This window comes from Mustelus asterias, chromosome 2 (genome assembly GCF_964213995.1).
Source record: "Mustelus asterias chromosome 2, sMusAst1.hap1.1, whole genome shotgun sequence".
Taxonomy (NCBI): domain Eukaryota; kingdom Metazoa; phylum Chordata; class Chondrichthyes; order Carcharhiniformes; family Triakidae; genus Mustelus; species Mustelus asterias.
This window is the reverse complement of record NC_135802.1, coordinates 138,047,722-138,190,082: the sequence shown is the minus strand read 5'-3', so window position 1 is coordinate 138,190,082 and position 142,361 is coordinate 138,047,722. Positions and strand designations below refer to the sequence as shown.

General features: G+C 44.3%; 2 protein-coding genes across 2 annotated transcripts; one reads left to right on the top strand and one right to left on the bottom strand.

Moving 5' to 3' along the window:
- Positions 1-26,072: 26,072 nt before the first annotated feature.
- LOC144481062 (dyslexia-associated protein KIAA0319-like) lies at positions 26,073-111,120 on the top strand. The gene is made up of 20 exons (XM_078200715.1): positions 26,073-26,106; positions 30,780-31,522; positions 32,787-32,988; positions 54,092-54,190; positions 63,027-63,124; positions 67,158-67,245; positions 69,947-70,039; positions 71,820-71,952; positions 73,980-74,208; positions 75,381-75,504; positions 78,835-78,967; positions 81,818-81,963; positions 84,092-84,243; positions 94,745-94,883; positions 96,685-96,844; positions 100,529-100,671; positions 104,064-104,186; positions 108,881-108,971; positions 109,608-109,696; positions 110,945-111,120. Exons 1-20 carry the CDS (start codon positions 26,073-26,075, stop codon positions 111,118-111,120), a joined length of 3,195 nt encoding a protein of 1,064 aa, XP_078056841.1.
- A 5,773-nt stretch (positions 111,121-116,893) lies between these two features.
- aldh5a1 (aldehyde dehydrogenase 5 family, member A1 (succinate-semialdehyde dehydrogenase)) lies at positions 116,894-139,411 on the bottom strand. The gene is made up of 10 exons (XM_078241926.1): positions 139,095-139,411; positions 136,914-136,997; positions 130,321-130,491; positions 127,727-127,843; positions 125,082-125,225; positions 122,350-122,493; positions 119,600-119,758; positions 118,877-119,046; positions 117,970-118,028; positions 116,894-117,788 (listed from the first exon to the last, which is right to left on the bottom strand). The coding sequence occupies exons 1-10, from the start codon at positions 139,383-139,385 to the stop codon at positions 117,583-117,585; spliced, it is 1,545 nt and encodes a 514-aa protein (XP_078098052.1). The 5' UTR covers positions 139,386-139,411; the 3' UTR covers positions 116,894-117,582.
- Positions 139,412-142,361: the final 2,950 nt, after the last annotated feature.

Here is a 142,361-nt window from a genome sequence, read left to right as displayed (position 1 = left end):
TCTCACCGGAGCGATGGAGGTTGAGGGGAGACCTGATAGAATTCTACAAGATTATGAGAGGCACGGACAGAGTGGATAGTCAGAAGCTTTTTCCCAGGGTGGAAGAGTCAATTACTAGGGGGCATAGAACAAAGAAAATTACAGCACAGGAACAGGCCTCCAAGCCTGCACCGACCATGCTGCCCGACTTAACTAAAACCCCCTACCCTTGCGGGGACCATATCCCTCTATTCCCATCTCATTCATGTACTTGTCAAGACGCCTCTTAAAAGTCACTACTGTATCCGCTTTCACTACCTCCCCCGGCAACGAGTTCCAGGCACCCACCACTCTCAGTGTAAAAAATCTGCCTCGAAAATCTCTTTTAAACCTTGCCCCTCACACCTTAAACATATGCCCCCTAGTAATTGACTCTTCCACCCTGGGAAAAAGCTTCTGACTATCCACTCTGTCCGTACCCCTCATAATCTTGTAGACTTCTCTCAGGTCTCCCCTCAACCTCCATCGCTCCAGTGAGAACAAACCAAGTTTCTCCAACCTCTCCTCATAGCTAATGCCCTCCATACCAGGCAACATCCTGGTAAATCTTTTCTGTACCCCCTCCAAAGCCTCCACATCCTTCTGGTAGTGTGGCGACCAGAATTGAACACTATATTCTAAGTGCGGCCTAACTAAGGTTCTATAAAGCTGCAACATGACTTGCCAATTTTTAAACTCAATACCCCGGCCGATGAAGGCAAGCATGCCGTATGCCTTCTTGACTACCTTCTCCACCTGCATTGCCACTTTCAGTGACCTGTTTACCTGTACACCCAGATCCCTTTGCCTATCAATACTCTTGAGGGTTCTGCCATTTACTGTATATTTTCTATCTGTATTAGACCTTCCAAAATGCATTACCTCACATTTGTCCGGATTAAACTCCATCTGTCATCTCTCCGCCCAAGTCTCCAACTGATCTATATCCTGCTGTATCCTCTGATGATCCTCATCGCTATCTGCAAATCCACCAAACTTTGTGTCGTCCGCAAACTTACTAATCAATCCAGTTACATTTTCCTCCAAATCATATATATATATATATATATATATATATATATATTACAAACAGCAAAGGTCCCAGCACTGATCCCTGAGGAACACCACTTGTCACAGCCCTCCGTTCAGAAAAGCACCCTTCCACTGCTACCCTCTGTCATCTTTGACCGAGCCAGTTTTGTATCCACCTTGCCAGCTCACCTCTGATCCCATGCGACTTCGCCTTTTAGGTTTAATAGGTTTAAGGTGCGAGGGGCAAGGTTTAAAGGAGATGTACGAGGCAGATTTTTTACACAGAGAGTAGTGGGTGCCTGGAACTCGTTGCCGGGGGAGGTAGTGGAAGCGGATACGGTAGTGACTTTTAAAGGGCATCTTGACAAGTACAGGAATAGGATGGGAATAGAGGGATATGGTCCCTGGAAGGGTAAGGGGTTTTCGTGAAGTCGGGCAGCATGGTCAGTGCAGGCTTGGAGGGCCGAAGGGCCTTTTCCTGTGCTGTAATTTTCTTTGTTCTGTAAAGATTCTGCAGTTGGTAGCTTGACCAGAGAGTCTCTCCCTGGGGTTCTGAGAAGCTGTTTGACTTCAACTTGTTCTGAGTGAATCCAAAGGACTGCAGACTTTCAATCAAAGAATTCAATTTCCATTATCACGTGAGCAGTAGACTTTGCTGTATTGAACCTGTTTAAATGGATTTCTCTATGGCAACGGTTTTGGTTTGATTGGAACACTGTAGATATCTTTGTTAAGGGGTTAAACATTTAAAGGGGTTGTTTTAGTTCTTGTTTGTAATTGATAAGAGTTCTTACTAATTTTCTTACTATACATGTTAACTATATTCTTAAATAAACTTTGTTTGATAAAAACTCCCACTGGGTCATTTGAATCATACCTGAAGTGAAACGTATCATGCTTATCCTAGCCGACTTCAAGATGCAAAACTTACGATCCCGGTGGGCTCCATAGAACATTTCGGAGTTTCTGACCTGAGCCATAACACAACATATTGTATTTGCATACTTAAAAGAATTGCAAAATTATGAACTTTTATTATTTTAAACTTTTTATTTTAATCTTCTATAGATATGTTATTATGAATTATGAGGGCTTGTTTTATTTGTATTGTCATCAGAATTTGACACAGCCATGATTTTTTTCAATAAACTAAACCTGGCAAGAGGAGCAAGGATGATTCTGCCCAATAGGCCCAGCTTGTTTGCTTCTCTGCTGACCATCCCCCCCCACCTCCCCCCCCCCCCCCCCCCCCCAAAGCTGCCAAACGATAAGGGATTGGACCTCCTGGAATCTATGACCATTTGGCACAAGTTCACATGACCCTGGCTTCATATCCACTCCTGACTTGTGGCCTCCTTCAAAATGTTTCCTGTCTGACAGGGAGCCACAGCTGTCAATTATCATAGAATTACAGAATTCTGTAGTGCAGAAGGAGGCCATTCTGCCCATCGAATCTGCACTGGCTCTCTGACAGCACCTTACCCAGGCCTTATCCCTGTAACCCCACATATTTACCCTGCTAATCTCCCTACACTTATTGGGAGACTAAGGGGCAATTTAGCGTGACCAATCCACCTAACCATAACTTTGGACTGTGGGAGGAAACTGGAGCACCTGGAGGAAACCCATGAAGAGATTGTGCAGACTGCATACAGACAATCACCTGAGGCTGGAATTGAACGTGGGTCCCTGGCGTGACGCAGCATTGCTAACCATTGTGCCACTGTGCCGTCCCTTAGGCTCACTTCCAGGCAGAGAATGCACTAGGGAGAGAAAAGATAGCTGAACACAGCATCCAAAACTCATTCATCCCCTCTCGCAAGTTCCACTCCAGTAAATGTTGGAGCCATTTACTGTTTCTCCATCCATGGATGCCTGATCAGAGTATTTGTCATTCTTTATGTTTCAAATTTCTAGCATTAGTATTTTGCTGCTGTTAAAGGTTATGTATAGTGAAAGGGGAAAGGTAAAATGTGTACAAGAATGAAGAACGTCCATTAGCAAAAGTGGAAACAGAAAAAGAATTGAATGAGATTATTGATCATCTAGTGAGTGCGCAAGCAACACAAAGCTGTTATTGATACGACAAATATAGTACTGTAGTGCATATCAAAGGCATTAAGGTTGAAATAAATTACTCTAACCTTTTGATTGAACATTGGTGAGCTGTATTTGGAGTACTACATGTGATTTTGTGCGGCCTGAATATTGGACAGGGATCAGAGAGGTTAGCCTCCTGTGCTTGATGATATACAAGGAAATCCATTTCTTCCACTGCTATCTGTGCAGTGCAATCAATCTGTCTGCACTTGCAGTATCATCTTGCCTAGCACCCAGCAGCTTGAGGCTTTCCACAATTGCTTTATATTTGTAAGTATGCAATAGATTCATCTCGCTCTGTGTTGTTCTGGTAACAGGAAAACATTTAACGTGCACCGATCAACAATCTAACCCTTGGCCCACTACAGTTCGCCTATCTTTCGATCTGTATTTTGGATGGACTCAGCGAGTGTCATACTCGCATCAATGTAGCTCTTAGGGTCATGAGAACATGCAAACCTTCCAATCACGTCAAGGTGCTAGGAAATGGTTCAGAGAACAATTAGGATGGTTTCAGATATAGAAATTTGTGTATGAGTAATGCATAGAACATGGTTTCTGAGTTGCAGGAACTATGGATTGTGATGGGAGCCTGAATTGAGAAGTAGGGTGGGTCATTCGAACGCTATTAAGGAAGGAAGTCAAGTTATAAGGGCATATTAAAAGGGGAAGATAAAGAAACGGATGTCATTATACACATTGGTGGAAATGACGTAGATAGGAAGAGTAGGGGGGTCCTAAGAGAGCAATTCAGGGAGTTGGGAAATAGGTTAAAAAGTAGGGTCACTAGGGTGGCCATCTCTGGGCTGCTCCCAATGCCTCGTGCCAGTGAGGCTAAGAATAGGGAGTTGGTTCAAATGAATGCCTGGCTAAAGGACTGGTCCAGGAGGGAGGGCTTTATTTTCATAGACCAATGGGAGGTTTTCAGGAGAGGATGGCACCTGTACAAGAGGGAGGGGTCACAACTAAGTTGGAAGGGCACAAATATCCTGGCTGGGAGCTTTGCTAATGCAGTTCGGGGGGGTTTAAACTAGTATGGCAGGGGGGTGGGGATCAAACTATTAGGTCTATAAGTGTGGTGGCTGGGGACGAGCTTGGGGCTGGGACAAGGCTGGCAAAGAAGAAGAGCACTCTGGGGGAGGACGACCTCACTGAGCCTGGGGGTCTGGAGTGCTTATACTTCAATGCAAGGAGCGTAGCAGGTAAAACAGACGAACTTGGGGCCTTAATGCACACGAGGAATTTGGATGTGGTTGCGGTGACAGAGACTTGGTTGAAAGAGGGACAGGACTGGCAGCTGAATATTCCAGGGTACAAGTGTTTTAGGCGAGACAGAGGAGGGGCCAAAAGAGGTGGGGGAGTAGCGGTATTGGTTGGAGAGCATATTACAGCGGTGCAGAGGGAGGACAATTCGGAGGAGTCGTGTAGCGAGTCACTCTGGGTGGAGCTTAGAAACAGGAAAGGCGCAGTCACTATGTTGGGGGTATACTACAGGCCCCCCAACAGCTCAAGGGAAGTGGAAGAATGGATATGTCAGGAGATACTGGATAGATGCAGGAAATATAGGGTTGTTGTAGTGGGAGACTTCAATTTCCCTGGTATAGACTGGAAATCGCTGAGGGCAGGGACTCTGGATGGGGAGGAATTTGTAAAATGTGTACAGGAGGGTTCGTTGGAACAATATGTGGACAGCCCAACTAGAGAGGGGGCTATACTGGACCTGGTACTGGGGAATGAGCCCGGTCAGGTCTTCAAAGTTTTGGTTGGGGAACATGTGGCAAATAGTGACCACAATTCTGTTAGCTTTAGGATAGTGATGGAAAAGGATGAGTGGTGTCCCAAGGGTAAGGTGTTGGATTGGGGGAAGGCTAACTTTATTGGGATAAGGCAGAAATTGGCAGCTCTTGATTGGGAGAGGCTGTTTGAGGGAAAATCCACATCTGGTATGTGGCAGTCTTTTAAGGAACGGTTGTTAGGGCTACAGGACAAGCATGTGCCTGTAAAAAAAGAAGGATAGGAAGGGTAGGATTAGGGAACCGTGGATAACCAGGGAAATTGAGGGACTGGTCAAAAGGAAAAGAGAGGCGTATATTAGGTCCAATCAGCTAAAAACGGAGGGAGCTCTGGAGGAGTACAATGAAAGTAGGAAAATACTCAAACGGGGAATTAGAAGAGCAAAAAGGGGTCACGAAATGTTCTTGGCAGACAGAATTAAGGAGAATCCCAAGGCATTTTATTCATACGTTAGGAACAAAAGGGTTGTTAGGGAAAAAATCGGACCTCTCAGGGACAAAAGTGGGGACTTATGCTTGGAGCCCAAAGAGGTAGGGGAGATCCTAAATGAATACTTTGCGTCGGTATTCACAAAGGAGAGGGATGTGTTGACTGGGAGTGTCTCGGAGGGGAGTGTTGAACCGTTGGAGAAAATCTCCATTACAAAGGAGGAAGTGTTAGGTTTGTTAGAGAATATAAAGACTGACAAATCCCCAGGGCCTGATGGAATCTATCCAAGGCTGCTCAGGGAGACGAGAGGTGAAATCGTTGGGCCTCTGACGCAAATCTTTGTCTCGTCACTGGACACAGGTGAGGTCCCAGAGGATTGGAGGATAGCCAATGTGGTCCCGTTATTTAAGAAGGGTAGGAAGGTTAACCCGGGTAATTATAGGCCGGTGAGCTTGACGTCCGTGGTGGGGAAGTTGTTGGAGAAGATTCTTAAAGATAGGATGTATGCGCATTTAGAAAGGAATAAACTCATTAACGATAGTCAACATGGTTTTGTGAGAGGGAGGTCATGCCTCACTAACCTGGTGGTGTTTTTTGAAGAAGTGACCAAAATGGTTGACGAAGGAAGGGCCGTGGATGTTGTCTATATGGACTTTAGTAAAGCGTTTGACAAAGTCCCTCATGGTAGGCTAGTGAAAAAGGTTGGATCCCATGGGATAAAGGGGGAGGTGGCTAGATGGGTGGAGAACTGGCTTGGTCATAGAAGACAGAGGGTGGTAGTGGAAGGGTCTTTTTCCGGCTGGAGGCCTGTGACTAGTGGTGTACCGCAGGGCTCTGTATTGGGACCTCTGCTGTTTGTGATTTATATAAATGATCTGGAAGAAGGAGTAACTGGGGTGATCAGTAAGTTTGCGGACGACACAAAACTGGCAGGACTTGCAGATAGTGAGGAACATTGTCAGAGGCTACAGAAGGATATAGATAGGCTGGAAATTTGGGCAAGGAAATGGCAGATGGAGTTCAATCCTGATAAATGCGAAGTGATGCATTTTGGTGGGAATAATGTAAGGAGGAGCTACACGATAAATGGAAGAACCATAAAGGGTGTAGAGACGCAGAGGGACCTGGGTGTGCAAGTCCACAGATCTTTGAAGGTGACGTCACAGGTGGAGAAGGTGGTGAAGAAGGCATATGGCATGCTTGCCTTTATAGGACGGGGCATAGAGTATAAAAGTTGGGGTCTGATGTTGCAGATGTATAGAACGTTGGTTCGGCCGCATTTGGAATACTGCGTCCAGTTCTGGTCGCCACACTACCAGAAGGACGTGGAGGCTTTGGAGAGAGTACAGAGGAGGTTTACCAGGATGTTGCCTGGTATGGAGGGGCTTGGTTATGAGGAGAGATTGGGGAAACTGGTGTTGTTCTCCTTGGAAAGACGGAGGATGAGGGGAGACTTAATAGAGGTGTATAAAATTATGAAAGGCATAGATAGGGTGAACGGTGGGAAGCTTTTCCCCGGGTCGGTGGTGACGTTCACGAGGGGTCATAGGTTCAAGGTGAAGGGGGGGAGGTTTAACACAGATATCAGAAGGACATATTTCACACAGAGGGTCGTGGGGGCCTGGAATGTGTTGCCGGGCAAGGTGGTGGAGGCGGACACACTGGGAACGTTTAAGACTTATCTAGACAGCTATATGAACGGAGTGGGAATGGAGGGATACAAAAGAGTGGTCTAGTTTGGACCAGGGAGCGGCGCGGGCTAATTGTTCCTTGTTTCTCGTGGAAGTGGAAATGACTAGGGTTGGGAAGCATTTTCCGATCAGGGCCATTGTGATCTCCTGGACTCGTTTCGATCGCCTCAGGGGGTCGGAGAGGAATTTCCCAGATTTTGTTTTCCCCATATTGGCCCTGGGGTTTTTCACTCTGGGTTTTCGCCTCTCCCTGGAGATCACATGGTCTGGAATGGGGGGGTGGGGGTGAGTTAATAGGTTGTAATGAACAAAGCATCGTAGCTGTGGGGGACAGCTCGGTGGATAGGATATTGGTATGTAGATAGGCTGGAAAATTGGGCGAGGATCCTGGATTCAGGATTCAATCCTGGACCGGGGAGCGGCGCGGGCTTGGAGGGCCGAAGGGCCTGTTCCTGTGCTGTATTGTTCTTTGTTCTTTATGCATCTCAGGTTTTCCATAGGCTTCTCAAGTAAAAATATTTTGACATCACTTTTAACTGAAAGCCACTATTTGGGGTGGGGAGGGCAAGCTGGGGGGGGGTGCAATTGTTCATCAATATCTTAAAAGGTTTTCTACCTTTACTTCAAACTGTTCCTTAACGGCAACAAGTTCTAAAAGTGATTAATGAATAAATTACACGGCAAAGTAACTTTTCCTTTTTGATTCAAGAATCTATCTACCTCTGTCTTAAAAACATTAAAAGACTGCTTCTGCTGCCTTTTTGAGAAAGAAAGTTCCAAAGATTCACTACCCTCTGAGAAGAAACATTTCTCCTCACCTCTGCCTTAGATGGGCGACCCCTTATTTTTAAACATTGGCCCCCTAGTTCTGGTTTCTAAGGCAGCAAATTCACAAGAACTGCAGCAAAAGTCAGTCCAAGTCTGACCTGGAAAATATGAATTTAGCTGACTAATTTTGAATTAATTAATTAATACCACTTTAGACTATTAGCATACCTGTGATTGTATTCCAATTTGCCAAGTAGTGCATGATCATTCTCTTTGATTGGATTTACCAAGAAAGGAATTCATAATTTAGTTATTCCCTCTGCTCCCTCTCATGCTGGGGAACCTTCTTAGTTCTATCTCCATTCATGAAAAATTGATTCTCAGATCTTATGGAATGAAATATCTTTCAATAGCCTAGATGTTCCTGGCAGGTTGGGTTCATTACCTCAGAATGGCCATTAAGCTCATTTCCTCGTGGGACCTTTTAACAGATAAGAGTCTGTTCTCGATTTGAAATATGAAGAGTGGCTCTCAATAATGAATACATTGTCTTGCCTTTGAGATAAGATTTCACTGTAAAGGCACATTATAAGTCAAAGAGAATTATTTTATAATTAGAGGACACTTTACAACCGCATTGAAATATTCTGACCTTTATTTACAAATCGTTCTGAAGCCTTTCTCCAACAAAGTTGATTTAGTAGACATTCCTGCATACCATTCCCCTGCTATTTTATGTTTGTATGGTAGCCTTCTGGTGTTCAGAATTGTAAAAAGGACCCGGTACGTTAAATGTTTTGTTCCGTCTCCAACACAGTGGGATCTGTTATGCTCCTGATCCAATCCTGCTCGGGACCAGTAATGTTTTATTTAAAGTAGACAATTTGAGATCCCAGGTATTTGCTAAGAGAATAAAAGCTACAAGATTACCTGAATTTTGAACAAGCAAAATGATCTTCACTTTGCAAAGTTAGAAAAGCAAAGCAGTTTATAATATCTATCTTACAACATTCAGAATCAACATGAAGCACGTGTGAATTAACTGGCAAACTGCAACTCAACCAACTGTCAGTGTTCAGTGAGTGTTACAATCTTGTTAAGAGACTGTCTCTGTGATGCAGGAGAATCTAAGCCAGAAGGCATAATCTCAGAGTAAGGGTTCACCCATTTATCATAGAAAGAAATCATAGAAACCCTACAGTGCAGAAGGAGGCCATTCGGCCCATCGAGTCTGCACCGACCACAATCCCACCCAGGCCATATCCCTACATATTTTACCCACTAACCCCTCTAACCTACGCATCTCAGGACACTAAGGGGCAATTTTAGCATGGCCAATCAACCTAACCCGCACATCTTTGGACTGTGGGAGGAAACCGGAGCACCCGGAGGAAACCCACGCAGACACAAGGAGAATGTGCAAACTCCACACAGACAGTGACCCGAGCCGGGAATCGAACCCAGGACCCTGGAGCTGTGAAGCAGCAGTGCTAACCACTGTGCTACCGTGCCGCCCTAAAACCGGGATGAGAAATTTCTTCTTTGAGAGTGGTGAATTTCTGGAATTCTTTATTGTCAAGGCTGTCGGTAAATATATTTACAGCTGAAATAGACATTTTTAATCAGTAGGGGATTGGTAAGGGAATTGAGGGTTATGGGGATCAGGTGGGAAAATGGAGCTGAGGTTTCTCATAGATTGGTCATGATCTCATTGAATGGCGGAGAAGATTTAAAGTAAAAGTTTAAAGTTTATTTATTAGTCACAAATAAGGCTTATATTAACACTGCAATGAAGTTACTGTGATATTCCCTTAGTCGCCACACTCCAGCACCTGTTCGGGTCAATGCACCTAACCAGCACATCTTTCGGACTGTGGGAGGAAACCGGAGCACCCGGAGGAAACCCACGCAGACACGGGGAGAATGCTCAAACTCTACACAGACAGTGACCCAAGCCAGGAATCGAACCTGGGTCCCTGGCGCTGTGCTAACCACTGTGCCACCTGGCCTATTTCTGCTCCTACGTCTTATGGACTCTCTCTGTGACTAAAACTGACTGACCCTTGAACTGATCTGGGTAACTTATCAAAGCACTTGGGTTCCACCCTTGATTTGATGATTCATTATTGTCACATGTATTAGTATGCAGTGAAAAGTATTGTTTCTTGCGCTATACAGACAAAACATACTGTTCATAGAGAAGGACAGGAGAGTGCACAGAATGTAGTGTTACAGTCATAGCTAGGGTGTAAAGCAAGATCAACTTAATGCGAGGTATGTCCATTCAAAAGTCTATGGCAGCAGGGAAGAAGCTGTTCTTGAGTCGGTTGGTATGTGATCTCAGACTTTTGAATCTTTTTCCTGATGGAAGAAGGTGAAAGAGAGTATGTCCGGAGTGCGTGGGGTCCTTAATTATGCTGGCTGCTTTTCCAAGGCAGCGGGAAGTGTAGACCGAGTCAATGGATGGGAGGCTGGTTTGCATGATGGTCTGGGCTTCATTCACGACCCTTTGTAGTTTCTTGCGGTCTTGGGTAGAGCAGGAGCCATACCAAGCTGTGATCTTGTTACTAGGCAGGAACAAATAAAACAAACATGGAACTTCTTGTGCCCTAAATGTTACAATATCCAGAGGTGCCAGCTTACAAAGCAAATGGACAAAAAAAATTGACATCTTTTAATTTTGTTTTTCAACTATTTCTTTTGAGCACATGTAGAATAAGTTGTCATGAAGACTACCAAAGTTGACAAATCTAAAAGATAATTGTATATCTCTGAATCCCTCACTATCGATATCCTGGGGGGGTTACCATTGACCAGAAATTGAACTGGCACAACTACATAAATACTGTGACTGCAAGAGCAGGTCAAAGACTAGGAAATCTGTGGCAAGTAACTCACTTCCAGACTCCCCAAAGCCTCCCCACCACCTCCAAGGCCTAGTTCAACAATGCGATAGAATACTCTCCACTTGCCTGGATGATTGGAGTTCCAACAACACTCAAAACCCTCAACATTCCAGGACAAAGCAGCCTGCTTGATTGGCACCAAGACCTGTGCCCTCTGCCACCTATGCACTGTGGCAGCAGTGTATACCATGTGCAAGAAGCTTGTATTAATTACAGTTTGAAGAATGGGATGAAAGAGGAATTGGTAAGAGTGCAGCTGTCTGAAGGAGTTTTGATATGCAAATTAGCTTAGAAGAAAGGTAAACAGATATTTACTTAAGTGGGGAACAATAAAGTATAGAATTTCAGTGTTAAAATTGCAGAAGAGATTAGTTCAAAGTGGAGACATAAGAATACAGTTCACACACAGTTCTAAGGTCATATAGATAGGAGATCAAAAGGGAAATATGGTCTTGGTCCATCAGAAGCAGGTAGCACTGTACTGACAGGAGAGGTGGAGAGAAGAAAGAAGAGAAGCAGCTGGAAAACAGTCATGATCATAGCCATGTTGAGCTGTAAAGGGAAACTCTCACCGAAAGCAGAACTCTTGGTTAGAAATTGCTGATTTGACAATCTCAGAAAAACTAAGCTGAACAAAAGAAAGGCTTCTTAAATTTAAAGATAACTCATGAGTAGTAACTATTTGCTGGATTTAGCTCATAGTTACACAATATGGGATGATTGTTTTGGGATAAGGGACATTTCTCAGAGTTCAGGGACATTAATAGATGGGAATGGGGTTAATTTCAGAATATAGTGTGTGTATGTGTACACACTATCCAAAGATGTGCGGGTTAGGTTGATTGGCCATACTAAATTGCCCTTTAGTGTCCTGAGATGCGTAGGTTGGAGGGATTAGCGGGTAAATATATAGGGATATGGGAGTAGGGCCTGGGTGGGATTGTGGTCGGTGCAGACTCGATTCGCCAGATGGCCTCTTTCTGCACTGTAGGGTTTCTATGATTCTATGTAGCCGTTATTGTATTTAAGTGTACCTTTATTTTGTACTGTGACCTTGTGGGTTTTACATGCTAATAAATATTCTTTAATTTGAATGGTTACAACAGTGGTTCCCAAACTTTTTTCACTGGGCTGCACTTTCGGAATAAAAATTTGCTCACGCCACACCAAATTTTTTATTGATAAGAAATACATTCAAAAACAAAAAAAAACAACTCCTAGCAGTGCTTGATTCATAACATAGAACACAACTACTTTATAATATGATCATGCTACATCTAGAAAGTATAAAACAATGCAGCTACATAAAAACATGATTCATTCCCAAAATATACTTATAGACGAGCCTCTTACATATGTAACCTTAAGTAAGTATACAAACTCAATGAGAGGTGTGAGCTTGTTTTTGTCAGGTAATCTCATTTATATTAGGTCTAATTTGAGACAAACAAACTCTCATCTACTCATCAACACAAAGAAGCCTTTCTCTTTTCTGGTCTTTGATATTTGTCAGAGCTGAAAATCCCTGTTCACAACAATATGTCGTGGAGAACTGTAGAAGAATAGCTAATGCTCTTGAAGAAATGCGTGGATACTGTTTCTGGTTGTATATCCAAAAAGAGTCCAGTGGCATACTCCCGTGTTTCATTTTCAAGGTGCGATCACTCGAAATGCAGGCCATTTCCTCCTCCTCATCCAGTGTCAGACCTGAACAGCTGGAATTCGCAAAGGGGTCTCTAACCCAGTCGAATTTTTCTGTAGACAACGATGAGAAGTAATGATCAATCTTTTCTACCAGTGTTGCAAGATGTTCCTGTATGAGGCCGGACAATTCATTTCTCGTTTTAAAACTTTTTACCAGTGGGAACATTTTGAGGTTATGTTGCATCGCTCTTCCGAGCCAGAGCTGAAGCTTTTTTTTGAATGCAGTTAGTTTGTCTGTAGTTGTGAGGATATTGTCATCATTGCCTTGCATACTGGCATTGAGCACATTCAACCGGGAAAAGATATCAGCCAAATATGCCAGCTTTGCACATCAGTCATTGTCATCCAGTTGGTGGTACAATGGGTTCCCTTCTTGTTCCAAAAATTCTCTTAATTCGTTCTTCAGTTCCAACACCCGATTTAAAACTTTTCCGCGGGACATCCAGCGAACCTCCGAGTGCAGAATTAGGCATTGATGTTTTGATTCCATGTCTTTGTAGAGTTGAGCAAATAACCGCGCCTTTAGTGGTTTTGCTTTGATGGAGTTCACAATGCGCACAGTCTGATCTAAAACCAATTTCAAATCAGCTACAAGGGTCTTGGTGATTAATGCCTCTCTGTGTAAAAAACAGTGAGTTGATATTACATCTGGATTTTTCTGTTTGATGAGTGCCGCCAAGCCTCTCACATTCCCTATCATACATGGCGCTCCATCTGTACAAATTCCAATGCAAGAATCCCATGAAATCTCAACTTTTTCCAAATACTCAGACAAGGTTTGGAAAATATCTTGTCCTCTGGTATGTTTTTCAAGTTCCTTGCAAAATAGAAACTGTGTGATTATTTCGTCATTGTGAATGAACCTGATATAGGCAAGCAACTGTGCTTTTCCACTAATGTCGGTCGATTCATCAACTTGAATGGCAAATTTAGAATTCTTCATACTTTCGGAAACACGCTTCTCAATATTAGCTGACATATCAACTATTCTTCTGCGAATTGTATTATCAAACAAAGGAATTTCCATAACTTCTCGCTCAGCATCATCACCAAACAAAGTTTTCACAATCAAGCTGCAGGCGGGCTGAATCAATTTTTCAGCTATTGTATGTGGTTTTGTCTGTTGAGCAATCAATTCAGCCACTTGGTAAGATACAATCTGCATCTTATCTGAGACTGTCATTCGTTTTTAGAAATATGATCGTTGGCATTTCTGCTGTTCCAAAAGCCTTTCAAAATATTGAACATCCTTGTTTGCCAGATTTCCATGTTTTGACAACAGATGTCTTTTCACCTTGCTTGGGACCATATTGGAATTGGAAAGCTTCTCACCACAGATCAAACACATAGGCCGAGGTACGTTTTCATCTCCAGTCCATGTGAAACCGAGACTCAGATAGCTATCCATATATTGTCAACAAACTTTTTTGTTTGGAGGTTTGCTTGGGCCTGCTACTGGTGTAGAATTAAACGTCTCTTCTTCAGCACTCTGTTCGAACGGCGATTCTGGATCACAACGTGGACTCGGATCATCCTCAGCATCACTTGAGGCTCTTGCTCTCACTTTGGAAAAATATCTATCCATGTTTAAATGTTTCTTTGATTGTCCTTGAGTCTTCCCGCCACACTTGCCATCCTCTCTCGCCGCACCAGTGTGGCGCGCGGCACCCTTTGGGAACCACTGGGTTACAACATGACTGGATCTTTCCCTAACTGGTTTGCCCATCTTTCCTCACTATATCAAATTAAAAAAACACACTCTTAAGAACCGGCATTCCAAGTTACCCTTCTTGGTTTTGGCATACCCTCACATCTAACATCAGTGGGATTCTTAACATTGCGCCTCATTAGGACTGTACGGTGGCACAGTAGTTAGCACTGCTGCCTCACAGCGCTAGGGACCCGGGTTCAATTCTGGCCTTAGGTCACTGTCTGTGTGGTGTTTGTACATTTGTACATTTGTGTCTGCATGGGTTTCCTCCGGGTGCTCCGGTTTCCTTCTACAGCGTAAAGATGTGCGGGTTAGGTTGATTGGCCATGCTAAATGCCCCTTAGTGTTGGGGGATTAGGAGGTTAAATATATGGAGTTACAGGGATAAGACCTGTGTGGGATTGTTGTTGGTGTAGGCTTGATGGGCCAAATGGACTCCTGCACTATAGATTCCAAGATTCTATGTACTCCATTGGCAGCAAAGCACTTTGAGATGTTCGGTGGTCGTGAAAAATGCTATATAAATGCAGGGTGATCCTCAGGTTAAATCACCACCAGTCAACTCTCCCCCTTGAAGGAGAGAGAGACGCCTATGGTTATCTGGGATTATGGTGACTTATGGACTTCTGGAACCTCAGGTCATTCTCTGAAAATACCTTGTGTTTTTGAATTTAAAATGGCCAGCTTCCAGCTTTGGCTGTTTTGTTGCTGGGGAGTTATTTTGTTTGTGGAAGATTCATATTATTTCAGTGGTTAAAATTTAGGTTTGAATTTAGACCTCCCTGTTGTTACTTCACCCTGAAGCCAAAATATATATTCTCTCAGCTAACCCAAACCCCTTTGTGGCTGTGGAGTGCTGGCGTACTAAAGGTTTTCAGGAATGTTATCTGATTTTATTTTGTTGGGCAATATATTTTTTGGATTAACCTGTCGTTGAACAGGATGCTGAGATGAGGCTGCTAACACAACCACTAGATAAAGTGGAAGTTACTTCCAGTTCACCTCTGGTAACCTCTCCACTTTAGATGTAAAAGGGCTCATCTACAGTGACAAAGCTTCTGTCAGCAATCACTCCATTTTATTTTGAACTGGATAGAAAGTATTCTTTCTGCTGCATTGCATTGGTCCATTAGGCTGGCACTGTGGATGTTCCCCCTATGAATTGGCATTAAAGTTTATTTATTATTGTCACAAGTAATCTTACATTAACAATGCAATGAAGTTACTGTGAAAATCCCCTAGTCGCCGCACTCTGGCGCCTGTTCGGGTACACTGAGGGAGAATTTAGTATGGCCAATGCACCTAACCAGCACGTCTTTCGGACTGTGGGAAGAAACCGGAGGAAACCCATGCAGGCACGGGGAGAACGTGCAGACTCCGCACAGACGGTGAACCAAGCCGGGAATCGAACCCGGGTCCCTGGCGCTGTGAGATAGCAGTGCAAAGCACTGTGCCTTTATGACTGGAGACTAGATCAATAAAGAGGAATGGTCCATTATGCAATAAAATCATCCTGATAACTGATTGAGGTGACATTTGTGTGTACCAGTGAGATGTACTGAGAGCATCAGGGTGAGAGTTGTGAGCAGGAGGCAGAGTGAATAACATGCGGTGAGATGATGGAGCCACGCCACATCACATCCAGCAGTGGGGTAAGGAGCAGCAGCATCACATCTGGTGCTTACAGCAGGATTCCCGGCATTGGAGCAGAGGAGACGCGGCGACGCGCTCGCATCACGCAATGGGCCGGCACCTTCAGCACTGCCCCAGCTCCAGCGGCTAGCGGGAGGAGCGGCTGAGTCTCAGCATATTGGAGCCACGGGAGCCAGGCATGGCACTCTGCCGGTGAGTGGAATGGGACAGTATCCGGGGGGTAGAAAGGTTCCCTCAAACCCTTCCCCTTCCCAGGAAAAAGAGCTGGAATGGGAACAGGATGAGCTGAATCCCCGCCCTGTTGTCTGACTGAGGATGATGATGTGCAGAGCTGCTGCCCAGGTACCAAGCTCAGCGCTTCTTTGGAGCATTTACACGCCTTAACCTCGGAGCTTTGGTGTTTTTACCCCCTTTCCCTGTGTTAATGCAAAGAATTAGGGAAAATAAATTCCATAGTTAGTGGGAATGGAGCAGGTTGGATTGACCGCTTGGGATAAAGTGCCAAGTCAGCACACTTGTCAATGTGTGTGTGCAGAGATGGCTTTTGTTAGTGATGGACAGGGTGACTTTAATCCCCTCCCCGCCTCTCCTGGTTCCCTGTAAGCTTTGCAGATAAATAACCCACAGCGACTTGGAGCAGGGGCAAATGGACCAGATACCCCCCTCCCCGGGACCTGTTGGTAGATGGCGCCCCTCCCAGAGACAAATGTTTCCGATTTCAGCTTCTCTCCCCCATCCATCCATCCATCTCATGCGGGGCGGGGGGGGCGGGCAGCGTGGAAGAGAGCAGGGTGGCCAGAACTCAACTGGTTACTCCCGAGCCAGAGATCAGCTCAGATCTATGTTAAAACCAGGGGTTAACGAAACCCACCCAGTGCCACACAATGGACTGGACAAAAAGCTGCAAAGGGAAATAGGTTTTGTCTTTTTTTAGAGAAGGGGGTTTCAGACGCAAGATGGGGCTGGAGTCAAGTTATTCTGACATTTCAGCGCAATGGCCAAGGTAGAATAGGCTGGTGTAGATATATATTTATATAATATGACTTAAAAAGAGGCGACAGAAAGTTGTAAATGGGAACCGCAAAGACAGGTGCTGCTGTAAATCCGCAATAAAGTTGTGAGCACCGATACTAGCAAGTGCGCGGGAACTGGAAGAGGAAGGTATTTTAAGGCGTGACCTGTGAGCAGTGTAGGATTTAACATCTGGCTGGAAATGAAACAGTTTGAGCTGTTAAAATAGGATCAGCCGGAACTTAGAGAAGGTTGGGGTGCAGATTGAAGGCTGATGATCAATGTTGGCAGTATCAGCTCATTGTTAAAACCTACTTCTTGCAGGGTGCAGAGGATTACTGATCGTAGTCACAGTCTGTTCAAATAGTTCCAAATATTGACAGAGGAATTACCGAAGTACTGTTGACAAAGGTTTTACATTAACAGTGCAAGATGGGATATCTGTTACCAATACCCAACTGCTTATGTTGAGAGCTTGTTGGATTTCTGAGGAAAAATATTCATTTGTTGTGGCACAGTGGTTAGCACTGCTGCCTCACAGCGCCAGGGACCTGGGTTCGATTCCCGGCTTGGGTCACTGTCTGTGTGGAGTCTGCACATTCTCCCCGTGTCTGTGTGGGTTTCCTCCCACAGTCTGAAAGATGTGCTGGTTAGGTGCATTGGCCATGCTAAATTTTCCCTCAGTGTACCCAAACAGGCGCCGGAGAGTGGCGATTAGGGGATTTTCACAGTAACCTCATTGCAGTGTTAATGTAAGACTACTTGTGACACTAATAAATAGACTTTAAGCTTTAAACATGAAATGAAGAATTATTTGGTTTAGATTGCAGACTGCTTGCTTTTCTCTGTTGAGATATTTTATATTGCTTTTACCTTCTCCAGTTAATCCTGTTTATCCCAACACTCTCCCTGAAGCAGTCTGTATCATTCTCATACCTTTTCAAAGTTTTCATTGTTCATCTGTAAACCAAGACCATGAATGTAGGCAAAATATTCAACTTGGGGAAGAGTGAGTTGTGAGCATTAATTATACTCCTATCTTCTTCTGATATCCTCACACATTGAGGTACTGGATAAGAATCATAAGCAGAAATCCTGACCAATTTCTCCCCCTGCCCATTCACCCGTACTCCTCAAGCTTTGACACCACTGGCATGTTCTCAAACTTTCTTAACTGAGATGCATTAAATCAACCCCTAAATTGCCCCTCAGTGTCCCAGGATATGTAGGTTAGTGGGATAAATACGTGGGGTTGGAGTGACAGGGCAAGGATGGGCCTGGGTAAGATGCTCTGTTGAAGAGTCGTGCAGACTCGATGGGCTGAATGGCTTCCTACTGCACTGTAGGGATTCTATAAGAACCCAGAAATCAGGGAATGAAGCTGGAATGGATCTTTGTGCCCTTATGACTCACCACGGCATTGCTAAGTGCATTTACAAATTGAACTGCTGGGGATACAATAATCAAAGCCTGCTCCCCTCCTTACACCCCACAGATCATAGATTAGATTCTTTGTACCACCAACATCTGGATGTTAACAATTATGAAAACATACTTTGAAAGTAGCAGCTGTAAAGAAATAAACAAAGATGTGCAGGTTAGGTTTATTGGCTAAATTGCCCCTTAGTATCAGAGGGATCAGTAGGGTAAATATGAGGGATTATGGGGATAGGGCCTGGGTGGGATTGTTGGCGGTGCAGACTAGATGGGCTGAATGGCCTCCTTCTGCACTGTAGGGATTCTATGATTCTATGAACTTGTATATTAGTGACTTTAATGCCCATGCAATAACCCAAAACATTTCACAGCCAATTAATTAGTTTGAGGCAATTGATGCAGCCAATTTGCACATAAACTCCCACAAACAGCAGTGAGATAAATGGCCAGTTAATCTGCTTTGGTGGTATTGGTTAGGGACAAATGTTGTGGAGGAAATTGGGACAATTCCCCCTACACATCTCCACTTAGTACAATGGGATCTTTAATATTCATCTGAGTGGGTGATTGGCACTTGGTTTAACATCTCATCTAAAGCTACCGCTGAGAATATGTGCTCCCCTGGTACTGCAGTGAGATGCTCATCTTGATTATGCTCTGGACTGGGTCTTGAACCCATAAACTTCTGACCCAAAGGTGAGAGTACTACCATTGAGGAAAGCTGACAACTTGAATGCAAGCACTGTCTACTGGATAGTGTCACCTGCTTGTGTGGAAGGTAAAGCATTGAGTTAGTGAGTTGTGGGGTGATACAATCTCACAGAGCACCACTGGAAGTGATTAACAAAAGCAAGCTTCAAGATCTGTGTGTAAATGTGCATTTATGTTTTTTGCCCATTTTTGTACTTCTTCCTCTCCTTAAAGCACTGACTGCTGCTGGTTTTCTATGCATCCTAACTAAATAGATCACTTTATTATATGAAGCAACAAAGTGAGTATTGGTGGGCATCTTTTGTTTCATGAAGATCACCATGGCCTGTCTTCCTCCGTTGTCCATACATGTATTGTCCACAATGTGTTGCAGGATATGGTCAGGAGTGGAGCCATATTTTTGAACCAATGGGAAGCATTCCTCACCATTTCCCTGGGATTATTGCCTCTCTCACATTCACCCAATTTTGACTCCTTTCTAATCTGTCCGGTATTTCCATCTTTAGCTTTGGTGTTGTGAGAGCTCAGGAGGACAGGCTACATCTAGACTTCCTTTAAAAAGTGAACCCAGTCTATTCTCACAGTGGGGAATTGATGAACTAGTTTCAGAGCATATAAAATGTTTGCACAGTCCCACTTCTTGTCTACAGGTGTGAACATATAGCACCTTCTTCCCAGTAAGTCAACCTTGCCCCCACTCCCCCTGCCCTCTTAGCAACGAAGTTACCTAGTCTTATTATGAGGCAGTATCAAAGCAGGTCAGACCACCCGATCGCTATTCCATTTTGCCTTCATATTTATAACAGTAGTACTTCCCATCAGCAACTAAAGAAACAACATTGCTAAGCATTTCTGAAGAATGATTTTCATGTTATGTGGTCTCAGTGTTATTTTGGTGTGGATGTTGAAGGAAGAATTGAGTTAGTGAGTTGTGGGGTGATACAATCTCACAGAGCACCATTGGAAATGATTAACAAAAGCAAGCTTCAAAATGTGTATGTAAATTTACCTATGCTGGGAGTCTAAATGTATTTTTTTAGCTACATGTTGGTTGTACATACAGGAAGTTGTATTTTCATCACTGTAATATCACACCTCCTTGCTAATTTTGTGCTGACCATGTGGTGAGCCTTTTTGTATTTCAGGCATCCAATTGGTATTGATCACTCCTCAGTCAAGTATAATTTACACATCACCCAACTCTGAAGAGTACATTTTTCCATTCCAATAACGTCCAACCAGTCACATCTCTGAAAAAGATTACCAAACAGTACCAATTTAGAGTAATTTTCTGCTGCAGACACACTCCCTTTAAGAATTGGTGTGAAACTGCACAGATCTAATTCACACAAAACCTTTAGAGCTAACATATCTTCATTTTTTTATTTTTAATTCATGAACAGCCATACAATATGCATAGATTTGTTGCCATCATATAGAGAAGCAGTGCTGTGCTGTACTTTGGAGATGCTCTTTTGTTCGAGAATCAACACTGGCATTTATAGCAACTGAAAGACTGAGGGTAACAGGGGTATAAGAACATCATCACCTTTTTTTTATTCATTTGTGGGACATGGGCGTCGCTGGCTGGCCAGCAATTTATTGCCCATCCCTAGTTGCACCTTGAAAATCATAGAATCCCCACAGTGCAGAAGGAGGCCATTCGGCCCATCGAGTCTGCACCGACAACAATCCCACCCTGGCCCTATCCCTGTAACCCGACATATTTACCCTGATAAGGCCCCTAACCTACGCATCCCAGGGCACTAAGGGACAATTTAGCATGGCCAATACACCTAACCCGCGCATCTTTGGACTGTGGGAGGAAACCGGAGCACCCGGAGGAAACCCACGCAGACACGGGGAGAATGTGCAAACCCCGCACAGTGACCCAAGCTGGGAATCAGAACCGGGTTGCTGGAGCTGTGAGGCAGCAGTGCTAACCACTTGTACCACCATGTTGCCCACAAGGTGGTGGTGAGCTGCCTTCTTGAAATGCTGCAGTCACACATGTTGTGGGTTGACCCACAATGCTGTTAGAGAGGGAATTCCAGAATTTTGACCCAGTGACTGTGAAGGAACGGTGGTATATTTCCAAGTCAGAATGGTGAGTGGCTTGGAGGTGAATTTGCAGGTGGTGGTGCTCCCATTTATTTTCTGCCCTTGTCCTTCTCGATGGAAGTGGTTGTGGGTTTGGAAGGTGCTGCCTAAGGAACTTTGGTGAATTGCTACAGTGCATCTTGGAGATAGTAGCAGTAGTGTGTACTGAGTGTTGGTGGTGGAGGGAGTGGATGTTTGTGGATGTGGTGCCAATCAAGCGGGCTGCTTTGTCCTGCATGGTGTCAAACTTCTTGAGTGTTGTTGGAGCTGCACCCATCCAGGCAAGTGAGGGGTATTCCATCACACTCCTGACTTGTGCCTTGTAGATGGTGGACAGGCTTTGGGGAGCCAGGAGGTGAGTTACTCGCCACTGTATACCTAGCCTCTGACTTGCTCTTGTAGCCACTGTGTTTATGTGGTGAGTCCAGTTGAGTTTCTGGTTAATGATAACTCCAAAGATGTTGACAGTGGAGGATTCAGTGATGGTAACTGAAGAAGGGAAAGGGTTAATGTTTTTTTTGTACTCAATGTATTTTGTACCTAAAAGGTTGAACTTTGTACCTGGAATGTATCACAAACATAACCCTTCCTTATGGCTAGTCTCCCCTTTGTTTATATTGCTCCTGGTAGTAGCACAAGCCATTTGTTCATGTCTTTCATCTTTAACTTTTAGTAGCACAAGCCATTTGTTCTTGGTTTCATCTTTAACTTTTAGTATAAGCCATTTGTTATTGGTTCCCTCACTTGTTTATATCATTCTGATAAAACAGACAGTTAAATATAGATGTTAGGTGGTAAGTCTTTCTTTCCCGTAGGCTTGTGTATGATTTAAACAAAGGAAGCAGCTACCAAATGGTAGAGTGCGAGAATGGCCATTTGAAGGAGGACTCCCACTGGGACAGCTGCACTCGTACTCAGTCACTTCAAAGGAAAAGCTGCGGGAAGAGCAGGGGACCAGAGGTGGCACCTTGGCTACAACGACCAAGAGAATTGTGCTTTATGACCCAAGGATACCAGATGGTCTCTAACCATGATCCAGAGACTATCAGAAGCTGTGAAAGGAACTATAATTTATGATCAAGGACTGTTAACTGGACTTTGCTTTATAGCTTGTATTGGGAACCCTGATGTATAAATATCCACGCTTCTTGTGTTCAGAGAGAACTTTGGCTTCCGCTTTCAAGGGGTCAGGTTCTCCCTCAAGCTTGTGAGAATAAAGCCTGACTGTATTTTGACTCATACCAGCCTCAAGAGGTATATTTACCGACTTCAGTAACACAATTGAATGTCAAGGGTAGTGGTTAGAGTTTCTGCAAGTTCCCCTCGAAATCACACACCATACGAACTTGGAAATACATCACCATTCCTTCACTGTCACTGGAACTCCTTCCCTCACAGCTCTGCCGTGGTACTAGAACATGACTCACCACCACTTCCCCAATAGCAATTAGGGATGGCAATAAATGCTGCCTTACCAGTGATGCCTAGCTCCTATGTATGAATAAAAAGAAAGGTAGTTACTTGAAAGAAGCTGTGTTCTGAGGTACAGGATCAAACACCATTCATATTACACTTTTCTACATTCTCAGCAACATTATGGAGACAAATCTTCAGCACAGCGATGTATAATAACTACATAGAAATGACTTATAAAATCCTACAGTACAGAAGGAGGCTATTCAGCCCATCGAGTCTGCACTGACCACAATCCCATCCAGGCCCCATCCCCACAACCCCATGCATTTACCCTCGCTAGTCCCCCTGACACTAAGGGGCAATTTAGCAGGGCCAATCCACCTAACCAGTACATCTTTGGACTGTGGGAGGAAACTGGAGCACCCGGAGGAAACCCACGCAGACACAGGGAGAATGTGCAAACTCCGCACAGACAGTGACCCAAGCTGGGGATTGAACCCAGGTCCCTGGCGCTGTGAGGCAGCAGTGCTAACCACTGTGCCACTGTGCCGCCCCAAGCGGCACTGGCGATGTTGATCTTATTGACATGTGCTTTGCATCACCGGGCTGATGACTTTCATGTGTTCTTTTTTCTAGTGTTTCCAAAATTGCCATTGAAGGAAGATAAAGGAAAGTAGAATTTGGGGAAATAGCACAGATACACATCGCTCTGGAGCTTGAATGGAGCTTGCTGCCGTGAAAATGACCCACTTTCCATTTTCCCTCAGTGTTGTATTGCTATGCACCATAACAGGTATGTTACTGAAATAATGGCTTGGTTTAAAAATGGAAAATGTTGGGAATATTCAGCAGATCTGGCAGAGAGAGAGAAACGGCAGTTAACATTTCAGGTAAATGACTTTATGTCAGAACTTCAAAATTACAGCATCGGCAGTATTTTGCTTTTGCAAAGGATTGGTTTGTTTCCTTACTTTGGTTTTTTTTTTGTCTAGAAAGGTATATCTTCATGTTGCTGATTGTAATGTTTCTTTAAAAGATAGATTTTGGGTTTATTTTTGCTGAAGATTTATGTGGCGGTTATATCAAACCAATACGGAATTCAATCTGTTTCAAAATTAGATAGTTCTCCACAAATCAGAGCTGCATGTGAACCTATTCAAATAGAGAGAGAGAGAGAGAGCGCCGCTCTCCAACCTCCGATTACTGACTTGTTTTTACAACCTCATCAGTTTTTCTGTCAATTTTCTAAAATCATATAATCATACAGCACTGAAGGAGGCCATTCAGTCCATCATATCAGCGCCAGCTTTTTGAAAAAGTATCCCAGAAGACCCATTCCCCTACTCTTTCCATAAAGCCCTGCAAATGTCTCCTTTTGAATTCTCTTTTTCTGGAGGTTACTATGGTAACTGTCTCCACTACCATTACAGGAAAGGCATTCTGGATCATAGCTTGCTGTGTTAAAAATCTCCTCCCCTCTGGCTTTTCTGCCAATTAAATATGACATTTGGCTAATGGCTCTTCTACCTCTGTTCACAAAGACACTAACTCAACTTTGGCATACTGACCTGTGGACCCTGGTTACTAATTCTTCAGCTGCTGGTCATCTTCTGATACTTGATTCACGTGCCCATCTTTTATGTGTGAATCTTAGCAGCGTCAGCAGGGTATATGACCTGATTGCAAAGACCATTGTAGCTGAGCCTAAACTAGTCCCTATCAACCATCCACGTGAATAATCTCCCAGCAAGGAACATGGGTAAACAACCCTGCCTGCTTTTCCATCTTCCTAGCCCAGGAGTGCTAGGCAAATCATAGCATTGCTAATGTTACCACGGCAATGAGATCAATTGACCCAGCACCGAAAGGGGAATTCAAACTGGATCTTTCCTGGTCAGTGTGGTACTTACTGCATAGCTCCCGAAACCAGTGTTATTTAAATGAGTATGCATTTTAAGTGTTGTGTACAAGCTCTACCCCATGCTGACTGCAAGGTACAATGTCAGTGCAAGACCACTGGTCTGATCACTGATACTAAACTGCATTGAGTTGAATTGTTGTAGTGTGATCACACTATACCAGACATAGGCCAGAATTTTACCGACACGCCTGTCCTGATTCCGGGGACGAGTGAGGCTCGGGGAACAGCAGTCTCCGTTGGCCTTGGGCGGGATCATACAAACCTTGGGCGGACGTGACGGTAAAATTCCGCCCTCAAAGTTTAACTTGGATATCCTTCTAAATCAGTTTGCAGTCACATCTAATCACATGTAAGAGAGACATCAGTGTTTTGGTAAAAATAGATAGCCTGTCCTCCCTTCACACCTTGGGGATTAGTTTCCGGTGAAATATTATTATCTCATTTTACACCAGCTGTATAATCACAATCCCAGTTCCACAACAAATCCTACTGTCAAAAATAATTTCTTGAGGAAACACTTCTTTGTTGAATTTTTTTTTGTCAAAGTTGATCTTTAGTTTCATTATTGGCTGTTGATATGTGTGTGATTTGATTGAAAGGCATCTTCTCATTACAGTTCATGCAGATAGACCTGACTATGGGAATGACCAGCCAACCTGCCATTACGTGTATTTAGTTGACTTGCAAAGATCAATTTGAAGGAAGGAGATGATCAGATGTAGAGTGAGAGAAAAATCCCACCCATTGTGTCTGGGATAAAGCTATCAGCCTTTGAACCTTTTTGATAACTCAAATTTTAGATCCTACAGTGTCTCTCACACAATGCTTTCTCAACCCCTCACTATTTCACAAGCGAGATAACTTAATTCAGGATTTTCCACTTCCTTGAGCCACTTGTCCAATAACACGGTGCGGTGGCACAGTGGTTAGCACTGCTGCCTCACAGCGCCAGAGACCCGGGTTCAATTCTGACCTCAGGCCACTGTCTGTGTGGAGTTTGCACATTCTCCCCATGTCTGTGTGGGTTTCCTCTGGGCACTCCGGTTTCCTCCCACAGTCCAAAGATGTGCGGGTTAGGTTGATTGGGCATGATAAATTGACTCTGGTATCAAAGGGATGAGCACGGTAAATATGTAGGGTTACGGGAATAGGGCATTGGTGGGATTGTGGTCAGTTAAGACTCGATGGGCCAAATGGCCTCCTTCTGCACTGTAGAGATTCTATGAACTCTGTACTTTCTTTGATAGGGCTGACCATCATTCCATTCTTTTGCCATTTTTTGGGTGATGTGGAATGATGAGCTTACTATCTTTGGGTTGACACTCTTGCACTACAGTTTTCTGCTTTGATTCAGATTGGGTAATGATATATGAACTCCAACAGGCGAGATAAAATGCTAGTTTTCATTCCCAACTAGATACACACCATGAAAGTGCATAATTGAGGGACAGTGCTGTGTAAATTTGATGCATCAAGTAGTTCCAATTTGAATTCTCAAACAGCCAGGTTGCGTGAGATTTTCAAATAATGGCACTAATCCTTTGCATCATTATGAAAACTAAGAATAGAAAGAATCACAACAAATAGATTACTGGGTACATGTTTCTTTCATTCATTCTTGGGATGTGGATCGTTGGCAAGACTGGCATTTACTGCTCACCCTTGAGACGATGGCGATGCAGCTGAGTGGTTTGCAAGGCCAAGGTCAGATGATGGTTAAGAGTAAACCACATTAGTGTGGAACTGGAGAGACCCATTTATGCAGAGTGGGGAAGCATAGCAGGTTTCCTAAAGGGCATTAGTGAACCAGTTGGATTTTTGACTATAGCTGCTGTTTTCGATGCCAGCTTCGCACTTCCTGATTTTTTAAAACTGGCTTTCCTGCTAGGTTTTAGATCATATTCCCTGGATTATTAATCTAGGCTTCTTGATTACTAGTCCAAAAGCAACAACGACACTCTCATACTGGGAATTAGACCTATCCTTGTATGTTTTTATTAAATTAATATGAGTACAGAAAAGTCTAGATGATCAGTGGCACAGTGGTTAGCACTGCTGCCTCACAGCGCCAGGGACCATTGTGACCCCGCTCCAGGTCACCCTTCTTCATTTTCAACCCTTTCCCCCTTCATCAAGTGTCATTTCCAACATATTGGCTGAGCAGCAGGGGCAGCTGGAGCAGAGTTGTGGGAGTGCCATTGGGAGCAAGGTGGGAGGCAGCGGTGGTGGGGAGGATGGGCAGAGAGGAACCGAGGATTGGGGGAGCTGAGGGAAAGAGCCAGGGGAGGATAGGTGGAGTGGAGCCAGTGGCAGGGGAGGGGTCCTAGCCAAGTGCTGTTATTATCTGAGGGAGAGACCCTGGCCAACTTAAAAAACTGTTAGAAGTATTTACACTCACCTCTCAATGAGCCAAACTTCAAGAGATGTGATTGGGTGCGGCTTTGCAATGCACCAAGCAGGAAGCCCCCACCCCCTCCCCCGCCACAGTCTGTCCTGATACTGGGCCCTGCAGGAAGTAGAAGTCTTCACTGCACCCTACGGACAAGATAAGAATAGATTTTCTGGGGGCAACGAGTGTCTAATGTCACACCTTGTCGCTCAGAGAAATATCCAGGTCAATGCGTACAAGGGTTGTTGAATTACAAATGTTATGAACTTTCTTGCCTATTGTTTTCACTATCTGTGAGATTCTCACCAACCGCAACCGCTCCTATGCAGAAATCAGATCTGTATTATACCATCTGAAGCTGTTATTAGACATTCAACTACCATGAAACACATGATTGAGTTTCCTATAAAATCTGCTGCTATTTATGCCAAATCACTTCATTCAAATTACTGGATAATTTGAATTGCACATACAAGGCCTTGTTGTGCCACTTCTTTGCAATTGCTTAATTCAAATTGAAAGATAATATTTTTTGGGAAGTGTTTTGTCAGGCGTAGGCTCTACCTGCTGGGGAGCTTGTATTTATTTAGTGACTTGGACTTAGAAAAACATTTCCTTTTGAATGTTTCACAGGAAGGCAATTGTAAAGATGAGACCTGTTGACCGAAGTCAGTGCCAACAATGAAGATGTGCAAGAGGGGCAAGTTTTAGAGTTGGAATAGGTTACAGAGGAAGGGGGGGAGAAGGCCATGAAGGGATTTGAATATGAGGATAAGGATTTTCATAGAATTTCATAGAAATGAAATTCATAGAATCCCTACAGTACAGAAGGAGGCCATTTGGCCCATCAGGCCTGCACCGACAACAATCCCACCCTTTCCCCGTAACCCCATTTATTTACCCTGCTAACCGCCCCCCCCCCCCCGCCGAAACTAGGGTCAATTTAGCATGACCGATCAACCTAACCCACACATCTCTGGACAGTGGGAGGAAATCGGAGCACCCGGAGGAAACCCACGCAGACACAGGGAGAATGTACAAACTCCACACAGACAGTGATCCAAACTGGGAATCGAACCCGGGTCCCTGGCACTGTGAGGCAGCAGTGCTAACCACTGTGCCACCGTGCCGCTCTATCAATTTGAGAAGTTGGGGTATTGGGAGCCAGTGTAGGTCAGCAAGGTCGGAGCAAATGGGTCTGGGCTCAGGAAAGGATAGACAGCAGAAGTTTGGATGAAGTGATGTTTACAGAGTATGGAAGATGGAGGTGAGAAAGGCAGGGGCAAGAATTCAGCAATAGATGGGCAGAGGTATTTTCAATTTTAAAAGCTTAGCTTTCCTGATACAGTTGATTCCTTTGCTCTGTGATCGATCACATCAAGGAAACCAGCAGGAACCTTTTCCCCCACACTGGGCGGAATTCTCCCCAAAAAATTCCCAAGTGTTGAATTTGCGGGAAAACTGGAGTAATTCACGCTGGTTTTTTTCAGTGGGAGTTCACAGTAGAATCTCCCACACTCTGTGCAATGCAGAGGCCACCAGCGTGAATATCATTAGATTTCAGGAGGTGGGGCCTATTCCCACCCAGGAAGCTGAAACCAGCGGGCCTCTGCACATGCGCAGTGAGCCCCGAACTGACAGCCTCCCGCTTGCTGATCAGGTCAATCGCTGGCCAGCCCAGACCCCGCAGTGCTGTCCCCACAATCTCCCCATGGCCCGATCACAGCCCCCCCTCCGCCCCCGCCGACCATTCCCTCCACTCCACCCCACTCCCTCCCACATTGCAGCCACTACCCCCCCACCCCCCACCCCTCACCCCCCTGTCCCTCCAGCCCGCACAGATCGCTGGCCTCCCTCCCGCCCCCATCAATCCCCAGGCAGAGTGGCAGTGGGAGCCCCACGCCCACTGATCACCCCGCTCCCTAGGCCCGCCAATAGGCCTCGCCCCTTGGCACTGTCCCATGCCCGATAGGCAGTGCCAAGGTGCCCCCTGGGGATGCAGCTGGCACTGCCAGGGTGCCAATGCCCAGGGGGCACAACCCCACGCCGCCCAAACCCTGGGGAGCCCCGATTCCCCCCCCCCTTCACTCTGGCGGGGTCAGGGTGCTAGCAACCCGAAAGTGCAGAGCTAGCGCAATCCCCACTGGAGTGGAACACTCTGGCGGGGTGGGAGAGGCCAGCAGGGCCCGAGACTTCAGTCCCAGGCTCACTAATAGCATTCAAATGAGATGTGAAATATCATTTAAATGCTCACCCCGCTGATTTCTGGCACAGAGCAGACCACGCTGGAAATCCAGCGCTGGGAGACACTGGGGGCGTGAACGCTCGTGGGAATCCTACATATCGCACCCCACATGATTCTCCTGGCCCGCTGCGCTAATTCGTTAGCGCAGCGGGATGGGAGAATCACCCCCACTGTTTGCTCAGTATTGCCTGCCCAACATACCCCATGCAGGCTGGCCCACAATGATTTTCTTCTCTCCCTTTCTCATCCCTAAGGCTTACAAGTAACAACTTAGATGGCCTCAGCAACCTAACTATCCAAAATATTTAGAAACACTGCCCCAGCCCTTCTCCTGGTGACTGGGGTACAACTAAAGGGCAGGCAGGAATACTGCGTCATTACAATTCCAGAAGCTGTAATGCAGCTAAAGTCATGGCTTTCAGAAAATTTTAATATAGTTCCTAACAACATATTTCCAGCCAAATTAGAAGTTCTTGAGATAAAAGAAAGAAGGAAGTTGCACTTTTGTAGACCGTTTCATGACCTTGGGATGCCTAAAAGCCAACCAAGTACTTTAATGAAGTATAATCAATCCTTTAATATAGGAAACACAGTAGTCAAATTGTGTATAGCAAGTTACCACAAACAGGTTCAAACACAGACAAAAGAGCTGAACTCCAGAGATGAGGTGAGAGTGACTGTCCTGCATATCGAGGCAGTATTTGACCAAGTGTGGCATCAAGGAGCCCTAGCAAACTGGGAGTCAATGGGAATCAGGGAGAACTCTTCACTGGTTGGAGTCATACGTGGCACAAAGGAAGATGGTTGTGGTTGCTGGAGATCAGTCATTTCAACTCCAGGACATCACTGCAGGAGTTCCTCAGGGTAATGTCCAAGGCCCAACCATTTAAAGCCGCTTCATCAATGACCTTCCCTCCATCATGAGGTCTGAAGTGGGGATGTTCACCGATGACTGCACAATTCTTGACTCGTCAGATACTGAAGCAGTCCATGTCCAAATGCAGCAAGACCTGGATAATATCCGGGCTTGCGCAAACAAGTGGCAAGTAACATTCTAGTCACACAAGTGCCTGGCAATGATCATCTTAAACAAGAGAGAATTTGACCATCACCCCTTGCAATTTGTTGGAATAAACATTGCTGAATCCCCCACCATCCACAGCCAGGGATTACCATTGACCAGAAACTGAACTGGGCTACCCATATAAATACTGTGGCTATAAGAGCTGGTCAGTGGCTAGGAATCCTACAGCGAGTAACTCACCTCCTGACTCCCCGAAGCCTGTACACCACCTACAAGGCACAAGTCAGGAGTGTGATGGAATACTTCCCACTTGCCTGGATGAGTGCAGCTCCAAAAACACGTGAGAAGCTTGGCACCATCAAGGACAAAGCAGCCGCTTGATTGGCACTCCATCCAGAAACATGAATGCTGCAGTAGATCCCAGGGAGATATCCATGTCCTGCGGTCCCAAGAAGCTATCTGTCCATCACTTAGCAGGGAGATACCAGTCCCAGGGAAGCATCTGATAACCACACTACCCCATACACTGCAGTGTGTACTATAGGACCGTAAGGTCAACATATTGAGAATCTTAACTGTCAATGTCAAACAGAGGGAGTGATTTTTCTAATTGGGATCACAATGCAATTTCAATAAAGTAATATTTCAAACAAAAAAAAGGAACCCAGTAGGCTGTCACATGCATGTACATTTAACAGTGGTTTGTAATGTTTTCACAGGTGCTCTATCAGATTACTGCAGTGAAACAGCTCAGTATTCGGATGCTATAGTTTCTCCCAACCCAAAGACAACCAAAATCCTACGTGTTCCTCCAGCAGTTTCAATGTCCAAATGTATATCAGCGTGTTGTGACTTACCCGGCTGTGACTTGGCATGGATGTTTGAAGGCCGCTGTTATATTATAAACTGCCAGAACAGGAAGGAGTGTGAGCCAAAGAAGACCAGCGCTGTGGAATCTTACTTAACCTTTGTACAGCGGTCATCAGCTCAGAAATCAAGCTTACAAGAAGCCCATTATAAAGGCAGAGGGCATCCCATGGGGAAGCAAAGAGAGTTGGCACCAACTGAGAGGAACGGTAACCTGCGAGGCTTGTACGGCGAAGACTTGAATCTTGATAGTTCTACAGCGGAGGATTACAAAGAAATACCTGCAATTGAAGGTTCCAGCAAGGATCAAGAGAGGATGCGTGGCTCACAGGACTGGCCACTGTGGGACTCTAAATACGATCTGGATATGTCTTCAGTGAAGGCTAGTGGGGTCGGTGATGTGGAGGAGGATAAATCCGCTGGGATTAAAAGTGGAGCCCCTTCAGACACAAGCTTCGCAGTTAATGAGTCTCAGCAGGAAGTATGGAGTGATGAAACAAAGCAAGAGACGAACAATATGCTAAAGTTTGTCTCTTTGGAGACGGTGGGAAATCTACTGGAGAACTCAAATGAAAACAGCACCAATGTTCGAGAGGTACTTTAAAATATCTTGCTGTTGTTACAGGTTTTATTTAATTCTTCTTTGAAGGCATCTTCTCCCCATCCCCCTTCTTTGGATTGCAATGTTGTGCATCAGCCATTGCAGAGATAGCCAGTGGGTAATCTTCCCCTTGGTCCAAACCAAAACTGCCAGGATACGTACTGGGGTTTGGAGGCAGGGTGAGACAAAGGGTGTGGGGGCTGGAGGTGAGGGAAGAGTAAAGGTTCTTCCCATTTCTGCCTTCCTTAATGGAAGTTCCTCAGCACAATTGAAACTAGGAAGTTATGGTTTGGAGATTTAAGGAGCCTGAACAACATGCTTATCATGATCTTATGTAATTAGTAATAGCTTATTGTGGATGGCTTTTAAATGACAATGTATTGAATTAGAAGCAGGAAAGAGTTTTTACAATTGGGGGCTCTAGGTGTCAAATCAATGTTGTGGCCATTTGAAACTGGATCGCAATGTTGCAGTTTAATGGTAGACAGTGGTATATTATGGAAAAATTGGAGGACTGGCTCACATCACAATTCAGAAAACAGGTCACAGGCTCAAACCTCTACTGAACTGTGATCTTGTGACCTCAGCCACACTGTTTTGGGGAAGTGGCCAGGCAACAGTTAACTGTTCCCTGCAGAGTGGTGGGTGGGGGTGGGGGGGGCGGGGGGGGGGTGGGGGTGGGGGTGGGGGTGGGGGGGTGGGGGGGGGTTGGGGGGGTGGGGGGGGGTAGGGGGGGTGGGGAGGGGTAGGGGGGGGGTGGGGGGGGGGTGGGGGGGGGTAGGGGGGGTGGGGGGGGGGTAGGGGGGGGGGGTAGGGGGGGGGTGGGGGGGGGGGTGGGGGGGGGGTGGGGGGGGGGGTGGGGGGGGGGGTGGGGGGGGGGGTGGGGGGGGTGGGGGGGGGTGGGGTGGGGGGGCGGGGGGGGGTGGGGGGGTGGGGGGGGGGTGGGGGGGGGTGGGGTGGGGGGGCGGGGGGGTGGGTGGGGGGGGCGGGGGGGGTAGGGGGGGGCGGGGGGGTGCGGGGGCGGTAATTGGTACTATGAGAGTGGGGGGCTGTAATTGGTACCATGAGGGTGGAGGGGATATATAAAGTTACATGCCTTGCATTCATGTTTCAATGCTTAAATGAAATAGAAATGTATTTCACTGGGGTAAGCATTCACAAAGTTGTTTTCTACAATCTAATTTTGTTTTTGAGGATGCGCATCTAAGTAATGCGATGTTTTCCCACATGTAATTAACATTTTCCTTCCCTTTGCCAGGAGTCCGAATTTCCCTCAAATTCATCACTTGCAGAAACAATGACTGCAACGTTGAGTCCAGAAAGCAGCAGCTTTGTGTCTGAGCGCCAAGAGAAGTCAGGAGACGGCGTCCACATTGGAACTCCCAGTGGCGAGAGTTCACTCGTTTCATGGCCCTCTGCCACAGAAGCATCAACTGTGTCTGCAGTTGCTAAGCAACGAGGTACTGTGCTGTTTTCTCAATTCAGCTGAAAAGGTGAAGTGCGATTTGTAAGGTGGAGTTTTGAGTTTGAATGAAGGGCAATACAAATTGTACCCTGCATCTGGCCTGTAGTCCGTGGAACACAGAATGGTAGCTATCCCATAACAAATCGCAAAATTCATATAACCTTATGATGATTGTGCTGTGCCTGCTCTCTGAAAGAAAGATCCAATTTGCTCACTCTCCTGCTGTTTCCTCTGATTTTTATTTTGCCTTTCATGGGTGGCATGGTGGCACAGTGGTTAGCACTGCCGCCTCACAGCGCAGGGATCGGGGTTCGATTCTCGGCTTGGGTCACTGCCTGTCTGGAGTTTGCATGTTCTCCCCGTGTCTGTGTGGGTTTCCTCTGGGTGCTCCGGTTTTCTCCCACAGTCTGAAAGACGTGCCGGTGAGGTGCATTGGCCATGCTAAATTCTCCCTCCGTGTACCCGAACAGCAGCCAGAGTATGGCGACTAGGGGATTTTCACAGTAACTTCATTGCAGTGTTAATGTAAGCCTACTTGTGACACTAATAAATAAACTTAAAATATACCCAACTCCATTTTGAAAGTTACTCTTGACTTCCACCATACTTCCAGGTTGCTAATTCTAGGTGGTGACAACTCATTGCCCCTCTGGCTCTTTTAGCAATTATCTTCATTCTGTGCCATCTGGTTACTGATCCTCCTGTCAGTAGAAACAGTTTCTCCCTGTCCACTCTATCATAGTTCTTCACAATTTTGAACACCCCAATTAAATTTCCTCTTAACCTTCTCTCCCATAAGATTGTAATTGATTCGAAGGGATCAGGTGGCATAATCTATGAGAGTGAAGTTGATGTGACTTTTGAACATTGTCCAAATTTTGACAATTGGTTGAGGTAAAAAGATTGAACAGGGTAAATCTGAACTAAAGGAGACAGTGGTAGACAAAAGCCTCCCCTGTTGTCTTACACCATCATCCATTTGGCTACTCCTACCTTATCACTGGCCTTTGCCTTTTGTTCCTTCCCTGCCTCTACATTTTCCCCCCTGCCCCTGATCCATAATAACTTACTTCCAGATATAGGGCGCGATTTTCCCGGCCCGCTGTGCTGGTTGAGTGGTGAAGCGGGGCAGGAAATGCCAGTGGGAGGCCAAAAATGGAATGCGGTTTGTGATCTTCCCTTGCCATTATCTATGACGTGACCAGCCTCACTCCGGGGAATGGCATGAGGCTGACTTAAATATTTATAACGTCATTTGCATCTGTTTAGTGAGCTCGGGGTGCATGGGTGGCCGGGGGGTGGGGGGGGGGGGGCTGTGGAGGAATGGGTGGGGGTGCATGCCAACTGATCTCCCAGTATGCTGGGAGATCGACGCATGCGCAATGGCCCGCTCAGCACTCTGCTGCTGTAGTCCCAAGTGGGATTAGGCCCTGCACCCACCCCCCCCTCCCGACGCAAATCCCGAATGGCCTCTGAGTGCCGTAAATTCATTTAGCTAAGCTCATCAAAAAAATGGGGCGGGGGGGGGGAACCTTTGTTTTTTTCACCCGTTGGGCACTTGGAATTTTTTCTGGGAAAATCGTACCCAGCGTTTCTACTGCGAGCTGATTACCATCAGTGCACCTCACAAATTGTTGATGATCTAGAGAGATGAAGATGTTTTGTTGCTCAGGTGGAGCGCTGTCTAATTGGCCCATCCCTTTCTGGATATTGCCCTCATGGGGAAAAGGTTATCATATTCTGAGGTCAAACGAGGAAAATATCTGCAGATGTGACAGCTGCTGCAAATCCTCAGCTCCTGCACCGGAGAAAGACCAGATCATCAGGACCTGACAAAAGATATTTGATTTTCTTTTTCTTTCTTTTCCTGAACACTTTTGACACATTGAAGTGAAATTTATGCAGTATGATAGAAATATCAGCAAATGAAAGATGGCAGTGATATCAGTTTAATGCTTATTTGTCTTGTCTACCTGCCCAAAGTCTTATTGATGAATTTTATGATTGGCTAATTTCCGACTCTCTCGTTCTGTTTGTGTTGTTTGTTAATGGGGACTATTTACTGATAAGTTCACTGTCAAAAATGCATGTTTCCCCCTCCCCCATCCCCCTACGATTTAACATATGACTTGAAATATGATACTTGCGACATTGCAGCATTCCTCCACTAAATTGGTAGCCAACATTTATAGAGTTGTACACTACGGAAGGAACCTATTTGGCTCATTGTGCCTGCATTGGCGTTTTAAAAGTGCTCTTCAATTAGCCCAATTCCCCCGCTCTTGCCCTATAGTCCTCCAAGATTTTTTTCAAATGTCTTTTTGGAGATATTGGGGGTGATCTTATTGGCTCGTCACGCCCGGTTTCTCACCTCTCGCGATCATACCGGCCCTGGATTGCCAGCGTGATCAGCCTTGTGCCTGGGAAGGATGCAAGGTTGATTTAAATATTTAAATCTTAATTTAAATATTATTAGTGAGTCCCTGACGGAATCGTCCAGGCTTATTTGTCTTAATGGCATTGCCAGTGGAGGGCCTCACCAGCAAGTATCACGTTTGAGCCCTAGCAACAGGGACCGTATGTGCCAGGGGCCTGGCACTGCCCACTGGACACTAAGGGGCAATTTAACATGGCTAACCTACCTAACCTATACATTCCTAGACACTAAGAGGCAATTTACCATGGCCAATCTACCTAACCTACACATTATTGGACCCTTGGAACTTGAAGAAGAAAGAAACATTAAAAAAAAGATTTCAGAACTGGGATCTGGGAACAAAGGTGCTGAATCTTTTTGCTGAATTGCACTGAAAAATAATAATGTGATAAATACACCTCACAGAATCACTACAGCATATAAGGAGGCCATTCAGCCCATTGTGTCTGCACTAACTCTCTGAATGAGCAGTTCACCTAGAGCCATTTCTCCCACCTTCTCCCCATAACCCCGAACATTCTTTCTTTTCAGATAAATCTTTTTGCCTTTCAAACAACTTGATTAACACCTGGTTCCACCACAATCTCAGGCAGTGCATTCTCCACCTTAACCACTTGCTGGATGGAAAAGATTTTCCTTGTGTTGCTTTTGCTTCTAACTCTAATTTGCCAACTCTATTTCATCCTCCTTCTCCATCATTCCTCTGTTTCTTTTGCTTAAATCTCATTGGTATGGAAGATACTTAAATCTCATTGGTAAGGAAGATACACTTTTGTTCCTATAGGAACAACAGTAGTGTTGATCAAATTTGGTAAATTGTAATCAAATTGTTTGATTAGGTAGGGAGGTGAGATAAGTATTGTCTACAAACGATAAGCCTTTACACTTTGCTTTTCCTTTACTGCAGGCTAGGGCACTCATCATTCCATATGTTCACGTTGCCTAGGTGATTTCAGCAGTGCTAAATTAAAGCTGCTGGTGTCTATGTTTAAAGAGGTCTTGTCAACACTTATGATTTTCAAAGGGAGTTCCAATCAAAGAAAATAACTTGCATTCAAATTGCACCTTTCACAACGGCAGGATGTCCCATAATGCTTGACAGCCAGTGCAGTACTTGTACTGTAGACAATTCTTTATCTTCATTCTTGGGGTGTGGGCATTGCTGGCAGGGCCAACAATTATTGTCCATCTATCATTGCTTTAGAGAAGATGGTGGTGAGCCACTTTCTTGAACTGCTGCAATAATGGTGGCACAGGTACACCGAGTGCTAATAGTTGGGGAGCTCCAGGATTTTGACCCAGCAGTGATGAAGGAACAGCAATGTATTTGCACATTGGGGTGGGATGTGAATTGTAGGAGAATGGGGTGCAGATGGTGATGTTTCCATGTGCCTGCTGCCTTCGTTCTTCTAGACGTTGGAGATCACTGAACACAAGAACACAAGAGATAGGAGCAGGAGTAGAGCACACAGTCCATCTCTATCATTCAATATGTCCATGGCCTTCAAATCCACTTTCCTGCCCATTTCCCAAATCCTTTGATCCCCTGAGAGACCAATAGTTTGTCAACTCCAAATATAGTCCATGATGGAGCATCCACAACCCTTTGGAGTAGAGAATTCCAGAGATTCCCGGCCCTTTGAGTGAAGAAATATCTCCTCATCTCAGTCCTAAATGATCAATCCCTTTCCCTGACACTATGCCCCAATGCTGTAGGTTCAAACTCTTTCAGAATCTTGTATGTTTCAATGCGATCACCTCTTATTCTTCTAAACTCCAGAGAATGTAGGCCCAATTTATTCAGCCTCTCTTCATAGAACAACCCTCTCATCCTGGGGACCAACCTAGTGAACCTTTGCTGCACTGTCTGCATCATACGTATATGCAGATAAATAAATATGGAGACCAAAACTGCACACAGTACACAGGTATGGTCTCACCAAAGTCCTGTACAATCGTAGCAATTTTTATTCTTGTACTCCTATCCCCTGCGATAAAGGCCAACATGCCATTTGCCTTCTGCATTGCTTGCTGTACCTGCATGCTAACTTTGGTTGAGCAGGTGGTGTCAAAGAATCTTGGTGAGTTGCTGCAGTTCATCTTGTGGATGGTACACATGACAGCCATGGTATGGCAGTGGTGGAGTGACTTAATGTTTAAGGTGGTGGTTGGAGTGCCAACCAAGCAGATTGCTTTGTCCTGGGTGCTGCCGAGCTGCTTAAGTGTTGTTGCTGCTGCACTCATCTAGGATTAGTGGAGAGTGTCCTTATCACACTTGTGACTTCTGCCTTGTCAATGATGGGAAGGCTTTGGGGAATCAGGAGTTGAGTTAGTTACCACAGAAGGCAGTCTGTGACTTGTTCATGTAGCCACATGGCTGGTCAAGTTAAGTGAAGTTTATTTATTTATTAGTCACAAGTAGGCTTACATTAACACTGCAATGAAGTTATTGTGAAAATTCCCTAGTTGCCACAGTCCAGTGCCTGTTTGGGTACACTGAGGGAGAATTTAGCATGGCCAATGCACCCTAACCAGTACATCTTTTGGATTGTGGGAGGAAACCGGAGCATCTGAAGGAAACTTTCGCAGACACGGGGAGAATAAATGTAAACTCCACACAGACAGTGACCCAAGCTGGCGCTCGAAATCAGGTCTCTGGTGCTGTGAGGCAGCAGTGCTAACCACTGTGCCACCACGTCAAAGGTGACCCTTGTGACATTGATGGTCAGGAACTCAATAATGGGAATGAATTTGAATGCCGAGAGGATGTTGCCAGATTCTCTCTTGCTGGAGATGATCATTTGCCTGCCACATGTGTGGTGTGAATGTTACTTTCCACTTATCATCCCAAGCCTGAAAGGCATCCAGATATTCCTGCATGCTGGCACAGACTACTTCATTATCTGAGGGACAAACCCTAATTCAGGCCTTTATGATGGAGGGAAAGTCATTGATGAAGCAGCTGAAGAGGTGTTAGGCCTAGGCCACTACCCGAAGGAACTCATAGAATAGAATCATAGAATCTCTACAATGCAGAAGGAAGCCATTCAGCTCATCGAGCCTGCACCGACAATGATCCCGCCCAGACCCTATCCCTGTAACCCTATATTTTTACCCTGCTAATCCCCCTGACACTAATGGTCAATTTAGGATGGCCAATCCACCTAACTCGCACATCTTTGGACTGTGGGAGGAAACCGGAGCACCCGGAGGAAACCCACACAGACACGGAGAAAATGTGCAAACTCCACACAAACAGTGACCCAAGCCAGGAATCGAACCCGGGTCCCTGGCGCTGTGAGGCAGCAGTGCTAACCGCTGTGCCACCGTGCCACCTCTCCTGCAGTGATTTCCTGGGGCAGAGACCCCCAACATTCACAACCATCTTCCTTCGTGCTGGGTATAACTCCAACCAGTGCAAATATCTTCCCATGATTTTCCTAGAGCCCCTTGATGCCACACTCAGTCAAATGTTGCCTTGATATCAAAGGGAATTACTCTCAACCACGTCTCTGTTTATGTTTGGACCAAGGCTGTGATGAGGTCAGGAGCCAAGAGGGCTTGATAAAATCTAAACTGGGCATCAGCGAGCAGGTTATTGGTGAGAAAATGCCACTTGGTAGACTGTCAATGACACCCTCAGTAAAGTGTAGTGTCAGAAGAGGCCCAGGATGAGGAGGAGAAGGAGCTGGATGAAAGCAGAGCAGAATATGAAGCATGGTGGCAGAGGGGGCTTTAGACCGGGGGGAGGTAGAGCTGAGCTGAGACCAACTTAAATATCCCTGGACTTATATCCTGACGCTGTATCAGGACTCCTTTTGAGATTCATTTGTGTTGGCAGAGCTACTTCAAGAGAATAATTGTTCATTTAAAATTGCACTGATTTAATGTTCGATATTAATTTTACTGGCATTGTTGATAAACAGAGTCTACTACCACTGGAAATATTTATAAATTCATTACTGGTAATTAAGCTATTTTAATTACTTGGAAGGCACATATTTTATCCATAGCTGAGTTCCTGCACAATTACATGAATCAGTATTAGAATTAAAATCCATATTAGTAGCAGGATGCCAAATTCAGCAGCTTAGGGATAGCTGGTAGGCGCATAATAGCATCAAAGTATTAGGCATTTCAAAAATACCCTATTATTTAAAATCAGTGTGACTATTTGTTTCTTCTGCAATCAGTTCATTCTTGTTTATAGAAGATTATTTCACAAGCTGGGTAACGCTCCTCAAGCCTGAAAGCAAGAGATTTGTTCTTTTATATTTGCCAGGCAGAGTTTTGCTGCATTTGGAGTGCCTTCCACATGACAAGAGGCGAAGGGCAGTGGAGAAACAAGGAGACTCCTCCCAAAAAGGCTAATGGACAGTTCGCCTTTATCACAAGACCAACTGCAGTAAAAAAAGGGGAGGACATTATGATTTGGTTGGTCACAGCCCATCTGGAGTACAGCATTCCCAGTTTTGGGCATCAGTAAGGATCGAGACAATGGGGAGGGGCGATCTTGAGCCCATGCTCGCTGTCCGTGCAAATGCTGGCAGGGGCTCACGATCTGGAAGTTGCAGTTCTGGCCGGCAAGTTTGCGATTTCAGATCTTTGCCGCCCCTCGCTGGCAACGTCATCAGGTTCAGGTTTATGCCCATAACCGACATGATCAGTCCCCTCACCAGATATTAACCATTGATTAACACCATGCCGATGTGACGTTACATTGCCACAGTCTACAACAGGTTCACACAGACATAAACTTGTTGTGAGGGTCTCCCTGGTTCAGTATTAGGTCATAGAGGTTTATAGCATGGAAACAGCCCAACTTGTCCATGCCGCCCTTTTTAATTTTAACCACTAAGCTAATCTCAATTGCCCGCATTTGGCCCATATCCCTCTACACCCACCTTACCCATGTAATTGTCCAAATGCTTTTTAAAAGGCAAAATTGTATCCGTCTCTAATACTACCGCTGGCAGCTTGTTCCAGACACTCACCACCCTCTGTGCGAAAAAATTGCCCCCCCGACCCTTTTGTATCCCCCCCCCCCCCTCACCTTAAACCAATGCCCTCTAGTTTTAGACTCCCCTACCTTTGGGAAAAGATGTTGACTTATCTATGCACCTCATTATTTTATAGACCTCTAAGTCTCCTACGCTGCAGGGGAAAGTCTCAGTCTATACAGCCTCTCCTTATAACTCAAACCATCAAATCCTGGTAGCATCCTAATAAATCTTTTCTGCACTCTTTCTAGTTTAATAATATCCTTTCTATAATAGGGTATAATAGGTAAAAGGTAAGTATAGCCCCAAGGGGAAAGGATTTACTTAGGATATGATCTGATGTACTATTACCTCTTGATGTCTTTTACTTAATAGACTTCAATCAGGTAGTCATAATGCAGAGTGCAAGTTTACTAATAGATTACATTACTATAACAGGGTAAAAGGCATCAAAAGTATACTTTATGCCTCTCCAATATGTACTTAATGACAGACACTGAGGCTGTGATACAATGAGTAACCTGGAAAGTAATTGAATCAGAGAATGATTTCCCCTTGAGAATGAGACTAGAGCTGTATGGACAGTGATAATTATGTGATAGCACTGTTCATTATATAAACAATTGAATCGTACAAGATGTTTCAAATTATAGAAAATGCATTTTATAGAACATGCTTCATGCTGGTCCCATTTTAGAGGAAGATCTAAAACAATTCAAGGAAGAGATGAATGTATTGATTGTAATAGCAAATGGTGATGCATTTACTTTCTTCGGGTCTTGTATCAATTGCAAACATTAACTAATTGCCCTCCCTATTTATTTCAGACTATGGTAGGTACTATAAAAGACAATTACTTAATTTTTTTGTATTAGCAAATGTTTATTATTGATAAATGCTCACGTTTGATTAATATCATTTGATTATGGGCGGCATGGTGGCACAGCGGGTTTGATTCTCGGTTTGGGTCACTGTCCGTGCAGAGTCTGCACGTTCTCTCCGTGTCTGTGTGGGTTTCCTCCAGGTGCTGCGGTTTCCTCCCACATTCTAAGAGATGTACTGGTTAGGTGCATTGGCCATGCTAAATTCTCCAGAATTCTTCTTCAGTCCACTCGAACAGGCGCCGGAATGTGGCGACTAGGGGATTTTCACAGTAACTTCATTGCAGTGATAACGTAAGCCTACTTGTGACACTCATAAATAAACTTAAACTTTAAATAAAAATGGCTTATTGGGTTAGTGGTGTAATTGTGCTGCACTAAGAATACTGCACTTTATTATTACTGATGCCATCAGTCTCGATGAGACAGACCTGCAGGCACTGTAAAGAGTAACTGCGGTACAATCTCCATTGTCTACTGTAACAAAAAGGGTCCAGTTGGCCTATAACGGAGAGTACAAGATTTTGGTTTTATGCAAGAAGAACAACATCTTGCATTCATATAGCACCTTTAACACAGTACAACATCTAAAGCAGCTTCACAGGAATGTTAAACAAAATTTGATACTGAGCTGTAAATATTTAGACAGCTGACCAAAAGCTTGGTCGAAAGGAAAGGTTTTAAGGAATGTCTTAAAGGAGGAGAGGTAGAGAAGCAGAGAAGTTTACGGAGGCAATTCCAGAGTTCAACTCCCAAGCAACTGAAAGTACAACTGCCAATGGTGGAGCAATTAACACGGGGGATGAGTAAGAGAGCAGAATTGGATAAATGCAGAAATCCTGGAGAGCTTTAGGGCAGGTGGAGGTTACAGAGCTAGGGAAGAGAAAGGTTATATGTGTTGCAGCAATATGCTAGACCCAGGAATGAAAGCAAGGCCAAGTTGTGTCCAGCCTCATTAAGATTGTAACCTTTCATCTACTTTTCAGTAGAGAGTGGGGGTTGGTCTCAATTTGAAGGAATGGTGCAAGAGTAATTGTCAGCCTTTTATGTAGCTTTCTCTTTCGCTTGTGAACCTCAGTGGCAACTCTCTCATCTCTGACTCACAGTGTTGTGGTTTCAAGTTCTGTTCCAAAGACTGCTTATGTATGTGTTCTTGGACGCATAGAGTGGAATTTTTCCAACCAGCCCACGTCCCGTTTGGTGGCAGGTGGGCAGGCGCAATGAATCTCTTTTTAATTCAATCATGGGACTTGGGCATCGCTGGCTGGCCAGCATTTATTGTCCATCCCTAGTTGCCCTTGAGAAGATGGTGGTGAGCTGCCTTCTTGAAATGCTGCCATCCACATGAATCTGATGGGAGGCAAAAAGTTGGAAGCCCATCGGCATAAAATCATGTTGCAGTTGACGGGTGGCTTTTCCTGCTGATAGTTGGCACAAGAGCCAATTGCATCTCATTAAAAACAGCTCGCCTGCATCCCATCAGGCCTTTCAACCTTGTGTTATGCCAGCAGGAATGTATATCAGTGTCAAACCCAATTGCTAATGATTGATATGCACAAGCAGTCTTCAGTTTGCCTGAGACTTGGGGTGAGTCAAATAACTCTCTGCCAAGGTGCTGCACTGTTCCTGATGTGCTGTTCACCACTCTGTTGGGACAGACTGGTTCCTGCCCTCCATCTCCAGGCTGAGCTGGTCTTTAGGGACTGCACCGGGCTGCTGGACCCACGGACCCTCCTGTGGCACCGGGTCAGATCAGTACTGCGCCTGGGGTGGTGAGTACAGGGGTCTTGTTGGCACTGGTGCCACACAGCAGTGTTTATCTGGACAGCTCTGGGCTTCAGGCCTCAAATAGCTACCGCAACAAAGGTTCAAAGTTGGACTGGGAGTGAAGTGTGAGGTAAGTCCAGGGGGGTGAGCGGGATGTGACCTGATGAAGACAAGGGAGGCAATTGGAGGCTGTATAAGGAGTGGGTGGGGGAAGGGCAAAGGCTCACAATGGTAGGCAGAGGGACAAGGAAGTGGATGAAGAAGATGAAGAACGGAAGGCAGAGAGAAGACCGAGGGAAGGTGATGCGCGACAATCGAGCACGAGACACAAGGCTTCAGTAATTGAAGGCTTTTATTGTCTAACAATGGAACTATTTAAACACGAGTACACCATTCCAGACTGGAGGGGTCCCGCCCGAGCAGAGGGTCTTATACCTCTCCCAGGAGGCGGGGCCCGACTGGGATGTGCCACAACAGCATCCACCACAGGTATATTAATCCCACAGTGTAAACACCCTAGCCCAACAGCAACATTAGAATAACCCCACAGTGGTAACCAACGATGGTTCACCACATTCACCCCTCCTTTGAAAACAAAGGCCGGCGGGGTGCGAAAACAGACTACATATATACAAAAAAAATCTACAAGTCCAGACGGTCTGGAGGACCGCACCGTCGTTGTGACCTCCTCAATACCGGTTGTGACACCGGAGCAGGTGCTTGCGGTGGCGTTCTCTCCAAAACAGCGTCCGGCTGTCCCCTCGAGGACTCACGGGCCGGTTGACCCTGGTGAAGCGGTGGTGCAGGGGATCCCGGTACCTTCTGCGGTGGCGCCGATCTCCGAGTCTCAGGCAAGCTGTACATGGGAGTATAACTGTTATGCACTGGTCCCGGTGCTGACCGCGCCACGTCCGGGGGAGAAATAAGCGATAGGGGATTCGTGACTGGGGGTATGGGAGCGACAGGAGTTGCTACGTCCCCTGCGGGCGCCAGGTCTCGGATCGAGACTGTGTCCTCTCGCCCGTCAGGATATGCCACATAGGCATACTGAGGGTTGGCGTGGAGGAGGTGGACCGGTTCGACCAAGGGGTCGGACTTGCGGGCCCTTACATGTCGCCGCAGAAGGACGGGTCCTGGGTACGTCAACCAGGCTGGTAAAGATATCCCCGAGGACGACTTCCGAGGGAATGAGAACATCCTCTCGTGGGGAGTAGCATTGGTTGCCGTACACAGGAGGGAGCGAATGGAGTGAAGCGCATTTGGGAGGACCTCCTGCCAATGGGAGACTGGAAGGCCTTTGGACTTCAGCGCCAATAGGACAGCCTTCCAGACTGTAGCATTCTCTCTCTCCACCTGTCCGTTGCCCCTAGGGTTGTAACTCGTGGTTCTACTAGAGGCAATCCCGTATGAGAGCAGGAATTGCCTCAAGTCGTTACTCATGAACGACGAGCCCCTGTCGCTATGTATATAGCAGGGGTACCCGAACAGGGTAAAAAGATCACGGAATGCCTTGATCACCGTGGCAGTCGACGTGTCCGCACAGGGGACAACAAACGGGAACCGGGAGTACTCATCTATGATGTTAAGAAAGTACACGTTCCGGTCTGTTGAGGGAAGGGGGCCCTTAAAATCCACACTCAGCCTCTCGAAGGGGCGAGTGGCCTTGACCAATTGTGCCCGGTCAGGTCGGTAAAAGTGCGGTTTGCATTCCGCGCAAATCCGACAGCTCCTTGTTACTGACCTGACATCCTCCACCGAGTAGGGCAGGTTGCGGGCTTTGATGAAGTGGTAGAGCCGAGTGACCCCAGGATGGCACAGGTCATTATGGAGGGCGTTCAAGCGGTCCTCCTGCATAGTAGCGCATGTTCCGCGCGAGAGGGCATCCGAGGGCTCATTGAGTTTCCCTGGACGATACATAATATCGTAATTATAGGTGGAGAGCTCAATTCTCCACCGCAAGATCTTGTCATTCTTGATCTTGCCCCTCTGCGTATTATTGAACATAAACGCCACGGATCGCTGGTCCGTGATCAGGGTGAACCGCTTCCCCGCCAGGTAATGGCGCCAGTGTCTGACGGCCTCCACAATAGCCTGGGCCTCCTTCTCCACCGCTGAATGCCGAATTTCGGGACCTTGAAGGGTGCGGGAAAAAAACGCGACGGGCCTGCCTGCTTGGTTTAGTGTGGCGGCCAGGGCGAAATCAGATGCATCACTTTCCACCTGAAAAGGGATGGATTCATCCACCGCGTGCATCGTGGCTTTCGCAATGTCGCTTTTCAACGCCTTGAAGGCCAATTGGGCCTCTGGCGTGAGTGGAAAAGTCATGGACTTAATAAGCGGACGGGCTTTGTCCGCGTAGTTGGGGACCCACTGCGCATAATAGGAGAAGAAGCCGAGGCATCTCCTCAGTGCTTTTGCGCTAGCGGGCAAGGGAAGTTCAGTAAGGGGGCGCATACGGTCTGGATCAGGGCCAATGACCCCGTTTTCCACCACGTATCCCAGGATGGCTAACCTGCGCGTACGGAATACACACGTCTCCCTGTTGTAGGTCAGATTCAGGCAAGATGCAGTGCGCAAAAAGTTCTGGAGGTTTGTGTCATGGTCCTGCTGGTCATGGCCGCAGATGGTGACATTATCCAGGTACGGGAAGGTAGCCCGCAACCCGTTCTGGTCCACCATTCGGTCCATAGCACGCTGGAAGACCGAGACCCCATTGGTGACACCAAATGGAACCCTAAGAAACTGATACAGACGACCATCCGCCTCAAAAGCCGTGTATTGTCGGTCCTCTGGGCGGATGGGGAGTTGGTGGTAGGCGGACTTAAGGTCTATGGTGGAGAACACCCGGTATTGTGCAATCTGATTGACCATATCAGATATGCGCGGGAGAGGATACGCATCCAGCTGCGTATATCGATTAATGGTCTGACTGTAGTCGATGACCATCCGGGGTTTGTTCCCGCTCTTAACCACCACGACCTGTGCTCTCCACGGACTAACGCTGGACTGTATGATCCCTTCTTTGAGGAGCCGCTGAACCTCAGATCTGATGAAGATCCGGTCTTCAGCACTGTAACGCCTACTTTTATGGGCTTGCAGCCTGGTACCAGATTCTTAAATAAAGAGGGTGTGGTGATCTTTAGTGTGGAAAGATTGCATGCGGGGCGCTTTGGACAATTTGGAGGCTGCGGCTGATCCCCTACTGTCAGCGAAGGGAGTGGCCCACCGTACTGTAGGATCACACTCTTCATGTGGACCATAAAGTTTAGTCCGAGGAGAATTGGCGCGCAAAGATGCGGCAACACAAGGAGCCTGTATCGCTCGTAAATTGTGCCCTGCACTTTCAGAGTTACCACACAACGTCCTTGGATCGGTACAGACCGGGACCGTGATGCCATAGAAATAGTCTGTTTGGCAGGTAGAACCCGGAGTCCACACCTCTTTGCAGTGTCAGGGTGAATAAAACTCTCAGTGCTCCCGCTGTCAAACAGACAATAAACAGTACGACCATTTACCTTAATGTTCATCATTGAACAGTCAAGCCTGTGGTGCTTAGCCTGGTCCAGGGTGATCGACGCCACCGTTGGCCCTTGGACGTCACTGCAGGCAGCCGAGGTTGATGCTGAGGACCCCTGCTGGTCGCTCCTGGTCGTCGTCGACCAAGATGGCCGCCCCCATGAATCGCACATGGTTGAGGGCGCCAAGCGTAGGGACTCCTGGTGGTCATCCTCCTCCTCCGCCAGCCACAATGGCGTCGTCCTGGGCTCGCACGTGGACAGACCTCGTGGGTACTGCGACGCCGATGGAGATGATCTCCGTTCTGGAGGGTCACAGGCCGCACTGCCGTTCTTGGGCTTCGATCTGCAGACTTTCGCGTAGTGCCCCTTTTTACCGCATTGATTGCAGACCACCGTTTTAGCAGGACACTGTTGCCGTGGATGCTTGGCTCCTCCGCAGAAATAGCACCGCGGGCCGCCTGGGGCTGCCGCCGTCGTCGGGTCGATATGGGAGCGCGAGCCCGTGGGGTGAGGAGGGATTTGTGACTGCTCCTGCCACGTTGTCTCCACGTGGTCCTGCGGATACAGGGCCAAGCTTTTCGACGCCGCCTCCAGCATTTCAGCCATCTCCATAGCTTGGGTCAGGTTGAGATTCCCCTTCTCCAACAGCTTGAGCCGGATGTACGAAGACCCTACCCCTGCCACAAACGCATCTCGGGCGAGGTCGTACATATATTGCTCAGCCGACACAGCTTTGCAGTCGCAGCCCCTGGCAAGCTGCAAGAGCTCATTGGCGTAGTCCTCCATGGTTTCGCCCGACTGCCGACGTCGTGTAGCGAGGAGGTAACGAGCGTGGATCTCGTTGGGAGGTCTCGTGTATCGCTTTTTCAAAAGCTCGAGGGCCCTCGGGTAAGTGGTAGCCGCACGAATCGCGAGGTAGACAGTGTCGCTTACCCTCGCATGGAGGACCTGGAGTCTGTCGTTATCCATGGTGACTGCTGCAGAGGCTGCCAGGTAGTCCTTGAAACACTTCAGCCAGTGGTCGAAGGTGTTAGAGGCGCCGACCGCACGTGGATCCAGCGTCAAACGCTCTGGTTTCAGCATTTGTTCCATACTCTCCTTTCTGTCGAGAGTTTCGTGTTAGACAATAAAATTGATGCGCGACAATCGAGCACGAGACACAAGGCTTCAGTAATTGAAGGCTTTTATTGTCTAACAATGGAACTATTTAAACACGAGTACACCATTCCAGACTGGAGGGGTCCCGCCCGAGCAGAGGGTCTTATACCTCTCCCAGGAGGCGGGGCCCGACTGGGATGTGCCACAACAGCATCCACCACAGGTATATTAATCCCACAGTGTAAACACCCTAGCCCAACAACAACATTATAACAACCCCACAGTGTGAACACCCTAGCCCAACAGCAACATTAGAATAACCCCACAGTGGTAACCAACGATGGTTCACCACAGAAGGGAAGCTGGATCCTGACAAAGCTACATGAAAAGCTCACAAACAAGGACGTAAAAGGGATACCACATTGTTTACTAGAAAGGGGTGAATGAAGACTCCAGAGGCAGAAGGTAGAGGACCAAATGGCCATGGGCTTGAGGGAGGGTGGGAGGAAACCGGAGCACTTGGAGGAAACCCACGCAGACACGGGGAGAGCATGCAAACTCCACACAGACAGTGACCCAAGGTCGGAATTTAATTTGGATCCTGGCACTGTGAGGCAGCAGTGCTAACCACTGTGCTGCCCATTGCAGGAATTGTAGAAATGGTCAAGAGCTTCAGGTTTTTAGGTGTCCAGATCGCCAACAATCTGTCCTGGTCGCCCCATGCCAATGCTATAGTTAAGAAATAAAAGCAAATTACTGCGGATGCTGGAATCTAAAACCAAAAAAGAAAATGCTGGAAAATCTCAGCAGGTCTGGCAGCATCTGTAAGGAGAGAAAAGAGCTGATGTTTCAAGTCCAGATGACCCTTTGTCAAAGCTTATAGTTAAGAAAGCCCACTGATGCCTTTACTTTCTTAGAAGACTAAGGAAATTTGGCATGCCCGCTATGACTCTCACCAACTTTTACAGATACATCATAGAAAGCATTCTTTCTGGTTGTAACATAGCTTGGTATCGCTCCTGCTCTGTCCAAGACCACAAGAAGCTACAAAAGTACATGTAGCCCATTCCATCATGCAAACCAGCCTCCCACCCATTTACACTGTCTACATTTCCCGCTGCTTTGGAAAAGCAGCCAGCATAATTAAGGACCCCACGCACCCCAGACACACTCTCTTCCACCTTCTTCCGTCGGGAAAAAGATACAAAAGTCTGAGGATATGTACCAACTGGCTCAAGAACAGCTTCTTCCCTGCTGCCATTAGACTTTTGAATGGACCCACCTCACATTACGTTGATATTTCTCTAACCCTAGCTATGACTGGAGCACTACATTCTGCACTTCCTCCTTTCCTTCTCTATGTACGGTATGCTTTGTCTGTATAGTGCACAAGAAACAATACTTTTCACTGTATATTAATACATGTGAAAATGATAAATCAAAAATTAATGCAGGCATGTAATAATTTCACACCATTGTTTATAGAAGCTTGTCAAAAGAAAATGTCGACGTTTGTTAATTCTATCGTTGGGTTGGGGACTGTGGGGGGCTGGGGTTGGGATGGGAATTTTATGTTCTTAAAAAATAAACATGGATCAGCAACGTACAATTTGAGAATTTGCCATGGTGATAAATCTTCAAACTGAAGTTGGTTAGTACAGTTTCTAGTCTCATTGCAATCCGTAGAATTTAGATGACACCTTTAATTTTGCCAATTAAAGATAAGTCTCTGCACACTTTGGTCTGGCAGCAGTGTACTGTTGCCATGTCAACACAGGATAGAAACTGGACTGTTCAAGCTGTTGTCAGGTTACAAGCCCTATGTTACAAGTGCCTTGGGCTCAGAGCTGCGATCAGATGGTAATTTCAAGCGTTCATGGCAACTTCACTGACAACAATACTGTTACTCTCAAGGCACTTTCATTTTAATATTACATCAAAATAATTTCACACTCACTAGGTGCACTGTCGGTGAGAAATGTGCAGCAAGCTATGCAGTGTAAATCAGTCTGAATTCGAGGAACAAGAAATGGTACCCATTTTGTTCTGGTGAAACCAAGACCCTGTCTGCCTGATCGGGTGGATGTAAAAGCAGGGAAGTTCTCCCGGGCTCATGGTCAGTATTTATCCCTCAACCAACTTCACAAAAACAGATGACCTCAGTGCTGTTTGTGGGACCTTCCTGTGTGCCTCAGTGGCCACATTGACTGCACCTCAGAAGTACTTCATTGGTTGTGAAGCACTTTAGGGATTCATGAGGTTGTGCACAGAGCTATATAAATTTCTATTTTTCATTTTTTTCTTTTATTGTTGCGTCAGCCAGACATTTTTAGATGGTTTTTTTCCTGACTGATTGTGAAGTATGTGATGGGAATTCCCACCAAATGTATGGGAAATCTATCTACCCAGGTTTCAACATCAACACGGTGCCAGGAACTTAGATTCAATTCCAGCCTTGGGTGACTGTCTGTGTGGAGTTTGCACTTTCTTCTCACGTCTGTGTGGGTTTCCTTCCAGTACTCCGGTTTTCTCCCACAGTCCAAAGATGTGCCAATGCTAAATTGCCCCTTAGTGCCCCAAGGTGTGCAAGTTATATGGATTAGCCATGGGAAATATGTAGGGTTATGGGGATAGGGTGGGGGAGTAGGCCTGGGTAAGATACTCTATCAGAGAGTTGGTTCAGACTCGATGGGCCAATGGCCTCTTTCTGAACAGTAAGGTTCTATGATTCTATTCTAGGTAAACCATAAGTGGAACCTCAGTCAAGAGAAGAGAGTGGGTGGGGGGGGGGTGGGGGGGGGGCGGGGCAGTGGGGGTGGCGGGGGGGGGCGGGGCAGTGGGGGTGGCGGGGGGGGGAGGTGGTACAGCTGGAACACTGAGGGAATAAAAAAATTGGGAGCCTGTTACTTTGCTGTTTTGGGAATAAACCTGATTTAAGGTACAGGCTAACTTCAGACAATTCTTCCCACAATTATTGGAATTAACATTGCTCACCAGAAGCTTGGATCAGTTTATGAGTATTGGGAACACCTATCTAACAACTCTAGGAGTCAGCTATAAAGGAACAGTGCTTTATTGCACAAAATAAAGTAAAGCAAAAACCCACAGACCTGTGGTGAACACAACTGATCCCAACCAGGACAGAAGGAATAACAGACCCACTCAGGGGCCTGCTTTATACAAGGCTCGGTATACGAGCTCCACTTGGTTGGTTAATTACCAATCCCCTGGGAGCTTGTATTCAATGAGTCCGACAGGGAGGTCAACACCTGGTGTGGAGGGGGGACGGGTCGGGAGGAGGACCTCCTCGTGAACCTGTTCCTGAGCCTAGTGTGACGAGCTATCAATAGGTCCAGGCAGTGGGCGATCGACGGATCGTTCACCCTGACTATCTGCCCCTCTACCGTGGCTATATTCATGGCCAGGTGTCCCTAGAGAGGGAGCATGCGGTGTCCGGAGGCACAGTTGACACCTTCCGTGTCCGCTGGGCACCGCAGGGGCTGGGGTATATTACTGACCCCGATAATCACATTTTAATTTGATATTTTAAGTTTCCTTTCTACTTTGCTTTTTGGTTCGGGCGGGTCCCCCTCCTTTTGGGGATCTACCCTTTTTAAGTTGTCCCTCAGTTAATTTGATTTAGTTTATTTGGTTGGTACCTGAAAAGAAGTACAGGGAGGTCAATCAGTAACGCTGGGGGTTATCACAGCCCAGTTCATGGCATTACTGTCACCTCTAGCATGTGAAACTGCAATGCTGGGAGTTAAAAATGGATGTGTGCCATATGCTATGACGCCTTGTACTAGGATGTCATGATATTCTGGGTTAAGTATAATAATGTTGATACTACTTGTGACCTTTGTCCAGAGCTCAGAGTGATCCAGGTGTGACCCACATGACTAGCTTGATGGGCAGAGGACGGTGTGAGCAGTGAGCTGAACAACCTGACCTCTGTACCTGAACTTCAGATGCATATTGCCATTGTGCGAAGTTCTGATCTTCAGAGTGCAACCAATCATGTCCTAAGTACTTTTGATTGACTGAGAATGGTCTTGAAGAATACAGACTGTGGGTGAATCCTAGAATGTGGAGCCAAAGCTTAGAAAATGAAGGGAAATGGTCTACCACCTCCTTGCTGTCATAGTTGTTGCCATGGTAAGGTTTCATTGAGGCCCAGCACTGAGTGGACTACCCAGTTAAAATGCTAATTGAAGTCCTGTGATGCGCTTAGAACCCTGATTGCCACGTTTTGGGCACTGTGTTGTTGCACATGTTCCAATCAGTTTGGTTCAGATGCTTTCTGACCACTTTAAGGGTGAATTCCTCTTCATGTTTATACAATTGTCAGGAGCAGGCATGTGAAAGAACCCATAGTGCAGCTCATCATCTCATGGCCATGCACAAGTTGGCCTCCATGTTAGCCTGAACAATAACAGTCACTGCTCTTCAAGAGAATGAATTTGGCAGTGAAATGCTTTGGCCCATGAAAATGATCAACTAAATGCAGAGTTTGACTGTGCTTGTTCCCCATCAGCCAGGCGTGTGTGTGTTCTCCAATGAACTGCACACCGTTTTACACTGTGCATGACTTGTGTTTTGTAATTAGAGGATGCCTATTAATGGAATGATTGCTTTGATCTTTTTGGATCATTGCCTCTTTACCTTTCCCTCTTAATCTCTCCTTGTGCAGGTAGTCATCTCCACTCACACGGCTGAGTTACCAGAACATTGGGCGAAACTGTTGATGCCATTCCTTCACCGTACTCTTGAATGATAGTTGTTGGTCAAAGGTGGACTGCCACTCCCCAATGTGTCTGTGTTCGCAGAGAGCTGACTCACCCTAGTATTCTCAGTAAATCACTGCATTTGTTTGCCAAGCGTGCCTAACAGCACTGCGGTGACTTTTAAAAAATCCTGTTTGCAAAAATTATATATAGTGCGGTTTGCAAAAAAACCACCACACAGAGGAGGAGAATATTGCATTCCGGTCTGGCCTAGGAAGATTATACCTTACACTATGAATGCTAGATTATTCCTGCAAAAAACCTAGCCAAGATTTTGGCCGTCTGGATGAAATGCCTCTTTTGATGAATAACTGAAGACTGTTTCATTTTCTGTGTTGCTAACTGCTTGTTCATCAAATCGCTTTCAAAGGTGGCAGTTTTGGAATTTTGTTGAATGATTGTTAGTAATGGAGGAGGAAAAACATTTTCCATTAGGAGGAATTTTATCCCATAGTTTTACCATCTGTTATCTGAATGACGGCAAAAGTTGTCTGGCTTAAAGAAACCATATGCAACCTTGTCAAAGTGATTAACCTGACTTGGGTCACTGTCTGTGCGGAGTCTGCATATTCTCCCCGTATCTGCTTGGGTTTCCTCCAGGTGCTCCGGTTTCCTCCCACAGTCTGAAAGACGTGCTGGTTAGGTGCATTGGCCATACTAAATTCTCCCTCAGTGTACCCGAACCGGTGCCGGAGTGTGGTGACTAAGGGATTTTCACAGTAACTTCATTGCAGTGTTAATGTTTTGTGACAATACTTGTGACAATAATAAATAAATAAGGCTAATTAGATATTAAGGTACTGAATAGTGGCATATAGCATTCACAATCCCTTCTGTTCCAGCATAGAAACACAAAATCCAGAGACTGACATTTTGCAGACCTGTGATATTGTTGTAAGCATCATACCAGCTGATTTGGACCAGAATTAAAGCTAGAAGTTATTGAGAGGATTTAATTGCATTATGTAGCACTTTTCACAATCTCAAGATTTCTGAAACAACGAAGTTATTTTCTTGCCCATCCAAAAATATGGAATATTTGTTATTAACTGATGTTCAATCTAATAAAACTAGCCTTGGGATCAATGGAATATGCCCATTACAATACATTTTTAAAATTTCTAAACTCTGCATTATGTTTTCTACTTATAAAGCTTAAAATTGAAGGATGTCTCTACCCAAACATTGCATTTTAGATGACCAGTTTTCAGTATGTTTGCTTATTTTTTATAGATACAAATGCAACTCCCCAAGGCAGTGTTTACAAACAGCTTTTCACACACAGCCCATGATATTACTTTGAAGACTGCACTTTACAAGTACTTTGGCTGTTAAAGCACTTTGGACATCAAGAAGTCTTGAACGATGCTAAATAAATGTGCCTCTTATTTTGATGTATCCAGATTATCTTTCAGTGCTGTGTTTTAAATTTGGTCAATTGCTGGTAGTTAGGGAATTGAACCCATTACAGAATTTGCTATTCACTGATTCACAGATACCGTCCTGAATATGCGAGGCAGTTATATATATCTGAAAAGTTGGCGGCTGGCACTTATATTGGTTACTTTTGCTGAACAAGTTTTTATTCTTTCTTCCTTTCTCTTTTCCCACAGTGAAGGAACTGGTTGTATCAGCTGGAAGTAATATAGTGATCACTCAACCCAAAAATTCTGTGGAGCTGAATACTTTTGTGGTCCCCACACCAACTGCAGGTGAGGTTTGCATTGGAATGTAATTATGCATGATGTATTTGACAACACTTGGTCGATTTCAGGCTTGCCATCTATGCCAGCTCCAATCTGTGTATTGTTGATGGAGGAAAGTTACATGCCCAACGTGGCAGAGCACCAGATGTTTGACAAACTGTTGGTGATAAAGATGATGGGAGAGTTGTCTGATTTCTCATAGGCTCAGTAACCACATTTTATTATACATACAGTAGATCTGCATTTGGTTCTGGTGGGATTAGGTTAGTGGGAGCTTTCTTGTGCTCTTTGTAAATAATGTTGTGCCATTTTTTAAATCCACCCGAGAGGTTGAAAAAGGTTTCGTACACTGTTTACAGATTTGAAATATGCTGCCTCCGACAGTACAGCACTCTCTCAGAACTGCCCTGAAATGTCGGCCTAGATTTTCTGCTCCAGTTTTTGTAGTGTGACACATTATCACAGATGTGGTCAGTCAAATATCTCAAACCCTCTCCCCAAGCACTTTAAGCAACTTAACACCAGATCACTTTGAATAGGGATTTCCTCACAAAAATGTGTACCATATATAAATACAATGCAGCTATTGACATTTTAATTCCAAATTAATATTTAATCTCTGAATTTTGATACTTCAAACAGCAATACTGCAGTTTATGCATTGAACGTGGAATGGGCAGGTAGAATCATAGAATACCTACAGTGCAGAAGGAAGCCCATCGAGCCTGCACCAATAACAATTCCACCCAGGCCCTATCCCTGTAACCCCACATATTTACCCTACTAATCCCCCAACACCTCCCTAACACTAAGGAGCAATTTAGCATGGCCAATCAACCTTACCTGCACATTTTTAGACTGTGGGAGGAAACCGAAGCACCCGGAGGAAACCCACGCAGACACGGGGAGAATGTGCAAACTCCACACAGTGACCCAAGCCGGGAATCGAACCCGCGTGCCTGGTGCTGTGAGGCAGCAGTGCTAACCACTGTGCCATTTTGAAAGGTTTTGAGAGTCAGAAATTTCAGGTCACCTGAAGTATGAATGGTGCTGTGCGCAGATGCAGAAGTACGGCTGAGCTAGCAGACGAGAAGACCAGTGTATGAGGTTGAGGAGCTTGGGTAGGGGCTGTTGCAAGCCCAACAGGAACTGGACCACTACCAGGAGTTGGATTAACGTGCTCTCTGCAGCGTTGCCAAGTTTTAGATAACGTAGCCAAGATAAGGCCAAGGGTCCGGGGGGGGGGGGGGGGGGGGCGCGGCGACAGATGGGGATAGACAATACAAGGATGACAAAAACAAGTTAGGGGACAAAGTTAATAAACTTAACTTGGCAAAACCGATAAATGCGAGGTAGTGCATTCTTCTAGAAAGATTAGGGAGGTTACTTATTATTTGGAAGGTGCAAGCCTAGGTAGGTTGGAGGAGCAAAGGAATTTGAGCATAAATGCAACCATTGCTAAAAGTAATGCCAAAGATTAACAAGGCCATAAAAACAGGAAACCAAGCACTAAGCTTTATTTCAGTGGCATAACATTTAAAAGTTAGGATGTTATGCTATATCTATATTAAACCTCAATTAGACCACACTTAGCAACAGGACTGCTGCAGTATTCTGTTATAGGAAGGATATAGAGGTACCGGAGAGGGTGCAGAGAAGATTTTCAAGGATGATGCTAGAAATGCATGGGTTTACATATCAGGAAAGGACAGTTTAAAGTTTTAAAGTTTATTTATTTGTGTCATAAGTAGGCTTACATTAACACTGCAATGAAGTTACTGTGAAAATCCCCGAGTCGCCACATTCTGCGCCTGTTCAGGTACACTGAGGGATGGTCATATTTTATGGCCAATAGTATGGATAGTATGGCCAATGCACCTGACCAGCCAATCTTTTGGACTGTGGGAGGAAACCGGAGCACCCGGAGGAAACCCAACAGACATGGGGAGAACGTGCAGACTCTGCACAGACAGTGACCCAAGCTGGGAATCAAATCCAGCTCCCTGGCGCTGTGAGGCAGCAGTGCTAACCACTGTGCCATCAAGTCATCCTATAGACAGGTGGGTGGGTCTCTTTTCTCTTGAAAGAAGAAGGCTGAGGGGTGACTGAATAGAGGTCTTTAAAATTATGAAAGGCTTTGAAAGAGTAGATAAAGTGAGAATGTTTCCTCTTTTGGGGAATGTCATAACTAGAAGCCATCAATATAAGATAACCATCAAAGAAATCGAACAGGGAATTTAAAAGAAACTTCATTATGCAAAGAATGGTGAGAAGGTGGCAATCATGCTCACAGAGACTGCTTGAAGTGCATAGTAAAGATGTATTTAAAGGGAAGCTAGACATGTCTGAAGGAGAAAGGGATAGAGGGTTACAACAATAGATTTAGGTAAGGAAAGAGACTTGAGTGGAGCATAAATAGATTGGGTTGAACGGTAGGTTTCTGTGCCATATATTGTAGTCCTATGTAGTAATCAATGAACTAACCTTTTTACAGAATGTTATTGAATCCCTAATTAACAGATATTTTCTGGAGTGGGTTAGACTGGCCGGAATTTTCATCCTGTCCCACCAAAATATATAAACTTCCGAATGGCTCGTTGCATTTTCCGACCATGTCCCCACCATGATGGGGCTAGAAAATTCCACCCACGATGCTAAACAAATATTAATTCTCTGGTCACCAAGTGCCAGCATTCCTAGGTTTGGTACGGTTGGAGTAAAACATCCCATCTATCTGGCTCCTAGCTCATCACCAGCCTTGGAAAAACAACCCCTTCAGCAGCAACTTCTTCTGAATCCAGGAACTGTTGACAATGCACAGGTACTTTGTATAAAGCAAGAAAGTGCATAGTATTAGATTTGACATCCAGCTAAGTTGAAATGCCATTAAGCTAAATTTCACTTAAAATACTAATCAAACTTTTTTTTAACTTTTAAAACAGTTAGTGCACAGAACTTTGCTGGTCTTGCAGCCTAACCTGGTGTGCACAGTAGAATTATCCAAATATTAATGGATGACTTGAAATGCAAATATCTCCTTCACGGGGTGGCACAGTGGTTAGCGCTGCTACCACACAGTAAGAAGTTTAACAACACCAGGTTAAAGTCCAACAGGTTTATTTGGTAGCAAAAGCCACACAAGCACACAGTGCCAGGAACCCGGGTCCAGTTCCGGCCTTGGGTCACTGTCTGTGTGGAGTCTGCACATTCTCCCCGTGTCTGCATGGGTTTCCTCCGGGTGCTCCAGTTTCCTCCACAATTTACAGTTGTGTGGGTTATGTTGATTTGGCCATGTTAAATTGCCCCTTAATGTCAGGGGGACAAAGGGTAAATATGTGAGGTGACTGGGGTAGGTCCTGGGTGGGATTGTTGTCGGGGCAGGCTCAATGGGCCAAATGGCCTCTTTCTGCACTGTAGGGATTCTATGACTAAGCAATTGAACACAGTACAAATCATTACTTGCATATTTTTAGATGTTTATCCATTACCAAACCCTTGAATATTTGTGAAATAATGCATTGCTTTTGCTTGTAAAGTATTGTTGAGGTTGTGTGAGTTTTGCAGACAGTTTTGAGATGATGAGCTGAAAAAGTGCTGACATCTGTCTTTAGCACATATTCATTGCTCGGTGTTGCCTGAAGAGTTCAGTTTAACTCAGTTGCCCAGTTGAGGTTGGTTCATGTTTTTGCAGTGATGGGGATCTGATGATCCGGTGTCATTCTTCGTTAAAGTTTGTAAAGGTTAAGTCCTTCTTTGTGCTCCAGAAATGTTAGTAAGTTGGAACCAAGGAAGCAAAGAATAAAATGGGTTAGCTGTGATAAGCTATCAGTTTTTTCTAATGTATAATTTAAACCAGATGCCAAAAGCAGAGCCAGTCTGACTCAAATTGTGGTGATATGAGGAGGGAGAGAGTAATTATATTTAGACCACCGCAAACTGTCACGAGTAAATGGTAGGAATGGGGGGTATTGGTGGGGGTTGCTAAAAATAATCATTGCTGTGCCCAGTAAAGGCAAATCCTAACCATAATACATAAAACATAAACTGTATTCATTGTGGGATCTTCTGGAACTGGCTTCTCTTTTTAAAATTGGATATTAAAATGCTGCTAAAGATGGCTGCCGAGAGTTCTCTGAGTTGATCGGTAGATTCAATCTACTGTACAGTCTCCAGGACTAAAGAACACAATACAGACCAAGAATTGTCACTATTCATCTCCTGAAACCATCCAAAAGGTGTTTCCTAACCTGAATGGGTCATTTTGAAACTGAGACAGTGATTGATTGTCTCAAGCCCCCAGGGTGAATGTCTGCAAACAATAGCCCAGGTTGTGGTTGGTCCACTGAAGCACAACTCCATATTTGGGAAAGGAGACTGTGAGAAACCACATGGTAGAGAAGCCATTTTGATCTCCCTTTTAATCTTCAAGATGAAACAGTCGCAGCAGCAGAAAGGGCAGCCACATCCATGCCTTAAGAATCGGACACTGCAACATTGTAAGGTCTCCGAGCTGATTCCTTGTCAAGTCTACCAACACAGCAAACTGTTTCCTGGTAACAAGACTGCAAAGAACTAACTTTGCAACCTGCAGAAGTCCATTGCTTTGAGAGAATCCTGTAACGTCTCTGATATTTGACTTCAGCTATTGAATTCACACAACTGCACCTCAGGAGTGGAAACCTCTTCTTAAATTTAAAGTTGATTTATTCAAGTCACAAGTAGGCTTGTGAAGTTTCTGTGAAAACCCTCTAAGTCGCCACCCTCCGGCACCTTTTCGGGTACACTGTGGGAGAATTGTTTTTAGCATGGCCAATCAAATCTTACTGATTTGAAGGCAAATTGTTGACTTGGTTGGGAAATAGGCTGAGCCACAGGATACAGAGCATAGGGTATTGAACAGATAATCTAATTGGCAAGTTATCTTTAATAGGTAGAAGAGACCTATGGGTAGAGTCCCTGCATCTAAGCTGGATGCTCTGGGTTCACTCCCCATCACAAGACTAGGAAGGTGTGTTCTTAACCCAACCAAACAGGTGGAGTATCAGCTTGCACATCCTTCCAATATATGCCACTGACAGATGGTGAGTGTGGGAGAGATTCCTGGCCAGCCATGTGATGGAAAAAAGGGGGAGCTTTGACCATCATTATCCATAGCTCCAGACTATAACATGCACGTCAAAGTGGATTTTGCCATAACAAATCAAACTGCTGTTTTGGCTCAGTTAGCTGGACAGTTGTTATGGATCAAATTGGTGCCAACACGTGGGGTTCAACCCTTGTTCCAGCTGGGGTGGACCTGGGATCTTCCCCCTTGCCCTACCTGTGGCGGAGGTCATGTATTGTAGGTCAGACCTGGCCCTCAGCAGAGGACTGAAGAAGGCCGACAATGTGTACAATGATCAATGTTGGATCTTCACTCTTTATTGACAGTTTAGATGATGGGATAGAAAGCCACTCATCCAACTTTTCTGATGACACAGATAGGTGACATTGTAAGTAGGATAAATAGAAATGAAAAAAAATAGAAAGAGGTATAAATAGACTGAGTGAATGAGCAAAACTGTGACAAATGGATTTCAGTTCAGGAGAATGAGGTCATCCATTTTGGATCTTAAAAGGATAGATCAGAATGCTTCTAAATGGACAAAAGCTACAAAACCATGGAAGGTCAAAGGGGTCCGTGCACACAGTTCATTGAAATAACATGGATGGATACAGAAAATTAAAAAGACTAATTGAATACTGAGCTTTATAAATATAAGAGGGTAAAAGTTATGCTACAATTATACAAAGCCCTGATTAACACTGTGCTCAGTTCTGGGAACCACACATTAGGAAGAATGATAGAATCATAGAAAAGTCCCGAAGGGGGCCATTCACACTTTTGAAACTTGTCCAGCTCTTTCAAAGAGCAGTCTAGTTAATCTCGCTCCCTCTTACTCTTTCCCCGCACCTACAATCTTTCCTCCTTCAAATTTCTGTTTAATTCCCTCTTGAAGACTACTATTGAATCCATATCCTGGGCGGCATGGTGGCACAGTGGTTAGCACTGCTGCTTCACAGCGCCATGGACCCGGGTTCGATCCCTAGCTTGGGTCACTGTCTGTGTGGAGTTTGCACATTGTCTGCGTGGGTTTCCTCTGGGTGCTTTGGTTTCTTCCCACAGTCCAAAAGATGTGCTGGTTAGGTGCACTGGCCATGCTAAATTCTACCTCAGTGTACCCGAATAGGTGCCGGAGTGTGGCGATTAGGGGATATTCAGTAACTTCATTGCAGTGTTAATGTAAGTCTACTTATGACAATAATAAAATAAACTTTAACTATCCCTCACCTGATCAGGCGTTCTAAATCCTATCCACTCATTAAATATTTCTCTTTTCCTTATGTCACATCTCATTCTTTCGTCAGTCACCCTAAATATTTGTCCTCCTGACATCGGCACTTCAGCCATTGGAAACAATTTCTCTTTTGCTCTATCCTAAACCTTGGCTGGAATTCTCTGACCTCGCTCGCAGCCGGGATTCTCCTGTCCCGCTGCAGTGAATGGAGATTTGGCTGAGTGTCAAATTCTCCATCCTCTCTGGTAGTGGAGGCGGGGAGTGACCAGCCAGAGAATTCCGGCCATTAGTGATGTTAAACGTCTTTTATCAAATCTCCTCTTCACCTTCACTGCTCTAAGATGCTTCTGTGATCTGTCAACAAAATTGTAAGATCTAATCCCTGGAACCATTCTCATTAATCTCTTTATACATTGTCCTTGAAGGGAGTACAGTGTAGATTTTCTAGAATAAATCATGGAATCCAAGGGTTAAATTATGAAGCGTGATTACATACACCAGGGTTGCATTTGTTTTGGAATTTAGAAGGTTAGGGATGAGTTGATCTAAGTTTTGAAGATATTAACTGGTTAGGACAGATCAGATAGAGAGAAACTGATTGAGGTGTTTAAGACTGAGGGGCGTGCCTTAAAAATTAGAACCAAGTCTCTCAGTTGAGAAGTTAGGAAACCTCTTTACACTCAAAAGCTGATAGAAATTTATTATTTGATTTATTATTGTCACATGTATTAGTATACTTTTATTTCTTGCGTGCTTTACAGACAAAGAAGGAAAGGGGAGGGTGCAGAATGAGTGTTACAGTCAAAGCTAGGGTGTAGAGAAAGATCAACTTAATGTGAGGTAGGTCCATTCAAAAGTCTGATGGCAGCAGGGAAGAAGCTGTTCTTGAGTCAGTTGATACGTGACCTCAGGCTTTTGTATCTTTTTCCCGATGGAAGAAAGTGGAAGAGAGTATGTCAAGGGTGTGTGAGGTCCTTGATTATGCTGGCTGCTTTTCCGAGGCAGCGGGAAGTGTAGACAGAGTCAATGGATGGGAGACTGGTTTGCGTGATGGACTGGGCTTCATTCACGACCCTTTGTAGTTTCTTGCACTCTTGGGCAGAACTCTCTTCTACAAATGACAGCTGAAGCTAGGTCAGATACTCATTTTAAATCTGAGATTGATAGATTTTTTTGTTAACCGAAGATAGGGACGTGGGGGAAAGGATAGGTTTATGAAGTTAGCTAATAGATCAACCCATAGTTATTATCTGTTCTCCCCCCTCTGCCTCTTAAACAAATGACTAGTCTTTGGGCTTGCTTGTCCATCTTGGGGCAATTTTCTACAAATTAGTTGCTTTGATTCAAAAATGGAAAATGATAGAAAATCTCAGCAGATCTGACATCATCCGGAGAGAGAATAGAGCTAACATATTGACAAAGGGTCATCCAGACTCGAAACATTGGCTCTGTTCTCTCTCCACAGGTGATGTTAAATCTGCTGAGATTTTCTAGCATTTTCTTTTTCAGATTCCAGCATCCGCAGTGATTTGCTTTTATCTTAGTGCCTTTGATTGATTGGGTTGATTTCCCTAAGACCCGTGTTTATCCACCCAGGAATCTCTTCCCAGAGTAATGCTCGCTCCATCACGTCTTTGATTTGAAGTGTTCTGCTTTGTTTTTTTAAAATTCATCTTTCTACGGGATGTGGGCATCACTGGTTAGGCCAGCATTTATTGCCCTTCAGAAGGTGGCGGTGAGCTGCCTTCCTGAACCGCTGAGATGTAGGTACACCCACAGTGCTGGTAGGAGGGAATTCCAGGATTTTGACCCAGCGACGGTGAAGGAACAGTGATGGCCAAGATGATGAGTGACTTGGAGGGGAACCTCCAGGTGGTGGTGTTCCCAGGCACGTGTTGCCCTTGTCCATCTAGATGGTAGTGGTTGTGGGTTTGGAAGGTGCTCCCTACAGCCTGACAATATAAAACTTTCCTCAGACTTCTGCACGAGTGGTTCTTTCAAGATTTGTGCCTTCTAATAAAATAGAAAGAAATCTGATATTTCTATAGTCTCATACACAACCTTAGGGCATCCAGAATTTGTAATCAATTGAGAGAAGTGCAGTCGCTGTTGTAATTTAGGAAAAGGGACAGCCAGTTTGCACAAAGATTCCGCACACAGCAATATGAAAATGACCAGACCATCTGTTTCAGTGGTGTTGGTGAAGGATGAATATTGACCTAGACATTTTAATCCCTTCACACGTCATTAAGGAATATGGCCGGAAATTTGGCGGAGTGCCAAAATCTCCATCCTCACTTGCATTGGCAGCGGGGTGTGAAATGCCGGAAAGTTCCAGCCTATATCTGCAAGCAGCAATCTGGTGGAAGAGGTGTTAAGGCAATATAGATAGAAAAGATTTGGATTTGGAGTATGACTCTAGCCATTTTTTTTAGGTCTTGGCCAGTTTGCTTGTTTGCATGCACAATGCTTGATTATTGGTGCTTTTTTTCTCCTCTCTTCAGAAACACATTACAGTTATCAATGGAATTTAGTGAGCCATCCTGTGGACTTTGAGGGTGTAATGGAAGGCAAGGACTCCCCAACACTGAAGCTATCTCAGGTAAAAGGATGAAAATCAATTAAAATAAAACATGGGAAGTGGCTATATTATATGTGGGAATGGTTATATTATATGTTGATCAGCTGAAATTGAAAGCTACATTTATGTTTTAGGTGGGACCTTGCAGGAAGGTTGGTTCTATGTGAGATCACTGTAATTTCCTGAAATCCACAACATGATGAAGCCTCCCTTTTATGGCGCAAGTGCCAATGATACCTTGAGCCAGTTTTAAGAGTCTATCATTTAGACCTTTGAAAACTCTTTCCCATGAGTTCTAATGTTTCAGATCCTTCCTCCCCTGTTGCATGCAAACTTGTGACAGAAACATGAGTGCTGTGAAATCAAGCCTAATGATTTCCTGTCAGCTATGATTGCAGCTAATAACGGGATTTGTTGGCAGATATGTTGGCATTCAGTTGAGTAACTGTTAATATAAGAACAATACTTCTCTGTTCACCAGTTAATTTTGGCTGGGTGGGGAGCACTGTAAGTAGATCTGAAAAAGATCCAAAATGCCATAAAAGTTGTGCATACCGATAATTTTTTCTTTCTTACTGGTTTGTTTTGTGTTCAGTTTTATTGATAATACTGCCGCAGAGAGGTGACCATACCCGTGACAGGCCAGTGATGGCTACTACAGTAATGGAACATTGCCATGTTGCTGGTAGTGATGTGACACATGTGGGCCAGGTTAAATGCTGACAATTCTAGTGTTCCTCTTTGATAAGGAAGTAAAACGATTATTAATCATATCTAATGACTTTTCATTTTATTTTTCAGCTTCGAATTCTCTTAAATTAGAAAGGTAGAGAGTTTTCAACCCAAGGCAAATGGGCAACATTTTGATTGTTTAAAAAGTTGTGCATAGCCTCTGCCTGGTCATTCATTGAACATTATTTGATTATCAAGTCAATTGTATTTAGTGAGATCCTTACTGTTTCCAAAGTGAGAGTTTAGGACAGTAAGTATGAAATGGAGGAAGATCTTTGGTTCCATTTAACCCATTGGAATGTGCAATTAGTTACTTTGCTCAGGTGAATCTGTGTCCTCCTCGGTCCACATAGTAAGAGCCAAGGTCATTCAGAGTTTAATTGTTTTGTTGAGGAAATTTTTCACCTTTGAATCCTTGAGTTCAGAAATGTCTAACGTTTTAAAATAGTTTTACCTTTGTATCAAAGTATGACAGCTACAAAATCATATACGCTGTATTTTTTAATGTATTTTATTATAAGATATAGGAATAGGCAAATTTATTCCAGGCAAATTTCTTGCTGTTGATTTGTGAAAATGCAACTTCTCTTCCAACAATTTAATAAAAAGAAAGGCAGGTGAACAGTTGTTTTTCAGACTGGAGGAAGGTTTAAGATGGCGTTCCTCAGGATTGGTACCAGGACTCCAGCTTTTCTTGATGTATGTTAATGACCTAAACTTGGGTGTACAGGGCACAACTTCAACATTTGCAGATGACACAAAACTTGGAAGTAGCATAGTGTTAAATTTCAAAAGGACATAAACAGGTTGGTGGAATGTGCAAACAAGTGACAGATGACATTTAATGCAGAGAAGTGTGAAGTGATGCATTTTAGTAAGAGGAACTTAGGGATCTGGAGTATCGTTGCACAAATTCTTGAAGGTGACAGGTTGAGAGTGCCCTTACAAAAGCACATGGGTTTTGGACTTTATGCATAAGGGAATAGAATACAAAAGCAAGGAAGTTTTGTTAAGCCTGTATACAACATTGCCATTGATCCAGAGGGGCAATTTTTCCACACAGAGGATGGTGAGTGTCTGGAACAAGCTGCCAGAGGTAATAGTACAGGCGGGTACAATTTTGTCTTTTAAAAAGCGTTTAGACAGTAACATGGGTAAGATAGGTATAGAGGGATATGGGCCAAATGCAGGCAATTGGGACTAGCTTAGTGGTAAAAACTGGGCGGCATGGACAAGTTGGGCCGAAGGGCCTGTTTCCATGCTGTAAACCTCTATGACTCTATAACTCTGGTTCAGCCTCAACTGGAGTATTGAGTCCTGTTCTGGGCACCACGCTTTAGGAAAGATGTGAAGATATTGAGTGCAGAAAAGATTCACAAGAATGGTTCCAGGGATGAGGAATATTAGTTATGTGGATGAGAAGAGAAGTTTGAGAGGAGATTTGATAGAGTTATTCAAAATTATGGAGGATCTGGACAGAGTAGATAAGGAGAAACTATTCCCATTGGTGGAAGGATTGAGGAGTCTGATTTAAAATAATTGGCAAAAGAAACAATGGTGACATCAAGAAAGCTTTCTTTTACTCAATAAGTGTTTAGGATCTGGAATGCATTGCCTGAGTGTGTGGTGAAGGCAAAGACAACCAGTGCTTTCAAAAGGGAATTGCGTCATTGTCTTAAGGAGGAACATTTGCAGGGCTTTGGGGAAAAGGTGGGGAATTGGAACTTGATGAATTGCTCTTGCAGAGAGCCAGCATGAACACAATGGGCCGAATGACCTCCTCCTATGCTGTAACCATTCTATGATTCTAAGGTTTAGATTTTATGTCAACTTTTCCCCTATCAATAGGAAAACAAATATTTCTCTGAGAGTCCGAGAAAGTGATTGCAACGACTGTCTATGATGCCAAATTGAATGCCACTGCCTAAATTAACTGCACATTGGAGCCTTATTACCAGTGAATGAAAGGAATTTCAAATCCCATCAGTCTGGCCATCAGTTCAAAGGAGATGGAAAACCAGTGTCTAACCTACTGCTCCCCATAACAAGAGTGTCTGGCAGCAATTATATGCATGCAATTAGAGCATTTCTTAGAGCTGGATAACCTTTTTATTCAGTACAGGATTTCTGTTCATATTGTATCGTGCACTGTTCTGATTCTTCAAGATGTGGAGATGCCGGCGTTGGACTGGGGTAAACACAGTAAGAAGTTTAACAACACCAGGTTAAAGTCCGTCAGGTTTATTTGGTACCAAATAAACAGGCTACCAAATAAACCTGTTGGACTTTAACCTGGTGTTATTAAACTTCTTACTGGTTCTTCAATACATGGGTAATAGTGTGCTGAATAAAGACATGGGCTGGAATTCTCCAGTCGTTCATGCCCCACCACCGCTGCAAGTGAGGACGGGGAGTTTGGCACTCAGCCAAATCTCCCTTCACTGCAGTGGAACCAGAGAATCTCGCCGGCGTGAATAGCCAGAGGATTCCAGCCAATGGGCGGGATTCTCTGACCTCCCAGCCGTGGGTTTCTCGGCAGCAGGCCATTCATTGGTGGTGGAATTCTCCGGTCCCGCAATGGGAATTCCCATTGGAGCTGCCCCACATTGCTGGGAAACCCACGGGCAGGGGGTGCGCTGCTGGCAGGATCAGAGAATCTCACCGCCAGCAAACGGCTGGAGAATCCTGCCCATTGTTTAGCGAAATTACTGTTGATATAAAATTAATGAAATTATTGTGTTCACATTCTGTGAATATCCTCAAATGAATTATAGACAGGCATAAAATGGAAAGCAGGACTAATTAACCCCAACAAACTGTACGATAAATGTCTGAAGGTCTTGTATTCTTTCTTCTGAGTCATGATGTGGAGATGCCGACATTGGACTGGGGTGGGCACAATAAGAAGTCTCTCAACACCAGGTTAAAGTCCAACAGGTTTATTTGGAATCACGAGCTTTCGGAGTGCTGCTCCTTCATCAGGTGAGTGGCCCACTCACCTGATGAAGGAGCAGCACTCTGAAAGCTCATGATTCCAAATAAACCTGTTGGACTTTAACCTGGTGTTGTGAGACTTCTTACTGTCCTTCAGAGTGGTGAGAGTTTAGGGTGTTGGCGGTGATAGTATGGATGTATTTAACGAGAAGCTTGACAAATACGTGAGGCAGAAAGGGATATAAGGATACAATGATGGGATGAAATAGAATAAGGTGAAAGGAGGTGGAAGGTGCATAAATACCAGCACGGATCTAATGGGTTGAATAACTTGTTTCTATGCTGCAAGTGTTTTTGTTATTCTATATAATCCTCTTTTCAATTTCAGTTGTCGGATGGTCTGTACGTTTTCAGGGTCTGTGTATCTGGAGATGGCGCTTATGGAGAAAGCTTCATCAACGTCACAGTGAAGCCTGGTAATAACTGACAACACACTTTAGCCAGTAGCAAACGAGGAACCATTTTGTCAGATCCTTTTCCTCTTCAGTTTGAACTAATCACCAGTGATTAATGGAGTTGACAGGATCCATTCTTGGCCTTTCAGTCCATATCAAGAAAGTCACGAGAATGAATGTAAACATCCTTTACATTCTCCTTCGGCACAGAGGCTTTGCAAATGCTTCAAGTAATTAAAGCAACCAGTACCATCTCACGATAGTGTTTGTCGTGAACCTGTGCATTATTATGGATTGTTGGAACCCAAGGGAACAGTGCACTCATTAAAAATATTAATTATATTTTCAAAGATATAGGGTGGGATTCTCCCCCAAAAATTCTAAGTGTCGAATGTGTGTAAAAAGTGGAGAAAACACCGCTGTTTTTTTAAGCGGGATTTTCACAATGAATCTCCCACACTCTGTGCACTGTAGAATGCACTAGTGTAAATATCATTAAAAATCAGGAGTGGGGGCTATTCCAGGATCGGCACATGCGCAATAGCCCCGCACTGCCGGCTTCCCGATTGCTGGCCAGCTCAATCGCTGGCTAGTACAGTAACCCCTATCATGAATTGCATGAATTTCATGAATTTCCACATTATTGATGCTCTGTAAATTGCGTGAAAACAAATGACTTTTTAGATAATTATTACTGTTCCCACCTCAGAAAAGGTTCCTTTATAGAGTTAAAAACAATTGTGTTTTGGTAATGGGATCATTCTCCGTCTTTTATTAGTTGCATTTATACTTTAGATTTGTGAAGCAGCAGTGCTGACATTCTCACAGGGAGGTGTTAGAAATGTCAGACTTTATGAATGGTTATACCTTAAATTATTTAATTTCATGCTAGGATGGAATTGGGGTTCCGCAGGATAGCTAATTAGCATATATACCTGGATACGTGATTCATGTTGCCAAGGAGATAGGCTTTGAGAGGGGAAGAGTCCCTAGCCAGTCATTGCAGTATTGGCTCAGAGTTTTCTAAGTTATCACTGCACTCACAGAGAGAGATAGGTCAGCCTCCAAGAATCTGAGAGACAGCAGAGAGATAGAGGCAGCCAGTGTCTGTGGCACACCATGCAAAATGTGGGTGGGAGCTCGTGCTCAGTTGAAGAGACCAAGTTCATGAAGATTTAAACAAAGCTGGGAGGTGTGCCTAGTTTTGGCTAGAAGGGAGAACCTCAAGGTTAACCTTCACCGTGAAGGTCAGTTCAACACAGCAACCAACAGCAAGGTCCCACAACTAGATCATCGGTTTTAATTATAATTGAGGTGTGAATATTGGCCAGGACACCAGAGAGAACTGCCCTGCTCTTCTTTGCAATAGTGCTATGAAGTGTTTTACATTCATCTGAGAGGGTAGTCATATCTCATCTAAAAGATGGTGGGCAGAATCTTGCGCCCTCTCCTTTCATGGGTTTGGTGGTGCAGGGGCATTTAATCAGGCAGAAAGGAGGCAGTGGGAACCTTACCACCTTCCTGTCTCCACCCCAATTATGTCTTGTGGAAAGACCCAGAGACTGCCTTCCCGTCCCACCATGGGCGGCACAGTGGCACAATGGTTAGCGCTGCAGCCTCACAGCGCTGGAGACCTGGATTCGATTTCCGGCTTGGTTACTATCTGTGTGGAGTCTGCATTGTCGCCCTGTGTCTGCGTGGGTTTCCTCCGGGTGCTCCGGTTTCCTCCCACAGTCCAAAAGACATGATGGTTAGGTGCATTGGCCATGCCAAATTCTCCCTCAGTGTACCCAAACAGGCGCCGGAATATGGCGACTAGGGGATTTTCACAGTAACTTCATTGCAGTGTTAATGTCAGCCTACTTGTGACAATAATAAAGAAACTAAACTAAACTATCAATTAAGACACTTAAGTGGGCAATTAATGTCCACTTAAGGATCTCATCCCACTGCCATTGGTATGAACCGAGCGGTGGGAATGGGGTTCACCATGTAGGGAGGAGAACAAGCCAATTCGTGCGGAATTGCTTGCAGGCTCCCAGAGGGGTCTTTGTTTAAAGGCACTCAGTGTCTGATCGAAGGGCCTGGCATTGGGAAGCTGGGGGGTTGGTGGTGGGAGCAGTGGCACCTGTTGAGAACTCATTGCCCTCCTGTCATCACTGGCCTCTAGCCTGGCTTCAGCAATGATTCTAGGCCTGAGGTGGGGATTATACTGGCAGCAGCCACCTGGTGTCGCTGCCTTTCAGTCGAGCTGTCAGCTGGCCTCTGGCCTGATAGTGTGCCATCCTGAAAAGAGGCATTGTGGGGCTCTGACTGGCTCTTCTTGGAGTGTGCACTGTGCAATAACCACTTGGTACTGCACTGGAGTATCAATCTAGACTCATGTCTCTAAAGTCGGCCTTGAATGTGGTTGACTCTCAACTGCCCTCAGGCAACTAAGGATGGGCAATAAATGCTGGCCAACCAGCAATGCCCACGTCCCATGAATGAATAAAAAGGAACTCAAAACATTCTGACTCCGAGGCAAGAATGCTTCAGACTGAGTTATAGCTGGCACTTAATGGCACAGAGCTAATGTGTATCAGTTTACAGGAGAAAATTGCACCACACAAAGTCATTAATTTTGCTGGTATAAAATTGTCCCACTGTGTCTTTCTATTTCAACATAAAAAATGCAAGTAACGTGAGACTCCTGCTGATGTGTTGTATGTCTTCCCCAAAGCTCCTCGTGTCAATCAAGCTCCAGTAGCCATCGCCTCACCCTGGGTACAAGACGTTTCCCTGCCTACAACCTCAACATTTATTGATGGCAGTCGTAAGTAACAGTACCATCAAAATCACTAAATACAATGTTTACAGGGCCATTATCTTCCTGAAAAAATTGTTGTGTAATCTATTGTTCTGGAGTATCGCGGTCATTGTGTTGATACTATCTCCCTGTACCACTGAAAGAGAACTTATTTATATAGATCTGTTCAGCATTTTAGGATGTCCCCAAATACATTATAGCTCATAAAATACTTCTGAATCACAGTCACTGTTGTAATGTAGAAATTGTCACACTGAATCTGCACACAGTACGGTTCTACAAATAGCAGTGAGATAGAAACCTGGGGGTTGGGGGTGGGGGTGGGGGTGGGGGAGGCAATCTTACCGGCTCGTCACACCTGTTGATTGGCTTGGCGAGCCGGTAAGCTCACAAGAGAGGGAAAAACCCTGGTTTGCGCCCGGTTTCTCACCGCTCGTGATTTAACCGGATCCATGGGAACATCACCACCTGCAAGTTCCCCTCCAAGCCCCTCACCATCCTGACCTGGAAATATATCTATCCATTTTTATGCAGTCGCTGGGTTAAAATCCTGGAATTCCCTCCCTAACGGCATTGTGGGTCAACACACAGAGCGTGGACTGCAGTGATTCAAGAAGGCAGCTCACCATCACCTTCTCAAGGGCAACTAGGGATGGGCAATAAATGCTGGCCAGCCAGCGACACCCATGTCCCACAAATGAATAAAAAAAAAACCCTGATCTGCCGGTGAAGTCAGCCTTGAACAGGGTGGTTACAATCAACTGGGGGGAATGGGGTGGCATTGACCCAAGGGGAGGGGGCGGGTGGATGAACAATGGCGGTGATCGACTGGGGGAGGGGGGGAACGTGGTGGTGATCGTCTGTGGGGGGAATGGAAGGGGGCAAGGGGGGGGGGGCGATCATCTGGGTGGGGGAGTTAGATATCTGCCAGTGTACTAACTGTGTACACTTTGTGTGGACAGTTGTCTTGAAAGCTATCACTTATTTCCTACAAAAGCCTCAATCGATCACAGTACAGCAAGAAGTCTCACAACACCAGGTTAAAGTCCAACATGTTTATTTGGTAGCACAAGCTTTCGGAGTGCTGCTCTGTCATCAGGTGAGTGGAGGTTGGGTTCACAAACAGGGCATAATAGACACTGGCTCAATTACAAGATAATGGTTGGAATGCGAATCTTAACAGGTAATCAAGTCTTTACAGGTACAGACAATGTGAGTGGAGAGAGGGTTAAGCACAGGTTAAAGAGGCGTGAATTGTCTCAAGCTAGGAGAGTTGGTAAAATTTTGCAAGCCCAGGCAAATCGTGGGGGTTACAGGTAGTGTGACATGAACCCAAGATCCCGGTTGAGGCCGTCCTCATGTGCGTTCACGCATTCACGCCTCTTTAACCTGTGCTTAACCCTCTCTCCACTCGCATTGTCTGTACCTGTAAAGACTTGATTACCTGTTAAGACTCGCATTCCAACCATTATCTTGTAATTGAGCCAGTGTCTATTATGCCCTGTTTGTGAACCCAACTCTCCACTCACCTGATGAAAGGGGAGTGCTCCGAAAGCTTGTGATTCCAAATAAACCTGTTGGACTTTAACCTGGTGTTGTGAGACTTCTTACTGTGCCCACCCCAGTCCAATGCCGGCATCTCCACTTCATGGCGACCACAATACATGTTGTAAAACAACCATGTGTTCAGGCCATTCTCAGTCAGAATTTACCATATTAATGTTTCTTGTGCTGCATTTACAAAGTTGGCCAACGGGATTGATGCTGTGAACATCTTTTCCTTCAGAAAGTACTGATGATGATAGGATCGTGAGTTACCACTGGGAGGAGATTAAAGGTCCCCTGCGAGAGCAGAAGGCATCAGCAAACACTGCCATCCTTCATTTGTCCAACTTAGTGACTGGTAACTACACCTTTAGGTAATTAATACGGCCTATTGCTCAATGAGACTGCTGCTGTCTTGTGTTGCTGTGAGCTTAGTTTCTACTTGTTTACTTAACACCTTTTAACTAAATACCAAGGGAATAAAAATGGCATTGTTATGAACAATGCATGTATGTGATTAATGGACAGAGAGGTCTACTTGGTCAGGTTCATAACAGAATCATCAAGCAGCACTGCAGAGTTGTTAAATTCTTTGGCACTTTCCTGAATAAAGTATGCCCAGATTCTATTTCATGTGGAGTCTGTGCCTCTGCTTCTATTGATGTGCCATCTCTAGTAGGTGCTCCTGAATTGAAGCTCCAAAATGTGAGTCAGAGTGGGAAATTGGAAAATCAGATGTCAAGGTCAGTGCGACTAATTAACTCCACTTCTCCTTTTCTGGCAAACATTGAACGAATATAAAATCTCACAGAAGCCACTGACCTCCAGGCCCTCAAGTCCTAATATGCACTTGGAGTGCATAAAACTCTTGCCTTGGGAGTGCAAATTCATAGCATCTCCCCTTTAATAATACAAGTATTTATTTTAACATCTTGTCAATGCACATACTAGAGATGCACATCCCATCTCCAACTCTATTATTCATCTGCAGTAAAGCTCCTTTGTTCCCTCCAAAGCGTGAACCCTGGGTCCCAATTTCTTCAAGCAGCGGGCTTTAGCACTTTTGTTGCCTCCCAGTTCAGTTACTTTCTAGCCAAAGCCCTGGCTCTCCATTCCCTTGTGTGAAAGCAACAGGATGATGCATGTCGCAGTCCTCCACTTACAGAGAGAACTGAGCTATTATTTGTCTGATTTGTCTCCTGGTCTTTGTAGCATTTAAGAGAAAAAGTAAAAATTGTAAGACGTATAGGAAATAGACATATATACAAGAAGAAATAGTTAATAAGTGCATGCAGAAAGAAGCATACAGAATAAGTGACATACTGGAGTAAGGACATACAGATGAGGAAAGACTTGCGCAAGAACAGATGGATAGTGTAGATTATGCCCAAAACCTGAAGAGATGAACTATCTTACTGATGAGTTTTGTTTCTGCATGAAGAAATCTGGGCCAGAATTCTCCGGCCGTTCACGCCAGCGGGATTCTCTGGTCCCGCCGGCAGAGCACACCAGCCCACGGGTTTCCTCAATGGGTATTCTGATTGACAGCGGTGGGACCAGAGAACCCTGCCGTTAGCAAACAATGCGCCACCTCCTGCCGGCTGGAAACATGTGACTGGGAAGCCAGAGAATCTCGCCCCTGGGATCCCTGTTAACTCTTTGACAGATTAGCCACATGGTATTAGCTATAACATGTTAACTGAGAACAAATCCCATTCAGCAAACAGGAGAAGTGATGGTTCGGAAACGAATTCCATTGGTTGCTTCCAGAAATTGTGCATGTGGAAAATGGAAAACCCTTTAAAATGTTTCACAACATGGAGGGGGAAGAATATAACCATTTAGGACAGAACTTGTATTTCTATTGTTTTGCAGCCAGTGAATTATTTTTGAAGTGTAGTTATAGTCAACAGAAGACACCAAAGCCACTTTGTGCACAGATTCCACAGGCGGCAATGACTGATCAGATATTTTTGAAGAGAATCATAGAATCCCGACAGTGCAGGGGAGGCCATTCAGCCCATCAAGTCTGCACCGACTCTCTGACAAAGTACCTTACCCAAGCCCTTTCCCCTACCCAATTCCTGTAACCCCACACATTTGCCACGGCTATTTTATCTAACCTACATATCTTGGGACACTAAGGGGCAATTTAGCATGGCCAATCCACCTAATCCGCGCATCTTTGTAGGAGGAAACCCACACCGACACGGGGAGAATGTGCAAACTCCACACAGACAGTCACCCAAGGCTGGAATTGAAAGCGGGTCCTTGGCGCTGTGAGGCAGCAGTGCTAACCACTGTGCCACCATGTCACCCTGTCTGGATATTTTTCATTGTGGACGAATAGCAAGTACAAGAGCTAGTGTAAGAGTTAAACTCTGTCAAACATCTTTTCTAGACTCACAGTACTGGACTCGGATGGGACTGAGAACTCAACAACTGCCATGGTGATTGTCAGCAGACCAGTGGATTATCCACCTATAGCAAATGCCGGTCCGAATCAGGCAATAACTCTGCCCTGTAATAACATCACTCTGAATGGAAACCAGAGCAACGATGATTATCAGATTGTAAACTACGAGTGGTCACTCAGTCCAAACAGCAAGGGAAAGGTGGTTGCAATGCAGGTCAGTCCTATCGCTGTTACTGCAACCTGCTTCAACATATTCTGTCAGGAATGTGAACAATTATTTATCATGAACTAAAAGCAGATTGAAGGACAATATAAGAGTTAGGAAAAGCAAAGATGCATTGTTACCCGCGCTTCCTAAAATGAGAAGGAATAATCATTCTAACAATTATACAATGTAGAAATGGTGCGAATGGGGTTGGTTTTGATGGGTAAAACAGGTGACAGCAAATTGCAGCCCACATTATAGAATCACTGCAGTGCAGAAGGAGGCCATTTGGCCCATCAAGTCTGCACCGACCGCAATCCCATCCAGGCCCCATTCCCGTAAACCCACATATTTACCCTGCTAATCCCCCGGGTCAATTTAGCATGGCCAATCAACCTAACCCGCACATCTTTTGGACTGTGGGAGGAAACCGGAGCACCCGGAGGAAACCCACGCAGACACAGGGAGAACGTGCAGACTCCGCACAGACAGTGACTCGAGGCCGGAATTGAACCTGGGTCCCTGGAGCTGTGAGGCAGTAGTGCTAACCACTGTGCCGCCCCTGTTGTCACTGGGCTCATTCAGCCCCTTCAAGGACTGCTGTAGACCGAGAGAAAATGAGAGCAACGTGAATAGGGCGGGGGCTGAATATTTGAAAATATCTCTTAAATTTTATTTCAATGGCCAATTTCGGGTCACGTTATTCCCACCCAACCCCCTCCCTGGCAAACTACAAGCCAGCAAAGTCCTAGTGCTCAGAATGTCCATGAATTTGCAAATCAGGATCCTAATGTCTGTTTCAGCTCCCAGCCTTTAATTGTAAACTGGGCAGAGGTGCGCGCTACTCATGTCCCTCTTATTTTCCCTGGGTCTAAAGCAGTCCTTGAAGGGGCTGCATGAGCCCAGTGACAAAAGGATTGTCAACTGGGAGTCAGACTCTTGTTTGGCTTCACAATAATAGTGGACGGCTGCTGGTGAAGCAGATCACTTTATTTTTCGCAAATGGAGACCAAAACTGAGGGCAGAATTCTCCTAAGCCCCCACCGGCTGGTTCAATGGTGGGTGGGCTGTGGGTAGGGTTGAGGGAGAGGAAGGGGGGGTATTCAGTGGGAGGCCCAAAAATCGATTTGACGCCATTGTGAATTCACAGTGGGATTTTCCTTTGCAATTCTTTTCTCCAGGGTGTGCGGACACCTCATCTCCAGTTGTCTGCAATGCAGGAAGGGGATTACACATTCCAGCTGACGGTAACAGACTCCGCTGGGCAGCAGTCCTCAACTGAGGTTACAGTCATTGTACAGCCTGGTGAGTATCGAATAGAACGCTACCTGACTCTCGGCTGATTGTGTTCATTGCAAGGCAGCTTTGCCCCAGAAATCTGGAACAAAATCTGTTCAGAAATGTTATTTTTTTTTGTGTTGACTGACTTCTGGGACCTTTGAAGAATTCTGCCCTGTTCCCATTGATGGGAAGGAGATGAAACTATTTCCTTTGAGATGCATCTGTCAATAAGGTCCCCAGTGGAAGTTTTTGAATGACCAGTGGAGGGGGGCTTAGAGAGGGATTTGGCTGGGGGTTGTGTTTAGAGGGATTCAGGGGAACTTTGGGATTTAGCACTAACAGATTCAGCAATGGGGACTTAAGAGGGGGGTGGAATTAGAGGGATTCGGGAGGGGGGCTTAGAGAGATCGGGGGGGGTGCTAAGAAAGGACTTGGTGGGGGTACTTAGAGACGGGTTGAGGAGCTTACAGAGATTGGGAGAACATAGTCGGATTTAAGGGGCAGCTTAGCGAGGGAGAGGGATTTGGGGGCACAGGGATATGGTGAGGGTCGGGGGGGGGGGGACCTAGGGAGCCATTTAGGGGGATTCTAGAGGAATCTAGGGGGCTTAGACTCTAGAGGGATTCTGGGTCAGGGTGATAGTTAAGAGAGGGATTTGGGGGAAATTTGGAGGGATTTAGGAGGGCCTAAAATTTGCATAAAAGTCAGGAATGACTCTACAGTCATTTCCAATGCTGATGGGGGAGGTGGGCTAGTGGTTGAATTGCAGAATGAGGCACAGTTTTAGTGATTGCTTCCTGTGTAAAATGAAGTCTCCAAGAAGCATGAGATCTGGAATAACTGGAGGCTAATACCACACATTAGGAAGGTCGTCAAGGCCTTGGAGAACATGCTTTACTAGAAAGGTGACAGGGATGAGCATCTTCAGTACATGGAGAGATAGCAGAAGCAGGAGCTGTTTTCCTTTGCGCAGACGAGGTTAAGAGGAGCTTTGCTAGAGATGTTCAAAATCACAAAGGATTTTGTAGAGTAAATAAGGAGAAACCATTCCGAGTGGCAGCCAGTTTGTCAGCCAAAGGACACAGATTCACGATGAGTGAACCAGAGGAACCTTTTATTTACACAGCAAGTTGTTATGATCTTGAATGAATTGCAACACACCGGGGTGGAAATAGATTCAATAGTAACATTCAAAAGAGAACTAGATACAGACTCAATGGAGAAAAAAATAGTAGGGTTGTTACCAAGGAACACAGGAGTGGGATTAATTGAATAGCTCTACCAAAGAGCTAGTATAGAAATGTTAGGACAAATGGCCTCATTCTGGACTGTATGGTTCTACTAATTCAGCACTATACAAAGAGTAGATGTGTCTTTTTTGTGCCTGTTGTAGAATTTTTAAAAGATTTCTCAATTTTAATCTGTTGCTGTCCTATACCCACTTAAAAAGGATGAGGGACTTCAAGAGGTGGAGAGACTAGGGAGCTGGAATTGTTTTTCTTGGAACAGAAAAGGTGATGGGGTAATTGAACCAATGTGTTCAAAATTCTGAATGGCGTTGATAGGTAGATACAGAGAAATTGCTTCCACTGATAGGCAGGAGAATGTCCAGAGAACACCAGTTTAAGGTAATTTCCAAAAGAACCAGAATGATGATGCAAATATTTTTTGTGCAGCGTTGTATTTCAATGCGCAGTGTGTTAGTCTCACGAGTGTTATAATGCAACCAATGATAACATTGGATCTGTTATAATGTAACCGATGGTAATATGCTGTGAGAGTCAGCTGACCCGGTAGACAATGTATCAATGGCAAAATGATGTGGTGGTCAGCTGACCCGGTATAAATAAAAAGCAGATGGGAATTGTGGCAAGCTTGTGTGGCCCCTAGTATTGGAGTTTCTTTATTAAACCTTTCTCTTTGATTTACTTTCTGAAGTTAGTTCTTTTATTGCTTGCAACCGAAGCATCCCTACTGCCAGATGAACAAAGAAACTTCCACTGCTGTCCAACCACCCATTGCTGCTCTGCTTTCAGTAAAGAAAATGTAATGGTCAATTCTGAGTGGAAAATCTGCAGTGTCCAATGGGAAGTGAGCGATTGCCAATGTCACAGCAAATGGCACAGAAGCAAAAGTGTTTGGCAATAGCCATCAATCATACTATTATCTCACCACTTGCATACAATTGCTCAGATGTGGCTGGTGTCTTTTGGCCACTGGAGTAGGTGGAGTTCTGACAGATTCCCTAAACACTGCGGACCCTGGAACTCTGAAACAAAACCAGAAAAAGCTGGAAATATTCAGGTCTGGCAGCATCTGTGAAGAGAGAAACAGAGTTAATGGGAGGAATTTTACAGCCCCATCATGGTGGGCGCTAGGCTGGAAAGTGCGAAGGGACGTTCAACAGTCCATTGACTTACGTGGGACTGGAAGATCCCACTGACAGAAGGGGCCCCAACATTCTGCCCAATGTTTCAGGCCAATACCTTTGAGTAAAACTGGAAAAGGTTAGAAATGTAACAGGTTTTGAGCAAATGAAAGGGGGGGAAGGTGGGACAAAAAATATGAATGAAGTTCTGTGAAAGGGTGGAGGGGAGGAGAGATTAAATGACGAAAGGTTTTATGGTGCACGGCTGAAGGCAGTGGTAATGGGACAAATAAAGAAACAAAAGATGCCCAAAGATGAGATATGAATAGCAGGGTGCTGTATAGCTGCTATCTGAATGCAAAGAAAAGGAAATTCCTGAAAAACAAGAGAGGGAAGAAAACCCTAGCAAAAAAAAACCCGAAACAAAATAAGGAATGAAGTTATGAACTAAAACTGTTGAGCTCAGTTTAAAGTCTAATAGACTGTAAAGTGCTCAGTCAGACGGTGTAGTGCTATTCCTCAAGCTTACACTGAGATTCACAGGAACACTATAGCAACCCAAAGGCTGAAATGTCACAGTTGGAGGAAGGTGTTGAACTAAGCTCAGTAAGAAAGTCTCACAACACCAGGTTAAAGTCCAACAGGTTTATTTGGTAGCACGAGCTTTTGGAGCACTGCTCACCTGACTCACCCACTCACCTGATGAAGGAGCAGCGCTCTGGAAGCTTGTGCTACCAAATAAACCTGTTGGACTTTAACCTGGTGTTGTGAGACTTCTTACTGTGCCCACCCCAGTCCAACGCCAGCATCGCCACATCTTGAACTAATGCTAACAGGCAAGTAAAAACTCAGGGTCAGTTCAGTGGGTAGATAACAGTGCAAGCTGTGTGCAGGAGAGTTTTCTCAGACATTTTTCTCTATCTTGTACGCAGTAAGTACATTAATGGGTCCTTTGGAATTTATTGCATTGTTATTCTTTTCTGTAGAGAAAAACAGCCCTCCAGTAGCAATTGTGGGCCCTGACAAAGAATTGACCAGCCCGGTAGAGAGTACCACTTTGGATGGAGAAGGGAGTACTGATGACCAGGGCATTATCTCATATCACTGGGAGAAGATCAGGTAACTGATGATTCGAATAAACAGTCTGTGCTGTTTTGTGCTATGGTGTTTCTGTCCTGGCTCCATAGTTGTGACAAAATGGTCATTTTTAGAATCCAGATCAGTGTAAAATCTGAAAAGTAAGCCAATGAACAGGTTGATGCACATGGGTTTGGGAATTTCCCAACTCCTCTTTTCTCATGAATTGTTACTGAAACTGCAGAGATCTGAAAACATAAATACTGCCCGAGTTCCTTACGTTACCTTTGTTTATTTGTTGATTAAAGCATTTTTACTTATCGAAGCGTATGGCACAGAAGGAGGCCATTCAGCCCATTGATTCCATACCGTCTTCTGCGGAGCAATCCCATTTCTTCACTCTAGCCCCACAAGCGTATTTCCCTCAAGTTCTCACCCAATTCACTCATGAAATCATTAATTGGCTTTGCTTCCACCACCACCTTCATTTGTAGCTTTTCCTCGCTCTGTTATTGTTGGCAGCTCCATCTCTTGGAATAGCTGCCAGTTGGAACTCAGATAAACGTGAAGAATTCAGCAATGGAATCATAGGCTGGAATTTTACCGCCCTGTCCGCCACAGGAATTGGAGCGGGCGAGGGGTGGACAATGGAAAGATCCGTTGACCTCGGGCAGGATTTTACGGTTTCAGGATGAGCGAGGCTATAAAATCCCGCCCATAGTGTCTTACAGCACTGAAGCAAGCCATTTAGGCCAACGGGCCGGTGCTGACTCTTTGAAGGAGCTCTCCAATTAATGTCACTATCTTACTCATTCACTGTGGCATGACAAATTCCTTTCAATTATACATCCAGTTTTGTTTTGAAAAGTTTCTATTGAATCTATATCCATTCAGACAGTACATTCTAGATCACCTGATGTATTTTTAAAAAATCCTCTTCCCTGAGTTCCTTGTCAATTATCTTAAACCTTTACCGATCCTCCTTATTTATTTCATCAACACTCTTCATAATTTCGAACACTCCTATTAAGTGCTTGGGAATGTCCAGTGACTGCCTTTCCCTTTACTGGTGTAACAAGAACAATTACAGCTTCTTGAGCCTCTACACGTAACTGGAGTTCCTCATTGGGCAGCACGGTGGCACAGTGGTTAGCACTGCCGCCTCACAGCGCCAGGGACCCGGGTTCGATTCCCGGCTTGGGTCACTGTCTGTGTGGAGTTTGCACATTCTCCCCATGTCTGCGTGGGTTTCCTCCAGGTGCTCCCTTTTCCTCCCACAGTCCAAAGGTGTGTGGGTTAAGTGGATTGTCCATGTTAAATTGCCCCTTAGTGTCAGGGGGACTAGTTAGGGTAGATACATGGGGTTATGGGGATAGGGCCTGGGCGGGATTGTGGTCAGTGCCGACTCAATGGGCCGAATGGCCTCCTTCTACAGTGTAGGATTCTATGATTCTATCCCTGTTATAATTCTGGTCCGCTATTTCTCCTCTAAGGCTCCACATTATTTTCAGAACTTAATTTAAAATCCAATTAAAATTATGTTAAAAATTGTATTTATAAAGCTAACTATTGTACATTAAAATTCCAATCATAGCACAGACCATAAGATATAGGAGCAGAATTGGGCCTTTTTGCTCATCGAGTCTGTTCCGCCATTCGATCATGGCTGATAAGTTTCTCAACCCCAATTCTCCCGCCTTTCCCCCGTAACCTTTGATCCCCTTACCAATCAAGAACCTATCTATCTCTGTCTTAAATACACACAATGACCTGGCCTCTACAGCCTTCTGTGGCAATGAATTCCATGATTCACCACCCTCTGGATGAAGAAATTCCTCCTCATCTTGGCTCTAAAGGGTCGTCCCTTGACTCTGAGGCTGTGCTCTCGGACCCTAGTCTCGCCTACTAATGGAAACATCTTTCCACGTCCACTCTATCCGGGCCTTTCAGCATTCTGTAAGTTTCAATGAGATCCCCCCCATCCTTCCAAACTCCATTGAGTACTCAAACGCTCCTCATACATCAAGCCCTTCATTCCCGGGATCATTCTCGTGAACCTGCTCTGGATTCAGCAGTTTAGCAGAGTAAAGCAGGAAATTCCTTGGAGTTTGTGTGCTTGGTTATTTTCAGTCTGAGCCACAGCTCAGCGGTAGAATTGTAGTTGGATTCCAATTTGAAGTCCCACTTCAGAGATTTGAGCACAAAATCTAGGCGGACACTCCCAGTGCAGCACTGAGCGCATACAGCTACATTGTCAGAGGTGTCACCTTTCTGATGTTATGTTAAAGCAAAGCCCTGCCTACCCCCTCTGGTGGATATACACAATCCTATCCAACTGCTTTGCAAAGTACAGGGGAGTTCCCTCTGGTTTCCTGGTCACCATTTGTCCCTTCTATCACTGGAAGATGAATTTCATGGCATACCTACAGTGCAGAAGGAGGCCATTCGGCCCACCGAGTCTGCACTGACAGCAATCTCACCCAGGCCCCATCCCTGTAACCCCACATATTTACCCCGTTAATCCCTCTAACCTACGCATCGCGGGACACTAAGGGGCAATTTAGCTTGGCCAATGCACCTAATCCGCACATCTTTGGACCGTGGGAGGAAACCGGAGCACCTGGAGGAAACCCACGCAGACACAGGGAGAAGGTGCAAACTTCACACAGATAGTGACCCAAGCCAGGGAATCGAACCCAAGTCCCTGGAGCTGTGAGGCAGCAATGTAATTATCTGATCATTATCACATTGCTGTTTGGGGGAGCTTGCTGTGTGCAAATTGGCTGCTGCATTTCCTTCACTACAACAGATGACTGTACCTACAATCATTGGCTGCAAAGTGCTTTGGAATGTCCTGAAAGGTGCTATATAAATGTAAATTCTTGCTTTCAGTGGTCCTGATGTGAAAATTGAGGATAATGACAAGGCTGTGGCCACAGTGATGGGGCTTCAAGTTGGCACGTACCAATTCAGGCTGACTGTCACTGACCAACAGGATCTAAGCACCTCAAAGACAGTAGCAGTCACCATCAAAGAAGGTGAGTAAAATGTATCAGAATTTCAGCTGTCCATTGCAATATCCATTGCAATATTCCAGTGTTCTAACCAAGTGAGGAATTTTTGTTTAGTTCTTATTCCTGTTATGCTGCGGGTGTTTTTATAATACTCGCCAGGTTAGTATTTCACACCCAGGAAAAAAATAACACCATTGGATCAGCAGTGAGGAATGTCCAGGCCAGAGGTTTCTTGCAATGAGCTAAGGTGATTTATGAACAGATCTGTGATGTCCTGATGCTCATCACTCAATGTTGTTCCTGTGATGTGTCCTAATAACATAATAGGAGCAGCAGAAAGCTATTCTGCTTCCACAGAGCATGCTCTGACATTTAGTTAGATCATGGTTGATGTGAACTTGGGCCTCAATCCACTTTGCTGCCTGTTCCCCATAACTATAATATATTCAATGTGTCAACCTGCACTGCTCTCTGGGGTAGAGAGTTCCAAATATTTCCGACCCTCTGAGAGAAGAAACTCATCCTCACCTCGGTCTTAAATGACCGACCCCTAATTCGGAAATCATATTCCCTACTTCAAGATTCCCCCACAAGAGCAAACAGCCTCTCAGCATCCACCCTGTTAAACCACCTCAGAATCTGTTATCAATGTTCACCTCTCATTCTTCTCCAATGAGTACAGGCCCAACCTGCTCAACCGTTCTTCCTAAGGCAACTCCTTCATCACAGGGAATCAGCCCAGTGAACCTTCTCAGAGCTGCCTCCATTGCCAGTACCTCCCCCCACCTTCAATAAGTTTACCAAAACTGCACATGGGTATTCTAGGTGTGGTCTCACCTATGTGTGTACAGTTTTATAAGGTTAAATGAACAGTTGTAACAAGAGTGTAACATCGGTCTCTGAACTCGTTGTAAAGAACAACAGGAAATAATCTAAACTGAATATAACTATCCATTGGGATGACTCATGTGACACATTTAATCTGACATGATTTTAAGGGCTGCATTCCAATAATTGTTCTGAGCTCTTTGATGTTCATTCTGTTATCAGCTCCTAACAATTCCACATTTTGTGTTTTATAAGGTTAAATGAACTGCCACATATTGCACAGTATACTAGGGGGAGGCGATGGCCTAGTGGTATTATCGCTAGACTATTAATCCAGACTCAGCCAATGTTCTGGGGACCCGAGTTCGAAACCTGCCATGGCAGATGGTGGAATTTGAATTCAGTAAATTCTGGAATTAAGAATCTACTGATGACCATGAAACCATTGTTGATTGTCAGAAAAACCCATCTGGTTCACTAAGGAAGGAAATCTGCCGTCCTTGCCTGGTCTGGCCTACATGTGACTCCAAAGGCACAGCAATGTGGTTGACTCTCAACTGTCCTCCAAGGGCAACTGGGGATGGGCAATAAATGCTGGCCAGCCAGCGACGCCCATGTCCCATGAATGAATAAAAATATAAGAATAAAACAGTTGATGAAATAGTAGCTATTCTATATTCGACATATTGTATGCATTACACAAGGATACATTCCGCAAAGCTGTGCTTCTAAATGAGATCTTACTGTCAGTGGTGTTGATAATAACTGTCACCCTGTATCCTTTAGGTTGATTGGCCAGGTTAAAAATTGCCCCTTAGAGTCCTGGGATGCGTAGGTTAGAGGGATTAGCGGGTAAATATGTGGGGGTAGGGCCTGGGTGGGATTGTGGTCGGTGCAGACTCGATGGGCCGAATGGCCTCCTTCTGCACTGTAGGGTTTCTATGATTCTATGATTTCTATGTATCTCTGCTCTCATACCCCATGTCCAACATAACTAACTTCCTGGGCTTAACAGAAGACTCAATGCCATTTTACTGATGAACTTAGCTATTATTGAATTGCCTGAGGTTGATTGTAAGGCATGCACAAAGGTCATTACTTGGAGTGGTGGGAAATGATTTTCAGATGCGTGTGGCTTTGGACTTTCGGATCACTTTGTACTAAATGAGTGCCTTCGCCCACCGTGATTAGAAGTCTTTTATTTTCCAGTTTTGTTCTCAAAAAGCTTAATTTATGAATCCAGCAATTCTTAAATTTCTAACTGTTTGCTTAATTGATCTCCCAATGATAGTGCAGACTGATGATTTTTGAATATATCTTTAAGAAACCAATAATCGTCCCGTAGCCAGTGCTGGGGGTAACCATTTCCTGACATTGCCCAATAACTCCATCACCCTTGACGGCTCCAACTCGACTGATGACCAAGGCATTGCATCTTACCTTTGGACGAGAGATGGGCAGAGTCCTGCTGCAGGTGTGAGTATCAAATTTTCACTTCTTCAATCACTGTGAACAGCTGCATAACTTCACCTAGTCTTTAACTTTTTACCCTTGGACTATTCTCTGTAGTAAAGATGTTGAAGTGAAGAAAATACTGTTCAAAAGTTCATAAAGTATTTTACAATATTCCTTGTAGGAAAGTAATTGTGCCTCAGTCTTAGAGTGTCATACAGCGCAGAAAAGGCTCTTCGGCCCATCAAGTCTGTACAGACAAAACTACCACTAAAGTCACATTAATCTGATTTTCCTGCACTTGTCCCATATCCTTGAGTGTTAAGATGTTTCTAGAGCTCACGCAAATACTTTTTAAAGATTGTAAGGTTTCCAGCCTCCACTACCTTCCCAGGCAGTGCATTCCAGATTCCCACCACCCTCTGAGTGAAAAAGTTTTTTCTCAAAACCTCTCAGAATCTCCTGCCTCTTACCCTAAACCTATGCCCCCTCATGATTAACCCCTCACGTGGTTACATGGCAATGGAAGTTAAGGTGATGCATTCTGATGTTCTTTCCATACTGTCAACATGATAGCTGAACAGCTCCATGGGAACAGTAGGGACCATGAATTTGGACTGAGTGTTGTTCCAGAACTTCACAGAACTGAGCAACTACAATCTTGTCTGGTTACTTTGCAACTCCAGCTGAGCAAAGCCAGGAGTGTTATGAGAGACTAGGGTAGTTTTATGCAGCTCTTATAAAATATACATTTCAAAATTAACAACAATATGCCTTTATATAGTGCCTTTTAAGATAGTAAAACGTCCCAAGGCGCTTCATAAGAGTATTGTGCTTTGCCCCTTGGAAATGTGCAGACATGACACACACCATGTTCTATGTGTGAACGTGTGTTTTAGTCAATCCTTTAAAACATTTACAGCTTCCAACTTACTTCCAGTTTCTCATTGTCTGTCATTACACCCACCGAACGAAACAGCTTTTCTCCCTTGTAACAAAAGATCTGGGGTTCGGGAGGGGGGGGGGAGAGGGCGGGGGGGGGGCGGAGGGGGGGAGAGGGCGGGGGGGGGAGAGGGCGGGGGGAGGGCGGGGGGGGGGAGGGCGGGGGCGGGGGGGAGGGCGGGGGGGGGGGGGGGGGGGGGGGGGCGGAGTGGGGGGGGGGGCGCGGGTGGAATTTGCACCGGGTGCCAAATCTGTTGGGGTAGTCCCATCCAGATGTGCCGGTCTCAATCAGGTTCTTGCCCAGAGTGGTGAGCTGGTAAGATGGATACAGAACTGGCTTGGTCATAGACAGAGAGTAGTGGTGGAAAGGTGTGCTTCTGACTGGAGATCTGTGATCAGTGATGTTCTGTGGGGATCAGTGCTGGGGCACTGTAATATATATAAATGATTTGAAGGAGAATGGAGGTGGTCTGATTCGTAAGTTTGCAGATGACACTTTTTGGAAGGTCTAATGCAGGAGGAAAGTATACAGTAAATGGCAGAAACCCTTAGAAGCATTAACATACAGCAGGATCTGGGCGTACAGGTCCACAGTTCCCTGAAAGTGGCAACACAAGTGGATAAGGTGGTCAAGCAGTGTATGGCATGCTTGCCTTCATCAGTCAGGGCATAGAGTATAACAATTGGCAAGTCATGTTGCTGCTGTATAGAACTTTAGTTAGGCCACATTTGGAATACTGTATACAGTTCTGGTCGCCACACTACCAGAAGGGTGTGGAGGCTTTGGTGAAGGTACAGAAAAGGTTTACCAGGATGTTGCCTGGTTTGGAGGATATTAGCTATGAGGAGAAGTTGGACAAACTTGGTTTGTTTTCACTTGAACATCAGAGGCTGAGGAGTGACCTGATAAAAGTTTACAATATTATGAGAGGCATGGATAGAATGGTAGAAATGTCAATTACTAGAGGACGTAGGTTTAAGGTAAAAGGGGGAAAGTTTAATGGAGATGTGAGAGGCAAGTTTTTTTACACAGAGGGCAGTAAGTGCCTGGAATGTGCTGCCAGAGCAGGTGGTAGAAGGTGGTAGAAACATTTAAAAGGCACCTTGACAGATACATGAATAGGCAGTGAATAGAGGGATATGGACCGGGAGACCGAAGCATCCAGCCTCGAATCGGGTAATTAAATTGAAATAAATATTAACGAGTATTCGTCAAGTTGAGCTGAAGCCAGTGGAGTGAGCCGGGAAACTCGCAACAGGATTTTCTATCCACGGGGAGAATCCCGTTTTGGCCCTCACGCCCAATTCAATGGACTGTCGTGAATCCCGCCTGCAGCTAACGGCTGCAGAGAATCGCTCCCTTAGTCTTTGAGCTGTGAAAGTCACCGATCACAGTGCTGAGATCTACGAATTAGAGGTTGTGGTTCCACCGGATCACCTCGATCAGGCAGATAACTAATTTCAGTTACTTATCGGAGCATCCTTATAATCACTGTCTGAAATATCCTGGTCTGTTCACCATCAAGCATCTCGCGTTCATGTTGGCATCCATTCAACAGATAAGGGTTGGTACCGAGCAATTGCTTGGTCTGCTTTGATCCTGACAGAGATTATGCAAGTTTGTGGTGGCTGTTTGGCTATTTGATACAAACTCAACTTCACATTGTGGGTGTCCTTGTGCATGTTTGCTTGTCGAATTATTATGCTTTTGATTTACCTTGTTGCTTTTCTATTCCCCTCACTTTCACTCTGACATTCTCGTTGGATGGCAGTGGTGGCTTTAAGAGTGGTCAGAGGCATGCAAAAGTTACAAATTTTAAGTTCATCCGGTGTCTTTCCGGTTAGAGAGTCTGTGATAGATCGAGAAAGAAGGATAGGAATGAACTATTCCAAACATTTTCCCATCTGATATTCTAGCTCTCAGACTGTTCTTGATCATCCAGTTGAATCATTTGACACCACCATTCAGTTTGTGCTGTATTGTGATATCAGATGGTGGTGAATTCCATTGCTTGCTAGGAACTCTGAACTGACTGGAAACAAACTACACTCCGTTGTTTGATAGTCTCTGGAAAACTCCACTTTGTAAACAACTTGTCTAAAATGTTAATGACTGAAATGGCGGTTATGGAATTTGTTGTAGTGATTTCGAGTACTGTCTGTCTGGAGTTTGCACATTCTCCCCTTATCTGCGTGGGCTTCCTCCAGGTGCAGTTTCAAAATTGTACCAACACAATCTTGGCAGTGTGGTTTGTTTAGTTGTTCCTAGGATCTGGGCAGCACGGTGGCACAGTGTTTAGCACTGCTGCCTCACAGCGCCAGGGACCCGGGTTCGATTCCCGGCTTGGGTCACTGTCTGTGTGGAGTTTTCACATTCTCCCCGTGTCTGGGCTTCCTCCGGGTGCTCCAGTTTCCTCCCACAGTCCGAAAAGATGTGCAGGTTAGATGGATTGGCCATGCTAAATTGCCTCTTAGTGTCAGGGGGATTAGCAGGGTAAATACCTGGGTTTACGGGGATAGGGCCTGGGTGGAATTGTTGTCGGTGCAGCTTCAATGGACCGAATGGCCTTCTTCTGCACTGTAGGGATTCTATGATTTCCAGCCATTTGCTAAGTAAATCATGAACAACAAACAAAAAACATTGATTGCTGGAAGCTGCTTACATTTCTCCAAAAATATAGAATTCTTGTCATGGTTTTACTGGCGGTGGAGTTGGTTGTAGAGGTGTAGGATGCGATTTAACTTTTTTTACTGAGAGTACAAGCTGGATAGTTTCTAATGAACTCATTTATGCAGCAATCTACTGCTGGCAATCAGACTGCTTCATGGGATTATTGTTTCATCTTAACATCATCTGAAGAACAGCTTCTTCCCTGCTGTTGTCAGACTTTTGAATGAACTTACCTCACATTAAGTTGATCTTTCTCGACACCCTAACAATGACTGTAACATTACATTCTGCTCTCTCTCGTTTCTTTCTCTATGAACGGTATGCTCTATCTGTATAGCGTGCAAGAAACAATACTTTTCACTGTATGTTAATACATGTGACAATAAATCAAATCAAATCAAACATCCAGACGTCCTTCATGGACAAGGTGCAATACAGGTTGCTGTAGTGCTGTTGAGATAATTGTTTGAATTCTGCATAATCTGTAGTTATGGGAACAGTTCTTCCTTTATTTTGCATGGTTTTTAGGTAATGGTTTACTTTCTGCAGTATCCTGTGTGTCATCAATTCTGCCTTTAACTCCACTCGCGAAACCAAGTTCACAGTTGTGTGTGAAATCACATTGATCACATAGGCCGGAATTCTCCAGTTTCGTACACTCTGTCACCGCTGCCAGAGAATTTGGCACTTAGCCAAAGCTCCATTCCCTGCAGCAGGATTGGAGAATCTCAGCCACAGGTGAGGAAGGAGAAGTCCAGCCATAGCCTTCAATGTCAGAAGTCACTTCACTATCACTGCCACTGTCTGAGATATTAATATGGCTAAGCATCTCAGCTACTTAGTTGCGTGAACCCATGAGATACTTAACCTCAAAGTTGTACTGATGAAGATAATCTGACCATCTGTAGATGCGTAGAGGTTATTGACCAGATCTGATGTGGCTAACAGTGTCATCGGTGCATGGTGTTTGTTACAGAGAGTGAACTTCCTACTCTGGAGATACATGTGCCAATGTTCACAGGTGTAGATGCAGGTTGGTACTTCCTGCTCCGCAGTGGAGTACGTTGATTCAGCTTTCAACAATGGGAATGATGTGTAAGTGATTGGATGTTCAGAGTACAGCTTCAATTACATGTCCTGACACATCTGATGTGACATATGCTTGTGCATGTGGGTTGAAATGCATGAGGTGCTATCTTCATCGTTACCATGTCCAATACAGTTTGCTGTGTGATTGTGCATTCCCATTGTATATCTCTACACAGCAGCTTTCTAAAGGCGATCTCTGCGTAGGCCAGAATTAATTTGAGATAAAAGTTGGTAGCACCAAGGAACAATGCTGACTCTTTCACAGGCTTTGACGTTGTGTGTAGGTTTCACTCAAGTTCTGCCACTTCTGTACTCTAGGTTAGACAAACAATCTTGAATGCGCAAATGTGCATTTGTCTTTGTTGAGCATCAAAGTGTGTCGTGCAAGTCAGGTGAGCACCACTGACAAGTGCTGATTATGTTCAGCTTTGTTCCTTCCACGATTGATTGGGTTGAGTGTCCACTGACCATCTGACAAGACTGAAGAAACAATCTGGAATGCTGAACTTCATCTGTAGAGCATTCTGTGGTACTGAGGCACACCTTTGAGTACAAAAGCTGTAAGATATTGGCTTTGCTCCTCCAGTGGTATCTGAAGATAACATTTGTTGCATGTTGAACTTTGTGAAGACTGTGGATTAATGAAATAATGCCGATATTTCTTGGATTGCAGGAAATGGATACTTATCTGGAATGATGTGTGTGTGGAGTTTGCACATTCTCCCCATGTCTGTGTGGGTTTCCTCTGGGTGCTCCGGTTTCCTCCCATAGTCCAAAGATGTGCGGGTTAGATTGATTGGCCATGCTAAATTGCCCTTAGTGTCAGGGGATTAGCAGGGTAAATATGTAGGGTTACGGGAATAGGGCCTGTGTGGGAATGTGGTCGGTGTAGACTTGATGGGCCAAATGGCCTCCTTCTGCACTGTAGGGATTCTATGAATGATAACTTTATTAACCACCTGAGGATCAATGTATAGTTTAAGGTCACCATTTCTGCATTGTGCAATGACTAAATTTGCTATCTATGTGGATGAATTGATTCGCTCAATATACCATCTGCTTCAAGTCATTTAAGCTCCTATGATCCCCCAGCATGCATTGCTAAAGGCAACCACCTCACATTTCCCAAAACTGGCAGAATTGATGTGTTAACATAAAGACCATGTAGCAATCTTCATCTTCCCAAATCTGGTAGATAACCATTGTACATCATTAGCTTCATCTATCACGTTAATGTGTGAAAGTTTGAAGCCAAGCTTATGGAAAAGGTTTACTCTGATGAGGATTCTTCCTGTGATTACATAGAATGGGAACCTGTCTCGGTTGATATTTTTATGGCGCGCTGGAACTATGATCATTCCCAAAACTGGAATACTTGAGTCATCATAAGCTTAAAGAGTTTCTGTTGCAGGAGTGAAAAACCATTGTGAAAAATAATGATGGCAGTGTTTGTTGTTCAATATAGGTGCTTTTGCGCCAACATCGATTACAAATAATGCTTATATACTCTACAATGCAATCCTTAGAGTGACCTACCTAATGCTTTACTGTGGGTGATGCTATGCACATGATGCATTTCATTCTCAGGAGCAGCTACATGTGTCGATAAAGTCTTCTTCAATGACCTACACATCCTCGCAAAGTGATTCAATTTTGAGCACAAGTTATGCTTTTGCCCTCGAGCTGGATATGTTGCTGTGAATCGATGAGTACCTCTGCGATTTGAGCACATTTTTGAGGATACCTCACACTGATGGGGCAAATGTTGGGGGCCGCAGTGGTTAACACTGCTACCTCACAGCGCCAAGGACCCAGGTTCAAATTCCAGCCTCGGGTGACTGTGTGGAGTTTGCACGTTCTCCCTGTGTCTGTGTGGGTTTCCTCCAGGTGCTCTGGTTTCTTCTCACAGTCCAAAGATGTGTAGGTTAGGTTGATTGGCCATGCTAAATTGACCTTAGTGTCAGGGGATTAACAGGGGAAATATGTGGGGTTACGGGAATAGGGCCTGAGTGGGATTGTGGTCAGTGCAGACTTGATGGGCCGAATGGCCTCCTTCTGCACTGTAGGAATTCTATGATTCAATGTTGATGAGCCTGCTGAGGTCTCTTTTTCCATAACCTTTGCACTTGAGATGGCTGGGCAAGTTGTGTCTGTGATCCTAAGTCTGAGGGTGCATTTCTATTTAGCCTCTTCGGTCAATTTAGCATGGCCAATCAACCTAACCTACACATCTTTGGACTGTGAGAAGAACACAGTAAGAAGTTTAACAACACCAGGTTAAAGTCCAACAGGTTTATTTGGTAGCAAAAGCCACACAAGCTTTCGGAGCTCTAAGCCCCTTCTTCAGGTGAGTGGGAATTCTGTTCACAAACAGAGCTTATAAAGCTTGTGTGGCTTTTGCTACCAAATAAACCTGTTGGACTTTAACCTGGTGTTGTTAAACTTCTTACTGTGTTTACCCCAGTCCAACGCCGGCATCTCCACACTGTGAGAAGAAACCAGAGCACCTGGAGGAAACCCACACAGACACAGGGAGAACGTGCAAACTCCACACAGTCACCCGAGGCTGGAATTTGAACCTGGGTCCTTGGCGCTGTGAGGTAGCAGTGTTAACCACTGCGGCCCCCAACATTTGCCCCATCAGTGTGAGGTATCCTCAAAAATGTGCTCAAATTGCAGAGGTACTCATCGATTCACAGCAACATATCCAGCTTGAGGGCAAAAGCATAACTTGTGCTCAAAATAGGGCCTGAGTGGGATTGTGGTCAGTGCAGACTTGATGGGCCGAATGGCCTCCTTCTGCACTGTAGGAATTCTATGATTCAATGTTGATGAGCCTGCTGAGGTCTCTTTTTCCATAACCTTTGCACTTGAGATGGCTGGGCAAGTTGTGTCTGTGATCCTAAGTCTGAGGGTGCATTTCTATTTAGCCTCTTCGGATCAAACAGGGTAAATTCAATTTGTAGTGCGAAGGTTGTGGCTTTTTCCAAGGCTTAATCTTGAATCACCACAGACCATGTATTGTAGGAACATGGCAGTCCACCGCCGGCATCTCCACATCATTGTAGGAACATGTACAGTGCTGTTACAAAGGGAGTTCCAGGATTTTGATCCAATGAGTGAAGGAACAGTGATATAGTTCCAAGTCAGGATGGTGTGTGGCTTGGAAAGGAACTGAACAGCTGGTGATAGTCCCATGCATCTGCTGCCCTTGTCCTTGAAAGTTGTCAATTTGGAAGGTGCTACCTAAGGATCCTTGGTGAGTTGCTGCAGTGAATCTTGTAGATGGTAAACACTGCTGCTACTCTGTGTCAAGTGGAGGGAATGAATGTTTAAGGTGATGGATAGGGTGCCAATCAAGCGGGTTGCTTTGTCCTAGGGGGTGTCAAATTTCCTGAGTGTTGTTGGAGCTGCACTCATCCAGGCAAATGGAGGCTATTCCATCACACTCCTGACTTGTGCCTTGCAGATGGTGTTCCGGCATTGTGGAGTCAGGAGGTGAGTTACTTGCCACAGGATTCCTAGCCTCTGACCTGATCTTGTAGCCACAGTATTTATCCAGTTTCTGGAGATTGGTAAGCCACATGATCGTGGGGATTCCGTGATGGTAATGCCATCGAACGTGAAGGTGCAGTGGTTAGATTTTCTCTTGCTGGAGTTGGTCAAGGTCTGGTACTTGTATGATGCAAATGTTACTTGCCACTTACCGGTAACATTGGTGTAAAACATAAACTTTCTTTTTGTCGAAGGCTCTGGTCTTCGCAACATTACAACTAAAAATGGCGGCATTGATAATTTTTCATAATCAAGTACAACTGGTTAAAGGCAGTAACAAGGCAATAAGTACAGATGTTGGCTGTTGTGCTAATCCTTTGATGAACAATAATTTTGTGTTAAAGATGTCTTATCCTTTGTTCCTTGCCTTTGCTCTGAACGTTCCCCTCGAGACAGATCCTTACATATGCCCCAAATCCATATGGTATCCGTATGACCATGACATCATCCACTATATTGTTCCCTAACCCTTCTCCACCATTCAGTAGGATAATGGCTGATCTTCTACATCAACTCCAATTTCCCACCTAATTTGACTCCTTAGAATCATAGAATCCCTACAGTGCAGAAGGAGGCCATTTGGCCCATCAAGCCTGTACAGACCGACAACAATCCCACCCAGGCCCTATTCCCGTAACCCCATGTATTTATCCTGCTAAACTCCCTGACACGAAGGGGCAATTTAGCATGGCCAATCAACCTAACCCGCACATCTTTGGAGTGTGGGAGGAAACCGGAGCACCTGAAGGAAACCCACACAGACACGGGGAGAACGTGCAAACTCCACACAGGCAGTCACCCAAACCGGGAATCAAACCTGCGTCTCTGGCGCTGTGAGGCAGCAGTGCTAACCACTGTGCCTTGGAAGATGAAAAATCTGTCTATTTCAGTCTCAAATATGCTGAACAATGGAGTAGGGTGGACAATTCCAAAGATTCTCAACCCTCTGATTGAAGAAATTTCTCCTCATCACAGTTCCCCTTATCATGACACTGTATCCTCATGTTCTGGATTCCCCAGCCATGGAAAACAATCCATGGGTGGCACGGTGACACAGTGGTTAGCACTGCTGCCTCACAGCTCCAGGGACCTGGGTTCAATTCCAGCCTTGGGTCACTGTCTGTGCGGAGTTTGCACATTCTCCCTGTGTCTGCGTGGGTTTCCTCCGGGTGCTCCGGTTTCCTTCCACAGTCCAAAGATGTGCAGGTTAGGTGAATTGGTCATGCTAAATTGCCCCTTTAGTGTCCCAAGATGTGTAGGTTAGATGGATTAGCAATGGCAAATGTGTGGGGTTACAGGGATAGGGCAGGGGAGAGGGTTTGGGTATGATACTCTGTCAGCGAGTCGGTGCTGACTCAATGGGCCAAATGGCCTCTTCTGCACTGTAGGGATTCTATGACTTCTAGTGTTTACCCTGATTAGTCCTTTCAAAATTTTGTATCTTTCAATGAGATTACCTCTCATTCTTTTAAACCCAGTTTACTCAGCCTCTCATTCAAGCAGCCAAACTGGTGATCATTCACTGTACCATCTTGAATGCAAGTATATCCTCCCTTAGGAATGAAGATCAAAACTTTGCACAGTACTCCAGGTGCGGTCTCATCACAGTTCTATACAATGGTAGCAAGACTTCCCCATTCTTGTAGTCTAGTTCCATTGCAATAAAGGTCAACATGCTAGTTTCTTTCCTAATAATTATACCCGCATGCTAGCTTTCTCTGTTCCTTGTTTGAGTAACACAAGTCTCTTTGAATTTCAATACTTAGAAGTTCCATGCCTTTTAAAAAAAAATCCATTCTATTTTTCTTTCCTTGTTACCAAAGTGAATAGCCTCACACTTCCCTAGATTACACTCCATATGTGGATGTGTTCCCATTTTGATTCTCCCTGATTCTCTTCAGCAGAAATGAGACAAGCTGCAGTAAGAAAGTTTAGTGTTAAACATTGAGGTTCTGTTTTCAGCCAGATAGGAATTAACATGTCTTATGCTTTTAGCAGCTTTTGCCTCTTTATCTGAGTCCAAAGATGTGCGGGGTTAGGTGGATTGGCCATGCTAAATTGCCCCTTAGTGTCAGGGACACTAGCTAGGGTAAATGCATGGGGTTATGGGGATAGGGACAGGGTGGGATTGTGGTCGGCGCAGATTCGATGGGCCAAATGGCTTCCTTCTGCACTGTAGGATTCTATGAAGTCTCTTCAGTCTAGGCATTTTAGGTTTCTTTTTCAAGAAATAAAAAGGTGAGCAATGACGATCTCTCTCTCTTGCAGGAGGTAATGCATCGTTCAAACCATGAAGCAAAACTGCAGCTAACCAACCTTGTGGAAGGGAAGTACATTTTTCACCTGAAAGTCACCGATATGAATGGGGAGGCGGATACGGACAGCACCACTGTTGAAGTGCGACCCGGTAAGGTGATGGAGAGTTTGTGGACAGCAATGGTGATTCAGTGGGATTGTGGTCGGTGCAGACTCGATGGGCCGAATGGCCTCCTTCTGCAATGTAGGATTCTATGATGGTGTGCTGCTTCTCAAATCTATTTAAACCTCACTCCTCGGGAATTAGCCCACATGTAGCTTCAGAGCATCTGGGCCAAAAAAAGCACCCCAGGGCCTTGACTGCCATCCAATCAATGACAGCTGCTAGAAACTGTACTTGGACCTTTGGTGAGGATCAGGATTTGGTTCTGGCCTGGATGCCCTACAGTCTACACTTACACATGAACAAAGGTTGTACAATTTCATCCTGCAGAAAATATGTTTTTAACATTGTAAAACATTAGTGTTGCAGAGTTGAGTAGAGTAATTGTAGATTGGTGTTTGTATAATTATAAAATGCTCGGGAGAAAGCATTGCATGGTCCCTTTAAAAGATGGTGCTTTTTCTGTGCTTCGAAAGTTTAAAAAAAAATGCAAATACAGATAGAATGCTCAAAAATGAAACATCCAAAATGAAACATTTGTATTGAAAGGCCAAGCAGCAGGGTTACCAAGGCAACAGGCTTTCAATCATTTGAATTATTTGAATTTAGCCAATCAATTTGAATTAGGCACTTAGACACCAAGAACCTATTAAATTTAAATTTGATGGTTTTGACAATCCTATTGTAGGGGATATTGATACGTCATCACAGTATAAAAAAAGGTGGCAGTGGGACAAAAGCAGAGAGCAACTGCCAGAGTAACGGCTCTTAGTTCAGATCTTAGCTTCCTTTATGTCTCAAGAGAAAGTACCATCTCGATAGCAAAGGTACCAACGAAGAAAGAAGAATCAACAGAGAAGGCCCAGAATATTCCGGAAGACACAAAACCTGGTTGTTATTTAGAGACTGACAAAATTCTATTATTTTGTTAATAAGTGGGAATTGTATTTATCTGAATGGTATTCGATTAGGATCTTGTTTTATTCGGTTTGTTAATAGTTTAGTTAAATACCATTAGTTAGATAAATGAATTGTTACTTGTTGATTTTAGAGAGTCAAGGAGTTATTTTGATTTAACCACTAAAAGTTGCTGAAGAGCAGATCGTGCCACTTCACACTCACTTTTACAGATTATGGAGTGAGGTACTCTCTTTGAGTTAGTTCTTAGAGGGGGAATTCACCTCCACTTTATAACATCAGGATGGTCAGATATGGTGGATTCTCACTGTTCTTTAAGCTGGGTATAATTTATTTCCATGTTCTTCACACTGGATAGAATGGATTGTTACACAGATTTGCCACAAAATATGCTTCCAAATTTTAAGGTGTGGACAGTCAAAGGAATCGGTCAAATCCATGGATTAATTCATGTTTTGCTGCTCTGATAGGTAGTTGACAATCTACATGTGGTGCAGCTGAGTGTGTTCCACCACTCAGACTGCGTTACCTCAGTCACCCTCCTCTAAGTGATTGTCCAAATGATTTGCTAATATCCTGAAACTATTTTGCCATTTTTGGGAGCTTGGCATCACTCCAGTTTTGAGTACAGCCCAATGCTGAACATAGTGAGATGCAAAAGTTGGTATTTCTTTTGCAGCAATGAATGGCCTCAGGTAGAAGTGAAATCACACCGGGGTCTGAACTAAGGCACAGAGGCGCAGAAGGTAGAGAAGAGAGCATGTCCTGTAGAATGTCTATTTACTCCAAAACATGTCGAGTTTCACGGTAAACAGTGTTGTGCCTTGTCCTCCAATGTCTAACCTAATGCTTGTGTGCACATGGCCTGCAGACCTGAGGAAGAATGACCTGGTGGAGCTGGTGCTACAAGTCGGTGTGAGCATTCTCACAGAGCAGCAGAAGGACACCCTCGTGCGACAGCTGGCTGTGCTGCTCGGAGTGCTTGATACAGACATCAGTGTACAGAAGATTCAGGCACATTCTGATTCCAGGTACTTGGACTGGAGCTTTGGGGACCAGACCTAAAATCTTTTGAAATCACAAATATATGTACCTCTTCCTTTATGCATCCTCATTGCTGGCGAGGCTGACATTTATTTCTAGTTGCCCTGGTGTAGCTGAGTGGCTTGCTTGGTCACTTTAATTGTGTGTTAGGGGGCTGGGGTGACATACAGGCCAGCCCGAATAAGGGCAGCATGTTTCCTGCAATCTTTCCTTCTGTTATTTGTGTTGGCGGCACGCTGGCACAGTGGTTAGCACTGCTGCCTCACAGCGCCAGGGACCCGGGGCAGCACGGGGGGCACAGTGGTTAGCACTGCTGCCTCACAGCGCCAGGGACCCGGGGCAGCACGGGGGGCACAGTGGTTAGCACTGCTGCCTCACAGCGCCAGGGACCCGGGGCAGCACGGGGGGCACAGTGGTTAGCACTGCTGCCTCACAGCGCCAGGGACCCGGGGCAGCACGGGGGCACAGTGGTTAGCACTGCTGCCTCACAGAGCCAGGGACCCGGGGCAGCACGGGGGGCACAGTGGTCATCACTGCTGCCTCACAGCGCCAGGGACCCAGATTTGATTCTCAGTCTGTGCGGAGTCTGCACGTTCTTCCTGTGTCTATGTGGGTTTCCTCTGGGTGCTCCGGTTTCCTCCCACAGTCTGAAAGACTTGCTGGTTAGGTGCATTGACCATGCTAAATTTTCCCTCGGTGTATCTGAACAGGCGCCGGAGTGTGGCCTTTTCTCCCCCCTTTTTTCACAGTAACTTCATTACAGCGTTAATGTAAGCCTACTTGTGACACTAATAAGTTAACTTTATAAACTTTAGCAGATATGGTGTACATTGGTGTATATTTTGAACATTGATATTATTACAGACCAAAACTGTTAACTCTTGTATTTGAAATTACTCCTGTTGGTTGGAATCTGGAAAAAATCCTTCCCTATTTTTTTATACTGAATTCAAATTCTCAAATTCCCATCTTTGATTTGAACACCGGGTCACTCTCTCAATAACTTGATCACTATTCTACTGTACCTGTACCCAACTTCATCAAATACACCCCATTCCTGAGGCGAGGCGTGTCAACAATGAGTATTGCTCTTCATTTTTGCAAATATCATGATTTTTATAGAATGTCATGCACTACACATACATAGTCATAGAGTTTTACAGCACAGAAAGAGGCCCTTTGGCCCATCATGTCTGCGCCAGCCATCAAACACCAATCTATTCTAATCCCATTTTCCAGCACTTGGTCGTTAGCTTGTATGGAATGGCATTTCAAATGCTCATCTAAATGCACATCTTCACACACCTTTCAGAAAAGGGCTTAATGCTACCTAAGCAAGCAATGACTGGATATTAGTTTTTATCAATACTTACATTAATCAGGGAGGTTGGGATATTCTTCATAAAAGCAAATTGATGCGGATGCTGGAATCTGAAACCAAAAGAGAAAATGCTGGAAAATCTCAGCAGGCCTGGCAGCATCTGTAAGGAGAGAAAAGAGCTGCCGTTTCGAGTCCAGATGATCCTTTGTCAAAGCTAAAAGGCATAGAAAGTGGGAAATATTTATACTCTAGGGGTGAGGTAATGAAAGATGAGTCACAGCCACAAAAACAAGGGGAAAGGCTGCTATTGGCAGTCCACACAGAGAATAGAAGGTGTGGATGGCCAAATGGCAGAGAAGCTAAAATCAGAGGGTAAACTGTGACATATGAGGATGTGGGGGGAGGGGGGAGATGGGTGGGAGAGAGGTAACATTGAGAAAAGGGGGGAGAAAAGGTACTCCGTGCCCACATGTCTGTCCTTGATCTGCTGCAATGTTCCAGTGAAGCTCAACCCAAAGTGGAGGAACAGCATCTCATCCTCTTGCTAGGCACTTTACAGTCTTCTGGTCTCAACATCGAATTCAACAACTTCAGATGATTAGCTCTTTGTTTTCATTTTATTTAATTTTTAACTTCTCCATCTTTTATTTCTTTATTGTCTTTATTTTTCTTCCCGCCCCACTCTTTTCCCCCTATTTTATCCCCCCTTTGCTTCCCCTTTCCCCATTTACCTCTCTCCCACCCATCTCCCCCCTTCCCTCACATCTTCATATGTTACAGTTTACCCTCTGATTTCAGCTTCTCTGCCGTTTGGCCATTCGCACCTTCTATTCTCTCTATGGACTGCCAATAGCAGCCTTTCCCCTTGTTTTTGTGGCTATGACTCATCTTTCATTCCCTACAGTATAAATATCTCCCACTTTGTATGCCTTTTAGCTTTAACAAAGGGTCATCTGGACTTGAAATGTCAGCTCTTTTCTCTCCTTACAGATGCTGCCAGGCTGGCTGAGATTTTCCAGTATTTTCTCTTTTGGTTTGGGATATTCTTCCCTTATTTTTGGGGGCATAATCTCTTTTCATTGTTTGGAATGATAGCATCAGCTCATCTGGGGGCATAGGACCTGCTGCCATACTGATTGCACTTGTAGATGACTGCCAGGCCAGGACTCGAGCCTTGAAAGCTCTACTTATTCTGCTCCATTAACACTTTATTTCAAGCAAGCAAGTTGGTGAAGGCTAGTAATGGAGCCATTCCACTTACAAAGTGAAGCAATGCAAACATACACTCCTAACTCAATTACAACCTCAATTTCAGTGAACGCCACATTATATCTCCTCACATGAAATCCCAATTAATGCCCTTCACCTGAATATAACTAAACACAATTGACTGGACTGATTCAGATTTCTCTGTCTAAAGGAATGCTCAGCACTGAGAATTATGGAGATGCCATTCTACAAGTCTGCTTCCTCCTCAATGAAAGGCTGATAGTGGATTGGATGGAACCTCCCCTCCCCAATATCCAATGAGAAATGCCACATAAATGACCTAGGTGTTTCCTGCCTTCATCCATTTACCATGCTGGCTTTCACCTACCCCTTTTCATGTTGGAACTGTGCCCCAGCATGGTAGACTTGAACATCCTCAAGTATTGATGTGTAGTTAATATTTATGATGCTCTATGAATCATGATTGGACAATCCTATCTCAATTTGTCATAGCTGTGGAAGATGGAAAAGTATTTTGTTCCTCAGGACTGATATGTTTAAAAGTATCCTTATTATTGTCACAAGTAGGCTTACATTAACACTGCAATGGAGTTACTGTGAAAATCCCCTAGTCGCTTGTTCGGGTACACGGAGGGAGAATTTAGCATGGCCTATGTGCCTAACCAACACGTCTTTTTTTGGACTGTGGGAGGAAACCGGAGCACCCGGAGGAAACCCATGCGGACAAGGGGAGAATGTGCAGACTCTGCACAGACAGTCACCCAAGCTGGGAATCGAACCCAGTGCCCACTGAGTCAGCAGTGCTAACCACTGTGCCACCTCACGATTCACTTAGGCAAGCATAAAAAAGAAACCTATTATGTCCTTGTAGCCTTTATTTGTTTTAAATACAGCAGAGCATAGGGTTTATGAACAGGAAGTTTTGCCTTTTAAGTTGTCCATTTGCTGATTCTGTTGATTGGGTGGTGGGATCTCTCTAATATTGAACAACTATTTATTCTATTGTTTCAATTAAAATTTGCAATGGAAGGGTAAGGGGTTTTCTTCTGCATGTTGGAACAATATGGAGCAGCCTATATAATGCCATTGACTGATGGTTTTGTATCCTATGCCTCTTCAGTACGGTATTGACATTTTATGTCGAAAGCGGGCAGCCATACAGGGTGTATAAAGGGGTGGATGTAGCTCGGACTTTGCAGAAACAGCTCATGAGAGAGAAGGTGGACTTCCTGCTTTTCAAAACCTTGAGGATAGATACGGTTGGTGAGTTGCATTGTCGTCACATTTTACCTTTGTTAAATGGTTCTATTTTTACAAGTCACATAATCAGAACGATGGGTGGAATTTTCCCGTCCTGCCCCTCACGGGAATTGTAGCGGGTGGGACATGGACCAACGATCCATTGACCTCAGATGAGATTTTCTAGCATTGGGGCAAGTACGGCTGAAAAATCCTGCCCAATGTCTTTATAAACGGTTCTGTTCAAATCCACAATTGAAACTCCTTGAGAGTGTTGCTTTTTTGTGGTCATTAAATTCAATGCCCTTTTGTCATTGGAGGAACTGAATCGCCAGTATTGGTAGAGGGCAGGACTCCAGTGTGGCAAGTTTTCATTGCAAATGTTAACGTAGAAATCTATAATGGAAGTATTAGAATAAGAATATAATTCAGTCTCTATTTTAAAGTATATTTTCCATTGTGCGTTTTGAAGGGTCTGAGGGGACTGTCCTATATAAATACATTTTTTCATTTTTAGAAGTGCCTCCAGATTGCATAAGTCAGCATATTAGTTTGTTCTAAGACAGTGGTCTCCTGCCTTTTTAAGCACAATATCACTTTTAGTATCAAAATTCAGCATGAGCTCTATCTTAAAAATTTGACTTTGCTAAAACTCCCCAAATGTACTTGTGCATAATACTCACCTATTCTTAGTGTGACACCTGTGCTTGCACACTTCCTGTGAATAAAGTTTATTTATTAAAAGTTTGGGTTGTAGTTTGAGATGGCCAGTCTCATCCAGTCCATCAGATGGGTGTCTGTGAGACGAGTGTGATACTTGGACTTGATGATTTTCATCTGGGGATAAAGCCACCTGACGGAGGTTTGTGGAACTAAAGTAAGCCCTCACCTTGGCACACAATGTCAGAAGAGTGTACTTCTCTCTGTTTAGAAGTCCTTTGTCCCTTAGCTTTCAGCTCTATATCATTTTGCAAGGTGGTTATTTCCATGTCAAGTCCACTGCTTTGTTTGAACACCTGCTGAAATTTTGCTGTCAGCTCTCCAATGCCCATTTGAAAAGAAAGGATTTGAGACGAACATAATGATTTGTTCCATCTTGTTTAACTCCTGAAATCATCTGTTAAATTTCCTTTCCAATTTGTTCGGGTGGTCACAGAATGTGTTTGGATGGAACCCTTTCTGTTTGACCTGTTGTTGGATTTTCTCCAGATTTGGGAAGTGACCAGTAATTTTGATTTTTAGCCAGGAGGACCACAGGCCCAGTTTCAGCTTCAAAACATTCATTGCACTGATCATGTGACAAGTCTCTGTCCCTCCCCTGCAGTTCACAGTTCAGTTCATTCAATTTCAAGTCCAGCAACCGTGTATTATCTGACAGCTCGCTAAGCACCCCATCTCTTGATTTAAGAAAGATGTCAATTTCAGGTAGCAGATCTAAAAATCTCTGGAGAGAATTTCCTTGACTTAACCACCTCACATCTGCATGGAGGATTAGTTCACCATAGGTGACATCTAGCTCATCGAGTAATGATTTGAACAAGTGATGTTGTAGAGCTCTGACAAGAATTGAGTTGATGATCTTGACGACAACTGTCATTACATGAGAAAAGTCAATAGCCTTGCTTGCTGGCACTTGTTGGTGGATCACACAGTGGTAATTGACAAAGGAAGGGAATTCAGGATCATTTCTGCAAAGTGCAACAAAGCCTGCATTGACACCAAGCATTGACGGTGCACCATCAGTTCAGAATGTTTTTCTCAGTCACATATCTTGTAATCATAGAATCCCTACAGTGCAGAAGGCCATTTGGTCCATCAAGCCTGCTCTGACAACAATCCCCCCCAGGCCCTCTCCCTGTAACCCCACATATTTACTCTGCTAATCCTCTTGACACTAAGGGGCAATTTATCATGGACAATCAACCAAACCTGCACATCTTTGGATTGTGGGAGGAAACCGGAGCACCCAGAGGAAACCCACGCAGACATGGGGAGAACGTGCAAACTCCACACAGTCACCGAGGCCGGAATTGAACCCAGGTCCCTGGTGCTGTGAGGCAGCAGTGCTAACCACTGTGCCACCTCTTGTCCTCTCTTTGAGTGGCAAAAGAGTAACAAAGTACTCCTTTGTTGTTGTATCTTTGTTTTCACTCACCTGTCATTCAATCAGCTGGGCCATATCCACCATGTCTACTGACTCATCAAACTGCAGTGAGAAACATTCACACACCCTGGTAAGTCTTGGTGTATTTGCTGACCCACATCCTCGGGCAATGATTCCATCCTTCTGGCTACTATTAAAGCACCAAGTGGCACGCTCTTGAAGGCTGCCATCATTTCATCTTTGTTTTTAACAAGGTGTTGGCAGCAACCATCATAGCCTCCTTGATAACTTTGTCATCGGTGAACGGTTTCTTACGTTTTGCCAGCAGATGGCTCATGCGAAAAGATGCCTCTTTGTTCGTCTTGCCTTTAACCACAGGTTATGAAAAGAGTGGCTGTTGAGCTTGCAACATTCCATTTAACTCCCCAACTTTCTTTGCCCGAGTGGCATTATTTAAAGGGCTTGAAATTTTGCATGCATTGTCTTGTGATGACGCTCCAAATGACCTCTTTCATTCAAGGCTACACCCAGCTGATAAATCAAAACAAATGGTCTTACTTTTGACATTCATGAAAAGACATTCACTTTCCCATTCTTGGTTAGAATGATAGGTTTTTACCCTCTTTGATGTCCTTGGCTCCTCACTCATTGTTTTGTCTTCAACCAGCTTGGTCCACATTTTGGTGCCTGCAATTTGGCAGCCAATGAGCTGATTCACTCTTCATTGCAAGGAGCCTGAGTACCACACATTTTGGCAGTGGTTTGATAGCCAATGAAAATCGACTTTCCAGACTCCAGGAGCGATTATTGCTAATCCCAGGACAGAAATGAGTGATGAATGGGTGGGGATTGGAAGACGAGGCCCTTAAGTGGCATTAGTTGTCCACTTATGGGTCTCAATTGAGCATAGACTTAAATCGTAATGGAGGCAGGATGATGGCTGCGTCTCATTCTTCTGCCTGATTAAATGTTCTTCTTGCTACCAAACTCATCGCGGGGGAGGGCAGAAGGTTCCCCTTTGTGTTCTCCCCATTTTTGGTGTCGGAGATTCAAAAGAAAATAGAGAATAAAATAACATAATTACCCAACCCACATCCTAATAGCTTTTTACATGGCTTTGTTGATAGAAGTTTGTGAGTAATTACAGTCAACCCACTGTAATGTGTAACACTAAACCGCTGGTTCTCTCATTTACCATTGGCAAGAGGGGTCCTCGTAGAATTACCTGAATGTATAAACTTGTCATTTTAAGCAAGGATTTTATTCAAACCACATATAGAGAGCGATGTTACTCACCTTGCTGTGTTTGCAGTCTGCTTTCTGAAGTGCTCAGGCCACGGGCACTGTGACCCATTCACCAAGCGTTGTGTCTGCTACCCATTCTGGATGGAGAATCTGATACAGCGTTACTTTGATGATGGAGAAAGCAATTGCGGTGAGTAGTTTATCTTGAAATGTGCCGCTAATTTGATTTATAATTGTCACATGTATCAGCAAACAGTGAAAAGTATTGTTTCTTGCGCGCTATACAAAGCATACCGTTCATAGAGAAGGAGAGAGTGCAGACTGTAGTGTTACAGTCATAGCTAGGGTATAGAGAAAAATCAGCTTAATGTGAGGTAGGTCCATTCAAAAATCTGATGGCAGCAGGGAAGAAGCTGTTCTTGAGTTGGTTGGTACACGACTTCAGACTTTTGTATCTTTTTCCCGTCGGAAGAAGGTGGAAGAGAGAATGTCCGGGGGTGTGTGGATTCCTTGATTATGCTGGCTGCTTTTCCGAGGCAGTGGGAAGTCGAGGGGAATTCCCCCTAGGGGAATTTCACAGTAACTTCATTGCAGTGTTAATGTAAGCCTTACTTGTGACTAATAAATAAACTTTAAGTGTAGACAGTATGAATGGATGGGAGGCTGATTTGAGTGATGGACTGGGCTTCATTCACGACACTTTGTAGTATCTTGCTGTCTTGGACAGAGTAGGAGCCATACCAAGCTGTGATATAACCAGAAAGAATGTTGTCTATGACGCATCTGTAGAAGTTGGTGAGAGTTGTAGCGGACATGCCAAATTTCCTTGGCCTCCTGAGAAAGTAGAGTCTCCTGACTAAGAAGTAAAAAGCAGTAAAATGGCAGCCCAATAGTGATTGCCACTCCATGGAGGTTCTGGACAATAATGTCCAGTTCTGGGTACTGCACTTTGGGGAGGATGCCAAGGCCTTGGAAAGGATATGGAGCATTACGAGGATGGCACTAGGACTGAGGGCATTTAGTTATGTGGAGAGAGACTAGAAAGTTTCAATTGTTCTCCTTAAAGCAGAGAAGGTTAAGGGGAGATTTAATGGAGGTGTTCAAAACTGTACGGGATTTTGGGAGAGAGTAAGTAGGGAGAAATGTCTCTACAGCAAGTGGTTTGTTAATCGAGACCATAGATTTAAAATATTTGACAAATATCTAGAATGGAAATTAGTAGAATTGTTTTCACACGAGGTTTGCAAGGATCTGGAACACACAACCTGAAAAATAGTGGAACCAGATTCCTACAGAACCCTTCAATGGCATTGGACATGTACAAGAAGAGGAATAGAGTTATGATGAGAAGATTGAGATTTGAGACTTTCAAAGGGCCGGCACAAGCATGATGGGCAGAGTGGCTTCCTCTGCTGTAAGATTCTATGGAAAAGGCAACCAGCAGAGGGGCTCAGCATATATTGTTAGTCTCATTCACTATGCAAAGTAGATTCTGGGAGCTGGCCATTTCTCCACCCTCTTGACTATGGAGCGATGTACTGAGGTGTGTATGAGAAAGGAGGAGCCTTTACTGACATTGATACAGTGCTAAAGGATAATTGAATATCATGTTGTTTCATGTCAAGTAGTCTTTAACCTACACAGTGTAAAAAGTACACTATTACAGTGATGTTCTATCAAGCTGATAGGACATTGTTTATTTTGGAGTTAATTCATTGTGTGCTATGGACATTTGAGCAATAGTTCAGTGATCAATTATTGCTTTTTAAATTAATTTTAACCCTTACATCCACCTATCTTTGGTGGCTAGTGCAACTAAACTGGATTCTGATCTCACCCAGTGTCTAACTTGGGACTAAAAAGGTTAAGTTTGGAGGGACCTGGCTCCTGTTCCCTTGAGTAGTAAAGATTAAGGGGTCGCCTGACTGAGGTGTTCAACACGATTATAGATTTCCGAGGGCGGCACAGTGGTTAGCACTGCTGCCTCATAGCACCAGAGACCCGGGTTCAATTCCAGCCTCGGGTCACTGTCAGTTTGGCATTTGCACATTCTCCCCGTGTCTGCGTGGGTTTCCTCCGGGTGCTCCGGTTTTCTCCCACAGTCCAAAGATGTGTACGTTAGGTGGATTGGCCATGCTAAATTGCCCCTTAGTGTCCAAAGATGTGTAGGTTAGAGGAATTAGTCGGGTAAATGTGTGGGTTTATGGGGATAGGCGGGGTGGGTTGGGAAAGATGTTTTGTCGGAGAGTCGGTGGAGACCTGATGAACCGAATGACCTCCTTCTGCACAGTAGGGATTCTATGATTGAGAGAAACTATTTTCTCTGGTGGGGGATTCCAAAACCAGGGACATAACTTCTCCATCAGAGTTAGGGCATTCAGGGTGCTCTCAGGAAGGAACTCTTCATACAGACGGAATGAAAATCTGGAATCTGTCCCCAAAAAGCTGTTGAAGCAGGTCAATTGAAAATGTCTTAAGAGATTGATATATTTCTGTTGGGTAAGGGCATTAAGAGGTGGGTTGTGTTTATTGGTGCTGCAACACTAGGGGGAGCATTTCCTGCACATATACAATACAGTGCAAGGAGTTACAGGGTTGTATCTGCTGCATGCTCCACCCTAAAAGCATGTCTGAAAATGAAGACCAGTGTAGAAAACTTATGTAAGGGTAAAAGAAGAAAATGCCAATGAGAAAGTAGCAACGGGTGCCCGCAACAATAACTGGTTGCCCAGATGCTAAATCAGGATGTCTTCTAATGAATGTGTCACCTATAGCATTTCACAATGCAACAAACCATATCTGCCGAAGAACTGTGAACAATCTACTTTGCCCACAAGTTTCTTGCTCAGTTAATTGAGTACAATTTATCACCTTAAATAAAATGTTAAATTTTAAAATAATCAGGCAATGCAGGGAAAAAGAAATCTGGAATTGAAAAGTCTACTGATGACCATTGTCGATTATTGTAAAACCCCACCTGGTTCACTAATGTCCTTTAGGGAAGGAAATCTGCCATCCTTACCCTGGTCTGGCCTACAAGTGACTCCCGATTCACAGCAATGTGGTTGACTCTCAAATATCAAATTACAAAGATGTGCAGGTTAGGTTGAATGGCCATGCTAAATTAATCCTAGTGTCAGGGGGATTAGCAGGGTAAATATGAGGGGTTACGGGAATAGGACCTGGGTGGGATTGTCATCGGTGCAGATTCGATGGGCTGAATGGCCTCTTTCTGCACTGTAGGGATTCTATGATTCTAAGTCTTTAAAATGGAAAGCAGTTAGGGACGAACAATAAATGTTGACCCGGCCAACGACTTCCAAATGAATAAAAGAACTCGAGACAGTGACATGGGATTCAGAGTCCCATTGACTATCAGCTGAACTAGTTAGGACCTGTGGGAACTTGGTGCACAAAGCCTTGACAACTCCACAATTCACTGCCTGGAACTTTTCAAACATTTTCCCACTTCCCGGTTTGAGCAAGAACCTTTATAGTTTTGGCAGTTTTTTCTGGTCTTCAGAGCTTTTAAAGCAATCTTTTTAAAAGTTCACTGATGCTTCTGCCGCCAGGAAAGGTGTTAGGACCATTTGAGTGTGTGCCAGTGGCAGCAGGAGCAATGGTGTCTGGAATATGGAACTAAGGTGGATAAATGGAATTAAGTTAACCTAATTGTAGGTTGGGACAGGCTGAATGGCCTATTCCTGTCCCTATGTTCCTACACGTGTGCATTTTCCAGTAGAGGGCACTAGATGGCAATCAGACCTGGAAACTCAATTGTATTCAGCTTTCTAGATGGAAGATGTCTGGGGCCAATTGTAACGTCATTTGCTGAGACCAGCTAGCTCCTCTCGGACCCAGGGTTGAAGCACAGACATTCCTGCTCTCTCTCTGCCTCAGTCCTGTGCCCGGCAGTCTTTAAAAACACCAACCCACAGGGTTGATGTTGCTCGGTTTTGACTTCAGTGGTAGTATTTTTGCCTCTGAGTTAGAAAGAAGTGAGCACATGATCTAGGCTGACATCCCATTGCAGCACTGAGGGAGTCCTGCACTGCTGGAAGTGCTGTATTTTTAATGAGCTGTCTACTCTCTCAGGGGGTCCCTAAAAATTCCGCAGCACCGTTTTGAAAGATAAAGGCGAAAATACTGCGGATGCTGGAATCTGAAACAAAAACAGAAAATGCTGGAGAAACTCAGCAGGTCTGACAGCATCTGCGGAGAGAGAATAGAGCCAATGTTTCGACTCCACAGATGCTGTCAGACCTGCTGAGTTTCTCCAGCATTTTTTTTTAGTTATATCCAAATCCAATCAAAGTCTCAACCAGTGAAACATTACAAATCCAAGCTGACAAGACAGGCTGGCCACTTCCTGTCTTGGGCCTGATCTACATGATCCAAGCTGATAGGAGCAAGCATTGCATCCCCTCCAGTGCTTGATCTCACTTGCATCTTAGCAAAAAGGCCTAGATGGTCTTTTAAAAATTGCTTCAAATGAAGCCTGAGTGTAGCCTCGTTGACTTGCATCAAGTGCAGGACAGCAAAACTACACTTGACCTTGGCCAAAAGGCTGAGAAGTTTCTCCAGCATTTGCGTTTTTGAAAGAGTGTGTCCTGACAATATTCATCCCTGACTAACATCACAAAAACAGGATTATCTGGTAATTATTACATTATCAGTGGGACCTTGCTGCGTGAAAACTGTTTTCTACATTACGAAATGACTCCATTTAAAATGTACTTCATTAGCCTACTTCTGCACCTATTTCCTATGTTCGTGTGAAGCACTTTCTGATATCCTTGGTTGTGAAAGGTGATATAAAATGCAGATCTTCAGGAATGGTTCCGCTGCTGTTCTAAGCTTCTGTTCTAATTCTTCTGTTCACAGACTGGAGTGTATTGTATGTGATTTTGTCAGTGTTTCTAGCAATCATCATCATTGGAGCAACATGCTGGATTTGTATCTGTTGCTGTCAGAGGTATGTGCATTGTAGGTGCTAATAGTCTCCAATATCATTCATTAGGGCAGCACGTGGCACAGTGGTTAGCACTACTGCCTCAAAGCGCCAGGTACCCGGTTTCAATTCCGGCTTCGAGTCACTGTCTGTGTGGAGTTTGCACGTTCTCCCCATGTCTGCGTGGGTTTCTGTTGCGTGCTCTGGTTTCCTCCTACTGTCCAAAGATGTGCGGGTTAGGTTGATTGGTTGTGCTAAATTGCCCCTTAGTATCCCAAGACGCGTAAGTTAGGGAGAATTAGTGGGGTAAATGTGTGGGGTTACCGGGATATGGCCTGGGTGAGATTGTGGTTGGTGCAGGCTCAATGGGCCAAATGGCCTCCTTCTGCACTCTAGATTTTATGATTATTCATTAGAGACCATTAAAGTAACACACATGTCTTTAAGACAGAGATAGATAGGCTCTTGATTAATAAGGGGATCAGGGGTTATGGGGAAAAAGGCAGGAGAATGGGAATGGGAAAAACATCAGCCATGATTGAATGGCAGAGCAGACTCAATGGGCCGAATGGCCTAATTCTGCTCCTATGTCTTATGGCTTTATGGTCTTATCTTTGAATCCTTCACATACAATGATCTTGCACGCTTCTTTTTCAACAGGAAGCGGACCAAAGTGAGGAAGAAAAACAAATACACCATCTTGGACAATATGGACGATCAGGAACGAATGGCACTGAGGCCAAAATATGGTTAGTGCTTCATATATACCAGGATGCATGCACCCAGGAGTAACACAACAGATTTTCTTATGTGCAGTCTATTTTTGATAGCTATTTGTCTTTAAAGACTAGTAGCCAGAATGTCAAAATGGCTTCCAGGTAACTGGAACGGTATTCATGTCATGTTGCCAGTGCAGGCCACAACCGACTACTACAAGTGCACAACGTCTCACTGTATTTTTGGTAATAAACAAGAATCCAGCTTTTCTCATCTGAGTCAGAATTTTGTGGGTTCAAGTCCCTTGGCACATAATTTGGACTGACGTTACAATGCAGTACTGAAGCCTGTTGGCAGTGCTGTTCATCGGATAAATTGGTTCGGCCGCATTTGGAATACTGCGCCCAGTTCTGGTCGCCACACTACCGGAAGGACGTGGAGGCTTTAGAGAGAGTGCAGAGGAGGTTTACCAGGATGTTGCCTGGGATGGAAGGGCTTAGTTATGAGGAGAGATTGGGTAAACTGGGGTTGTTCTCACTGGAAAGACGGAGGATGAGGGGTGACCTAATAGAGGTGTATAAAATTAAGAAAGGCATAGATAGGGTGAACGGTGGGAAGCTTTTTCCCAGATCGGTGGTGACGTTCACGAGGGGTCATAGGTTCAGGGAGAGGTTTAACATGGATATCAGAAGGACGTATTTTACACAGAGGGTGGTGGGGGCCTGGAATGCGCTGCCGGGCAAGGTGGTGGAGGCGGACACACTGGGAACGTTTAAGACTTATCTAGATAGCCACATGAACGGAGTGGGAATGGAGGGATATAAAAGAATGGTCTAGTTTGGACCAGGGAGCGGCGTGGGCTTGGAGGGCCGAAGGGCCTGTTCCTGTGCTGTATTGTTCTTTGTAAATCAAGGCCCACTCTTCCTTTCAGTTGGGTAAATATACGTTGGCACTATTTTGAAGAACAGGGAGTTTTCCCTGGTGACCTGGCACACATTTATTCCCTCAACCAACATCACTTGATAAGATAGATAATTTTTCTATCACATTGTCATTTGTAAATGTGTTGCATTTCCTACAACCGTGTCTACCCTCCAAAGGGATTTCCATTGGCTGTAAAACACCTTGAGACATCCTGAGGTTGTGAAAGGTGCTTTGTTATTTCATGTTATTTTTGGCCTATAGTCACGTATGGAGAAATGCTCGCTCAAGATGCAAATACTGGATCATAATGATGCGTTTTCCTTCCCATTGACTTGCACTGTGATTCTCTGCTCCAGGTGTGAAACACAAAAGCACAGAACATAACTCGAGTCTAATGGTATCTGAATCGGAATTTGACAGTGATCAGAACACGCTCTTTAGCAGAGAAACCATCGAGGAGAACCATAAAGTTGGAATGAATGGTTCACTGAAGAATGGAGTCTCCTTCAATTATCACCCCCAAAACAGATAAATGTGCTGCGTACGAGAATGTGGCCTACTTGTGATGCAGCTATATGGCAGTGCAAAACTGGGTACAATCGCCCACTTTGGATTATTAATAGACATTTTAAAATGTGTTTTCAAAATGTTTGGCATACTCTGGAGGAGACATTTCTAGAAGCCACCGAAGGAGCACTTTTTTCTGCTCTTGATTGGTTCACCTTGGATGCCGACACCCTCACAGGAGAAAGATTTGTCAGATAGGATCCAGCCCTGTTGTACTTTGTAATTTCCGCTTCCTGTAGATATATGATTCTAGAAATTTCTGTGAAGCCTGCATTAACTAAAAGGGTGTGCAAATGTGAGATAAGAGAGTGGCTCTATCAGTAAGAAATGACATGAGAAATTGTTCTCCTGAAACAATTTCTCTTTTCGTGTGGAAATCAAATTTGGGAATGGACAAGGTCTTATGAATGGCAAGTTTGAAAAGAATTCCTGATGCTAAATATAAAATAGGTTGCAAAAATAAATGGTTCATTCACACACAATGAAAGAAATGGATCTAGATATTAAAATTCTTCTCTTTATACCAGTGTAAAATCATTCGGTTCATATCTTGGAGCTGCAGTGTAGCAACATGGCTCCTTGTAGCATAAACTGTGCAAAAATATCCTTCTCTGTTTACATTGGTTCAGAGTTCCGTAAATAAGCAACAATTTTTCTTTGTGACTAATTTTCAGTTCAATCGGTTGGGCAATTACACAGATAAGCTAAAAACAAAGTTGTAGGTAGAATTAGTAATGCAAATCATAGAATCAACAGTGCAGAAGGAGGCCATTTGGCCCATTGAGCCTGTACTGACAACAATTCAACCCAGGTCCTATCCCCGTAACCCCACATATTTACCTTCCTAATCCTCCTGACATAAGGGGCAACTTATCATGGCCAATCAACCTAACCCGCACATCTTTGGACTGTGGGGAGAAATTGGGATACCCAGAGGAAACCCACGCAGACACAGGGAGAATGTGCAAACTCCACACAGACAGTGGCCCAAGGCTGGAATTGAACCCGGGTCCCTGGCGCTGAGAGGCAGCAGTGCTAACCACTGTGCCGTGGGAGACCTGCTTTTGCTGACTGTTACTCAATGAAAAGTCAAGATTGAGGTGATAAATTAATAACGTCCTTCGCCTCAAGAGTTCAATTAATTTTCTCTCTCGAGTTACTATCCATAATCTATTGACAGGTTTGAGCACAATGTTTACTTCCTGGAAGTGACTTATTTTTTCAACTGACCCAATGAACTACTTTTGAAGTATAGTCAGTTGTGATGTAGGGAGACTAGGCAGCCAATCAGTGCACAAAAATGAGATTAATGAAGAGAGCTTGGTGATGTGGGTTCAGGGATAAATATTGGCCAGACACAGAGAAGGCCCCTGCTCTTCAAATAGAACCATAGGATCTTACGAGTGCAAAAAAAAATTAGAACTTTAGAAATTTAAGCAATAAAGCATTTGCTGATGAACATGCTAACATAATACTGTTTAAGACTGGCTATTTTGGGTTGCCAGCAAATGTATTGTTGGCCTCTCTGTAATTTTCTATCTCAGATTGAAGAAGGGATATGTTTTCCAGTCAGATAATTTGGGTATTGGATTGGAATGTTGTGATGAGCACTCTTTGTATGAGAGATTTAAACATCTTTTGTTTGAAACTTCTAGGGAAAGGGTGTTACAGTGGAGACTGCACAGGGTTGTTATTATCATATTTTAGGCGTATCTTGTTTGTAGAACTAACTTGTTAACGTCATCCATATCCAGATGTGCATTATTTAATGGCTTATATGGTTAGCCCTGCTATCTGTATGAACAATTTAGTTATTTCTGTTCACAATTTTGTTACTTACATTAGTTTGCCTGATTGTTGCGTGATTTTTGTAACATCGTACCATCACTTGTACTTGTTGGATTGAGGATAATTGATTAAATATTAGCTCTTTGATCATGAATGAAAACCTAAAGCACATCAGAACTGATACCTGAATTGTGTATGTCAAGTCCATTATTTCTTCCTCTATTCCTCAAAACAGGGATGTGCTGTTCTGATTTATCACAGGCAATGTCTAAAGATATTAGAAATGGCTGATTAGGATTGCTTTGTCTCCTGATTATATAGAACGCTATCAAAATTGTCACCAACGGACTGCTAATATTTGTCCTAAAACTGAAGGCACTGTCTTCAGTCCCCAAAACCAATTCCATACACTCAACACTGAGTCTATGTCCTTCCTGGTCACTGTCTCATGCTGAACCAAGCTGAACTTCCCACCCCAAACCTCATCCGTCGCAAAGACTGCCTATTTCCTTTATAGCACATCCTCTTCAGCCCATTTTCCCCTCTGTCACCTCAAGACTTGATTGTACCAGTTGCATTCCTGGTGGCTTCCTACCATCCTTAGGACTTCAGTTCATCCAAAATTCACTGCCTTACTGATCTACATTAGTTTCCAGTCCCTGGGATATATGGGTATCTGCTATCCTGTGCCCCCAGCCCAGGGTTTTGTTACTCATACAAGAGTTTGGACAGGCAGAATTTCCAGCAGTGCTTCATTTACAATGGTTGCAGGGATGTGGGACTTCAGTTACATGGATAGATTGGAGAAGCTGAGGTTATTCTCCTTCAAAGTTTAGTGGAGAATTGATAGAGGTATTCAAAATGACCAGGGTTCTGGACAGAGCACATAGAGATAACCTATTTCCATTGATTGAGAACCAGAGTATATTGATTTAAAGCGTTCGGCAAAAGGACCAAAGGCAAGGGGAGGGTAAACCTTTTACACAGCTCAGAGTGTGGTGGAGATAAATTCAATTGTGGATTTCAAAAAAAGGGAAATGGATAATTATGTGGAGAAAAGTTGCAGGGCTTCAGGGAAAATGCAGGGGGAGTAGGACTGGCCGAGTTGCTGTTGCCATTGTTTCAACACATTGGAGCTCAAGTGCAACACTATCTATCTAACTGGGCTGTCTTTTCACTATTATGCAGTGTGTTTTGAGTAGAGACAAAGCGTGTTCAAAGTCTAAGATCCTGAATCGAGCTGCTCTTATTGACAGCCAGCACAGAGTGTTGAATGGTCTCCTTTTTGTGTTGTAACCATTTTAGGAGAGATTCTCTCATTGTACAGCTCAATCTTCAAAGAGGCAGTTTGCTTGGTATCCCCTTCACTGCCTTCCACCAGTCAACATCTAAGTACCAATGTCAGTAACTTATGCCACCCCTCTCCCCCCTTTGAATTATAAAGGTTTCCAAAAAGTCATGCAGAAATTCTGAAAAGAAGGGGTGGTTTGTTTTACTGCTGCAAAATCTGACATTACTCTTTGGGAATTATTGCAGTTCAAACAACACAAAGTTACCTTTATGTGCCTGTTTTTGCTTTGTGTTTTAAAAAAATTAGGCACACTCACTTTCTGAAGAAAAATACATTTCTATCAGGTGTTCTTGCATCCTCAATGCTCGAACACAATCCGGTTGAGTGATCATAAGTAATACACCTTTTGATTCATACACTAGACAGAAGACTAGTAGACCACTTTGTGGGGCTGATTGTATATGAAGTAGATATTAATCAGCACTGCTAAGACTCTTGTTCCACTTGCTATCAGTTCGATTTCTCTATTTGATAGGCAAATCTTTTGAGTTGGCCCCCCTTTTACTGGGGTGAATCTAAGATGTGCTGCTGATGTTCAATAGGGCCCTGACTGGTGGGATAGCCAGCTCACCAAAAAGAGATGAGGTAAAGCAGACTCAATGATAGACAACTCTGGGACACTTTCTCTGGAATTTCAGGGTCAAAGTATATAAAACTGCTCAGCTTTATCTATCTCTGAAATTTCATTACTGTTAACTTGAGAGTTTATAGCACCAGATCCAGGCTCTGGCCAGCTTCAGCGTGTAGACAGGCCCTTCGGCCCATACTGACCAAAATGCCCATCCAGGCCAACTCCATTTACCTGCATTTGGCCCATATCCCTCTAAACTTTTCCTATCCATGTATCTGTCCAAATGCCTTTTCATCCTTTGGACATTCTGTGTTGCATCATTTTTATAAACTTGTTAGTCTAATGCTGTGCTAAGTTTAAAAATGGATGTCATTATGTTCACGTGAGGATATTGCTTGGAACGTCCTGCCTTCTGGTTGAACCCCTAGCAGAACTTATAAGCATAACTGTCATGTGGTGCATCATGTTTTTTATAACTACTTTAAGCTATTGTGAAATGTGGATGAGTGTCCATGCTGAAGAAGGCAGCCCAAATGCTTTACTCTGCAGATTATAATTACCTTGAGGACTAATTTGGTTATATATCAGCCAGGAATAACAATCTATGGGAACATGAGATGCTCCTGCACTGTATGTATTGATTACGGCTTTGATAGCTTTATCCTCCAAAGACCACCAAAAGTGAGAAATCCTGTAGCTTTTAGCCACTTCAACAGCTCACATGATTGAAATGTTTGCTGCAACAATGAGCCAGCAGGCCAAAGTGCCTAGATGTCTCTGTTGGGTATATGATCATTAATTGAAAGGATTCCAAGGAGAAAAAAGTCTCAAAGCAATGTGCAGTGAACTCAAATAATTCAATGTACCAGGGAAAGCTAAATAATGTGCTGCTATCTAACCTGCTGATTTATTCTTGTTTCTGTATAATTTAAGTGACAATAAATTTGAGTGTATAGTTTAGCCTGATCCATTGTGTTTTGTCTGACAATTTGGTGAGACCAGAACTATGGTGGTATTTCATACTATTGCCAGAACTGGATGTTGTACATGAATAAGCCAGCGACTAGCAGTATACTATCCCAAGTTATGTTTAAGTGCTGATCCAACTAACTGAGCTGTCATTTTTAACACATTACTACATCATTTCTTTTTGGAAAGTATACTTGTCTACCACCTCTCCCATTTTCCCAAGTATTCGATTTTTGGATTGGTTCATGCAGATCTAACTTTTATGATGCATTCACCTCCAGTTTCCTCCGACACAAAATGGATTACACCACAGAAAACATGTATTTTTCAAAGGAATTATTTATGTAAACTAGCAAAACAAATCACTTTCTGTAAGAACTCAAGATCAGAAGCAACTTATCAAAGTGGCACAATACATTTTGAAAGATAATTTGCACCGGTTCATTTGTGATTTGCTTTCACTTTAATCCAGGAAGAACTTGGACCGACTGCCTACATTGTAATGAATCAACAGCTTGCATTTATATAGCACCTTTAAGCTAGTAAAAAAGGACCCAAAGACATATCAAAGGAAAATTATTGCACTAAATTTGACAAAAAAATCATGTAATGAAGACAGATGCTCAAACCTTGATCAGAGGGGTAGATTTTAAAAACAAGGAGAATGACATGGAGAAATGGAATGGTTTAGGAAGGGAATTTCAGAATCTAAGCTATATAAAAAAAATGTACTTTAGGTCAAATTAAAGAAGTGCAGAGATGTGAAAGTGGTTACAGAAAAAGAAAGTGGATGGTTTGCTATGCCGTAACTGAGGCTACCTTCATTCAATGAATATAAAAGAGGCTAATAGCAGTTGTTCCTACATTAAATAGACATTCCAACAACCTTTTCATTCCTCCCAGTTAAGCTGGCTGTCTTTTCAAAGACATTTAACATTTCTAAGGTGAGTAACCTACCATTTGATGTTCTTTGGCGATTTGCCTTTGTCCAACAGAAAACAGATTATAACTAAACATAGTAATTAACTTAGGGTAAAGAACAAAGTGTTCAACATCATGTACATTGCTTTAAAATTTATTGCCTCAAGACACATAGTTTAATATAACTATAACAAGGTATTAATGAGATTCAATTTATACATCCATAACCTAATTAGGTCAGTGGATCTTTGTTCCACATGCAACTAATTTGGATTATTAAATAACATAATTCATGGTTACAGATCAAATACAAACAATTTACAAGTTTGACACAGAGACACTTGGCAATTATAAGAAACTCAAAAAAATTAAATGTTTTGTAATTGTCACAGTATTGCACATAGCTAATAAATACTGATTTTTAATTCAGCATTTTTAACAATTAGATAATAGAAATTAGAAGTTAAAATTCAGAAACAAGTACTTTAGACACTTGACACCAAATGATCCTAAACTGGTGCAACAGTGTTTAGAAACATCACAAATGTTGTAGTATAAACCAGTATTTGTGCTTAAGCATTCTATGTTTAATGTGTCCAGAATAGGTGAGGAACCAAACTACAGTTAAATCATAGATTGAATTTACCCTAACAATTCACATGCCGGGGATATTTTTGCCTCTAATCAGCAACATGATCAGTAAATGTTTAAAAAGTGCCATGTTGTCAGCATTATTTCATTTGTTAATGTAAGCTTATTGTTTTCAAGTAAGTTCACAGATAACGGCAGTGATTGATGACATGGTTTTAATATTTATCTCTCTAGTCTTATAAACTTCCAAAACACACATACTTGATTTCCAAATAATCATCGATGCCATATTTGGAGCCTTCTCTCCCGAGGCCGGACTGTTTAACTCCTCCAAAAGGCGCCTCAGGGGTTGATAACAGTCCTTCGTTCACACCGACGATTCCAACTTCAAGCTGTTCAGCAACCCGCCAAATCTGAGAAAGATCTCTGGAGTAAAAGTAACCTAGAATGGTAGCAGATAATAAAGTTCACTGGTGACTGGATAAAGTTGGAAGAAATTTTGTTACCCCATCAAACAAGAAACAATTTCTTGACTCAGTGAGAACTGAAAGCGGACAATTTCATTTTAATTCAGCATTGCTTTAAAGCAAGGCTATGGGGTCATGCCTCACTAATGTACTCACCAGCCAGACCTACAGTGGAAGCATTGGCTATAGTTAAAGCTTCTTCCTCAGTCCGAAACCTGCAAGCACAAAAATGCATGGCATCATACGCCATTCAGCCTCACTCGCCAGCTCTTAGAGCTGTTCAATTAGTCCTTCTCTTTCCCCAGAGCCTGCAAATTTGCCTCTACATATATATATCCAATCCCTTGCAGAAAGATGCAATTAAATCTGTTCCCACTACTCTTTCAAGCAGGGCATGATAGATCACAATGAGGGTGATACAAATAATGGCAAGCAATAATTTTTGTTTGTTTTTCAGAATACCTTTTACATCAAGTGCAAGAACCTTGTTGATGGGGCAGTGGGAAGTGGGCTGGGGGGGTGTGGGTGTATGAGGAAGACGTTGAGTGAATCGGATTATGGATCTATTTACACATGGATTTTTTTTTGGAGTGGGAGATATCACAATGAGAAAATGCTGGAAATACCCAGTACGTCTGACAGTATCAGTGCAAAGAGAACAGCTAACATTTCAGGTCAATTAGCTTTTTCCAGTTATGATGAACGGAAGAGATGTGACAAGTTTAAACCCATGTGGGAACCCAAGTGGATCCCAGCCATGACTTTCTTCTGATAAGATATATGGAACAATCTTTGTTCAATTTCCCTCCAGCACCTCCTTTTCCAGTACACGGACTGCAGTGTCGTTTGTACTCTTGCTCTGAAACTGGACAATTTCAAATTTGCCTCCAATTTTCATCCTTCCCTTGGTTCCATCTCTGACTTTCCCTCGACCTCTCAGTGTCCCTTTTCAGGGATAGCTTATGGACCAATATCCACAAACTCCTACAGCTTCTCCTCGACTACAATTCCTCACCCCCGCTTCCTGTAAATACTTCTAATAAAATATTGACCATTTCCGTACTTAAGAACAGGTGCCAAAGGTCCAAACGTTTCCTCCTGTGCACAAAGCATGTCTGTTGTGACGTTAGAAAGAAGAGTTGGTTCAAAGAATGTTGCTCCAGAACTGTGTCGCTTTCCCCCAGTCACAATACAGGCACCACGAGACGTTGCATCACTTATCTGACTTTCGACCTGGGACAGAGAATTAGGAGATAATAGTGTTTGACAATTAAAAACTCTCATCCTCGAATTCAAATCCCTCCACGATCTACCCCACTTCCTATGACCATAACCTCCTTTCGCCCTTCAACCCTGCATTTCTCCAACTCTGGACTTTCTTAGCTCCATTATTTACCTTAGTCCTTCATTAACGGTCATGCTTTCACTTGTCTAGATCCTTCCTAGACTCCTTATCTCATCCTTTTAAGATACATCTTAAAACCTCCTTTTTTCACCAAGTTTATGGTCATTTGTTCCAATAACTCCTGACATGGTTCAATGTCTAATTATGTTTGGAAATTTCCTGTGAATGACCTTGGGGCATTTTACTACGTTAGATGTGCTATATGAATGCAATTTATTGTTGGTTAATTTGGAAAGTTTGGTGCAGGATCCCTTAATTCTGACAACAGTTTCTGAAGAAATAATGAATGAATAAAAACCATTGGAAACCTTTGAGCTAACGTGAGCTATTTTAGCTACAGTTAACGTGGATTGCCTTGATTGAATACAGGTAGCTTGTTACCTTTTGCACAGCTCTTTCATTGATGAGGGGACCCTGTGTATTCAGCTCATCAAATCCATTTCCAACACGCAATTCCTGATTCATAGCCTTCACCATCTTCTCTACAAAAGAATCGTGGATGCCCTCCTGCACAAGGAACCGATTCGCACAGACACAAGTCTGCATTCCAGCAGGAATCAAAAGAAATAAAATGTCAATATTCAAATATGCAGCACAAGTCAGATTCCAGGCAGCAATGAATGGTGCTCAGGTACGGCAGCTAATGGAACTGCCTCACTAAGTGGAAAAATAACTAAATCGCTCCAATAGATAAGCACTGGGCTATTTCTAAAGTATTACAGTGGCTTTTGGAAATTAAAACCAATAGGTGACTGCCATAAATTACAGAACACAAATAGCTGATAATCTTGAATTTGATTCTGAACTCAAAAATGATTGAATTATGAGAGGTTAATACACATCTGACTGAAAAAAATGGTATAAAGCAGAAGTTAGAATCAGTACCAGCTAAGCAATTACAGTATGGTTGTGAATATCTTTATGGTGCTGGTTCTAGATAATGAAAATCAGTGAGTGTTTAAGTGTTGATCTTTAAAATCTTGAGCTTTTTCATATCCCCAAGACCAAAACAGAAATCATGGGGGAAGGATGGGATCCCTGGGGATTAGCACAACCATTTGTTTGAACTTCTATATGTTGCCAGAGAATGATAGAAAGTGGTCTGGGCCCCCATCACATATAATGGGGAGGTGCCAAATGGAGGCCAAGCTTGCCTACTGGCCTATAGGAAATAGGAGTGGGGATTTCATTTTGGAAGGAAAATTTTAAGCCCTTAAGTACATAATCGTTAGCCAAAGACTATGAGATAAGAGATTAAAGTAGTTTCAATGAAATACTAATTGTCATTAATAATCAATTGTTAATGTGCACAAGGGGTGTTATCAGACGTGCTGGTTAGGTGCACCGGCTATGCTAAATTCTTCCTCAGTGTACCCGAACAGGCGCCAGTGTGTGTCGACTAGGGGATTTTCACAGTAACTTCATTGCAGTGTTAATGTAAGCCTACTTGTGACACTAATAAATAAACTTTAAACTAAAGCTCAGGAATCATTCCTACCACTTTGAATTCCATTAATTGCCTTTGTACATGAGCAATATTGCTGCCTTTGACTTTGCTCCTGAAACAACTCAGGGTTATACGGGTTTGATATTGTAAATGTACTTTTGCTGTTAACAGAACTTGCATCAATCTCCAAAGCCATCATCATTCTGATCACCTCAAACATCCCCCTACCCCAGCAACCAAAAATTGTTTAAACTTCCTTACTGAAACCATATGAGGTTGGTGGTAATTGACCACAGAGAGATTGTGTCAAGATTAAAAGGGCAAGGCATTTGCTTATAGACAGGCCAGACTAAATGGAATATCAAGAATTATGGTATTCGAATGGCCAGGAAAAATGAAACAACTTTAAAAAAACTGTCAAGAGTATGGGAATTGCTGGCAAAGTTCCTCTCAAGTGATGGTGAACCACCTTCTTGACCCACTGAAGGTTAGCTTGGGAGTTCCAGGATCTTGATGATGAAAGAATGATACATGTCTAAATAAAGTTACTACTTGACTCAGAAGTGACGGGTCTTCCCATGCACCTTGGCATTTATTTATTTATCTAGTGTTTTTGATTACCTAACAACACCCCAACAGTTACGTGTAGGTAAATGCAGCAATGAATTTGTTGAAATGTTAAATTTGGATAGTGTGCATCATTTCTTAATCATAAAACCCTTCCCTTGGCTTATTTTCCCTTTCAGTGATTATGTGATGCTGTTAAGCAGATTCACCAATGTTAAATAGTATTTGTAAACTTATCTGCATTAACGATAAATAATTGTCCCAGCATCAAGAAATCTCAGCAATGGGATGGAGAAGACCATCAGGGTGGGCATTGCATTGTCGGAGCCTGATGCATTAACGTAGTGTCCAGCCTCTAACACAAAACCCACCACTGTATATACAGCAACAAGCATGTATGTTGCGGTAAGGGACACGTTCCATTGTTTTAAAATATTTTAACCATCTACCATCCGTTGTGGAAGGGGTTAATATTAAGGGCGATGTTTCCAGTTCCCAAACCAGGAGCCATAAATAAGGTGGTCAATAATAAATCTAATAATGAATTCAGATGAAACCTCTTTACCTGAAGAATGTGGGACTTATTATCATAAGGAGTAGCTGAAGCAAACAACACTGATGTGTTGAGAAAGGAATGAAAGGTTATGCTTATAGGGTAAGACAAGAATGGTGGAAGATGATTTCTGTGGAACATAAAGCAATGGAATAGACTAGTTGGGCCAAACGGCCTATTTCAGTGTTATAAACTCTATGTATTTCCATGCAAATTGCTGAAAATTCTTCTCTGCCCCCAAGTCACTCTTAATTTTCACTTTTATGTTGCATACAATCTAAAAATTAGCATTTCATACCCACAAAATTGCACTGTAGTGAGTGCTAACTGGAGCCTGTGAGCAACTTGGACTTTTTCTAGAGTGCCATGTCAGGGAGTGCTTCACAAAGTATCCTGATCTGCGCCTTTAAACAAAGTTTCTGAAAGTATAATGGAGGAACAACTGAGGAGCATTTTCAAGTGTTAATTTGGGAATACACTTCCATTTCTTACCTCGTAAAGAAGCTCTGCAAAGGGTCCTTTAATTCAAAACTCTTGATCTGATCTCTGTCTCAAGCTACTCACCTGCCCAGAGTTTCGGAACTTGGAGGCCACGGCGCCAGCGACAGCTTTATCCAGATCAGCACTGTCAAAAACAATGAATGGAGCCAGTCCGCCCAATTCCATAGAAGCCTTCTTCACAGTGTCAGATGCTTGACGCAGGAGGATCTGAAAAGCGTAACTGTAGCTTGTCAAAACACTTTTTTCTGAATTTCAATCTATAGGAAGGGTAGAGGCAGGAGCTTTCTCTGTGCACAATGTGTTAATAAAATAATCAAGAACAGGTTCTGGTTTTGTAATGCACAGGGAACACTTGACTCCCTAATCATTCACCAAAATTAAATAGCCAGTTTTCAGGTTGACACTGGCAAATCAAATCAATATTCTTTCATTTTAGCAATAACAAACTGTGTACTAATTTGAAGTTTCCATTTATAAAGCTGCCCTCACTTACACTGACCGTTTTAAAATTCCCCTCACGACATTTAAAAAAACTCCTGCCACGTTTGGAAAAACTCCCTTCACTTACAATAACTTGCATTATAAAGCTCTCTTTACTTGAAACTTATAACACAAAGTTCAACTCAGTGACAACTTAGGGCAACTAGCATCAGTAAGGAAAAGTTAGGAGATTCTAGTCATAGAGGTTTACAGCATAGAAACAGGCCCTTCGGCCCAACCTGTCCATGCCGCCCTTTTTTTAAAATCCCCTAAGCTAGTCCCAATTGCCCCGCATTTGGCCCATATCCCTCTATATGCATCTTACCCGTGTAACTGTCTAAACGCTTTTTAAAAGACAAAATTGTACCCGCCTCTACTACTACCTCTGGCAGCTTATTCCAGACACTCGCCACCCTCTGTGTGAAAAAATTGCCCCTCTGGACCCTTTTGTATCTCTCCCCTCTCACCTTAAACCTATGGCCTCTAGTTTTAAACTCCCCTACCTTTGGGAAAAGATATTGACTATCTAGCTGATCTGTGCCCCTCATTATTTTATAGACCTTTATAAGGTTACCCCTCAGCCTTCCAAGCTCCAGAGAAAAAAAATTCCAGTCTATCCAGCCTCTCCTTATAACTCAAACCATCAAATCCCAGTAGCATCCTAGTAAATCTCTTCTGCACTCTTTCTAGTTTAATAATATCTATAATAGGGTGACCAGAACTGTACACAGTATTCCAAGTGTGGCCTTACCAATTTTCGTACAACCTCAACAAGACATCCCAACTCCTGTATTCAACGTTCTGACCAATGAAACCAAGCATGCTGAATGCCTTCTTCACCACTCTATCCATCTGTGACTCCACTTTCAAGGAGCTATGAGCCTGTACGCCCAGATCTCTTTGTTCCGTAACTCTCCCCAACGCCCTTCCATTAACTGAGTAAGTCCTGCCCTGGTTCAATCTACCAAAATGCATCACCTCACATTTATCCAAATTAAACTCTATCTGCCATTCGTCAGCCCACTGCAATGGGAGATAACTTTCTTCACTGTGCACTATGCCACCAATCTTGGTGTAATCTGCAAACTTACTAACTATGCCTCCTATGTTCTCATCCAAATCATTAATATAAATGACAAATATCAGTGGACCCAGCACCAATCCCTGAGGCACACCGCTGGTGTTGATGTGCTTGTGGATTACATCCACAAGTGACAGAACATGAATGATGATGATGATTAGGATGGGTACTTGGGGGGCTGTTCTGAAATGACTGTGCAGATGGGGGAAGGAGAAATAACCAGAGAACCTATAAACAGCTGTGTTACAACAGGCAGGAGTGAAATCACAGAAAGGGTGCCACAGGAGGGAGCTTGTGGATAAGAGTGGAATGAAATCGCTAGGCATTGAAGCAGTAGGAAAGGAAGTAATCACCAGTCACAGTCGTACAGACTGCTGATGATGACGTTGATCCAGTCTTAAAGTTGTTGGTAAATCATAAGCTGGAAAGGCTTGAACTTGAGTGAAGGTGAACGAGTAGTCTGGACAGCAATGGTATTTTATGCATGTACATACAGATGTGCACATAGATGCACACACAAACACGCAGCTTTGAACAACTGGTGAATTCTGCCAGAATATACTTTGAACTGCCTGACCATGGATAACATTGCAGTTTCATGAAACCAATTACGCAAATCAAGAATACCACACTGAGATCACAGGGTAGCTGTCTTGTTACCTTCTTTCCAGAACACTCATACCCGATTTGGGACAACCAGCCAAGTTTAAATAGAGATAATAACAGTACCGGATAATACATCCCTGGAGTACTATACCACTTATTTTATTTACCAGATTATTCAGTAGCTATGGGATAGCTTTCTTATTCATTGGTTAGTGCTTAGGCTATTCAATGTAGGTCAAATCACAATAGTTGGCATAATATATACACTTTATTTAATCAAGTTACTTCAGGTGTATACATTATATAGGCTTGTGCAATGAGTCACACCATTAGATCCTGTTTCTTACATGATTCATGAAGTATATTCCAATGATTTAAAATGAGCAAGTCCAATCCAGTCTGCTCACGTTATCCAAGGATTTGACAAATCTCAGCCTATTAAATCTATGCATCTCGGCAACTGATTCCAGTATTAAAATGAAACACTCGCATCCCATCTGCTTCTCACGTGCCGTAACTGAATGTTTCCAAAAGATTTTGCATCAAAGACTTTGCAGACAAATTATCAGCAATGTAACAAGATGTATCAGTAAAAGTTAGCTTTACCATCATGCACCAAAATACCCACCTTCCCAGTAGCTGTGGAACCAGTGAAAGAGATTGCAGCAACAAGAGGGTCTGTACAAAGTACCTCTCCTACAGCAGGCGTTTTGGACTTGGAAGAGGGGATTACATTGAAAACCCCTGGAGGAATTCCAGCCTGATCTGCAAGCTAAAGAAACAAGAAACATCAATGCAATGAAATTACTTTTGAGAAACATTTACCTCTGGAATTAAGTGAAGCCTCCACTTTGTAGTGGTCTACTTGAAAAGTCAGCTTTTTTTTTTAAAAGCTGAATTTTATACAAATGCAAATACTTGACTTAGTTTGTCCATGTCTTGTATATGATCCATAAATCTGGAGTGATTTAACTCCAGGGTTATCTCTTTCCATGATTCAAAATAAAACTAGTTTTATGCACAATCTTTCTGAGCAAACTTTGAGATGGATACTCAATAGGTGATGTTAATTCTGGGTACAATATGGAGACATACACAAATGCATATGTAAATATAAATACATAATTAAACTTTTTTCCAATCCTCTGGTAAGGGCAATTCTTTAAAAGACCATGAAGAGGGTTTGGTAGGCTGCGTAAGAAAAAAGATGATCTGTCTTGTTGTGAGTTAGTGCTGGTTCAAGGGGAAATTAGTGTGAAAAAGTTTTGTTACATAGCTTTGTTAAGACTGCTTGCTCTCTAACTGGTCACTCTCACAGTGACCCTGGAGTTTCCTACAGCAATTACCGTTGCTACCTGAAATCAATTAAGTAACTCGGGATGCTAAGATAACACCCACATTACACGTAACCTCGGAGGTGCCAACACATTTCCACTTACAGAAGATGAAATGATAATCTATTGAGGCGAGGTCCAACTGGAAACCAATAAATTGGTTTATGAGCTGCCTTTGCTTTTAAAGTTAGCGCTGTTGAAGTTTCTGGCACTAGCTTTAGAAGGCAAGACCTCTTTGTCTTTCTGGTTGTTCCCTTCTCCCACTGAACAGAAATCAACAGCTTAACCACTGAAAATCAGCCCCAACCCAGCACTAGTGTAGAAGTTTGGTTTGGCAATTTACTAATCAAAGATACCATCTTAATGACTGTGTAATATCACCTTAGCTCTAATATCACAAAAACAAAGGTAGTTTTAAATTATTTATATTTGTATTGGTAAATATTAGAAATAAGGTATAGTTTTAAGTGAGTTTAATTTAGTGTTGCTGTGTAAGCAAGAGTACACCTAGTGTTAGATTCATGCTGGGCAAAGACGTTCGTATATATGGGGGTTTTGGTTTCGATTTGAACTGCTTCTATTGTGCTTAGAGAAGTTATGGCGTGAAAAGTAAATAAAAACTGGCAGAAGCATGAAGTTGTTTCTTAGCAACCGGGGCACCTTTTAAGGTATGAAGGCTTTTTGAGTTTAGTTTTTAGCTAGATATATTGGCAGTTGGAGATGGGAGATCAGGGAGAGAGCATCTTTCAGCTCTTGCAGAAGAAAAGTTGGACAGGACAAGGGGACTGCAAAATAGACAGATTTCCCAAAGTACCAGACAAAGTCAAGACAACCAGGGGACCAGGACAGAAAGAATGTCTAAGGAAGACTGAAGTTAAGGAAACAGATACCAAGAAGCTGAGCAAGGTACTGTTCACGAGAATTCAAGGGAAAAGCAGATAAAGAGTTCTGAATTGAAGAGACAATTGTAGTAACCAGATTTAAAGTAGGAAAATAGACTTCAGAAGTAAATCAAAGGTTTGAGGCCATCTTAATACAATCTGGGAATCAATGGTTAAAACAACTGTGAAGAGTTTGTGCAACTGTCGAGACACAATCCTGAAGAGGGAAGTGTTAAACCTGAAAACGAAACTTTGATGGGAAGCAGCTGAAGGAAAGCGTTGCTTAAAAGAAGATTTGGAAGTGTCTTTTTGAAAGTGGAATTTGAAATCACTTGTGTGGAAATTGGAGTTCAGTGAAACAAGGTGGCTCATGGTGCAAGAATCATATGGGGATTTTGAGGAGAAATCAACAACGATTCACTCAGGTTCAGAGTGGAGTGTGTCTGATCACAGACAGCCTGTGTGGTGAAAGGGACTACTATAACCGAAGATTAAAATTTGTATGTATTTGTGAAGCTAAGGAGTATTGTGTCATAATCAGCCTTGTAATGTTTAACAATGTTTTTCTCTTGTTGTTAAAAGCTAATTAGCTTTTAAAAAAGCTACAATCTTTTGAGTCAGGGTTCCATTCTGGGACCTTCCCCCAGTTATATCAACTGGGATCATAACAGTAATATATATATATAAATATTCACAACCAGAGAATTTGTTGAGAAGAGTTTGCCTAAATTGGCTAAAGGCCTCTTGTGTTCTGCATCGCCAAGAAGATAATTGATGGGAGGATTACACGGGACTGAGATTAATTGAAGGCTATATCAGTGCATTTGGTCCTTTTGTTTTTTTCCCTTTTCCGTGACGCATCAAATCCAAGATTTCAATTAGTTTTGGTTTTGTTAATAACTGCTGTATGTATTCGTGATGTGGAGATGCCGACGTTGGACTGGGGTGGGCACAGTAAGAAGTCTCACAACACCAGGTTAAAGTTCAACAGGTTTATTTGGAACCACGAGCTTTCGGAGCGCTGCTCCTTCCTCAGGTGGGTACCCGGTATAACTTACCTCTGCCAGTGCCAATGCAGATAGTGGAGTATCTTCAGCTGGTTTCACCACCACTGTGCAACCGACCGCCAAGGCTGCCCCAGCCTTCCTCGTGAGCATAGCACTGGGAAAATTCCACTACAAATAAAATAACATGAATTAGACAGTTTCAGAGTAAATCAGTTTACTCTGTTGAAGATTACAAGGGCGATTTTCCCCCCAAAATTCTAAGCGTCAAATTTGTGTAAAACCTGGAGTAAATCCCATTGGTTTATTCAGCGGGAGTTTCAAAATGAATCTCCCACACTCTGTGCACTGCAGAGTGCCTCAGCGTGAATCATGCTGAAAATCAGGGGCAGGGCCTATTCCCACTGGAGAAGCCAGCAGCATAGCGCTGAGCGGTCCACTGCGCATGCGCTGATCTGTCATAGCGGAGATTGGCGCATGCACAGTAACCCCGCACTGCTGGCCTCCTGATCGTTGGTCAGCCCCTAGGCCCTCATCGCTGGCCCCCCGAACACGCCTCGAACCCCCCTCCTCCAGCAACCCCGATCTCTTGACCCCCCCCCCCCCCCGTCACTCAGACCAAATGCAAAGTGGCAGCGAGAGACCCTACCCCCTACTAATCGCCCCCAGAGGCCCTGTCCCCCATCAGGACCTGCTCCCTTGGTACTGCCCGGTGGGCCGTGCCACGGTACCTCCTGGGCATTGGCACTTTGCCCCTTTGAGCAGTACCAGCCTGGGCCCCCTGCCTGATCATCAACAGCTGTGGGGGGTAAAGAATTCTAAAGATTCATAATCCTCCTGAGTGAGGAAATTTCTCAACTCAGTCCAAAATGACTGACCGCTTATTCTAACACTGCAACTGCATGTTCCAGATTCCCCAGCTAGGGGAAACATTTTTTCAGCATCTACCCTGTCAAGCCTCTTAGCGATTTTAAGCATTGCTCTGTCTCCTATAAGAATGGATGGATACTGCCATCAAGGCAGCCAAACTATTCAAAATTGTGCCATATATAGTACGTTTTCTTTTCGTGGACATATAACACACTACTTTTTCACACTAAACTCGCCCGTCATGTTTCTGCCCAGTTCACCATCCTGTCTGTGTCACCTTTGAGTCTATATCTATCCTCACTACAATCTACAATACTGCCAACTTTTGAATCATCTGCAAACTTTATAATGCTGCTGCCTATACCAGAGGCCCGGTTGTTCATAAAAATTGAGAAAAATGATGAATCAAAACTGATACTTGTGGAACGTCACTGCAAGCCATTTCCCAGACTGGAAAATATCCATTCACCCACACCCTGTACTTCAGCCATTGAGCCATTTCCAGATCCATACCAACACTTCCCCCTTAATTTCAGAGGCTTCAATCTTAACAAGCCTCCTGTGTGTCACAAGCTGAAATCCTTCCGAAAATCCATATATACATTGGCAAAACTACTTTGAACAACCTTTTTTGCTACCGCAAAGGATTCATTCAAGTTAGTTAGACATGATTTTGCCTGGAACAGGTCCATGCTGGCTCTCCTTGATTAGCCCATATCCTTCCAAATAAAGGTTTATTTTGGCCTTGGTAATCATTCCTAATAACTCCCATATCACCAATGTTAGATTGGCTGGCCTGTTGTTTCCTGACTAATCCCCCTTCTCCAATTTCTTGAACAGTGATATAAGATTACAAGCCCTCTGTTTCTCCAGCACTACTGCTGCATTCATTCAGAGCTGAAAGAATGTGACAGACGTATCTGCTATCTCTACTGCTGATTCTCCCAACAAGCTAGGATGTCTTCCATTTGGACCAGGTGAATTACCAACTTTCAGTAATGCTAGTCTTTTTCATGCAAACCCTCTATCACAACGATGCCCATAACTTTCTTCTTTTTCTACAGTGTAACCTTGATATTATCCACTTCTCTGGTAACATCAAATGTAAAGTGTTTATTTAATACTTTAGCCATGTCCTCTGCATGAAGATTTCCCATTATTGGAAATTATAAGTCAAAGTTTTCTCTAGCCAACCTCGTGCATTTCAAAAAAACGTTTATACACTGTTTGCATTTGACTTAATGCTGCCTGTTCTTCTTCAAAACATAGCAGAAGGAGCTCCATTTAAACTCTTGTCCAGAAGACATCATTCATGATGATGCAGCACTCTGTCAATACTGTTTGCGCTTAATTACGTGCTCAAGTCTTTAAATAGGGCTTTAACCCACAAACTTCACATTCGGTGATATCTCAACCAGTGAGGCACGCCACCAGCAGTAGAATCACATAACGTGTCCTAAATTCCTCAGTATCCTGAGTTATTATGTTCGTCAGACCCAGGACGATGGTCATTAGCAGAGTGATTAACAGCAAATCATCTTACCTCTCGTCAGGCAGCATTATTCCGAATTATAATCTTCCAGGGATTAAAACTTTTACACGTGTGACCCATTAATAGTATGGCATTAATTTGATTCGGCTGTAACATATACACCATGAGCAATTTGCAGTACATGATAGGAAACTTAGATCCAAACATATCATAAATAAGTTTTCCATCTACCAAGGCATCAATGATGTAACACTGCAAACAGGCAGCTTTGATGAGTAATACTCACAGGAGTTATAACAGCTGCTACTCCTATTGGCTGCTTCAGAATTAGGATCCTACGGTCAGGGGAAGAAGTAGGTACAACATCACCATACACTCGACGAGCTTCTTCTGAAAACCACTCCAAGAATGATGCAGCGTACAGTGTTTCACCCAAGGCTTCTTTCAGTGGTTTTCCCTAAAGAGGGCAATTTACCAAGAGTTAGGACTTCTACTAAAAAGTTGCAAAAATCAAATATAGAAGTATTCACAACACAAGAAGAATGAGGAGAGATCTTATAGAAACATAAAAGATTATGAAGGGAATAGATAAGATAGAAGCAGGGAAGTTGTTTCCACTGGCGGGTGAAACTAGAACTAGGGGACATGGCCTCAAAATAAGGGGGAGCAGATTTAGGACTGAGTTGAGGCGGAACCTCTTCACACAAAGGGTTGTGAATCTGTGGAATTCCCTGCCCAGTGAAGCAGTTGAGGCTACCTCATTGAATGTTTTTAAGGCAAGGGTAGATAAATTTTTGAACAGTAAAGGAATTAAGGTGAGCGGGTGGGTAAGTGGAGCTGAGTCCACGAAAAGATCAGCCATGATCTTGTTGAATGGTGGAGCAGGCTTAAGGGGCCAGATGGCCTACTCCTGCTCCTAGTTCTTATGTTCTATATTGGATGCAGAACATGGAGGGCACGTAGTCTAGATTGAAAAAAAAACTAAGTTCAGCATTATAAACTGGTTCAGGGATCAGATATTAACACACAATCCAGCGAAGTTAAAGCTCTACAAGTGTAAAACTATATATCATGTTTTGAGAATGATGCATCAATACTCCAGACACTGTACTCCAGACATTGTACTTTGTCACCGATGCAAAATAATATCGCAGTAGTCCTGCTTACTCTTAAATGCAAAGTAATTTGGACTTCACGTGAATGATAAACTGGAGTACAAATCTAAATTCAGGGTTTAAACATGAGAAAGAGACAGGGTCAACTGTGAGGTGCTAATCTCACTTGTTCACATTAGATACCACATGGAATGCCAGTCCATTGGGAGCCCTGGGCATTTTGTAAATCCACTTCACCTCAATTTGACCACCCTCACCCAATTAATTTAAGTACAGTTCTTCTGGTACTGTACCTAGTACCTTACAGTGCCTTTCATATTATAGCCAATGAAATGTTAGTGCTACTAGCTCCTTTTTCCCTTTATTAAGAGGATATGGGCAAGGCCAGCATTTATTGCCCATCCCTAACTGTCTTCAAGAAGGTAGTGGGTGAGCCACTTTCCTGAACCAATACAGTTCACGCGATGTAGCCACATGCAGCACCAGTAGGTAGGAAATTTCAGGATTTTGACCCAGAGATCCAGGAATAGTGATATATTTCCACATCAGGAGGGTGTGCGACTTGAGGAACACCTTGCAGGCAGTGGTATCCCCATGTATCTGCTGCCATTGTTCTTCTAGGTGGTAGAATCCATGGGTTTGGAAAGTGCTGTCAAAGCAGCTTTGGTGAGTCACTTTGGCATGGTCTGTACCTTGCTAATTGGCCAAATTGGCTGCTTTGTCCTGGGTGGGATTGTGTTTCTTGAATGTTGGAGATGCATTTACCCAGACAAATGGATCCATTGAACAACTAACACCTGCCTTGCAGATGGTGGAATGGCTTTGGGGAGTCAGGTGGTGAGTTACTCACTGCAAAGTATCCAGCCTCTGACTTGCTCTTGCAGCCACAGTATTTATGTGGTTGTTCCAGTTAGGTAAAGGTAAAGTCACCACAGTCCCAGATGACCCTTTTGAGGGTGAGAGCTGACTGGTGGTGATTTAACCTGAGGATCACCACACTTCAGGCATGGGACAAAGTTGAGAAGGCAAGCCTTCATGAATAACCTCAACTGGTACGGGGAACAGGTGGACTGTTGGCATTGTTCTGCATCATGAACCAGCTATCCAGCAACTGAGGTAAAACTGACCCCAGTCCAGTTCGTTATACTACCTGCCAACGGTGACCTCCAGGATGTTGATGCTGTGCTTTAGTGATGGATGAGAGTCAAGGAGAAGTGGTTAGAGTCTCTCTTGTTGGAGATAGTTACTGCCTGGCATCAGTGTGGCTGAAATGTTACTTGTCACTTAGCAATGCAAGCATGGATATCATCCAGGTTTTGATGTGTGCGGACATAGACTGCTTTATTATCCTTATGGTGGAGAGAAGATCATTGATGAAGCAACCAAGATAGTCAGGACGAGGATATTGCCATGAGGAACTCCTGCAGGGATATTCTGGGCTCAGGTGATTCAGCAACAAACACAACTATCTTCCCTTGTACCAGGAATGACTCCAACCACTGGAGAGGTTTCCTTCTATTCCCATTTTATTGGGGCTCTTTGATGCTACACACTGTCAAATGCTGCCTTGTTGTCAAAGGCAATCACACTTACCTCTGGAATTCAGCATTGTTGTCCATGTTTGGACCAAGGCTGTAATGAAGCACAAGTTGCCCTCAGTTGACAGTAACTCCAATCTAAACTTGATGGATTTGTCATTTCAAGCTGCAGTGGCTTGTTGAAAAGTGGTGATTGGATTTAGAAAATCCAACAGGTTTACAAAGGGCAGCCAGGCAATAAAAAGGGGAAGACAGTGACACAGTAGTAATGTCTAATGTAGATGGTAGACTGGCTTTGTAACATCAGGAGATGGGTCACTAACTGCAGATTTCCCATCCTCTGACCAGGTAGTAATCTAGCTAATCTATACTGGTAATCTGGACCAGTAACCTAGAGGGCCAGACTAGAGCTCTGGGGACATGGGTTCAAAGCCCATCATGGCAGCTGGTGGAATCTGAATTCTATTAATCTGCAATATAAAACTAGGCATTTGTGATTGTAACCATGACAATTATAATTGATTATTGTAAAAGGTTTTAGGGAAGGAAAATCTGCCATCCTTACCTGGTCTGGCCTACCTGCGTCTCTGGAGACACAGCAATGTGGTTGATTCTTAACTGTCCTCTGAAATAGCCGAGCAAACCACTCAATTCAAAGGAAATCAGTGATATCAACAAATGCTGGCCTTGCCAGCAATGTCCATGAAATGGAGAAAAAGATAAATGCAATTGCCCCACCAATCTACTCTTGAACATCAGAAAAGCGATGGTTAATATTGTCGACAGTGCTATCAAGGGGCATTTACATACACAGCAATAACCTGCTTCCAGGGACACTTAGTCCTGACCTAATTGCAGCCTTGCTCCAAACATGGATAAAAGAGCTGAACTCAAGAGGTGAGGTGAGAGTGCTTGCTCTCGGGATCAAAGCAGCATTTGACAGAATACAGAATCTGGAGTCTCTAGCAAAATTGAAATCAATGAGAATCGGGGGGGGGGATCTCTCCACTGGATGGAATCAAACCTGGCACAAAGCAAGACAACTCTGGTTGTTGAAGATCAATCACCTCAGCCCCAGGACATAGATGCGGGAGCTCCTCAGGCTAGTGTCTTGGGCCCAACCATCTTCAGCTGCTTCATCAATGACCTTACCTTCTCTCCATCATCAGATCATGTGGGTACACTACACCACATGGACTGCAGCAATTCAAGCCAGTGGTTCAGTGCCACCTTCTCAAGGTCAATTACGGATGGGCAATAAATGCTGACATAGCCAATGATGCTCACATTCCGTGAAAGGACACAAAAGTGAGTGACATCTGTGCTGTGTGAACCAGAGGCACACCTCACTGATACCAAAATAAAAGGGCTACAAACTCTGCAGCGTAGAAGGCCGAGTGGTGATCTTACAGAGGTCTATAAAATAATGAGGGGCACAGATGAGCTAGATAGTCAATATCTTTTATCAAATGTAGGGGAGTCTAAAACTAGAGGGCATAGGTTTAAGGTGAGAGGGGAGAGGTACAAAAGTGTCCAGGGGGGCAATTTTTTCACAGAGGGTGGTGAGTGTCTGGAACAAGCTGCCAGAGGTAGTAGTAGAGGCGGGTACAATTTTGTCTTTTAAAAAGCATTTAGATAGTTACATGGATAAGATGGATATAGAGGGATATGGGCCAAATGCGGGCAATTGGGATTAGCTTAGGGGTTTAAAACAAAAGGTGGCATGGACAAGTTGGGCCAAAGGGCCTGTTTCCATGCTGTAAACTTCTATGACTCTAAGCTATAAACTGAAGCTGACCAGTACAATCCAATCTGAAGTGTTCCCTGGTGAAAATAAAAATTAAACTGAAATGAGTGACTATTAAACTTGACTTAACTTAATAACAGTTAGGTTGTAAGAATAAAACTAGTGTGTAACCTTGCCTAAACTTCAAGATGTTCAGGGACAGCACAGTGGCACAGTAGGTATCACTGCTGCCTCACAGCGCCAGGGACCCAGGTTCAATTCCTGGCTTGGGTCAAAGATGTGTGGGTCAGGTGGATTGGCCATGCTAAATTGCCCCTTAATGTCAGGGGGACTAGCTAGGGTAAATATATGGGGTTATGGAGATAGGGCTTGGGTAGGATTGTGGTTGATGCAGACTCGCGAGGCCGAATGGCCTCCTTCTGCACTGTAGGATTCTATGATTCTAAGCCATCTTATGCTTTAATATAACATACTTTAAATATTTTAGTTACAGAATTAAATACATTTTTGATATTTTAAACTCAATTTTTAAAAAAGTGTTGTGTGACCATGTGTGCATGCGAGAGAGAGAGAGACAGTATTAGAAATTTCAGAAGGTATATGAAGTGGAAAAAATCTTTTCCTCAATCTTAGCTCAAAAACAAAATCTCAATTTCAATTTTATAGCAAGTGCAAAGTTTTCAGTTCCCTCACCTGATTCGCTGACAGAAGATGTAAATATTCCAATTCCTGACACCTGTGAGACATACAGATAGAGGGAGGCAGACAGAATGCCTTTCGTCATTCTAATGTTCGTGATAAAAAACTAAACAAGTTGGATTTTGAAAGGAAACAAAGCCTCTAAGGGGACAGAATTTTGGGCGGGGGGGGGCGGAGTGGGTGAAGAGAAGAGGAGGAGAGAAATAGATTGAGAGCGATAGGGTTTCTAACCACTTGCCATCTGCTTTTTGGTGGAAGTCAATAGGAGTGAGGGATGAATAGTTACAGGCGATGTTCACGACAGCATCATCAAAGTAGACAGAAGATAGTGGTCAAGCACGAAACTCGAAGGAGATGTCATAGCACTACTGATGGGGAATAAGGAAATGGTGGAAGAGCACAAAGGAATGAAATAGCACAGTGTGCGCAGCAAAGCACGTGATGACGTACAGCAGGGAAAGCAAATCACTGAGGACTGCAAATTACCATGTGCAATATTACAGGAGACTGACCAGTACTTACAAGAACATTTTTTTGCCTTGCATGCATGGATACATCTCAACTCCATACATCAAATTCTGGTACTAATGACAAGGTAATATTTAAACTGAATCTTCTGAAACAGGTTAAACTCTGGGAATTTCCTGTTAACGAAGTACAATAATTTAAGTCCGTGCGCTCAGTGTGAGTTAGGGCATGGGCAGCAGCTTTGGATGACCTCAAGTTAACAGATGGTATGCTGTTAAAGGGTGACCTGGAGTTTATGACTAAAAACATAAAGGCATGGACAGGGCAGGCATTTCAGCAGTAGATGGACGGAGGCAAGGGTAGAGTCAAGCGATGTTACAGCAATATGCAATCTTAACGATGGTGTAGCTATGTGGTCAGAAACTTATCTCAGTGCCAACCATTATATCAAGGTTCATAATTTGATGAAGGGTCATCCAGACTTGAAACATCTCTTTCCACAGATGTTGTCAGACCTGCTGAGATTTTGCAGCATTTTCTGTTTTTGTTTCAGATTCCAGCATCCGCAGTAATTTGCTTTGATCTGATGATAATTTGGATCAGCTTCAATTAGTTGCTAGGGGGAGGAATGGAACCAGTGGCTGGGGAAAGGAGTTTGTGACATGAACTGAAGACAATGGCTTCAGTGTTGTCAATATTTAGTTGGGAGAAAATCTTTGCTAAGCCAGCGCTGAATGTCGGACAAGCAGAGTGACAGTCTAGGGATAGTGGAACCAAAAGTATATGTTATCCAGTTAGTTTTGAAAGTCACGTTTTTATATCAGCTTGATTACACATTAGCACTATTGCATAAAAGAACCAACTTTAACCTGTAATTTATATCAGTCTTCATTCATAATGTTACCCTGCACATGGGAAGACAAAACAGGCCCAGACAATTAATCTCTTGTTTCATTAAGGATTTAACACAGCACAGATCGCGTGTCAGTGACCACATCAACAGCTAGTAAGAACTCAGATTTACTACTGGCTTAAGAGTTTCACTTCTATGGATATCCTACACAATTCATGAGTTGCTCAATTACTTTTGAATTTATGGAATTACTCAGCACAGTAAAAAATTAACACACACACCATATCATACCCTCAGATTCTACTTACTGCTTTAATCTTTTGAAATTTTGATTTAACGGTTAGTGAAATAGATATGCTACTTTCCCTGATTAATTTACTTTGATAAAACTGATATAACCATACCATATTAAAGAACAATGTATTTTCAGTTAGTTACTCACATTAGTGTTTCACTTACATTTTCTGCAGTAATTAATCTTGCGAGTTCATCTTTGTTTTTTAGCATCAAATCGTACCACTTTCTTAATAAATTACTTCGCTCCTGAAAACAGAAGAATCAAAAATGGCAAACTGAAAGATATATATATATATATCGGTGCAGGCTCAATGGGGCGAATGGTCTCGTTCTTTACTGTAGGGATTCTATGAAACAGATCCTTTAAATAAAATCCAAGGATTTTGCCAAAAACAAATCCGTCCTTCCTTGGGCCACCATGCCCTATCTGTGGACCAGGATTCACGGACATCCGTCAATTAGTTTTTCAGATTTATTGTTTACAAACAGATGAAAACATTGCCTCTGCCCACCTTCACTGGCAGAGGAAACAAGATTGATGAGAACTCACCTGGCACGGCAGTACTGCTGATTTCCCTCCTGCCAGTGACTGCTAAAAGTGTCTACAATGCAGTTTGACACAATGACACACTGGGATCTCCTGACCTGAGGAAAGAAAAGTCAGCACACTGCAACATGAAGCCAAAATGAAGAGGGCCAAAGGAGACGAGAGAGAGGGGGGGGGGGGGGGGGGGGGGGCAAGGAGGCGAGAGAAGGGCGCCAAGGGGGTGAGAGAGAGGGGGGGGGGGGGCCAAGGGGGCGCAAGAGGGGGGGGGGCAAGGGGACAAGAGAGAGAGAGGGGGGGGAGGGCAAGGGGGTGAGAGAGAGAGAGGGGGGGGCCAAGGGGGTGACAGAGAGGGGGGGGGGTGGCCAAGGGGGTGAGAGAGGGGGGGGGGCAAGGGGGTGAGAGAGAGGGGGGGGCAAGGGGGTGAGAGAGAGGGGGGGGCAAGGGGGTGAGAGAGAGGGGGGGGCAAGGGGGTGAGAGAGAGGGGGGGGGCAAGGGGGTGAGAGAGAGGGGGGGGCAAGGGGGTGAGAGAGAGGGGGGGGGCAAGGGGGTGAGAGAGAGGGGGGGGCAAGGGGGTGAGAGAGAGGGGGGCAAGGGGGTGAGAGAGGGGGGGCAAGGGGGTGAGAGAGGGGGGGCAAGGGGGTGAGAGAGGGGGGCAAGGGGGTGAGAGAGGGGGGGCAAGGGGGTGAGAGAGGGGGGCAAGGGGGTGAGAGAGGGGGGGCAAGGGGGTGAGAGAGAGGGGGGGCAAGGGGGTGAGAGAGAGGGGGGGCAAGGGGGCGAGAGAGGAGGGAGGGGGGAGGGGGGGCAAGGGGGCGAGAGAGAGGGGAGGGGGGGCAAGGGGGCGAGAGAGAGGGGAGGGGGGCAAGGGGGCGAGAGAGAGGGGAGGGGGGCAAGGGGGCGAGAGAGAGGGGAGGGGGGCAAGAGAGAGGGGAGGGGGGGCAAGGGGGCGAGAGAGAGGGGAGGGGGGCAAGGGGGCGAGAGAGAGGGGAGGGGGGGCAAGGGGGCGAGAGAGAGGGGAGGGGGGGCAAGGGGGCGAGAGGGGAGGGGGGGCAAGGGGGCGAGAGAGAGGGGAGGGGGGCAAGGGGGCGAGAGAGAGGGGAGGGGGGGCAAGGGGGCGAGAGAGAGAGGAGGGGGGGCAAGGGGGTGAGAGAGAGGGGGGCAAGGGGGTGAGAGAGAGGGGGGCAAGGGGGTGAGAGAGAGGGGAGGGGGGGCAAGGGGGCGAGAGAGAGAGGAGGGCAAGGGGGCGAGAGAGAGGGGGGCAAGGGGGCGAGAGAGAGGGGGGCAAGGGGGCGAGAGAGAGGGGGGCAAGGGGGCGAGAGAGAGGGGGGCAAGGGGGTGAGAGAGAGGGGGGCAAGGGGGTGAGAGAGAGGGGGGCATGGGGGTGAGAGAGAGGGGGGCAAGGGGGTGAGAGAGAGGGGGGCAAGGGGGTGAGAGAGAGGGGGGCAAGGGGGTGAGAGAGGGGGCAAGGGGGTGAGAGAGAGGGGGGCAAGGGGGTGAGAGAGAGGGGGGCAAGGGGGTGAGAGAGAGGGGGCAAGGGGGTGAGAGAGAGGGGGGCAAGGGGGTGAGAGGGGGGCAAGGGGGCGAGAGAGAGGGGGGGGCCAAGGGGGTGAGAGAGAGGGGGGGGGGTCCAAGGGGGCGAGAGAGGGGGTGGCAAGGGGGTAAGAGAGAGGGGGGGGGGCCAAGGGGGTGAGAGAGAGGGGGGGGGGGCAAGGGGGCGAGAGAGAGGGGGGGTCCAAGGGGCGGGGGAGAGGGGGAGCCCAGTCCTATCCCTCTGTCAGTCCCCCCTCCCCGGCTCTCACCTTGCCGGTAGCCGCTCTCCAGCTGGCTAAGCTGCTGTGAGCCGCTCTCACCGCCTCCCGGGCCTCCCGCGGGCCGCAATCCGCCACCTCCATCAGCAGCTGCCCGGTGGCCGGGTCCAGCACCGGGAACAGAGCCCCGCCATCCGCCTCCAGCCAGCGGCCCCCGATGTAAGCCTGCGAGCGGCTCAGGCCGGACTCGCTCCGGCTGGAGTGGAGCCGGGGTCCGGGTCCGGGGCGGGGGCCCGCTGCCGCTGTCAGCGCCCACATTCCGCTCCTCACCCCCCGCAGCATCGTCCCCGCACTGGGCAAACCGAGGAGACAGCGAGTGGGAGGCAAGAGTCACCCCGCCTCCCTGCGGGCACCAGCCAATCGGGCACTGGCGCACAATAGCGCCCCCTGCAGGACAGGAGGATTACTGCACTGACACCCCAGCATCCAGCCAGCACCCCACTTTCACTGCACTACATTTTATGCCCCCCACCCTGGCATGTGTTTGAGTGGCAGTGTGGGCACTAAAATGTGTTGGGTGACCACCGCACCACCTTTTGCGCACCCTCATGCCAACCTCCGTAATATACTAGCTGAAATTTGATTTGATTTGTTTCATTTTCCCAAGTATTAGTATACAGTGAAAAGTATTGTTCCTTGTACGCTATACAAAGCATACCATTCACAGCGAAGGAAAGGAGGGTACAGAATGTAGTGTTACAGTAATAGCTAGGGTGTAGATTGGCAGCCTATGAATAATTGAAGGCTTGTATGTAAGCCAATCAACCAAGGTAATATGCTGTCAAAATACGGTTGGCGTGGGAAGGTGAGCAGCAGCGGGCAGGCTGTATTTTTGTGGTCAAGTTCAAAAGTGTGAGGAAGAGCTGCACCTGTGTGCATTGGAGGGACTCCTCCAAAATGTCACCCCCTTCCTTTCTTGCCACCTGCCCTCCATACCCCCTCCCCACATTCTCTCCCATCCACAGGTTCTTGGATACTACTCCATTCTAAAAGTCCGGGACTTTTCACTGCTCTCCTTCATGCTTCTAGAACTAGAACAGCCAGCGCAGCACAGAAAGAACCAGGGGAATACTCACTGCTGTCCTGAAATTATATTTATCCCTTAACCAATATCACAAACAATAAATCATCAGCTCATTATTTCACTGTTGTTTCACAGGACCTGCAAATGTGTTTCCTACATTACAATAATATGTCAGTCACAACAAAGAATGTAACTAACAAACAGCATCCATAAGGAATGCTGGCATTGGGGGTGTAAAGAATATTTGTTGGGTAAAAGTCCCAATCATTTTGCATTCAGTTTTTGCACTATACATGTTGCATGGAACTTTAGTTCAAATTCCAAATCATATTGAGTTGTAACTGAATACCAACGGTGACCAATTAATTCTTTCATCACTACATACTTACAGATAAATCATTATTGTAAATGTTTTCTCAATGTTCCAGCAAGTCATGCCAGCTGACTGAAGTACACCTACCTGTTAACTACCAATCAGCTTTTTAATGGAGAATAGTTGCTGGCTCCTCAAAAAAATCAAACAATGCTGTACTGTGTGAGCTCTTTGTAAGAAAAGCAAAGCTCAAACTGGCATCATTTACTCACAATGGGCAGGGTATTAAATTTAAAATGAGCAGTTAACGATTGAAAGGATTATTTGACCATTCAACTTTAGTGCCTGTTTAAAATTCCTGAAAGTGTTTCAAATCCAATTATTACCGTAGAGTTAGACCATTGTAACTGAGATTTTAATCAGATTAAGAAAAAGGTGATATGGGCATTAGGAAGAATGAAGGTGGATATTAAAATCTTTCATTTTTGAAATGCTTCTTAAAATGTTCGCATTCAACATTCTCATTATTCCCGTGGCTGCAATTTTTAGGGCAGCACGATGGCACAGTGGTTAGCACTGCTGCCTCACAGTTTTTCACAGTAACTTAATTGCAGTGTTAATGTAAGCCTAGTTGTGACTAATAAATAAACTTTTTGTCCTGAAAGTTCCAATTGACTTAGAGGGCACAACCTCTTCAGTAAGAGATTCCAGATTTCTACTACACTCCATGCAAAAACACATCTCCTGATTTAGTTCCTGAATGTTGTAGCACTAAGGTGTGCAAGTCCACAAATCCTTGAAGGTGGCAACACAGGTGGAGAAGGTGGTGAAGAAGGCATATGGTATGCTTGCCTTTATAGGACGGGGTATAGAGTATAAAAGCTGGAGTCTGATGATGCAGCTGTATAGAACGCTGGTTAGGCAACATTTGGAGTACTGCGTCCAGTTCTGGTCGCCGCACTACCAGAAGGACGTGGAGGCATTAGAGAGAGTGCAGAGAAGGTTTACCAGGATGTTGCCTGGTATGGAGGGTCTTAGCTATGAGGAGAGATTGGGTAAACTGGGGTTGTTCTCCCTGGAAAGACGGAGAATGAGGGGAGATCTAATAGAGGTGTACAAGATTATGAAGGGGATAGATAGGGTGAACAATGGGAAGCTTTTTCCCAGGTCGGAGGTGACGATCACGAGGGGTCACGGGCTCAAGGTGAGAGGGGCGAAGTATAACTCAGATATCAGAGGGATGTTTTTTACACAGAGGGTGGTGGGGGCCTGGAATGCGCTGCCAAGTAGGGTGGTGGAGGCAGGCACGCTGACATCGTTTAAGACTTACCTGGATAGTCACATGAGCAGCCTGGGAATGGAGGGATACAAACGATTGGTCTAGTTGGACCAAGGAGCGGCACAGGCTTGGAGGGCCGAAGGGCCTGTTTCCTGTGCTGTACTGTTCTTTGTTCTTTGTTCTTAACTTTTAAGATATGCCTCTTTGTTCTGGATTCAGTCGGCGGAGGAAGTTGTTTCACTTTATCTCTGATAAAATTTTTTATCATTTTATACTCCTTGATTAGATCACACTTCAAATCTTCTATGTTTGAGGGAAGCATGACCTTTTGGCAATTTGTCCTCATCTTTTACCTTATAGGCCTCCCCATGGTCATTCTGTCCCCTTTCCAATATCCTTCCTGAGGGGTGGTGACTTGTACTGAACAGTGTTCCACATAAGGTCTGATTGAAGGGCTAACTACAGAAGCATAATTGTCTCCCTTTATATCCCAACCCCCCTTGAGATCAGGTTAATATCAATTTGTGTTTTCGACTGTACCTGTTCACTAGCTTGTAAGGATTTGTGTCCATGGGGTGGAATCCATTGTTACATTATTTGTATCTTTATTATACACGGTTTCAAAATTGCTCTTACCACTGC

Bases quoted from the DNA above. Each gene is read 5' to 3' on its own strand.
- aldh5a1 (XM_078241926.1), bottom strand. From the start codon at position 139,385: ATGCTGCGGGGGGTGAGGAGCGGAATGTGGGCGCTGACAGCGGCAGCG. The intron at 130,492-136,913 runs GTAAGTGAAACA...TGCCCTCTTTAG, and splicing joins GATTAATTACTGCAGAAAAT to GGAAAACCACTGAAAGAAGC. The intron at 122,494-125,081 runs GTGGGTATTTTG...TACGCTTTTCAG, and splicing joins GTTCCACAGCTACTGGGAAG to ATCCTCCTGCGTCAAGCATC.
- LOC144481062 (XM_078200715.1), top strand. From the start codon at position 26,073: ATGGCGATGCAGCTGAGTGGTTTGCAAGGCCAAG. The intron at 84,244-94,744 runs GTGAGTATCAAA...TCTCTCTTGCAG, and splicing joins GGCAGAGTCCTGCTGCAGGT to GAGGTAATGCATCGTTCAAA. The intron at 94,884-96,684 runs GTAAGGTGATGG...CATGGCCTGCAG, and splicing joins CACTGTTGAAGTGCGACCCG to ACCTGAGGAAGAATGACCTG.